The sequence below is a fragment of the Leucopleurus acutus genome, assembly GCF_964270905.1.
Source record: "Leucopleurus acutus genome assembly, chromosome: 11".
Classification (NCBI taxonomy): domain Eukaryota; kingdom Metazoa; phylum Chordata; class Mammalia; order Artiodactyla; family Delphinidae; genus Leucopleurus; species Leucopleurus acutus.
The window spans coordinates 18,544,013-18,688,191 of NC_139152.1; the positions used below are offsets into that span (position 1 = coordinate 18,544,013).

The 144,179-nt window shown below is 36.9% G+C and overlaps 1 protein-coding gene and 2 pseudogenes across 3 annotated transcripts; 1 reads left to right on the top strand and 2 right to left on the bottom strand.

The window, feature by feature from the left end:
* Window positions 1–10,056: 10,056 nt before the first annotated feature.
* Window positions 10,057–10,785, bottom strand: LOC309968315 (S-phase kinase-associated protein 1-like; annotated as a pseudogene). The gene is made up of 2 exons: window positions 10,322–10,785; window positions 10,057–10,098 (listed from the first exon to the last, which is right to left on the bottom strand). The product of its transcript is annotated as an S-phase kinase-associated protein 1-like (transcript).
* A 3,794-nt stretch (window positions 10,786–14,579) lies between these two features.
* On the top strand, window positions 14,580–83,541 carry ETNK1 (ethanolamine kinase 1). The gene is made up of 8 exons (XM_082849658.1): window positions 14,580–14,967; window positions 38,340–38,599; window positions 47,880–48,020; window positions 52,434–52,576; window positions 61,566–61,649; window positions 63,418–63,578; window positions 77,491–77,564; window positions 77,895–83,541. Exons 1-8 carry the CDS (start codon window positions 14,812–14,814, stop codon window positions 77,965–77,967), a joined length of 1,092 nt encoding a protein of 363 aa, XP_082705784.1. The 5' UTR covers window positions 14,580–14,811; the 3' UTR covers window positions 77,968–83,541.
* Window positions 83,542–114,153: 30,612 nt separating this feature from the next.
* LOC309968316 (poly(A) polymerase type 3-like) lies at window positions 114,154–121,648 on the bottom strand (annotated as a pseudogene). The gene is made up of 3 exons: window positions 121,641–121,648; window positions 120,872–121,547; window positions 114,154–114,285 (listed from the first exon to the last, which is right to left on the bottom strand). The product of its transcript is annotated as a poly(A) polymerase type 3-like (transcript).
* Window positions 121,649–144,179: the final 22,531 nt, after the last annotated feature.

Below are 144,179 nucleotides of genomic sequence, written 5' to 3' on the forward strand. Positions count from 1 at the left end.
ATATATATATATATATATATATATATATATATATATATATTTGGTTTTTAGAGACTTTGGGTTTTGAGAATTTTAGTAAAGGACCTATTAGTAACAACTAAGTTATATTACCTATACCAAAATAGTCAGAATCATCTTTACTTCAGGCTCTAGAATTTCAAATGGGATTCAAAGGAACATTTATCATGTAAATTCTCCCTACTTGGCAGAATTTAACACTCAGTGATATTATTTGACATAACCAATTTCATTTCATCTGCTTCACAAAATGTCTCTTGACTTTCCATTTCAGAGTTCCCAATAGACATTTGAAATCATTATAAAATTTCTGCTAGTTCCCCAATACAAAGCTTTGGATTCAATTTAGATTTTATCTTATGCTGTGAAGTTTCAAAAAACATAAAAAGTCTTCCCAAACTTTAATCATTTTGGTGCTGTAATCTAAACCTCTTCTAAAGTCATAAGTAACATTCAGGATACACTGGGTTTTACTGCAGCTAACATACAGTCCCCCAGATCTCCATGACTTAAACAATAAGGGCAGATGGGGATGCACTTGGCTTATAGAAAGTTAGTCTGAAAAAGACTTTTGGGAAAGCAATATGACATCATGAATCAAATCTTAAACATAGCTATAGCTTTTGGAACAGTCATCTTATTTTTTGAATCTATCATAAGGAAGTAATCAGAAATGAAAGTAAAGATACATGCACAAAGATGTTACTCAAAATGTTAATTATAATAGAGGACAATTGGGAAAAACAAAACATCTACTGAAGTAGAATGATTCAACGAATTATGACACACTGGTAAAACAAATTAGACACAAATAAATCAAAAGACATCCTGCGTTCATGGATTGGAAGAATGAATACTGTTAAAATGTCCATACTACCCAAAGCAAGCTACAGATTCAGTGCAGTTCCTATCAAAATGTCAATGGCTGTATCTAATCATCGTGTTGTACCCTTAAAATATTTTACAATTTTATTTGTCTATTATATTTCAATAGAAATTAATTTTAAAAATCTTTGCCAAGGTTTAGCGAGGTGAGAAAATTACACAAAATAGCATGTGCTGTAATTATATTTTGTTTCTGTCATTTAGGGAGACCTAAATAGTCCTTCCTTTTAGACTCAATAAATTCAATTTATTTAGTAAAATTGAAAAGAATCAAAATTCACATGGAACCATAAAGGACTCTATATTGCCAAAACAATCTTGATAAAGAAAAATAAAGCTGGAGACCCCACACTCCCTGATTTCACAACATATTACAAAGGTACAGTAATCAAAACAGCATGGTACTGGTGTAAACACAGGCATATAGACCAATTGAATAGAATAGAGAACCCAGAAATAAACCCATACATATACATTGAAATGATCTTTGACAGGGGTGCCAAGATGTATTGTATACAATGGGGAAAAGGTAGTCTCTTCAAAAAATGGTAATGGGAAAACTGAATATCCACATGCAAAAAAATGCAACTGGTCACTTACACCAACACAAAGATCAACACAAAATGGATTAAAGACTTAAGCGTAAGACCTGAAACTAAGTAAAATTCCTGGAAGAAAGCTTAGCGGAAAAACTTCATAACATTGGTCTTGGCAATGATTTCTTGCATATGGCACCAAAGCACAGACAATGAAAGGAAAAATAGACTAATGGAAGTATGTCAAACTAAAAAGCTTCTGTGCAGCAAACAATCAACAGAGTGAAACACAACCTATGGACTGAGAGAAAATATTTGCAAACCATATATCTGAAAAAGAAATAATATCTAAAATATAGAAGAAACTCCTACAGCTCAATAGCAAAAATCCAAATAATCCAACTTAAAAATGGGTTAAGGACTTAATACATAGATATTTCTTTTCTTTTTTTTTTTTTTTTTTGGTGGTACGCGGGCCTCTCACTGCTGTGGCCTCTCCCATTGCGGAGCACAGGCTCCGGACGCGCAGGCTCAGCGGCCATGGCTCACGGGCCCAGCTGCTCTGTGGCATGTGGGATCTTCCCGGACCGGGGCACGAACCCGTGTCCCCTGAACGGCAGGCAGAACCTCAACCACTGTGCCACAAGGGAAGCCCTATACATAGATATTTCTTTAAAGAGGACATACAAATGGCCGATGGGTATATAAAAATATGTTCAGCATCAGTAATCATCAAGGAAATGCCATCAAAACTACAATGAGATATCATCTTACACTTGCTAGTATGGCCATTATAAAAAGAAAAGTGTTGGTAAAGTTGTGGGGAACTAAAAGATCCCGCATGCCACAACTACGACCCAGCACAGCCAAATAAATAAATAAATATTTTGAAAGAAGGGAAGAAAGAAAGAAAGAAAGGAAGAAAGAAAGAAAGACAGGGAAAGAAAGAAAAAGCAATCATGACCTCTGTTAAGGCAGTGGCATCTATCTTCCTAATTCCTTTTCTGCTCCCACAAAGACACACACACACAATGTTTTAAATTGAAAAGACATTATATACATTGTATTTTGTTTTCATTTCAAAATGTACAATTTTGAAACCACATTTTAATTTATTGATTGCATACATTTGTGCTAGACAGGCATATCACAAATCATCTAGTTTTGAATATTTAGATTACTTTCAAACTTCACTATTTTAAATAGCTCAGAGCAGCTGTAAATACTTGGGAAGAAAAGCAAAAATAATCTGAAAAAATTCTGAAACAGACAAAAATTTTAAACGATGTATGAAGAAATTGCTAAACGGGGCATCACGTGTGTGAAATTTAAAATTACTGGAAATATGTTTTGATCACTTTGTCATTTTGCTCACTTGTGATTTTTTGGGTTTTTTTTTTTCTGGTCACTTGGCTTGTGGGATCTTAGTTCCCAGACCAGGGATTGAACCCTGGTCCTCAGTAGTGAAAGCACCGAGTCCTAACTACTGGACCACCATGGAATTCCTCATTTGCTATAGTGATTAAATTACTTTTAACCAAATCATCTGGAGCTAATGTTATTGATAATTATTGCTGAGTTAAAAAAAATACAGGATATTTCTTTATACATGTTAATATTTTATAGTTTAAAAAAATGAGTGTGTACTATAGGAAAAACATTCTTACACATCTCTATTCCTGGGTAATTTATTCTTTTGGATGCAATTGCCAATACGATTAAAACAATTTTTTTCTCCCAAACTAGTTATTGGCAGTACATAAGAATCCCATTTATGTTTGCATATTCTATAACAGCTAAGATAGCCTTGGCTAAGTTGAAAGAGAGATTAATTTTATGGGGCTTGTGCCCACCACCCCCTTTCCCCTCCTTGGGGTATGTTTTTCAATGAAAAATACAGTGCTTATTTTCTCTTTTTTAATTTTGATGATAAACACAAAATCATAAATTAACCTACAAGTGTGAGTTCTGATTTAGCAGAGACCTATCTTGTGATACTGTTTTCATAACAATTATTTACCAAATATTTTTACTGTATTTTTAATTTCCTTTTTGCCTTAGTTTTTATTTAGAAGAATATTCATTTGATCTTCCCTGGTGGCACAGTGGTTAGGAATTCTCCTGCCAATGCAGGGGACATGGGTTTGAGACCTGGTCCGGGAAATCCCACATGCCACGGAGCAACTAGGTCCACAAGCCACAACTACTGAGCCCGCGTGCTACAACTACTGAAGCCCGTGCTCCGCAACCAAGAGAAGCCACCGCAATGAGAAGTCCGTGCACCACAACAAAGAGTAGCCCCCGCTCGCTGCAACTAGAGAAATCCCACACACAGCAACGAAGACACAACGCAGCCAAAAATAAGTAAATAAATAAATAAATTTATTAAAAAAAAGAGCATTTCTATCACCCCTGAAAGTTTCTAAAAGAAAAGGAATATTCATTTGCCTCTTAATGTTGTGCCCTTCTTTTTAACATTAGATTAATAATTTTGCTTTTGTATGATTTGTCATGTGTCCTGTTGTTTTGTTTTGTTTTAATTTTTTTTCTATTTCTTTCTTTTTTTTTTTTTTTTTTTGACTGCGCTGCCAGGGAATTCCGGTATGTGTCCTGTTTTAACATTTATTATTTTGTGATCAAGACACAATTAACATGGGCTTCCCTGGTGGCGCAGTGGTTGAGAGTCTACCTGCCGATGCAGGGGACGCGGGTTCATGCCCTGGTCCGGGAAGACCCCACATGCCGTGGAGCGGCTAGGCCCGTGAGCCATGGCCGCTGAGCCTGCACGTCCGGAGCCTGTGCTCCGCAACGGGAGAGGCCACGACAGTGAGAGGCCCGCGTACCACAAAAAAAAAAAAAAAAAAGATACAATTAATATTAAAAGAATAATTTGTATCTATAGAAATACATAAGTTTTGTATTCTTTTTATGGCTAATTAGAACACTTCACATTATTTGAACTTTTTTTTTTTACCACTCTGCCTCTTCCTCTTTCCTCCTCAACCCAACTTTTTATTTTTTCCATATGTCTGTGTATTAGCCACCTCTTACATATTTGTTTCAGACATATGGTTTTGGGTCAAGAATGTGTACCTTGGTTGGGCTATTTTTATCGCTGAGCACTGACTCAGGGGTGCTGGAGTGGGTAGAAACTCCTGCTGGTTTTCTACAATGTCTCATACTTGTCACGTATAAGTATATTAAAAAACCCTAGAACTGATCCTTAAGTAACCCCACCTGGCACATTTTGGCATCCATGGTACTTTTAACCATTTGGATAAGATATTCAGTCAGTTTCCTTTCTAACTTATAATACTGGATCCTAGGCCATATGGTCCTAATGTGTTGACAAGAAGAAAGAATCACATCTCACCGAAGTCCAAACACAAGAAATACGATGTTTTCTCATTATCGCTAATGGCCTGACACCATCATAAAAGTTAATTAATTAATATAGTAGGCTTTGTTCTCTTTAAACCATCAGAATTTTGCCTTACTGTATTTAAATCTCTTCTGGATGGTTACTATTGGTTGGCTTAAATAATCTGTTACAGTATATAGTAGTTACCTAGGCAATCCTGGTTTATCTCACCAGTTTATGATTAATAGGGCGACATTCTGCCCATCTTCCTTGAAAAACTAGTATTTCTCTTAACTCTTTAGCAATCTTCAGAGTTTTCATTATCTATAATCCTCCAAAATAATGGCCTGTCTCCTCGCATCTGCTCTGGTTTTAGGTACTTTGCAGACATTATCGCTGAGCTGCCAGTTACTGCCTCATTCCTCATTCCCTGCTATTGTGCTCTCTTTCCGGGTCGTGTTACTCAGAGCAGCTTTAAAATATACAAAGGGAAGAAAAGGAGAGTAACACGAGCTGACCTAGTGGATCACAAAGGGCCAGAGAAAGTAGGTCCTTGATATTTTCCTTACCCTTCCCCCAGAATATTCTCCTCTAGTCTCTGATACACCTCTCCCAAGGAAAGAAGAGAGAAGCTTCCTTCGTTATGCAGACCCCCAAACCATAACTTAGTTCTAGATTTTGAAATTCCTTTGCTGAACTAAGGTTTAAACATTGGAACAATACCCCTGAACGAAGTTAAGAAAGACTTTTACCTTTTATTATCTAATAATAATACACCATCTCATTTAATAATAGCTAATTATTATGTACCATTTCATTTAATCCAGATGAAAACTTAATAATAATATTTGAGCCTTTACTAGGACCAGGCATTATCCTGACGATTTGATAATCATCTATTTAAATCTCCGCAGACCTGTTATTAGCACTATTTTGCAGATGGGGAAACTGAGGTTAAAGGAGATTAAATAAATTGCTCAAATTCTACAGCAGGATTGTCTACTTACAAAGCTCAAATTCTTTTCATCCCCTTCATTATCTCTCCAGTCTCTGTATAATATGCTTTAATGAGCTAGAAAGTAAAGTTTCATCCTTTGGAACAAGGTAGAGTCTGAAGTTGGAGAGAGTGGCCCTTACTTGTGTATTTTTCATGCACTGTAGGCACACAAGTTGTAGGCATTAGCCCTTTGTAGTTTGTGTGCATACACAATTGCTCTGAAATCCTTACTTCCAACTATCAAAATACAGTTTCAAACACTTCTTATGGAGGACCGAATAGTAATGAGAATAGAGATATTAAATGTTTAACTTGGGAATTGGTGTTTAAGCTATTGGGTACATTTGGGAGAAAGTTGGAATGGTAGTAAAACAATATAGAGTGATTCAGTATACATTAGGAGTCTGAAAAAATTGCTTTAAAGTATAATGCAGAACATATTTAGTCTGTCACCCATTTTATTATTCAACAAATAATTATTAAGTGCCTATTAAATGACAGTCATCAGCTAAGTCCTGGAAAAATGGATTTAAAAAACCACAGGATTTTTTTGTTGTTGTTGGCCATGCTACATGGCTTGTGAGATCTTAGTTCCCCGACCAGGGATTGAACCTGGACCCATAGCAGTGAAACACTGGACCAACAGGGAATTCCCTGTTTCTTCATTTTTAAAATGATGTTTTTTGCCACTGATTTATATAGAATTAAGATGAAATATTGATCAGCACTTGTGAACTTTTAATTAATACCACTTAAATAACAATAATAAGGAATTCCCTGGCTGTCCAGTGGTTAGGACTCCATGCTTTCACTGCTGAGGGCCCCGGTTAAATCCCTGGTCAGGGAACTAAAATCCTGCAAGCCGCTGCACTGCATGGCCAAAAAAAAAAAAAAAAAAAACACCAAAAAAGATAGGAAAAAAATAAATAACAATAATAAAAACTGCTAAATCAATTTTAACAAATACTGTGAAAAATATGATTTCAACATTATTTTTTAATTAATCTGCTTTTCCTCACTGATTTAAACTATTAATCTTTATTACGTGTAGAATACCCATTTATACATGGATTTTTCTTTTTTGGGGTCTGTTTATTTCTGTGCCAGCCTCTCAACTTATGCCTTTATAATATGATTCAATATTTGGTAAGGTGTATTCCCTCTCATTACCCATATATCTTTAAAAACATTTTTTCCCCTTACATATTTTAGATTCTTATAATTAGAAAACATTTGAAATATTTCTGTTCTACTAAATCCACAATTGTAATTTACGATATGCAAGATACTGTCTTGAGACCATGGAGGCTATTAAGAGAAAAATGATAGAATCTTGCTACTAAGGAATTAGTCTATTATATGAAATAGAGTTATAATCTGATTCTAGGAACATGAAAAAGAGGCAAGCTAGAACAAGCACTGGTAGGCATGTTTTATAGAGTTAAATATTTATTAGCTCTTATTAATATAGCTGAGCATACATGTGTTTGTTATAGTAGCTTTATAGATGGCCAGCTCCCTTAGGCTCTCTTAAAGTTGTGAAGAGCAGAACACGTGTAGCTTCATTTTTATGTAACATCTGAAAATCCAAACACCTAGAGTCTCTTTCTTTTTCTTTTTCTTTTTTTTTAGAGGGGGAGCAGTGGAGCACCAGAGATCACAGGGGTTCTGGATTTCTGAATCTTCAGTTCAGTCTACAGTGACATTAACTAACCCTGATTCTCTGTTAGGCGTACAAGAGTGACTTCATTTTAAACTTGTGTTCAGTTTGGGGGATGATCTAGCTATTAGACACGTCCATATAATCTCGTTTCACATAATATTTTCTTCTGCAAATTCTTTATGCTATTACTCTGCTAACTAAAGTTAACTCCATTGTCATTAAAATATTTAGGACTAGAGCCTTTGGATGTATATTCAGTGATCCTTTTATTCCCTCATACAAAATGCTTATTATGTAGCAAGTTATAAACATTTTACTAGTCTTTTATATGTGGCACAATCTTTATGATTTAAATCTACAGTGTGGGTGGCACAAGGCAGAATTTTTTAGGTGTTCTAACAGATGCATAAAAGAAGTAAATTTAGATTAGGAAAATCCACATAAGCTCCGTGAAGATGATTGCTGGAGGTTAAGCTCTGAAGAGTGAGTGCGATTTCAAGAAGCAGATAATGAGACAAAAACAGGTGGAGAGAGAAGAAACAGAGAAGTCAGCTATTTGCAAACTAACCAGAGGTATGGTTGCTGTTGGGTCCTCAAAGCTACTGTTTGATTTCTGACTTCTAGGGCCCCTGTTGTCTCCTGAATGTATGTATAAGTAGATAGATGTATTCCACCTACCATCATTAGTCTGTTGTAGGATATTTCTTATCTATTTATCCATCTATTTGTTATCTATCAATCATCTATCTAATTATTTGCTTACTGAGGCACAGCTGGGTTGTTGCCAGTTATAAGCCATTAGGACTAATACTGCAGTGTACATTCTTGTACACACTTCCTCATGTACATATGTGGGATTTTTGTATATACCTGGAATTGAAATTGGTGGATGGTAAAGAATGCCTATCTTCAACTTGATTAAATACTGCAAAATTTCTCTCCATAGTTTTATTTTTTTAAAATAAATGTATCTTCCCACCAGTAATGTACACTTGGCCCTGTCAGAATTCAAAAACTTTTCCAATCTAATGGATGGGTATAAAATGCTGTCTGTTGTTGTTTTAATTTGCATTGCCTTGATTATTAGTTATAGAAGTATTATTTTTGTAAGCTTATTTGCTGTTTGGATTTCTTCTGAAAATTAATATTCTTTTCCCATTTTTCTCTTGGGTGGTTTGGTGTCTTATTGATTAGTGGTATTCTGAATACTAATCCTTTTTTCATCATATATGTCACAATTATCTTTTATCTTTTTTATGACTTAATTTCATGAAGTTTTAAATTTTAATGTTTTCAAATTTGTCAGTCTTTTTCCTTCAGGGTGTTTGCTTTATGAGACTTCTTTATAAAATCTTTCCTTAACTTGCAGTCATGGAGACTTGATCCTATATTTCTATATTTTCTTTTTCTTTTTTTTTTATGTGACTTACTTTTTATTGAAAGTATCTTGCATTCATGACTGATGCTTTCTGGGTTATGCCATACATTTTAACATTAAAGGTTAAATTATTTTTTACATGCAAGTAGTGTTTATGGTTTTCCCCACATAGGATTGCTGATTATAAAAAGATGACACACCACATGGGTTAAGTGTCTTTTTTAATTGAAAAGCCAGCAAACTGTCTAATTCTGTTTCCTCCCAAAACACAAACTGAGTAGTAACTGAGCCTCTAGCCAACATATTCAAAGCTGAGAGGATTAAAAATGCAAAAACAAGTCCTCAGATCCAATTAACGGAGCCCTGCTACATACAGGCTAATCAATACCAGTGGTACTCTGACTCCAGGAAGCTGGAAGACATTCTGATAACCCCACTCTGATAACATTTACCTCAAGTAGCCTTTTTCCAGTTTCCAACTCATGAATAAAGATAATACATTGTTAATTCTATTTCAGAAAATTTTTTGCAAGTTGTTTTACTTACAATGCCAACTTTTAAAGAATTTTTTTAAAAAATTTATTTATTTAATTTATTTATTTTTGGCTGCATTGGGTCTTTGTTGCTGCACATGGGCTTTCTCTAGTTGAGGTGAGCAGGGGCTTCTCTTGTTGCAGAGCACAGGCTCTAGGCGCCCGGCCTTCAGTAGTTGTGACTCGTGGGCTCTAGAGCGCAGGCTCAGTAGTTGTGGCGCACGGGCTCAGCTGCTCTGTGGCATGTGGGATCCTCCCAGACCGGGGATCAAACCCATGTCCCCCGCATTGGCAGGCGGATTCTTAACCACTGCACCACCAGGGAAGTCCCTACAATGTCAACTTTTAAAAGTCACTAAACTAAAGTTAACCGGACAATAAACTAGGCAGAAATTGCTTTACAAAAAGAGGGAGAGCCCAAAATGCTACTTTCTATAGAGAACCCACAGTTCAATTTTATTCAGAGCAAAGAAAAAAGAACTTTTGATCATACTAGAAGAAACTGAGCCATACGTTTGGAATCAGTACTGAAACTACACATGCAATGAGGACAACATTCTGTTAATACAACTGATTTGCTGCTGCATTTGTGGACTGTTTTTCCTAATATTAACAACTATAAACAAAGCAGTGCAACTAGTATTTGGAACAATCCTTATAGTGTTACAGCATCGGACACAAAATGTCACTTCTCACACCACTGGTTCTCTTTGTGTACCTGGGCTTCCTCTTCTTCAGTAAAATTTTTTTTTTTTTTTTTTTTTTTGTGGTACGTGGGCCTCTCACTGCTGTGGCCTCTCCCATTGCGGAGCACAGGCTCCGGACGCACAGGCTCAGCAGCCATGGCTCACGGGCCCAGCCGCTCCGCGGCATGTGGGATCTTCCCGGACCGGGGCACGAACCCGTGTCCCCTGCATCGGCAGGTGGACTCTCAACCACTGCACCACCAGGGAAGCCCCAGTAAAATCATTTTTGATATTGAATGTCTTTCGAATCTCCTCAGGAATTTCCCCCTTGATCATATTGGCAACAGTCCTGCAGGTAACATCAAGCAAACCTTTGATGTCTAAGTAGTTAGCTGCCAATATAAGCTCAAAAAGTGTTCCTTGGTCAACTTTCAGGAATTCTTGATCCCAAACAGGGATATCATCTGTTCACTCTTCTTTGTCCTCACCATCCTCAGGAGGAGGCAGATCATCCTTGTGGTGGGTGCACCCCTGAATGACCTTTTTTAATATTGCTGCATTAACATTTGGCAAGGGGACTGGATCAACATCTCCTTCATCATCCATTCCCAAATCTTCCAACATGGTCTTAATAGTCACAGATTGTTTCACAATTTCAACATCAACTTCAAATATCTCTCCACCAGAACTCTGCAACTTAATTGAAGGCATGGTGTTAGGGCTCAAGGAGATGGCGGGCCAGCGGCTGATGAGAGCAGGGTGGCATCTGCAAAAAGAAAAACAGAAAAGTGGAGAACAAGGCCAACCGATCCTATATTTTCTTATACACTTTTTTCATTCATTCATTCACATTTTGAAAATAACTACTGCCTTGTCAAAGACATAAGTATGAACTAAAGCCTCTAGTTTACATGAGGGTTCACTCTTTGTGTTGTACAGTTCTATGGGTTTTGTAAAATTCATGTCATCTATCCGCCATTACAGTATCATACAGAGTAGTTTCACAGCTCTAAAATTCCCTGTGCCCCATCTAGTCATCCTTCCTTCCCTCTGGCTATACACTTGGCAACCACTGATGTTTTTATTGTGTCTAATATTGTTTTGCTTTTTCCAGAATGTAATACAGTTGGAATCATTTTATAGCCTTTTCAGATTGGCTGCCTTGACTTAACAATATGCATTTAAGGTTCCTTTTTTTTTTGGTGGATTGATCCCTCATTCCTTATTATTGCTGAATAATATTCCATTGAATAGATGTACCAGTAGTTTTTGTTGTTGCTGTTTTAGTTTTTTTAATTCTTACTCACCTATTCACAAATATCTTGGTTGTTTCCAAGTTTTGGCAATTATGAATGAAGATTCTATAAATATTCATGTGCAGGTTTTTTGTGTGGATGTACGTTTCCAACTCATTTGGGTAAATATCAAGGAGAATGATTATGGATCACATGGTAAGACTATGTTTAGCTTTGTAAGAATCTTCCAGACTCTTCCAAAGTGGCTGTACCATTTTGCATCCCACCAGTGATGAATGAGAGGTCCTGTTTCTGTACGTCTTCACCAGTAGACGTACTGGTGTTGTATTTTGTTGTATTTTGGATTTCAGCCATTCTAATAGGTGTGTAGTGTTATCTCGTAGTTTTAAGTTGCAATTCCCTAATGACATGATGTTGAACATGTTTTCATATGCTTGTTTGCTGTCTGTATTTCATCTTGGGGTGAGGTGGCTGTTCTGATCCTTTGGCCATTTTTAAACTGGGTTGTTTTCCAATTGTTACGTTTTCAGAGTTATTTGCATATTTCAGATACAAATCTTTCATCAGATATCTGTTGTTGCAAATATTTTCTCCCAGTCTGTGTCTTGGATTTGCATTCCCTTAACACAGAGAAGTTTTTCACAGAGCAGAAGTTTTAAATTTTAATTAAGTCTGTAAGCAGATAGGCTAGGGGGTCCCCAGAGAAAGAAAACCAGGCATGGCTTTCTTGACATAAGAGAAGCCATTTTTGGCCTAAGCCATTTTGTGATCTAAGCTTGGCTGCAATGCTTGCCCTTGAACAGGTCTCAGTAATTAATGATCTTAAGGGAACAAAGGAATGTAGCAACAGTGGAAAAGCAGTCAAGCAGCAGCAGTTCAGCTATAAAACAGTCCTAGTTCCTCCTCAGTGGATATACGTAATCTGATACATATCTTTGAGTTGTTCTACAGGAACTAAGCAACCCCCCCCCTTAGTCCAAGACTAAAGCTTGGACTCTGTTGACCTTTGCCCCAATAATATGCTGAATTCTCCTTAACTCAAGCATATTCATGAATATGCATGTTCCCTTAGCTTAAAACTACTCCAATTTTGCTGTTCGAGGAGACGTTGCTTTGGGAAGGATCCCTGGTGTTCTCACTTGCTGCAAGTAATAAATACTACCTTCTGCAGCTCTTTGCCTTGGTTGTGTCTTTTGGCTTGACACCCACGAAGAGGCAAACCCAGTTTTTGGGTAACAGTGGGATCAAAAAATTTTTCCCATACAAATAGCAGTTGTTCCAGTACTGTTTCTCCATCCTTTCCTAATTTTCAATGTCACTTTTATCATATTCAAAGATCTCACACATGTGTAGGTCTTTTTCTGGAATCTTTATCATGCTCCACTTGTCTATTTGCCCATTCTTAAACCGTTATATCATAAATCCTGGTAGGATGTGTTCTCCCAACTTATTCTCTAACCCTCCCGCCCCGACAAAGAATTATAGCAGCTTCTCTTCGACCTTAAGTTTTGGTGTGAATTTTAATGCCACTTTAACAAGTTCTGTGAAATACGCAATTGAGATTTAATTGTAACTGCACTATACTTATTGGTTTGTTCAGTGAAAACAGATCTTTTTAATAAGTATCTTTTCTTATTCATGGATATGGTTCATTTCTCCATTAATATAATTTCATCCATAAGGGTCTTACACATCTTTTGTTAGGTTTATACTTAGGTACCTAATAGGTTTTTTTGTTTTTTTTTTTTTAGGTCTTTCTAGTTATTAATGGATGCTTCATTAAAATTACAAACTTGTATAATCCCCCAAATAATTTTTGTAATTTGCTATTAAATCATTTCACAATTCAAACCATAGCTTCAAAATTCTTAAAATGCCAACTGTTTAATAATAAAAAATACAAATTATACAAAGATACAATAGAGGGAATTCCCTGGTGATCCAGTGGTTAGGACTTCACGATTTCACTGCTGAGGGCCTGGTTGGATGGGGAGCTAGGATCCAATGGTGCCGCCCAAAAAATTAAAAACCAAAAAAACCCAACAACAACAGATACTACCTGAAATGTGAAATTAGTATATTGATTATTTCTCCCCAAATTGAAAGGAATGCATAATTTAGAGTTTCTCCTAGTATACGATTTAAAAAAGAGACTAAGTCTGGAAAATGTTGAATCAACTGTCTTGGTGTCTATAAAACTCTCTTCTCCTTTTTAATTTATGAAGTTTAACTTTATTGATAGTGAGCTATTTATTTTGTGATTTACAAAGGTAAGTAGGTTCTTTCTGAACAATCAGAATGTAAACTGATGCTAATGAGATAAACATTTTGACTGTTAATTAAGCTGAGTCCAGTTAGCGACTTAATTTACCACTAACAAACGTATTCACCCATTTACCAAATGCTGCAGGCAAGACATTAAGAGGTCAAATCTCAACCCATTTTCCTGAAATCACTGGGAAAATTAGGAGGTCCCAATAAATTACTTGTGGATTACCCAGTTTCCAATATTCCCCTAGCAGGGGAATTAGGTGCTATAAGACAATGAGACTAAAAGTTTGAAGGTAGCCCTTTCAAGGCCCACTCAGGGATACCCTGAAACAGGCATCTAGCGGCTGAGCCCCAAAACTCCATTCCTTCCATCTTCATCCTACACTATAACCTGTTTTGGCTGACTCTGAATAACTCACGGTATGATCAAACATCTGACCTTAAAAACACATCTTGAAGTGCAGTCGCTTCCTTACCCAAATATCTTAACTGTCCCAAATACCATGATCTCCGTACATTGCTGATGGGAATTTAGTTGCCAACCCAACCATGTGGTTAGTCCTCAGCACACAGCGGCTCCGAGATCAAGGAGACCCAGTTAACCCAGCTTGCCCAGACTCAGGCCAGATTCAGAAGCTGATCCTGGAGTTATTTCAGGGCACTTCCCTGGCTTCCCAGAAAAACTCAGCCCTACCTCAAACCCAGACCCCAAGACCCTCCCGATCAGGTGAGCTAAAGCTTCAGAGCCTTTCGTTAGGGGCTTGGCAGGGCTCAGGATCATTCCAAGCGGGAGCCCCACGTTTTAAAGACTAGCAGCATGCACCGCACTGTCCGATAACGGCTGAGGAACCTAACTCCAGGCACTAGGCCCATTGTGCCCGCGGCTAGAAACTCCGCCTTGATCCTAACGCAGCCGAGGCCCCGCCCCGCGCGTGACGCCAGCGTCAGGCCAGTCCCGGCATGCTCCGCGCCCGCCGGCGGCCGAGCGCAGACGAGACGGATATTCCCCGTGAGCAGTCGCTGGTCAGTTCAGCCGCTATCCAGACCTGGGTCGGCGAGAGTGCCGCCACCAGCTGTTCTCCTACCGCTCTGCCGTTATTCTGAACGCCCCCAGCCCTCCCGCGAGGGCGCCCCGGGACGGAAGGATCCAGCAGCCTGTCGGCGCCCGCCGTTCTCGTGGTCGCCGTCGCCGTCGTAGTTGTGGTAGTCTCTGCCGTAGCCTGGGCCATGGCCAATTACATCCACGTCCCGCCCGGCTCCCCGGAGGTCCCCAAGCTGGACGTCACGGTGCAGGATCAGGAGGAGCAGCGCTGCCGGGAGGGGGCCCTGAGCCTCCTGCGACACCTGCGGCCGCACTGGGACCCTCAGGAGGTGACCCTGCAGGTAACGCCCACACCTCAGCCCCGGGTCTCAGCCGACCTTGACGCGGCCCCGGGGGGCCGGGGGGCGGGGGCGATCTCACCATCCCTTCTAGTCCCCGGTGAGCCGGCAGGACCTCTGGGAACGTCGTCTCCCTCCGTTCTTTGGGAAGTGATCCTGTATTTCCTCCGTCACACCTAGGAAGGTCACTCCCCCTTTTCCTTCACCATTGCTTATTGAGGTCGTCCTGAGGGCGGCTTTTCTCTTTCCAGAGGCGGCTACGTTCGTGACGCACCCCTTCCACCTCGGGAAGGTTCCTGTTGATCGTTGCCCCTCCTCCCACTCCCCTGTCCCTTCTAAGTGCGAAAAGAACGTTTTCCACTCCCTTTAGAGGGGTCCTCGCTTATCGGCCCAAGCCACCATCTCCTCGCCTTTCACAAATAATGTGGTAATTAATCTCTGATCTTTTCATTTCCCTCCCCTCCCCCGTCGGTGTACTCCCATTGATGCTCACCCTAAGTCTTACCTTCTCAAGTCCTGGGATTGGCGACAGTACTCGATTCCAAAGTAATGACCGAGGTCCTCATGGGTTCTTCGGTAGCCCTGCACACGTTATTTTATTTGTATCGGTACTTCTGAAAATGTTTTAGTCATCTTAGTAAAACTAACAATATCTGATGTTAGAAGGATCAGCGGCTTGTGAATATTTCTTTTTCCTGAGCCACAGTATTCATAGATAGACAAAAATTGGGAGAAAAAGTCCTTAAGAACCTATGCATTTTTTAATAGCTTATTTCTAATAAGTTACGATTAAGCATACATGAAATTTATTTTGAATACTAATTTGTATTTAACTTTTGGAGTTTCAGTTACTATATATGAAAATGAACCTCCTTTTCCCTTGCAAACACAGAGTAATTTTAAAGGCTGGCATATTTTAGGTTTGTTTCAAATCTGAGCAATAATGTAAGAGTATTCATTTGAAGTAGCCACATCATCTGCCTTATTTTGTTGACTGATTTGTTTCAGCAATGTTAATTGACTTAACAGTATCTCAGATTCTTTGGTAAAGTAGTCACCTATACAAAAATGAATAAAACATGAACAGTGCCCTAGGGCCCAGAACAGTTCTCGACACTTCAGCTTTCATGAATGTTGGCTTCAGTTCTTACTGCCTAGAAGAGTTAGGAGCAGATTAAAAGGACCCATATGTTTTGGAAAAAAGTTAAGACAAAAATTTTGAAAATTTAAGGGAATGTTTGTTAGCCTAGTATGTAGGACATAGTGAATCCAAAATGATTTTCATGTGTAATTAAAAAAAAAAGTATATTTTCTTTAATTAAGGAAAATTAGTTTAATTGAAACTTACAATTTGAAACTCTAGACTTTAGTTTATTATTCATTAACTTATTTGTAGTTTATTATAGAAGATCTTTATTAAAATGAGTTATATTCTGGCAGTCAATTATAAATTAAACAGATATTAATTAAAAACATTGCTACTTCGTGGTAAACTCTGGTACTGGCAAACCATATTACTTTTTAAGCAGAGACTTAAGAGCTTGAAGCTTTGAAGACTGGAATTTCAGTTGATGTGTTTGTCTGTAGAACAGCAGGAATAGCTACCCAGAGGTACATTAGGTGTGTTTTTAATCATTTAATCCCCCGAACAACCATTTTAGATAGGTACTATCTTTTTAGGTGAAACTCAGTGAAGTAAAGCCAGGATATCGGTTTTAAAAAAAAAAAAAAGGATAAAATATGCTAACATCAAACTGTTTTTTGATTGTTGTACTTGGGATTGAATCTTAATCTGATACCCATGTAGCAGCTTTTGACTTTAAGACCTTTGGACTCATTGTCCAAACTTCTAATATACTTATTTGTAAGTGAAGGTAAATACTACCATTTTTTTTTTGCCCTTAGGGTGATTGTTATTTAGAAATATAATCCCTCCATTTGCAAGTAAAGCTATTCATCCAGAAGCTGGAACAACTGCTAAGCAGAGTAGATGGTTATTCATCTCTCAGTATGGTAGATCTGACTCCCACATTCTAGGTCATTATAAACTCTGCTTTTATGATGCTTCAGGATTTCTTTAGTAAATATCAATGGGAATATTTTCTTTTGAGATTTGCTTTTATATCCTTTGAGGTATAAAGATAAACATCATACCTAACATAATACTCAACAGATTAAAACAGGTATCAGTAATGTAGCCCATATTTTAAAAAGATTTTTTCTAAAATTCTTATGTGAATAAAATGCTTTAAACATACCTTAGAAGCTTACTCTAGTAATACTTATTTTACCTGGCACTTACTCTTACAGCTGAACTATTGAGAGCATTTTGGAAAATCCAGAAGCAAACAGAAAAAGACTTCAATGCATTCAGAATAATAGACGGCCCAGTCTTTGCTCACAACTTATGGACACAGGGGATAATATATCTCATTTTAGATAGAGTCTTAAAAAGTTTAATTATTTTTTCCCTATCTGTGCAAAATTAAAAGAATACAATATAAAAGGAGTGGTGAGCTTTGTGGAGTGTAGTATCTTATAATAGGCAGAGTGGTTCTAAAACAATACCAGTCACAATGTTTTTTATTTAATAATATTTTACTATTTATAAAGAAAGCACTTTCACATACATTCTCCCAATGACCCTGTGAGATAGATGTAGACTGTTAATATGTATTTTATAGTTAAATGAAAGTGAACTTGGGAGTTTGTAATGGTAGATCTGAGATGAGAACTCATCTTATGAATTATTGCTCTTTGAGAAAAGTTTATGTTTGTATATTATGATTAAGACAGGGAAGCCATTTCTGTGTGAAATCAGTAATTTTTTAAAAATTAAATCTTTGGCTCATAGAAAGATTTTGCTTTAAGTTCCTTAAACATAAATTTGCATTACTTTTCCACATGTGACATTATTTTGGAAACGGGATTCACTTCAGCTTTCTTTTAAGATAGTTACTATCTAATAGTAAAGTATTTGAGTGGGTGGTAGGACCTAAGACTATTTGACTATGGCTAAGAGAGATGTGTTGTTTGATAGGTTCCTATATATGTGGATAACATGTGGCCAAAAAGTCAGGAGCCTACTGTACTAGTTTATTTTCAGGTATTAATAGCTGTGTGACTTGGACTGAGCAAACCACTTCACCTCTCTGGGACCTCAGCGTAGTGTAGTGGAAAGAAGATGGGTTTTTTTTGTTTTTGTTTTTTTTTTTGTGATATGCGGGCCTCTTACTGTTGTGGCCTCTCCCATTGCGGAGCACAGGCTCCAGACGCGCAGGCTCAGCGGCCATGGCTTACGGTCCCAGCCGCTCCGCAGCATGTGGGATCTTCCTGGACCGGAGCACGAACCCGTGTCCCCTGCATCGGCAGGCGGACTCTCAACCACTGCGCCACCAGGGAAACCCAAGAGATGGTTTTTGAGTCCTGATTCCAGCCTTTTGTCACCTTTGGCAAATTTTAAAATCTCTATAAAAAGGACTTACTCTCTACCTTGGAAAATAGTAGCATAGTAGAAAATAGTAGAATTTAACAACTATAGTACTCATAGTCATTTTACTACTAGTACTAATTTTACTACTTTACTACTAAGAGTATCAGGAGAATTAAATGAAATACGTAAAATTATACATAGTATGTTTTAGTACTCCAACTTCCCCCAGGCTCTCCCCCCACCATTTGTAAGTGGAAAGTTGTTATGAAAGAATTGTAAGCTCCTAAAATTCAGTAATTTTAACATGTATTTTTTTGTACTGGCATAATGCTACTTCTCAGCAGCATTCCTTGTAGCAGAAGGTATCCATGGGAGAATGGAGGAGGGAAGGCTTAATAGAAGATGGGGTACCTGAACTGAGCTTGGAAGGAAAGATAGGAGATGGAATGGAGAAGTATTTCTGGGCAAAGAAAAACTGCTTTCACAAAAGCTAGACTATGAGTATCTTGGACAGAATGGTGTATGAACAAGAATAGAAGTGGGAGTGATTTTCAAATAAGGGAGTGCTTAGATACGAAGGTTTTATGCCTCTTTAAGGAGGTGGTATTTTATTATCTAGGACGTGATGGGAAGCTGGTGAATGTTTTTATGCAGGTAAGTTATATCATATATATTTTAGAGAAGTGGCAGATTACAATTTAGGCAGCATTCATTGAAGGAAATGCTTTGAATTGGGGATTAAGTGATCACTTACAAAGGACATTGGTGGTTTTGAAACTGATGGTTATTGCACACTAAGGATGCTAAATCAGTATAGTGGGTTGAAACCACTTCAGTTTAAAAAGATGAGTTAAAATAAGATGTGATAGGATAGATCAGAGTGCATTGCAAGTAATAAGGTAAGTATTATCTTGTGAAGCTTTTAGTTTTATATAAAAGTATATATGTACTGAATTAGAGGATAAATACATTTCTTTCTGTGTATTGCATTAAAAAGTGTTTGTGAAAGACTACCTAGGAGAGACTTATTTTAGTACAGACAAGCGGTGCTGGGATCCAAATTAGGATAGTGGCCTTGAAGATGGAAATAAGGGACAGATTTGACATTTCAGAAAATAAATGTTCAGGACTTGTTAATTGCTTGCAGGTGAGGAAGGAAGTGGGAAGCTTAAGGTTTTTTTTTTTTTTGTGGGTGACAAAAATAAGGGAAGTAATGAAAAGTATATTTAAGGAATCAGGTTGTGTTTTTCAGAATTTTATCTTTTTTTTTTTTTTCTTTTAATCTTTTGGCCACGCTGCGTGGCATGTGGGATCTTAGTTCCCTGACCAGGGGTTGAATTCACGCCCCCCTGCAGTGGAAACACAGAGTCTTAATCACTGGACTGCCAGGGAAAGTCCCCAGTATTTTGTCTTATAAGGAGTTATTTTGCTCTGATATATCTGATGGACTATAAATAGGTAAATTTTTATCACCCTTTTAAAAACTGTGAGACACAACAAACAAACAGAAAAATGAATGAAACATAAATTGTTGTAGAATAAATACCTTCGTAACCCCAGCCCAGGGAAAGAGAAAATATTACCAGCAGCCCAGAATATCTCCCCTTTCTCTTCCTGCTCCTAACTTTTCCCTCCCTCTAGTGGTAATCACAATAGCAGTTTAAAAAAAAATTGTTAACAAACAGAATATTTTGAATTAGTCATTTTTTCCAGTACTCTGAGAAAATATACTGTGTATGAATTTTTTAAATAAGAGACTATATGATCATGAAGTAATTTAGTTTTACTGAAAAGATATATCACAATATTAAAACTTTGAGTAGAAAACTACCCACTTCCTATTCATAGTTTATTAAAAAAATCAACTGTTTTGTTTTGTTTATTACCTTCAATTTCTCCCTTAAATATTTTACATAGTTGTTATTGAACCTTATGTACAATTTTTAAAAATTAATTTTTATTGGAGTATAGTTGCTTTACAATGTTGTGTTAGCTTCTACTGCACAGCAAAGTGAATCAGCCATACATATACATATATTCCCTCCCTTTTGGATTTCCCTCCCATTTAGGACACCACAGTGCATTAAGTAGAGTTACCTGTGCTATACAGTATGTTCCCATCAGTTGTCTGTTTTATACATAGTATCAATAGTGTATATGTGTCAATCCCAATCTCCCAATTCCTTCCACCCCACCCCTTTCCCGCTTGGAATCCGTACATTTGTTCTCTATGTCTGTGTTTCTATTTCTGCTTGGCATATAGGGTCATCTAATACCATTTTTCTAGATTCCACATATATGCGTTAATATACGATATTTGTTTTTCTCTTTCTGGACTTACTTCACTGTATAACACTCTCTAGGTCCATCTACATCTCTACAAATGACCCAATTTCGTTCCTTTTTATGGCTGGATAATATTCCATTGTATATATGTACCGCATTTTCATTATCCATTCCTCTGTTGATGGACATTTAGGTTGTTTTCATGCCCTGGCTATTGTAAATAGTGCTGCTATGAACATTGGAGTGCATGTCTTTTTTTATTTTTATTTTTTTTTGCGGTACGCGGGCCTCTCACTGTTGTGGCCTCTCCCGTTGCGGAGCATAGGCTCCGGACGCGCAGGCTCAGTGGCCATGGCTCATGGGCCCAGCCGCTCCGCGGCATGTGGGATCTTCCCGGACCGGGGCACGAACCCTTGTCCCCTGCATCGGCAGGCAGACTCTCAACCACTGCGCCACCAGGGAAGCCCTGCGTGTCTTTTTTAAAATAAATTTATTTATTTATTTTTGGCTGCATTGGGTCTTCGTTGCTGCGTGCGAGCTTTCTGTACTTGCTGTGAGCGGGGCTACTACTCTTCATAGCAGTGCACAGGCTTCTCATTGTGGTGGCTTCTCTTGTTGCGGAGCACGGGCTCTAGGCGCACAGGGCTTCAGTAGTGTGGCACACAGGCTCAGTAGTTGTGACTCACGGATTATAGAGCGCAGGCTCAGTAGTTGTGGTGCACAGGCTTAGTTGCTCTGCTGCTTGTGGGATCTTCCCGGACCAGGGATCAAACCCATGTCACCTGCATTGGCAGGCGGATTCTTAACAGCTGCACCACCAGGGAAGCCTCATGTGTCTTTTTGAATCATGGATTTCTCTGGGTATATGCCCAGTATTCTGGCTCATATGGTAGTTCTATTTTTAGTTTTTTAAGAAACTTCCATATTGTTTTCCATAGTGACTGTATCAATTTACATTCCCACCAACAGTGCAAGATTGTTTCCTTTTCTCCAGACCTCCAGCGTTTGTTTGTAGATTTTTTTGATGATGGCCATTCTGATGGGTGTGAGGTGATATCTCATTGTAGTTTTGATTTGCATTTCTCTAATAATTAGTGATGTTGAGCTTCTTTTCATGTGTTTGGCCATCTGTATGTACAATTTGTATTCCGTTTTTTCATGTAGCCTTTCATAAATATTTTCCCATGTTGGTATGGTATTGACCACAATTTTTGATAGCTACAGACATAATATTTGGTCATGTTAAACATCATGTGACTTAATTACTTTTAAAGTGAGGTTTTAAAAAAAATTGTAAAGAGTATAAAGAGGAAAATTAGAAAGGCTCATATTCTAACCCTGTTGATTTTGTTTAAAAAATACAAATGATACATTCCCTTAAAAAACAAGGCTATAAAATGAAAAGTAAAAAATCTAGCCCCCCCAACACTGAGTCATTCTCCCCAAAGATAATTTTGTGAACAATTTCTTTTGAACTTATAAAAAATTATCAAATTATAGATTTACCAGCGTACATTATCTACCTATGTTTATAAATATAGTAAATATAACTATATTCTTTTTTGTATACATAAGTAAGTTATTCTGTATCTTGATTTTAAAAATAATATATCTTAGACATCTCCATGTCAGTATATATAACCTGCCCCATGTTTTTAAAAAAAACATTGAGTTGTTTTTATTTTTTAGGTATTAAAAAAAGTATTGCAGTGATCTGCTTTTATACATATATTTTGGATAACTTTTCTAAGTATATCCATAGAGTAAATTCTTATTAGTGGAATTAAAAGGTTAAAAGTAAAAGAAAAAAAATCATAATCTTCAAGGAATTGGCTCACACAAGTGTGGAGGCTGGTAAATCTGAAATTTGTAGGGCATTCTCTGGTAAGCTGGAGGCTCTCAGGCAGGAGTTGATGTTGTAGTCTTAAGGCAGCATATGTTCAGTAAAACTGAAGTTTTGCTTTTACAACTCTTCACCTGATTGAATGAGGCTCATTCATGGGGACTAATCTCTTTTACTTGAAGTTATCTGGTTAATACGTCTGCAAAATACCTTCAGAGCTGCATCTAAATTAGTGTTTGAATAACTGGGTATTGTAGTCAATCCAAGTCGACACAAAACTGTTATGCTATTTCTCAGTTTCATATAATTTATACTCCTCAAAACAGTGTTGGAAAGTATCCTTTTCTCTATACCTTGTCCAACCTCTGATATTAAATTAAAAAAATTTTTGCCGGTTAGATACACGAAAATGGTATTTTGTTTTGTTTTTACATTACTTTTAATTTTGTTATTTTCGAAGATGGTGGAATCCAATAGTTACTTCCACAAAACATTTAACTGACATGCATTAATTCCATCTTTCTAGGCTTATGGGCTGGTCCAGTAGCCATTGTCTTAAAGAATAATTGAAGCTTGTCTTTCCCGTTGTATTGGCCTGTGCAAGCTCATTCATTTGAATTCAGTAGTTAATCGGTCATTTTAGACCATAAATAAATATCGAAACTCTGCTTGGTATCTTAATCATCTTTAAGGACTAAAGAAATTTCATAGTAGCCTAAGGTAGAGTTTAATATTTTTATCATCTCAGGGTTTGTAGTTGCAGGGCAGTGTCACGTACTGAAAGAAGGTATTGGATTATGTTTTGGGCTTCTCGAGATGACCTTCAAGTTCACTGATAATCACTTTAACTTCTAAGGTGTCATTAAAACTGTAATTTCTTTTTGTCCACTGGGTATTCTGTATTGCTTCAAAGAGCAACCTGTGCAGGTTTGGGCAATTCTTTAAGTTCCTAATTGATATGGTCAATTAATCCTGGCTGAAGGGTGAATTTATGTCTTCTGTTACAGTACTAAAATAGGGAAAGTGTTACTATAGAACATATTTATCTCAGTATTACATTCTGGCAAAGGAGACAGAACCACCTCTCATAATACCTGTTCCAGCACTCCACTTTGCATACAAATATTCACCATCAACAGTGGCATCCTCATGTCCTCGCAGGGTAACTTGCTCCTTTAAGAGTCTCTCACATAGGTTTTGGATTCAGTGCATTGGGCTTCCCTGTCAAAAGGTTTCTTCTCTACCTCTAGGCCATTTTACCCACTTATGTGAATTTGGCCTTGGGTTCCCAGCTGCTGAGGGTTGGGCCAAGATCTTGGCCTCACAGTCAGTTTGCTTATTTCCAAATTGGTGGCAGACTCTTAATATCATCTTTGTACCCTGGCTTTTTAAAATCTCCCAAGCTAGAGTAAATATGGTGGATTTGTTCGGGGCACTCAATGCTGGGAGACCACTAGCAGGTCCCATCAGTCCATCCAATCTGATAATGCTTCATTAAAAAGTTTTGCTTCAACCCCATCAATGTCTGCTTTATTCATCCAGTTTTTTGATAACCATGAAAAACTTCCACTCTATTGGGACAAGTCATTTGCCATGTCCCTTATCTTTTCCGCTTACTTTTAATTTAGTTTTCTTACTATCATCCCTAAGACCTGTAAAGGGAAGCTTGAGACAGCAAATCAGATCCAGCATCCTGAACAGTTTATGTTGGTAACAGGAGAGTTACATGGGGGACCCATGTAGAAGGAGAAACCTTTATCATGGTATTCACCATGACCTAGGGGTGGGGCATATTAAGTGGTTGAATATCCTGGTCGCTGTAAGGCCAGTCTTGTATGGCCTGCATATGCAGTATATCAGCCACTTCATCTAGAGTGATCGATCCACTTTGCATGCAGAGGAAGGACCGCACAATTTCCCTTCTCAGGAAACCGACTTAGTAGCCACTTCTATCCATTCTTCCAGTCTAGCAGTCTTGCTGGGATTAGGTTGCTGTATGTTTGGGTTAGTTGCAGCCATTCAGGACTGTTCAGTAGTAAGCTGTGGGTCCTGCATTAGCCTAAACATGCCATGGACTTCAAACCATAGATTGCTCCTAACTTGACCATTCTGATGATGAGACAACTTTACACTATATCCTCAGGTTTCAGTAGTTTCCTTATTTTGTGCCCTTCCCACCTGAATCATTTTGGTAAACAGAGGATGAGTTACAGAGGTCAAAGAAGAGTTATCTGCTGTGGAGCACGAACTCTTTTGTGACAGTTCTGTGCTTAGCAGCCTGATGTTGTATCGGACCATCTGGAACCCGGGTTGGTGCAACATCAAGATCTACCCTAAAACGGTCTTTATCTTTCTGTCGTAGGTAGTATGGCTAACAGCAGCCAAGGAATCACACATTTAGCCAATTTCTCATTATTTTGCACTTTATTGTGGATTCAGGGACAGCTGTTCTGGGGTTGGAGCTATCATTTTTAGGTTTCACTTACTTTTACCTCTTGTAATAGATGACAGCATGCCTGCTGTCTCATACTGTGGGTGATCTGGCAAACACCTAGGCATCAGGGATTGATCATCCACTGCCCCTTCCTTATTCGTTTTTCAGATAATACTTAACAATGTTACAGTGAGTCTAGGGTCATGCTAGCGAACCCATAAACTTGAGGGTGTATCCCTGAAACAGATTAAGAGTCATGACATCAGGTTTTTATCCTGTTTTGCCATTGTATGACTTTGGAAAAATATGAGAACTTACCTAGGTCATAGCTTTTTCATTCTACAAATCGATCATTCAGTCTATATATATAAAAGCAAACATTTATTGAATATCTCTGTGTTCTATGTTCCACTCTTTCTCAACGTTTTAGTAATTACTCTCTGAAGAGAAGGTTAAATTATGTTAATTTTTACCTAACAGGAGAAATTAAATACTAAAGAACAGGATTTTGCAGGTAGGGTTGAGCTTTAGAGAGCCACAAACCATTGTAACAGCTCTAGATTTTTTTCTTCCCTCAGTAACCAACTTTTGCTCCTTTGGTGGTGATATCATCTCTGTTGAAAATGTAATACATGAAAGAAATTTTATTTTATTTTATATATATATGAGAGGATATGTATCTGTATGTATATCTGTATCTCCTCTTTAAGATAGTAAATTAAAATTAATTAAATTTAAACCAAAGTACTAAAGTACCTATGCATTTATTTTCAGTTTTAAAAACCTTATCGTTTTAGGAAATTTTCTCTAGGGTTACTGTGAGTTGAAGGTAATCAAAAGATTAACTGGCAGTACATTTTTTCTGATCTGAATATTACATTAACTCTTTTCTAGTTAAATTTGTTGTTGATGTGTGATATACATAATAAAAAGTGCACAAATCTTAAGTGTAGAACCTGATGAATTTTCCTACAAAGCAACCACACCCATGTAATAAGTATCCAAGTCAGGAAACAGATTTGGGAAATGGTACCCCAGAATCCTCTCTTACACTCTTTTGGAGTCACTATCCATCAACTCTCCCCAAGCAAGTGTTACTCCTATCCTGATTTTATATCGTAGCTTTCCCTCTCTATGAATTTTTTTTAATGGAATCGTATGGTATATACTTTTTTTTGGGGGGGTGGCATATGCTAAAGTTATGAGATTTATTTCTGTATATATAGTTAGTTCTTTTTTATTCTCATTGTAAGAATATACCTCAGTTTATTTATCTTCTGTTGGTGGACACTTGGGTTGTTTTCGGTTTTTGGCTATTACAAATTATGCTGCTGTGAACATAGCTGTATGTTTTTTGATGAGTGTGAATATCTGTTTCTGTTAGGCAGATACTTAGAAGTAGACTTGCTGGGTCATCTGGTATGTATTTTTAGCTTTAGTAGATACTTTAAGTTTTCCAAAGTGGTTGTGTCAATTTATACCCCTAATGGCAATACTGTATGAGTGTTTCGGGGGTGCTGCATTTTTACCAACAATTGTTATTATCTGTCTTCATTGTTATCATTCGGGTAGGCATTAAGGGTATCTTATTATGGGTTTGATTTGCATTCTCTTAATAACTAGTGCATCTTTTTTCTGTGGGTCAGATATTTGAATGTCTTCTATTTTGAGATGCCTGTTCAAGTTTTTTTGGCTAATTTTTCTCCTGGATTATTTTTTTCCTAATGATTTGTAGATGTTCTTTACATATTCTATATTTGAGTTCTTTTTAATTTTTTTTGGCCACGCTGCACGGCTTTGCAGTATCTTAGTAAGGATTGAACCCAGGCTCCCCAGCCGTGGAAGCGCGGAGTCCTAACCACTGGGCCGCCAGGGAATTCCCGAGTCCCTTTTTTTTTTTTTTTTTTTTTTTTTGCGGTACGCGTGCCTCTCACAGTTGTGGCCTCTCCCGCTGTGGAGCACAGGCTCCGGACGCGCAGGCTCAGCGGCCATGGCTCACGGACCCAGCTGCTCCGCGGCATGTTGGGATCTTCCCAGACTGGGGCACGAACCCGTGTCCCCTGCATTGGCAGGCGGACTCTCAACCACTGAGCCACCAGGTAAGCCCCCGAGTCCTTTTTTTAAAGAAATGTATTATAAATGTTTTCTGCCAGTTGGTGGCTTGTATTTTCACTCTTAATAGTGTCTTTTGATAGTCTTAACACCAGTTTTTCAATATTTTCTTTATGGGTAGCATGTTTTGTGTCTTGATCTCTTCCTATGCCAAAGTCCTGAAGATATTCCTCTATGTTTTATAGAAACTTTATTGTTTTGCTATTTTACATTTTGATCTGAAATTGTTTATGGTGTAAGGTGGAGGAGGTCATGACTCATTTTTCTTCCGAATGGCTATCAGTATCCAGTGATCCAGTATCACTTATTGAAAAGACCATTTTCTCCCCATTATAGTGTTTCCTGAAACCACCATTTTCCCACCATTATAGTGTTACCTTTGTCATAAACCAGGTGGCACTGTATGTGGGTCTCTTTATGAATTCTGTTCCTTTAGTCTGTTTTGTCTATTATTGTACCAGTATCACAGTGTCTTGACTACTCTCAAGTTTTGCTTCTAGGTCTTGGTATGGTATAGTTACTATAATCCTTGGTATGAGACACTAGCTTTTTTCTTTTTCTTCTTTAAAATTGCCTTGACTGTTCTTGGCTTTTTAAATTGCCATGTAAATTGTAGACTCAGCTTTTCAATTTCTTCAAAAGAAACTAGATGACATTTTGATTGATATTTTTGTGGAATCTATAGATATTTGAGGAGAAGTGAATTCATTAACAATATTGAGTCTTAGAATTTATAAATATGGTATATCCCATTTATTTATTTAGTTTCTCTCAAACTTTTGAAGTTTTCAATGTAGAGATCTTGCATTTTTCACGTCATTTTTCCCCCCAGAAATTTGATGCTTTCTGATATTATTTAAAGAATATCATTTTAAAAAAAGGTTTGCTGTTGGTATAGAGAAATTCAATTGATATGTTAATACATTGAAGTTTTCACATGTTCTAATTATTTCTTTTAATTTAGATACTTTGTGCATTTTCTCTGTTTCTGCAAATAATGACAGTTTTGTTTTTTGCTTTCCTATTCCTACTTCTGTTGTTGTCATGTCTTTTTTTCCCCCACATCTTTATTGGAGTATAAATGCTTTACAGTGTTGTGTTAGTTTCTGTACAACAAAGTGAATCAGCTATATGTATGCATATATCCCCATAGCCCCTTCCTCTTGAGCCTTCCTCCCACCCTCCCTATCCCATCCCTCTATCGTCACAAAGCACCAAGCTGATCTCTCTGTGCCATGCAGCAACTTCCCATTAGCCTTACATTTGATAGTGTATATGTCAGTGCTACTGTCTCACTTCATCCCAGCTTCCCCTTCCCCTACCCATGCCCTCAAGTCCGTTCTCTACGTCTGCCTCTTTATTCCTGCCCTGCCACTATGTTCATCAGTACTGCTTTTTAAAATTCCATATATATGCGTTAGCATACGATAATTCGTTTTTCTCTTACTGACTTACTTCACTCTGTATGACAGATTCTAGGTCCATCCACTCCACTACAAATAACTCAGTTTCGTTCCTTTTTATGGTTGATATTCCATTGTATATATGTGCCACATCTTCTTTATCCATTCATCTGCTGATGGACATCTAGGTTGTTTTCATGTCCTGGCTATTATAAATAGTGCTGCAATGAATATTGTGGTACATGTCTATTTTTGAATTATGGTTTTCTCAGGGTGTATGCCCAGTAGTGGGATTGCTGGGTCATATGGTAGTTCTATTTTTAGTTTCTTAAGGAACCTCCATACTGTTCTCCATAGTGGCTGTATCAGTTTACATTCCCACCAACAGTGCAGGAGGGTTCCCTTTTCTCCACACCTTCTCCAGCATTTATTGTTTGTAGATTTTTTTTTTTTTGCGGTTCGCGGGCCTCTCACTGCTGCGGTCTCTCCCACCGCGGAGCACAGGCTCTGGACGCGCAGGCTCAGTGGCCATGGCTTACGGGCCCAGCGGCTCTGCGGCACGCGGGATCATCCTGGACCGGGGCACGAACCCGCGTCCCCCGCATCGGCAAGCGGACTCTCAACCACTGCACCACCCGGGAAGCCCTGTTTGTAGATTTTTTGATGATGGCCATTCTAACCAGTGTGAGGTGATACCTCATTGTAGTTTTGATTTGCATTTCTCTAATGATTAGTGATGTTGAGCATCTTTTCATGTATTTGTTGGCCATCTTGTCTTCTTTGGAGAAACGTCTATTGAGGTCTTCCACCCATTTTTGGATTGGGTTTGTTTTTTGATATTGAGCTACATGAGCTTCTTGTATATTTTGGAGATTAATCCTTTGTCAGTTGCTTCATTTGCAAATATTTTCTCCCATTCTGAGGGTTGTCTTTTCACTTGTTTATGCTTTCCTTTGCTGTGCAAAAGCTTTTAAGTTTCATTAGGTCCCATTTGTTTATTTTTGTTTTTATTTCCCTTACTCTAGGAGGTGGATCAAAAGGATCTTGCTGTGATTTATGTCATAGATTGTTCTGCCTGTGTTTTCCTCTAAGAGTTTTATAGTGTCTGGCCTTACATTTAGGTCCTTAATCCACTTTGAGTTTATTGTTGTGTACGGTGTTAGGGGGTGTTTTAATTTCATTCTTTTATGTGTAGGTGTCCATTTTTTCCAGCACCACTTATTGAAGAGTCTGTCTTTTCTCCATTGTATATTCTTGCCTCCTTTGTCAAAGATGAGGTGACCATATGTGTGTGGGTTTATCTCTGGGCTTTCTGTCCTGTTCCATTGATCTATATTTCTGTGTTTGTGCGAATACCATACTGTCTTGATTACTGTAGCTTTGTAGTATAGTCTGAAGTCAGGGAGCCTGATTCCTCCAGCTACATTTTTCTTTCTTAAGGTTGCTTTGGCTATTCGGGGTCTTTTGTGTTTCCATACAAATTGTAAAATTTCTTGTTCTAGTTCTGTGAAAACTGCCATTGGTAATTTGATAGGGATTGCATTGAATCTGCAGATTGCTTTGGGTAGTAGAGTCTTTTCACAATATTGATTCTTCCAATCCAGGAGCATGGTATATCTCTCCATCTGTTTATGTTATTTTTGATTTCTTTCATCAATGTTTTATAGTTTTCTGAGTACAGGTCTTTTGCTTCCTTAGGTAGATTTATTCTTAGGTATTTGATTCTTTTTTGTTGCGATGGTAAATGGGATTGTTTCCTTAATTTCTCTTTCTGATCTTTCATTGTTAGTGTATAGGAATACAAGAGATTTCTGTGCATTAATTTTGTATCCTGCAACCTTAAAATTCATTGATTAGTACTAGTAGTTTTCAGGTGGCATCTTTAGGATTTTCTATGTATAGTATCATGTCATCTGCAAACAGTGACAGTTTTAATTCTTCTTTTCCCATTTGTATTCCTTTTGTTTCTTTTTCTTCTCTGATTGCTGTGGCTACGACTTCCAATACTATGTTGAATAATAGTGGCAAGAGTGGGCATCCTTGTCTTGTTCCTAATCTTAGAGGAAATGCTTTCAGTGTTTCACCATTGAGAATGATGTTTGCTGTGGGTTTGTCATATATGACTTTTATTATTTTGAGGTAGCTTCCCTCTATACCCACTTTCTGGAGAGTTTTTATCATAAATGGGTGTTGAATTTTGTCAAAAGCTTTTTCTGCATCTATTGAGATGATCATATGGTTTTTATTCTTTAATTTGTTAATATGGTGTATCACATTGATTGTTTTGCATATATGGAGGAATCCTTACATCCCTGGGATAAATCCCACTTGATCATGGTGTATGATCCTTTAAATGTGTTGTTGGATTCTGTTTGCTAGTATTTTGTTGAGGATTTTTACGTCTATGTTCATCAGTGATTTTGGCCTGTAATCTTTTTTGTGTGTGTGATATCTTTGTCTGGTTTTGATATCAGGGTGATTATGGCCTCATAGAAGGAGTTTGGGAGTGTTCCTCCCTCCACAATTTTTTTTTTTTTTCCTCCGCAATTTTTTTTTTTTTTGCAAGAGTTTGAGAAGGATGGGGTTAACGCTTCTCTAAATGTTTGATAAAATTCTCCTGTGAAACCATCTGGTCCTGGACTTATGTTTGCTGGAAGATTTTAAATTACAGTTTCAATTTAATTAACTGTGATTGGTCTGTTTATATTTTCTAATTCCTCCTGGTTCAGTCTTGGAAGTTTGTACTTTTCCAAGAATTCGATCATTTCTTTTGGGTTGTCCATTTTATTGGTATATAGTTGCTTGTAGTAGTCTCTTATGATCCTTTGTATTTCTGTGGTGTCAGTTGTAATCTCTCCTTTTTCATTTCTAATTTTATTGATTTGAGTCCTCTCCTTTTTTCTTGATGAGTCTGGCCAAAGGTTTATCAATTTTGTTTATCTTCTCAGGGAACCAGCTTTTAGTTTTATTGATCTTTGCTATTGTTTTCTTTGTTTCCATTTCATTTATTTCTGCTCTGATCTTTGTGGTTTCTTTCCTTCTACTAACTTTGGGTTTTGTTTGTTCTTCTTTTTCTACTTGCTTTAGGTGTAAAGGTTAGATTGTTTATTTGAGATTTTTCTTGTTTTTTGTAGTGAGCTTGAATTGTTGTGAACTTCCCTCTTGGAACTGCTTTTGCTATGTCCCATAGGTATTAGATCGTTTTGTTTTCATTGTTATTTGTTTATAGGTATTTTTTGATTTCCTCTTTGATTTCTTCAGTGATCTTGGTTATTTAGCAGCGCACTGTTTAGCCTCCGTGTGTTTGTGGCTTTTACTGTTTATTTCCTGTAATTGATTTCTAATCTCATAGCATTGTGTTCAGAAAAGATGCTTGATACGATTTCAGTTTTCTTACATTTTCCAAGGCTTGATTTGTGACCCAAGGTGTGATCTATTCTGGAGAATGTACTGTGTGCACTTGAGAAGAAAGTGTACTTCTGCCTTTGGGTGGAATGTCCTAAAAATATCAATTAAGTCTGTCTAGTCTGTTGTGTCATTTAAAGCTTGTGTTTATTTATTTTCTATCTGGATGATCTTTCTATTGGTGTGTAGTGAGGTATTAAAGTCCCCCACTATTATTGTGTTACTGTCGATTTTTCCTTTTATGACTGTTAGCATTTGCCTTATACATTGAGGTGCTTCTATGTTGGGTGCATAAATATTTATAATTGTTATGTTTTCTTCTTGGATTGATCCCTTGATCATTATGTAGTGTCCTTCTTTATCTCTTGTAACTGTCTTTATTTTAAGGTCTATTTTATCTGATATGAGTATTGCTACTCCACCTTTCTTGTGGTTTCTATTTGCATGGAATATCTTTTTCCATCCTCTCACTTTCAGTCTGTATGTGTCCCTAGGTCTGAAGGGGGTTTATTGTAGACGGCATATATACGAGTCTTGTTTTTGTATCCGTTCAGCCAGTCTGTGTCTTTTGGTTGGAGCATTTAATCCATTTACATTCAAGGTGATTATCAATATATATGTTCCTATTACCATTTTCTTAGTTGATTTGGGTTTGTTTTTGTGGGTCTTTTTCTTCTTTTGTGTTTCCCGCTTAGAGAAATTATGAGGATTCGCTTGTATGTTATTTGTTACTTTTCCCTTGCTGCTTTTAATATTTTTTCTTTGTATTTAATTTTTGATAGTTTGATTAATATGTGTCTTGGCATGTTTCTCTTTGGATTTATCCTATATGGGACTCTCTGTGCTTCCTGGACTTGATTGACTATTTCCTTTCCCATATTAGGGATGTTTTTGACTATAATCTCTTCAAATATTTTCTCAGACCCTTTCTTTTTATCTTCTTCTTATGGGACCCCTATAATTTGAATGTTGGTCCATTTAATATTGTCCCAGATGTCTCTGAGACTGTCCTCAATTCTTTCTGTTCTTTTTTCTTTATTCTGCTCCCTGGCAGTTATCTCCATCATTTTATCGTCCAGCTCACTTATCTGTTCCTCTGCCTCAAGTAATTCTGCTATTGATTCCTTCTAGAGTATTTTTAATTTCAGTTATTATGTTGTTCATCACTGTTTCTTTGCTCTTCAGTTCTCCTAGATCCTTGTTAAATGTTTTATTTTCTCCATTTTATTTCCGAGATTTTGGATCATCTTTACTACCATTACTCTGAATTTTTTTCAGGTAGCTTGCTTATTTCATCTTCATTTATTTGGTGTCGTAGATTTTTGCTTTGCTCCTTCTTCTGTAACTTTTCTTTTTTTCTTGCGGTACGCGGGCCTCTCACTGCTGTGGCCTCTCCCCTTGTGGAGCAAAGGCTCCAGATGCGCAGGCTCAGCGGCCATGGCCCACGGGCCCAGCCGCTCCGCGGCATGTGGGATCTTCCCGGATCGGGGCACGAATCCGTGTCCCCTGCATCGGCAGGTGGACTCTCAACCACTGTGCCACCAGGGAAGCCCCATACTTAGTTTTTTAATTGGATTATTTAGTTCTTTTACATTTAATGTAACTACTTATATGGTTGAGTTTTTCACTGTACCATCATACTTTTTTTTCCTCTTTGACACATCTTTTATATTCCTGTTTTTCACCTTTATTTTTTCTTCTTTCTGTGTGTTCCAAATCTCAGAGGAACTCACAGTAAATATGGAGTGGCAAATATAATTAAGAAATTACAGTACATTGTTTTTGTTTCTGGCTGTGCTGTGCAACATGTGGGATCTTAGTTTCTCGACCAGGGATTGAACCTGTGCCCCCTGCATTAGGACTGTGGAGTCTTAACCACAGGACCGCCAGGGAAGTCCCTACAGTGCATTTTAGTAATGCTATATATAGGTCACTAGCAAGCACTGAGAAGTATTTATGTCTTATCTGAGTTTAGGAATTGTCTCCTGGAGGTTATAACTCCTGTGTTGGAATTTTGAAGGAAGTTAGAAGTTAGTGAGGCGAAGGAAAAGAAGGGTGAATTTGTCAGGTAGATCACTAGATAACTTGGGAGGTATTGTGGAACTTGTACACCCTAAGGAACTTAAACTTTATCCTCTAAACAGTGTGGAGTCAGTTGAAGATTGCCAGTCATCATGTTCATGTTTGTATTTTAGATGGATTATTTTGGTGGCAGTTAGTGAGTGAATTTTTTTGGAAGGTGGGAAGGTGGTTAAACTGGCGTAAGAGAGACCAATGAGGTTATTAAAATACTGCAGATAGGAGATTGACAAGGGGATGGAGAAACAGGAGTGGATTTAAGAATTACCTAGGAAGAAAACATTTTATGTGGGGGATGGAGAGGGAGGGGTCAAGGTGACTGAAATGTGCCTGAGTGAATGGAAGATTAAAATGAATTGGTACCATTAAATGATTTATCTCTGGTTTTAAGCAGTTTTATTATGAGGTGCCTTGGTGTAGTTTTCTTCATGTTTCTTTGGCTTGGGCTTGTTGAGCTTCTTGGATCTTGAGTTTATAGGTTTTCATCAAATTTGGAAAACTTTTGACTGTCATTTCTTTAAAAATGTTTCTGTTCTCTTTTTCCCTTTCTTTGAGGACTCAAATTTTATATGTAGTCTCTCAGCTAATGGATGCTCTTCTCTCTCTCTCTCTTTGATAATTCATGTTTCCCTCTGTATTTTGTTTTGCATAGTTTCTATTCCTATGTCTTCAAATTTGCTAAATTGTTTTTTCTACTACCTAACCTAGTGTTAAATCCCATCTAAGTGTGTTTTCCCTTCAGACATCTTGAGAAGTTTAATTTGGGTCTTTTTTATGTCTTCAGTGACTCTGCTTAATTTTTTGTTGTAAGAATACAACACACTTTTTTCTTGGAATACAGTTTTAACACCTGCTAATTCTAACATCTGTGTCAGTTCTGGTTGGTTTCAATTAATTGACCCCCCTCTCACCCCCCATTGTGGGTTGTATTTTTCTGCCCTTTTTGCATGCCTGATAATCTTTTTTTTTTGGCCGCCTCACCCAGCTTGTGAGATCTTAGTTCCCCGAGCAGGGACTGAAACTGCGCCCTTGGCAATGAGAACGCAGAGTCCTAACTGCTGGACCGCCAGGGATTTCCCCATGCCGAATAATCTTTAATTGGATATTAGACATTGTGAATTTTACCTTGTTAGGCACTCGATAGTTTTTGTAGTTCTTTGGGAATAGTTTGCATCTTTGGGTCTTGCTTTCAAGGTTTGCTAGGTGGTACCAGTGCAGCAGCATACAGTCTAGGGTTAATCTATAACATAGATGTTGTCTTAATTATTAACTTTTATGATCTCATCATGAATTATTTTTCTGTCTTGTGTTCAAATTTAAATATGTAGTTATCTACATATTTGATAAGAGCTTAGTTTGTGTCAGGAACTGTTGTGCTTTTGTGTATATTAAGTCATTCTCATAAAAACCTATAAAGCAGATTCTAATGTGCTGATATTAAACATGAGATGAATGAAGCACATACAGGTAAGTGACTTGCCTAAAGTCACTCAGCTTACAGATGACACAGCTAGAATTTATAGTCAAGCAGTGTTGCTCTGTAGCTCATCCTCTGAACTGGTATTATCTTAAATACTTGACAAACAGTGCAGGATAAACCATGTGAAAAGGAGCTCCATGAGATTTGTAGTAGTTTTGTCCCCCCTCCATTGAGGTGGAATTTTATATTTCTAGTATATATCTAGTATAGTACACATGAGATTTGTAGTAGTTTTGTCCCCCCTCCATTGAGGTGGAATTTTATATTTCTAGTATATATCTAGTATAGTACACATACCTAGCATATGCCTAGTATGTTTTTAAATGTGTGTTTCAGAAGGCTGAAGCACCTTGAATTAATTGTTGGTTTATATATGAGGTGGGAACCATCCAAGAGCAAAAAGCACTGTCCATACATCTTTAAAGTCAGAAATCTCCATCAAGAGATCATTAGGATAAGCCGAACAAATTGGGTTTATTACTCCTTCCTTAAGGAAGACTTATTCCATGGGGAATGGTGGGGCTCTCAGTATGTGGGTGTTAGAAAGGACTTCGTATAAGATTTGAATTTGGTGATTTGGGAGAGGGTTCAAGGAAGCAAGGCTTTCCTCTGGATTTGGGTGTTGTCAGGAAGGAAGTGGGGCAAGTCTACGACTGTGTGGGTAATTTATCTCACCTAGAGGACTGGAGGAATGAAGCAGGACCAAAGCTGTTCCTGGAAAAGGAACGGCAGTCCCTCACATTAGCCAGAATAGGGGAGTGCTTGGTCATTTTTGTGGTTTGGAAAAAATGCATAATTTTGTCTTTGTTCGGACATGATTACAGAGTGACTTTGTTTTTGTCTTGATGCATTATGGTCACAGAGTGGCCTCATCTGATATTGATGTTCTATGAAATTGCTTATGTTCAGCAGAATCTCCAGGCCTTGCTGTACATGCCATGTCAGTTCCTAGCCCCTTTCGTTTTTCTCACTATTTTAATTTTTTCACATGTAAACTAGATTGATTACGGGAAAAAAAAAAGTGAGAAAACATATATAAGCCAAATGAGAAAAGTTTAAACTACTTAGAGAGAAATAAGAAAACAGGAGACAAGATTTAAACTACCTAATATTTTATTGGATATCTTTGCAGACATTTTTATCCTTATTTATACATAAACTACTTTTGTAAATGAAGTTATTCATATATTTATTTTTTTGCTCCAGGGGTTTATTGTGACTATCATTTCATTGCAAATATGTGGCTGTTTTGTGCAACAGAGTATGTTAGGGTTAGTGTCATTGGAGTTGTGACTCTATGTTATACTTATAAATGTCTATATAGTATTCAATAATCTTATCCCGTAATGTTATCCATTTCTAGCCTTTTTAAGTGCATATGTCTTTGTATGTATGTTTCTGCATGTACACATAAATGTACAATATAGCGTGCACAATTAAAGAAATTTATTATTATAGGCAAGAGTGAAAGAATGAATTTGTTATAAGCTAGATCAAGAAGACAAGCTAGTGTTTAAGTATTAAGTCCTTACTATTTGTTAGGAGGATGTAGAAAACATAGATTTCACTCCTGGCTTTTGAGGAGTGTAGAATGTCCTTCATTACAAGCATTTCAGAATGTTAGCTTCTCAAACTTCATTACAATAATTGAAATACTTCATCTCTACATGACATGTGGAGGAGTTACAGAATAATATGTGTGAGTTGTTATGGCATTTTAATAGGAAACAACATGCTTTCAACATAGATTTTAATAAAATGATGGAATTTAGTTTAAGGACATATGCTTCTTGTCAGTGTCTCCCTACATACCATCTTTTTGAAATCTACGTGGAAAGCAAAGTTTGTATGTCTCTGCATACCCAAAAAACATAGATATTCAAAGGTGAATAAGGATACATAAATATTTTCTTTCAAATTTCAGCTTAAGATCTAAAGCCTTTTCAGATGTCATTTATCATTACAACAATCTTATCAAAACAGAAACGTTTACCTTCTTTCTCAGGCATTAGTTTAATGTGTATACATTTAAAACTTATTCTTTGTCCATTATTCCTGTTCTTTCCCAGTTGTCTTTGGAAAAATGTCCTTAATGCTTACTTTCACTTTTACCTTTTATCCCTTTATTCCACTGAGAGCCTCCAAAAGCTCTGAGTTATAATTGGGTAAATAGAAAATTAGTTTTAGTGTCAAAGTAGTGTAGAGGAAAATGAAAGCTACAATTTTGAATAGACTTAGAGAACTAATATTGCTAATCATCTGTTTACTTTTTAATATACCATTGTACTCAAATCTAAAAAGGACTTTAAGTACTTAAGACTCTTGAAGAGTCCTCAAACTCCCTTTTAGAAAATACCTGAGAAATCTCTGTCTTCCTCTAATTAAGGTTGTGCTTCTTTTTTTTTTTTTAGCTGTAGCATTCAAGTTTAAATTATTATAACCCGAATACTTAAAACAATTTTTTATACATATTATGTTAAGTAATCTTTGGAAATAACATTTAAAGTTGAGTTTTTTATAAATTGGAGATTTACCGTAATATAAATTATGGTATATTATATTTGTATATTTAAACTTATGAACATTATTAAAGACTTTTTTATATCATATACTATGCTAGCAAGAGAGCCACTTTCCCTGTCTTCAGAGACTTTCCAATCTATTTAGATATAGGAGAGAGAACGTGTTTGTTGTACAACACAACATAGTAAACAGTGGTATTCTGTTTTGTTTAAATCTACAATTAAAATTATAGACATGTTAGGCAAAATTGTATTCAAAAGTTATATTAAGTAGATATTTTCTTTCAATTAGTATTTAATGATTTTCAAGTTATCTCCTATTCCTTCATTAAAAGTAAATAATTGTTTTTCCCCCATTTTTTCTTTTTTTTTGGGCAGCTTTTCACAGATGGAATCACAAACAAACTTATTGGCTGTTACGTGGGTAATACAATGGAGGATGTAGTCCTGGTGCGAATTTATGGCAATAAGACTGAGTTGTTAGTTGATCGAGATGAGGAAGTGAAGAGTTTCCGAGTGTTGCAGGCTCACGGCTGTGCACCACAACTCTACTGTACCTTCAATAATGGACTGTGCTATGAATTTATACAGGGAGAAGCATTGGATCCAAAGCATGTCTGCAACCCTGCCATTTTCAGGTACATTTCTTTTCCTAAATAATTTGTCCTTTTGAAAAATAAGAGTATTAAGTGCACTAAGGAAATGTTTTTTAAAACTGCCTTTTCTTTCTTTAGGCAACTATTTGGTTAATTTAGAAACTTTCTTTTGTTTGGGTTTTGTTTTATTTTTGCTAAAGAAAAAACATTCCTTTTTTCTGAATTCTCATAGTTAACTCTTTGCAAAAGAAAGGACTGCGAGAGGTTTTGGATTAGCCTGTCGCAGAAGGTCAAGGCTTCTCAATTTTTTAAAGTAGTGCTTGAATCAAAGCATTACACATTTCTTATTACTAAGTTTCGTTACTCAGCTGCTCATAGCTTCAGAGTTCTTGCTTACTATGAGTCTTAATTCTGTTAACACGCCTTTGTTACTTTTTAAACTTAAAAATTATTTAATTCAAAGTATTGTGTTTTCTATAAGAATAATGTCTTGCATATGCTTGATCATTTTTCTAAAATTGCTAAAATTTTCTTTTGGGCTTGATTTGAAAACAGCAAGTTCATTGATAGTTTAAATCAAAAGTGCTCAAACATTTCGGTCTCAAGACCCTTTTACAACTCTTAAAAGGTTATTGAGGACCCAAAGAGCTTTTGTTTATGTGAATTATATTTATCAGCGTTTACTATGTTAGAAATTAGAACACAAAGTTTTTAGAATGAAAGATTATCAAGTGCATGTCCTTTTAGCTGTCGGTCAACATGATGACATCATCACACCACTTCACGTAGCTTCTCAAAACTGGACTGTACACTCGTTAGAAAATGAGAGTGAAAAAGGTAAATAATACTTTATGAAAATAGTTTTAACCTCACAAACTTCCTGAAAGGGTCTTGAGCCATAGATCAAAGTTCACAGTATTCTCTTGCTTTGGCTTCTTCAGACGTAGCTACTTGCCTATATTATGATTATAATAAAGAGTATCTACTTTGAATATAAAAGGCATTGGAATGTATTTATGTTTAATGTAGTCTAGGGGAGGAAAAATGGTTCAGTCAGCTGCTCTACTAGTAATTTACAGTCTGTGACAGACAATAACCTTGGGGAAAAAATAAGGTAAATAGTATACACAGAGGAACAGAAAAGGTTTTCAAAAAAAGTACAAATAATTTACTGTGGTATAGTTGGGAAATTAGGCAGTGTTTAACTGAGGTAACATTTGAATTGGATTTTAAAGGATGAGGCAGAGCATGGAGGAGTCTGAGGGAGATGATAGGTAAAGACGAATAGCATCAAGCTAATGCTTAACTAGTAATTCAACTTATGGAAGTTTATCATGATCTTTTTTATTTGAACTTTTGTGTAGCAATCAAGTATTGCAGAGACCTTCAAAATTTTTTTTAATTCAAATTAAGGTGTTTAGGAATTTTCTTATCAAGTATTTCTCTAAAACTTGCCTCTTGCTGGAAATACTGGCTGAAGTATAATTAAAGCCACTCAGCAACAGACATAATGGGAGAAATGCAATTTAAAATGAGTTATTGCTCACTTATCAAGAAGCATAACTAAAAAACACCAACTTCCAGTGCTGAGGGTATTGTAGTGGAACTGATACACTGTGAGTTGCAAGTAAAATTGGTAATGTTGTCTTTTGGAAATTAATAGGACATTATATAGTAAGTCATAAAAGAAAGTCATATGCTTGATTGTGTCATAACAACTCATATTGTCTGAAACATACAAGATGTCTGATGCAGGACTAAGAGGAAAAATATCAGCTTACTAGTTGAACTGTGGCTACAATAAGGAAATAATTTGCTTATGTGAAAACTCAAAGGGAGTTTGTAAAAAAGAAATAAATTCTGTTGGGATGGTAGGATTAGGGATTTTTTTTTTCCAGTTTCAAAAAAATGCCTGTTATTATAATTTTTAAAAAGCTTCCAAGAGAGGAGCAATTAGTGAGTATTAGTGGGTGTTTGAGGAGATTCTCTGCAGCCTTGAGATTTTTCAAACATTTGGCTTTATTGAGTATAGAATTTAAAGTAGCATTTGCCTTGATGTTAGTGCAGTAAAACCTTATCTTACTGAGACTAGGTAGAAGGACCAATCTATGATAGTGAAAATCAGAAATCTTAATTTTTTATTACCTAGTTTTTTCTCTGTTGTACATAAAATTTACTAATAGAAAACAATTGAATTGCTCTAATACAGTTCTTTTTAAGAACTGTATTCTTTCTTATGACCATTTAATTAATTTAGTTAACATTTTTTATTTTTAATTGTGATAAAATACACATAACAAAATTTCCCATCTTAATCATTTTTTAAGTATACAGTTCCATAGTGTTAAGTACATTCACATTGCTGTGCAGCCAGTCTCCACAGTTCTTTTCGTCTTGCAAAACTAAAATTTTATATCCATTGAACAACAACTTCCCATTCTCCCCTACCCCCAGCCTTGGCAACGATCTTAACTTTCTGTCTGCATGAATTTGACTGCTCTAGGTACCTTACATAAGTGGAATCATACCTTTTTGTCTTTTTGTGACTGGCTTATTTCACTTAGCATAATGTCTTCAGGGTTCATCCACGTTGTAGCGTGTCAGAATTTCCTTCCTTTTTAAGGCTGAGTAATATTCCATTTTATATGTAGGCCATGTTTTGTTTACTCATTAATCCATGGATGGACATTTGGGTCACTTCTGTTGATACTTTTTCACTGTTGTGAATAATACTGTTATGAACATGGGTGTGCAAATATCTTTTTGAGACCCTGTTTTCAATTCCTTTGGGTATATAATAAGAAGTGGAATTGCTGGATCATATGGTCATTCTATTTTTAATATTTTTAGGAACTGCCTTACTGTTTCCCATAGTGGCTGCACCAATTTACATTCCCACCAACAGTGCACAAGGGTTCCAGTTTCTCCAAGTCCTTGCCAACACTTATTATTTTGTTTTTTTGATAGTAGCCATCCTAATTGCAAGGAGGTGGTATCTCATTGTGGTTTTGATTTCTATTTCCCTAATGATTAGTCACGTTTAGCGTCTTTTCTTATGCTTCTCGGCCATTTGTGTATCTTCTTGGGGGAAATGTCATTTCAAGTCCTCTTCCAATTTTCTAATGGGACTTTTTTTTTGTTGTCTAGATGTAAGAGTACTTTATGTATTCTGGATATTAACTCCTTATCACATATATGACTTCAAATACTTAATTCCATGGGTTGCCTTTTCACTCTGTTGATTTTGTCCGTTGATGCACAGTTCTCAATTTTGATGTATGTAGTCCAGTTTATCTGTTTTTACTTTTATTGTCTGTGGTATTGGTGTCATATCCAAGAAATTGTTACCAAGTTCTGTGTCATGAAGCTTTTCTCATATGTTTTCTTCTAAGGGTTTTATAGTTTTTTTAGCTCTTACATTTAGATTTTTGATCCACTTTGAGTTAATTTTTATGTATGATTTAAGGAAAGGATTAAGGAACGTCTTTCTTTTACATGTGGATATCCTGCTTTTCCAGCACCAGCTGTGGAAAAGACTGTCCTTTGCCACTGAATGGTTTTGGCATCCTTATTAAAAATCATTTGATCATAAATTGGAGGGTTTATTTTGGAGCTGTCTATTCCATTTGTCTGTATGTCTGAGGCTATGCAAGTGCTGCTCTGTTTTGATAACTGTAGCTTTGTAATAAGTTTTGAAATCAGGAAGTGTGAGACTTCCAACTTTATTCTTCTTTCTCCAGCTTGTTTTAGCTATCTGGGGTTCCCTAAAATTACATTTGAATTTTAGGGTGGATTTTTTTCTGTTTATGCAAAAAATGCTGTTGGGATTTTGATAGGGATTGTATTGAATTTAAAGATCACTTTGGGTAGTATTGACATCTTAGCAATGTTATGTCTTCCAGTCCACAAACATGGAATGTCTTTCCATTTATTTCTGTATTTAATTTTTTTCAGGAACATTTTGTAGTTTTAAGTATAGAAATCTTTTACCTCATTGGTTAACTTTATTCCTAAGTATTTTATTCTTTTTGTTGCTATTGTAAATGGAATTGTTTTCTTAATTTCCTTTTTGGATTGTTCATCAATAATGTAGAACTGCAATGTATTTTATGTGTTGATTTTGTGTTCTGCAACTTTGGTGAATTCATTTACTAGTAAAAACCATAAATTTTCCTAACAAAGCCATCCTTCACAAATTGCGTGTTTTGTTCAACACCAATTTATCAAAAATTTTAGATGAGTATGGAACTTGTAAGTAGGACTTATTTAATTTTAAAAATCTCTTAGCAAAGCCTAGTTTTTAAGTATGTAGCTGCTATGCTTGCAGTTGAACTATACTTGTTATTTCCACGAGGATATTTGTATAATAGATTTTCTTCCTTTCCTTGTTAATTTTGCTACAGAAAAGATACACTGGTAGTTCTGAGACCTGTAGAAATTGACTTGAATCCTAGATTTTGCAAAAAAGGCTTATTATACAAGGTGTGTCTTGTTAAAGGACAGGCAGTATTTCAAATGGATGGTCATTTTGTTTTTCTGTAGCTAGGCATTAATTTTGGCACAGTTCTTATTATATGAGATTTTTAAAAATCCAGGATAAATTTTAATCCACCAGAGAAAAACTCTAATAGTGGTAGAATCCTATGGTAAGTTTCTAAATGTATCCTGAGTCTGTTGCCAAGATGATGATTCTTATTCATCAGATATCTGTTAAGTACCTCCTTTTAGTGCTGAATGCTAGGATAGAAGAATAAGGCATGGTCTTTGCCCCTTGTATGATAACTTAGTGATAGTATTTATCAGTAGTATTGATAAAGCAATGTCAACTATACTATTATTATTTGCTGCTATTTTTTTTAATTACATAGGAAAATGTTACAAAACATTTTAAACACTCTTCTGAATATATTTTTACCTATTATGTAAGCATGATGTTATCATTTAACATTAACTTTGTCCCTTATATAATTGAATTCTATTTTAACAGTGCACCTGTAGATAAGGTAAATATCTATAGTTTACTTTAGAAGATATTAATCATTAGCTCTTAAGTTTTGATATAGTTTTTTTGCAAATATTAATTTTGCTATTGTATGGTGGTTAATAATTTAGTTTGTTTTCCATTTGAGTAGGTTTATATCACGTTATGCAGAAATGTTTTTAAAATTGCATATAAAATAATTTTTATAATTTGACTTGTAATTTCAGAAATTTGTTCAAAGGAGAATATATTTGATAATTTTTGATAAAAATCAAATTTGGAAAATTTGCCTTTCACTCCATAGTTTATATATATTTAACATTTCTATTAAACCTAGTAGGAAATTGGTATGAAATGGGAAGTTAGTCTACAGGATCTTTGTATATGAATATGAATGTGAAATTCCTGTTGTCATTATTGAACTTAAATCTCCAAATTGAGTAAATGTTTATGTAAATTTTTTTCTGGTATTCAGGGGCATATCACGTCAGATTTGAAGGAGAGCTTTAAGATTATGCCAGTAATTTGATTTTCCTTGTAAGAAATCTGAGACTCAGAGAAATGAAATGATTTGCTTAAGTTTAGACTTAAAATACAAGGGAAAAGTCAGAAGAAAACCCAACTAATTCTGTGCAGTGTTACTGCAGTATATTATAGTGGAAAGGCCTTGGCCTTTGCATCATATGATCAGTTCAAATCCTGGCTCAGCTCCAGTTAGCCACCTTTCTGCCAAAAGAGTCAAGACAATCAAAATTAGTAGGTGCTTTTTCTTGTAGCAGCTATTCATGTTCAACAGATTCCATTAACGTGTAAGAACCCCTTGGAGTTGTGGCCATTTTGAAGTATTTACCTTAGAATTGTCATTCCAGTCACTCCTAGCTAAATAACTTATATTTGGACAACTTCTGAGACTACATTTTGTGTTTTGCAAATCAGGGTCTCATACAAACTCTGGGGTAAAACTATACAAAATAGGCATTATTATTTATTTTTAAAACAGCAAATAAAATTTTCTGGTATTAAATACCTGTTCTAATATGTGACCCTTCTTCTGAATCACTGGTCTCATTTGTTGAGTAAACATTTCTAGGTCATAATGTTCTGTTGATACAGATTGCCCCTTGAGTTTTAGGTAACATGGATTACCTTTCTTCAGGCCTTTTGTTCCAATTCCCCTCCTTAAAGTTTTAAAACCAGGTTTTAGTGGCTTCAAATAGATATGTGTCACACACACATACACATCTATGTATGTATATGTGTGTTTGCATGTATATATGTGTATATTTGTACTCTCCTTTGTTTTGATTTTATTATCACTTTTATTATCATGAAGGTTCCTGATGCTTAAAGTACTACATGTTCATTTGGGCCTAGCTTTTTATGCAAATACTGTATGAGAGGTTGATATAAAAATAGATTTTTTTCCTATATTCTTGTAGAGTATATGGTCTTGGGGAAGATCATTTAAGCAATAATTATTTAATTTATATAAAAATGTTTATTTGGTAATTTCAGAGGTATGGACCAAAACACACATACCTAAAAAGATCACAGATTTTAATATTTTGGTAATGCATTAGGATTCTTTTTTTCCCCCCAAAATAAGATTTATTCTTCACATGGTTGCATACTCAATTATATTTTATTCTCAAATCCGCCAAATTTTCCATTTTAGACAAGAATGCAGTGCCTTAAAGGTGAAAGATATTCTCAGATATATCTATGTCTCTCCTTTCACATAACTTCAGCATCCATAGAATCCTAACTTAATCATCAAAATAAAGGCCGAAAGCAAATTTTACTCAATTACAGTGAAACCTCATCATACTTATTTTCCAGAGTAGAAAACAAGGAGAAAATATTGAATGCATCAGACACTACACTTGGCAGCAGTTTTAGGCTGAGGAGCTTGCTGAGTGTGATCTACATGTAAACTTTAAGCTTCAGAATAACAATATAAGCAGGTTTCTCTTTAAAAATTTAGGTGGGTTAAAGAACAGCATTACAAATATTTTATTACTTATTTTAAATTCAGTAATAAAATCCAGTGGTACTCTGAAGACAAGAGAAACTCACCAATTTCTGTACCTGGGTACATGAGAGAATCAGTAGGGTAACAGCTAATTCAGTTACAGCTTTGGGTATCAAAGATTTGCAAGGGCTATGTCCTATAGACCTCTTTTCGTTGCATCAAGTACTGTCAGACCAATAGCAATTTTCTGCTCCTAATAGGCATTGAGCATTTTCCCCTACTGTGAAATATTTTTTAGATCATCAAACATCAAATGAGATGTGGTCAGCTGAATTACAGTCATCCAAACTGAAAGATGAAGAATATTAGTCAATCTATTGGTTCTTTAATGCTGTGTCCTTTCAAACAAAACATCAAATATTTCTTGTAGTAGAACTGAAACTCACTTGCAGTAATGCCTAAACACTTCTGAGATGCATTAGGACTTATTGAGAATAATAATTTGAAAATTCAGACTGACTCAAAGAAGGAGGAATTTGTCGATTCATATATCTGAGAATACTAAGTTCAAGCATGGGTGGATCCAGGGGCTCTAATAGTGCCATTAGGAATATCACTGTCTGTTTTGTTGTGTTACCTTTTTTATTCTGGCAGACTTTTCTAAGGAGTGACAATTATGATTCTTAGCAGTTACAGGTTTATCTAATCAATTTGCAGTGTGGGGAGTGTGTCCCTCCTTTTCTGATCGCCTCAACCAAAGTCAGTAGCTTCAACCAAAGTCTTGGGGTCAAATCTTTTTGGCCTAGCTTGGGTAATATGCCCTGAACCGATCACTCTGGCCTGAAGGATGGAATGCTCTGGGCAAGTCTGTGTCATCTCTTTGCTCCTAAAGTTAGTGGTGCCGGTGGGATAGGGAGTTAGGATTGAGATGAGCTCTGACTGAACCAAAAGTGAACTAAAAGTGAGGGGGATGGAAGTTTCTCCAAAGGAAAGTCAGGACTCTTATTAAATAATAAAACTAGATAGATGAGAATATTCACTGTAGTATAAAAATATAATAAAAGTGTGTTATTTAATCACAGATTGGTGAAGGATTACTACAATGCTAGATTCCGTGTGTACTTAGTTAAGTGGTTTTTGTGTATTAGTCATCTGGGAAGCTTTTAAAATATCTTGACGCCCTGGCTGCACCCCAAACCAATTAATTTCTTGGGGTAATACCCAGGCCTCTGTATTATTTTCTTTCTTTCTTTTTTTTTTTTAAGTTTCCAAAGATTGATTTTAGTACATAGCCAAGCTAATGTTTGTTCAGAGACCTTGTTAACACAGTTATAGGAATTAACTCACTGAACCTATTTATCTGCCCGCTTACCTTTTTACTTTAGTCCCTTTTGCCCTTTAACCTCAGTGACTTCAGAAGCAGAATTGGAGCATTATATTAGTGCCTCTCAAATTATACAGTGAATTAGGATCACCTGGAAATCTTGTTTAAAATGCAGTGCTGGGGCCTACCCATAGAGATTATCCGAGGTGGAACCTTAGAAATTCCTAAGTGGTGCTATGTTGTAGGTCCTAGGACTGTACTTTGAGGAACGTTACATTAGATTGTTAGCATCTTGAAAATTTGCCAGTTTGAAGTTCTTTTATTTGTAGATTATTGTTAAGTCATGTTTCTACCTACTATTCTATGGACTATATGGTAATTTAGTTCTTATTTCTATTTGGTATGCTTATTCCTCCATTAGCATTTGCTGTACTAGGTTCTGCAGATACAAAGATGGTGTGGACACAAATATACTACACAGCTTCAAACTATTTTGTTGTTATATCAGTATTGATTCTGACATCATAAAATCCTAACGTTTATTCAGAGTATTGTTAACAACACACAGAAATTAACTCATAAAACCTATTTATCTGCGCATTTACCTTTTTACTTTAGCCCCTTTTGCCCTTTAACTTCAGTGACTTCAAAAGCTCAAAATTAAAATGACTCAGTGTAATTTAAATGCATCAGTGATTAATATCTAATACGTGCCTTGAAATCATTTATAGTCGTGTATTGTTCTGCTGGTCACAAACATTGTATATTCAAAATAGGCTGCCTATATCCAGACACTCAGTCCCTTTTGGACACAATATTTAATTACTGTATTAATTTTAGGTGTTTCTTCCTACTTATGCTTTAAACATTTGTTTGCCTCTCCTTGTGAGAGTTGACTTGCCATATTATTTTGAATCTTGTATATGGTAAAAATAAATCATGTTATAAGATAAAGTCACCCTAGTTATTTTAGTTTACCTATGAGTAGATATGAACTGTATGGTTCTTAACACTTTCTTTTTTATGCTGTTTTGTTTTTAAACAGGCTTATAGCACGTCAGCTTGCTAAAATCCATGCTATTCATGCACACAATGGCTGGATTCCCAAATCTAACCTATGGCTAAAGATGGGAAAATATTTCTCTCTCATTCCCACAGGATTTGCAGATGAAGATATTAATAAAAGGTAAAATTACTTTTACATTTTAAATTATGTTTTACATTGCTTTGCTCATATATAGGGTTTCAAAGATAACTGTAAGGTTTTTGTGTATAAAATCTGGTTTGGTTTATCTCTTTGCATTTAAGTAAAATAAGCATTAATTCACTTGACTCTCAAAAGGCACTACAGAAATTTCCTTCCCTTCCTACAGCTGACTCAAAAAAAAAGAAGAAAAATAATCAACCCCTATAAAAGTGGGGAAGTGGTGAGCCAGGAAACAAATACGGAATGTTTATTTGGCAGTAAACACAATGTAAAGATTACTATGAATGGGCACATTTTTCGTAGTGTGAGTTGACAATAGAGACCTTCTAAAAAAAATTCCTTCTGTCCAAAGGAAGGCTGTTCTGAAGGGGCCTGGAGATCTATACTGGGACATACTTGGAGTGTGAAAAAGTTTGGGTTTTAGTTTACTGTGACTATTTAAGTCTCATGATGTTGAAAATTAATTTACTGGAGTCTCAGCTTTTGTAGGACTTCAGGTTCAGAGTGACTAAGGTATTTCATTTCCTATATAGAAAAATGTGTAAATCAGTATTTAGAATCCAAATAATATAAACATGTTTCTTTTCTTCCAGTTTTATTGAGATATAATTGACATACAGCACTGTGTAAGTTTGTGTACAGCATAATGATTTGACTTATATGCATTATGAAGTGCTTACTACAGTAAGTTTAGTGAACATCCATCATAAATAAACAATTAAAGACATAGAAAAAATTATTTTTCCTTGTGATGAGAACCCTTAGGATTTACTCTCTTAACAACTTTCATATACAACATGCAGCAGGGTTAAGGGGGCTAGTGCTGGCCTTCTGGTGGGCAGAACTGGGTCTGGGGGAGCAGATTGTGGGACCAGAGGTCCCGGATGTAGTGTCGGCCTGCTGGTGGAAAGGGCCCAGATCCCAGAGGGTCCTGGGCCTAGTGCTGGTCTGCTGCTGGGTGGAGCCAGGTCCCAGCGTTTCTGGCTGCAGGGCCCTGGGGTTCCCCAGAGTTGGTATTAGACCCCCAGTGGGCAAAGTTGGTTCCTGGCACAGCTGGCTTTGGTGTCCAACATGTCCTGGAAATTGGTGTCAGCTTGCTGGTGGGTGGGGCAAGATCCCTGGATGCTGCCTGAGGGACCCAAGGGGTCCTAAAACTTGGCCTGCTAGGGCGGGCCTGGGTCCTGGTGCCAGTAAGCTAGAGGGAGGGTTCCAGAATGGCACTTACCAGGGCGAGTGTTCTCCTGGTAGAGTGAGCTCCCCAAAATGGCTGCTGCCGGTGTCTCTTAGCCCAGGGTGGGCTCCATTTGCCTCCTGCCTCTCCAGGAGGCTCTTGAAGATCAACGGGTAGGTCTGACTCAGGCTCCTTTCAAATTACTGCTTCTGCCCTGGATGCCAGAGTGTGTGAGATTTTGTATATGCCCTTTAAGCGTGGAGTCTCTGTTTCCCACAGCCCTCTGGTTCTCCTGAAAGTGTGCCCTTAAAAAGCCAAATGTCTTCCCAGTGCAGGAGTCCCCAGGCTAGGGATCCTGCTGTGGGGCTTGTCCTCTCTCCTGTGGAGAACCTCTGCAATTGTAATTATCCTCCCGTTTGTGGGTTGCCCACCCAGGGGTACGGGTCTTGACTGTGCTGCATCTCTGCCCTTTCTACTCGTCTTCTTGTGGCTTCCTCTTTATACCTTTAAAAAATCTTTTGTGCCAGTCTTCTGGTCTTTCTCATCAAGAGTAAGCAGCTCTGTAAGTAGTTGTCGTTTTGATGGCGCCAGTGGGAGCTGGTGAGCTGAGTCCTCCTCCTCCTCCATCGCAGCCACTCTTGACAGACATGCAGAGCACAGTCCTGCTGGGACCTTCTGAAATACTCGGCGGCACATGCCTCAGAAACCACACCAGACGTGTTTTTTCATAGTGTGATTAATACTAGTGCAAAAATTGGAAATTTTATTTTGTCTTTATACCTAAAGTGTACATGAAGATTTCAGCTTTTGTATTCAGGAAGTCTTTGCTTTAAGAACAACAGACGTAAGCAGGACCTGTGGATTTTTTTTTTCTCGTTTCTTTTAATTTTTTATAACTCATTAGCGAAAAATAGCTGTATTGTTTTGAGCTTGATTATTTCAAAGATTAGTTTGACTCACTCTGTGTGTGCTTTATTTACAAAGTTTGTCAAACTTTGAATGGATAGGGATATTATACCCCTTTAACTGGGATAGGCAGACACCTGGAAGTGTGTCAGGTGTATTGGATATTCAGAAAGTGATAACATAAAAACAAAAAAAATTCTCTTTTGAAATAGCTATTTTATTGAAAGATTTTGGGAAAAATCACTTTAGAATAAGTAGATGGCAGTGGTGCAGAGTTGAGAGGCAGTATGGTACTGTATGGATTAAGAGTACAAGACTGGAGCCAGACTGCCTGGGATCAAATCTCAGTTCTGCTGTGTAACCTTGGACAAATTACCTATTTATTCTTCCGTAAAACATAAATAACAAAGGTAGTATATTTACCTTTTAGGGGTTCTGTGAGGATTAATTGAGTTGGTATATACAAATTTCTTAGAACCGTGCTTGGCCATATAAGTGCTAAATAAATGTTAGCTGCTATTTTTAAAATTATTATTAGTCAGAGAAGGTTACTTCAAATGCTTGAGGTTAGTGATACTTGGGTAAAGCTGGAGATGCAGTGTGGTAAATAATGAAAGAACCTCCCCCCATCAGAAAATATACAACTAAAACATTAAAAACAGTTAAAATATTAAAAATGTTTCATATTTTCTTCCATTCCTTTTTGTCTGTACATGATTGTAATTATGTTAATAATCCTTTGAATCCTATTATTTCCATTCAACTCAGTACTTTTAAAATAAATTCTTGAATAATTTCACCATTTTAAAAAGCGCATATAAGGATCTCTGTTGGAAGGTATGTGTAGAAGAGAATGCAGGAGTGGGGAGAACAATGAATAGGCAAATTCATTAAAGTAAACTCAGTGATACAGAATTTTTTTGTGTTATAAAATGGAAATGTAAGGGGTAATTTGAGAGACGATATAGAGAAAGAATGAAGAGAACTTATTTTGTAAGCCTGATGGTGCTATTGAAGAATTAGTAGTAGCACCTTATTTTTGTTCCGTTGTATTTTTATCAAATTATTACAAATACAGCACAATAAATAGTACAGAAAAGAGTGTAGGATAAAAAGCCATGATCACTAATCCTTCTTGCCATACCAACACTCACCCTTCCCAGTCTGACTACTGAGGCAGTTCTCTGTAAAGATGAGTATTCTGTGATGTGGTTACCATATGATAGTATCATAATTTTATATGATTAATGATTGTATGATTATCATATAATAATGAGTTGATTTATCAATAGTAGATAATATCTATTGACTATCAAATGTGACTTTAGCTGGTTTATACTATATTCACCCTTCCAAGCTTGAAATAGATGTTTTAGTTCTTTAATGGACTATCTTTGTAACTTTACATAATATACTTAAACTTTTTATTTAACTCTTTGTGTCTTGGTTTCCCCCATCTATAAAATGGACATAAACATAAGACATTTAGAATAGTGGTAGTAATTGTTAGCTGTTAGATATATATATTATTCCCTCACCCCATTTTGTACTGATACATTTTTTACTTTTCTGCCCTGCATTTTAACTGTTGATCTGTTTCTTTTTATTCATGTTTAAGTTCTTTTTAATGGTTTTTCTGTATTCTAATCTTTAGAATAATTGGCTTGCTTTAATTCAGAAGTCTGTGCATATAAATGGAAAGGACTTATTAAAAATAGATTTTCTTTGGTATGTATAGAAATATCGAATTACTGTGTCATGCACCAGAAAGTAACATAGTGCTGCAGGTCATTTATATTTGAAAAACAAACAAACTCAGAGAAAAAGAGATCAGATCTGTGGTTACCAGAGGTGGGGTATGGGGAAGGGGAAATTGGATGAAAGTAGGCAAAAGGTTCAAACTTATAGTTACAAAATAAATAAGTGCTAGGGATGTAATATAAAACATGATAAATTAACACTGCTGTACGTTATATATGAAAGTTGTTAAGAGTAAATCATGAGTTCTCATTACAAGAAAACTATAATTTTTTTCTTTTTCTTTTATTTTGTATCTTTGTGAGATGATGGCTGCTCATTAACCTTATTATAGTAATCATTCCGTGATGTATGTAAGTCAAATTATGCTGTACACCTTAAACTTACACAGTGCTGTGTGTGTCAATTATATCTTAATAAAACTAGAAGGAAAAAAATCAGTTCTATATGACAAAAAGAAAAGAAAAGAAGATTTTATTCCTTAATGAAACTTTAAAAAATGTTGCCATTAATATAAACAAGATATAACTCTTTTTTTTTTTTTTTTAAACTGAAAGGTTCCTAAGTGATATCCCAAGCTCTCAGATTCTTCAGGAAGAAATGACTTGGATGAAGAAGATTCTTTCTAACCTGGGCTCACCTGTTGTGCTTTGCCATAATGACCTGTTGTGTAAGAATATAATCTACAATGAGAAACAAGGTAGGTGTTTGACTTTAGCAGTGAGTAAGGTTTTTTTCTTCATGTTCTTAACAATCCTTTGATCTTTGTGTCAGTAAATTTAATTCAAACGCAAGAGTTAAAAACGTGTGCAGTCTTCAACATTTTCTTTTGGTTACAAAGTCATGGTAACTGTGCTAAATTAGGAATATATATTCTCTTTATAGTTGTATAAAATATGTTTCTTAGAATTGGTTTATTAGAAACAGTTTTTGGTTTCTGTTAGAGTTTTAAATGAAAAATGATAAAATGACTTGGTTTATGAATTTAATTGTAAATATTTGGTAGTTCATGGTTTGAAAATGCACCTGCTTGTAATGGGAGTAATTGAAAAACCAGCTGACATTGTACTATTTTATAAATATTAAAATTTTTTGAGTGTCGGGGGGGACAGCAGTATTAGAAGCAAATATGTCTCTAGGTTTCCTATTACCTGTTTATTATACTGATTTGTTAGATATTTTGATGCTAAGGAGGGAGCCACAGATGGAGGAAATTTTATTTGTAGTTGCTGAAATTTTATCTACTAAAGTAATAATCAAGACAATTTAGTAAATTGTTTTAACATTTTTTGAGATGGTCAGTGAACTTTTTGGTGAAATGTTTTTTGGGATTGTTCCTATCTTGCTGTATTCAAATTCTCTGTGTTTTTATAGTTAAGAAACACTTGGTTGTATTATATTATTGGATAAAGTGGTTTGAGGTTTGGTTGCTAAAGCGGTAGGTGCCCTTCAATACTACATTGGCATTTTTAAAACATAATTTTGGTTGAAAGATTAGTATTAATTCAAAAAGTCTATTTGAAACTTTGAAGCTATTGCATTTTGTAGGAAACCAGTTTTGAACATAGGTATCATGGTTGGAAGATTATTTTGAATTAAAAGTGTGCTGTTGTGAAGATATTGAAGCCAAAGAATTCTGATTAAGTGGTCATATTATGTTAAATTACTATTTATGACCATTCTTATCAGATTGTAAGCTGAGACTGTGCTAATGCAAAAGCTTTTAATATTTGTAACTGACTTTAATTTGAAGAAAACGAACCAAAGAACACTGTCAAGGGTGGTAGACTGAAGCACATATTTTCTAAAACACACTTAAGTACCTTTTATATTTGATATTTTAATTTGGATTAGAGATTCTATTTTTAAAAAATTTTCTGAGCTAACATCATTATTTTGAATGTCTTGAAGTCTGTGTGGAATCGTTTTTTGAAAACTTCAGGTGTACCCCAAAACATTAAGTACTTGACAGTGTCCTTTAATTTATTATTATCCATTTATTATATATAATTGTCATAGTATATATGTACTACATTGTATACTAGTAACCAAATCTCAATGCCATTTGTGAGACTAGAGTATTAGTTATGCATTAAAGCGATGTATATTAGCTTTTAAGTTCAGTGCAAGATCTAATAAACACATTATTTTATATAACGGAATTTCAAGTGAGGGTCTTCATCTTACATTTGAAGTGGACACTCAGCTTTATTTTTAACTGCAAGTTAATTAAGAGAATCTGTTATTTCCTTTGGAATATCATTTTAACTTTTCATATTTTAATTTTATAAGTTTCTTTTGAATATTCATTTCACTGAACAAACTTGTTTATAATCTAAAACATAAGGGACCAAAAAAATCAGATTACTATGTCTTAGGTAAAAAAATTAATTTTTACTTTTTTATTTAACCAGTTGCCTATCTAAACTACTGATTAGTGATATGAAAAGTTCTCATATTTTCAAATAAAATATTTATGCTTCAGTCTGGCTTTAAGAGTTCAAGGTTGTCATTGTTTACTTTACCACGAGTTACCTAAATCATACTTTTGTGTCTAATTTTTCTTCCCTACACAGAAGAATAAAACTCGCAGTTCAACAAGTGTAAATATGTTGATACAGGTTTTAGAGTTTGCCCTTCTTCACAGAAGTCTGTTATGTACCATTTGTTTCTTCTTGTCTTTGTGGTTGTGTTTGTGTGTTAGTTGTGGAGATATTCTCTTATTTTTTTCTTACCAATGGCTTTATACTGTCCGTTAGGAAGGCTACTTTGGACTTTGTGGCATCCATTAAAATCAATTCCTATGTGATTAGTTGATACATAAGCATTAAGAAAACATGGTTGGAATATTGTTCAGGTAAAATCTGAAACTCATGACAATGGCAAGAAGCTTGTTCTTTTTATTATTATCTTACTCTGTTTCAAATTAGGAGCTAATGGTTTTGAAGTAATGTGACTATGACATATTTGTCTTTAGTTATAAGGAGAAGTAACATGCCTCATACTTTATAAAAGGTAAATTATATAAATTTAGTAAGTTTAATAAGCAGAAAATATATATATTTGAGCTGTAGCATAGCATTAGTACTTATAATTGCAATATCAAGGAGGATCATGAAAATTAGAAATGTGCACTGCAGAGTTCTTTACCTGAACTTGTTAATTGATTATAGCATCTAAAAGCCAAGTGTCAAGTCTTTTCAAATTAAAATGGTTTCTACAAAGAATAAATGATTAAGCTATATATTATGTTCACAAATGTGTTTGATTTGTTATCACTTGTTAAATCATTCATGTGATTTGAGGTCAGGACTTCACCATTTTGTATCCACCTATGATACATATAAAAATAACAAGATGAAAGCCACGGGACTAGCCTTTGCATCATCAATCTCAGTATCTCTCTGTAGTGTGTTTCAGACCCTTAATTTCTTGGAAGTACAAATTTTAGTTAAACTTCATGAATTTATATTGGATCATCTTGAAGTCTCTGCATGTACTTTTCAAACGTAGTGTTAGATTTTTTTATATGTTGTAACTAGATTAAAAATCTCTAAGTAACTCTTACAAGCAGATATATTACTCTTAAAAGAGCAATCAAACTCTTAACTCTTAAGTAACTTAAAAGAGAAGTCAAAAAGAATATAGATTTTGGAACCAAGCACACTCGTGTTCAAATCCCTGCTTAATCACATATGGAAGTAGGTGGTATTAGACAATTCATTTTATCTCTTCATTAAGTGTTTATATTTGATCCTTTACTATCTGCACCAGAATCACCTAGGGTACTTGGGAAACAAGTAGGTTTCTGGGCTCCATCCAAGACCATCTGAACAAGAATTTCTACTGATGGGCTTAGGACTCTGCATGTTTAGCAGATTTCTAGGAAGTGCTTATACTGTTGATAGTCTAGAACTTTTATTTGCTTTATTTGAAACTTAGGAGATGATATCTACTTCAGATGGTTCCTGGCAAAATTTTAGATGATGCATGTAATGTAAATAGCACCAGACTAGGTGCTTAGCAGCTCTCAGTTGCAGTTATTATACCGTGATAGGAGTTGGCAAACGTTTTCTGTAAGGGGCTATGTAGTACATACTTTTTAGACTTTTCGTCCCATGTTATAGTCTCTGTTTCCACTATTCAGATCTGTGTTGTGGCACAAACACAGCCATATACTGTTCATATAATTCATGAACAAATATGTGTGGCTGTGTTCCAATGAAACTTTGTTTACAGAAACAGGCACTGGGGTGGATTTGACTTGAGAACACATTGTTTGCCAACCCCTGTATTATGTTTATAGGAGATGCATTATACAAAATGTATCTGATTCTGAAAAAGTGAAAATGGTTACTATCAGTATAAGCCAGAAGGATTTATGGCTCATTGGTATGCGGTGACAATTCAGATTATCTTTAAGTGCAATTTACAGATTCTATCTTAACTATAACTTGAGTGATTAAAGTTTAAAAATGTATATATGTATATGTATATATACGTACTCATATATACACGCACACAAAGACTGTGAGCACCCTGCAGTTTATAGGCATTTTCACCTGCGAATGTTACAGAACTGGTAGGCATCACAGAAGAAATACTGCTTCTACTTGTTTTCATCATGTCAGTTGACAGGACTCAGGAATATGGGAGAAGAGTAAGCTTCCTTTCTGAAGTTGATGGTAGCTGTCAAGATTTTTGAAAAGTTAGTCAGTGCCAGGAATTAGGTGGTTGGTAAGACAGCAGCCCATTCCTTGGCTTCAGTGAAATGACATCTTAAAAAGGTAAGAAAAGTATACTTAATGATATGATGATAGAATTTGTTATATAATAGTAAAACCAAAAGCAGTGGTTCTCGCTCCAGAATTGTAAGATAAGACTTACATCAGTCATCTTTTAAATTAATCAGCAATTAATTAAAAAGAATTTACTAAGTAGAACAAATTTCAGTATTGCTTATTGACTGACTTCAAATCTAATATTTTAATTTCAACTAATCCTTTAACTGCTGACATGTTAGAAGTAATTGCTAAAGCTTTTGAGTTTGTTGTCTCATGTCTTGATGCTCTGTCAGAATGTTTATTGGTGGCTGTTTTGTTTCTCCTTTTCCCCCATTCATAAAAGCTTCATAAAAAGTTCACTTGAAGACCTAATTGTAACTTAAAATGGCTGCCATTGATTATTTTCTCTGTCAGCAAATGCGAGAAGCTGATTCACAGCTATTTAAGGAAATAAAAAATGCGTGGAAGAAAAAGGAAGCTTTTCTGGGAATTACAGAGTAAGCCAGGTTTTTCTTTAGAGTTTTAAATAAAACAGTATAAATAGAAAATGGGTGAGTCACCATTCTTAGTCACTTGATTGACTCTAAATCTTATCCACTTTATTATTATTCATGAAAAGGCATTGATATGGTTGTTATTTTATTGATATTTAAACAAGAGTTTTTTGTTTTATTTTAAAATTTAAATTTATTTTTTTATTTGCTAACCTATATTTTCCAGGGTGGAATTTTTATGAAGGATAATCTTAACCTTGTTTTAACTTGTAGTCTGGATCACTATTTAGTATAAAATAAAATAACCCTAAATCAGGTAATAAAAAACTTTAAATGGACTGTAAAAACCTGAACTATCAAGGAAGAGCTACCTTAAATAGTTACTAGTTCAGTGTTTTTTCTTTACTCATACATTCATTCCCACTGTATGTTCAGTCATATACTGGAATAAGAATGTCAGAAATGCCATATTTTGTTCCTCAATATTTCATGCTTATCCCCCGCTTCCATTTAAATATGTGTTATCATTGTGTCTGAGCATTTTCTGCAAAACTTCCATTTATTTCACTAGCATTTGAATACTTCCTGTGTGCTAGGATTTGCTCTGTGGATTGCATAAGGAAAAGTGGAAGGGACCTACTGCCTCTCCAGGAAGCCATGTGCCATGTAGTGGACGAGTCAGTCACAATACAGAAGTTTACATTCAGAATGATGAGTGCTGTATGGTGAAGGTGTACACGTCCAGGGTAAAGTTACTGGACGCTAGAGTAAGGGATGAAGCGAAAGTTTCCCAGAACAGAATACTTCCTTTTTCTGTGTATTAGAGAGCATTTTGCCAACATTAGCGTAATCATGGTTACTTTTTCTCTCCGTTCTCTTTCTGCCTTACATAACACTGTAGAGCAAGTAGAGTGAGTTGGAAACATTTTCAGGTTCTCATATTGGTTATTTTGCTTTTCATCTTTATCCTTTTCTCTGTAACAACAATAAATAAAAGGAGTCCAAATGAATGTATCATGTGAATTATATAGCCTTAGTTAATAAGCTAATTTTTTTGGTTTTAAAGTACTTTAAATATTATTTAAACTGTACTGAAATTTGAACAATTTAACTCAGTAGAGTGTGGATTTCATTACTGCGAAGATACGTAAGAAACGAAAAAAGAAAAATGTAGCATTTGAACATTCAGATTATAGTTTTATTCAGTAATCTTATGCTTTACCCACTGTGTGCTAATTATATACAGATAAAATATAGTCTTAGCTCTTAAAGCAATGCTTTACTTTTTAGAGGTCAAGGATCCCTTGAGAATCTGGAAAATTGAGAATCCCCTCAGAATCTGCCTATATAAAATTTTGTGTAAAATTTTCGGGAGTATTCTCATTTTCTTTCCACCCTTGAATCCCCAATTAAAAATTCATATCTTAAAGAATTAACAAGATAGTCATGCCATATGAGCTATTAATTATTATAGTGATGTGGATGTTCCTCTAAATACTTGGAAAATTTAGAATTCAGAAGTTAAATTTGTAGAAGAAAAAAGTTCAGTGCATTTTTTTGGTAGGAAAGCATTTTCCAGTAATTTGATTTTTCTGGCACCCGAAATAAGGGAAGCAGGCCTCTTTAATTTTACTTTGTTGCAGAAGATTAAATTTAAGGTTGAGTTCCACTTTGTTTGCAGTTGTTTGAAAAGAATAGTTAATGCAGATTAAAAAAATTTTTTTTTCCTTTTAAGCTTTGTGTCTTGTAAAATGTGAGTTTGCCAAATTTTCTTCATCTGCTACAGATTAGGTATGCCATTGTTGCTGCCATGTGGCGGCGCACCCGTGCTTCTTAAACGCACTGACTGGAGGTTTATCGCATCACTTGTTCACATGCACGGAGCCTGGTAACAGCCTCATCTGTATCTTGTTAGCTTCATTTTCTTATTTTTAAAATTTCATTATTTATAAACTCAACATAGCATTTAAAAATAAAGGCTAGTTTTAATGAATTAATGCTACTACAAAAAGTCATTGCTAAAATTTTCATACTGAAACAGATTTTAACTTTTGTTAAAATGATCTATGCTTTATTTAAATTGTATTTATAAGCAGGCATGTTTTACCTGCCATTTTATTTATGTTTGCCAAATTCTAAATATAATTTTGAAAATTGAAATTGAAGCTTTTGTTTATGTGGCAAAAGTAAGCTTCAGGACTGGGCTGTGTATTTTTATTGGCATGTAACAGTTAATATGAGCTCTACAAGAATTTGTGTTTAAAAGAGCTAAAGCAATCAACAGCTGCAATTTAAAACATTGTTTATTAAAACTATTTGGTTGGCTCAGTAATACAACTTGGTAAATCCTCTGGAATCCTGATTTCTTGAAGGCTGGGTGGTTAGGTATTTCTCAAATCGTGTTTAGCCTCTTATTCATCTTAATCTTTTTTAAACTGTCATTTTTTTGTTCCTCCTAAAAGTAGTGTTTATTGCAAAGAATAAAGGAAGAAAGGTCACTTGTCTACCATCTGAAATGAAACTAGTAGAAACATTTTGTTTTGGTTTATTTCCATTCATCTTTTTTCCCCTATGCATTATATTTTTTTTTCTTTTTTCCTCTCTTCAGGCATAATATTTTAATAATTTGGATCACTGTGTTTACTATTTTATGTCTTTTTTCATATAACATTTGTAATTCTCCTGGTCATTTAATAATTTTTGAAAATGAAATTTTTATCATGGCTGTAAAGTATTTTGTCATGATGGTGGTCTTTACTCTCTCATTTCCAAGGGTACCTAGAAAAAAATTTTTAAATATGTTCTGACTTTTCATTTCGGAGCTTATTAGTAAAGTGATTTGGTTAAAGCTTGTTCTGTCTTCCCATTCTGCAAGTTTAGTGAAGTGATTTGGTTAACTCTAAGACTTTCTGTGGAATAGTTTTTGTGAATTCAGGAATTTAAACTGGTTGAGTTGTAGTGGTTTATGTAGTTACCAACTTTTAAAAACCTTATATTGTCAATATGCATATAGATTTTGGTAACTGGGCTTTTATACTTTGGTAATCTCACTTATTTTACTCTAGACTTGACTATTATAAAAATTTTGAATTAAATATTAAATACAATTACATTAAATTTTTTGGCTTTTCTCTAAAATACTCCACTTGCCATTACATTTTTCTGTCATATAATTCTTTTTCTGAGTTTGAATATGATCAACATACATCCCCAGATTAAACATATAAATCTGTATGACACATGACAGTTCAAAAGCTCTTTTATCTGGGAAAAGCCAGTGTGTATAAACCAGAAGTTTGTTTTGTTACCTCAGCTTGATGTTTTAAAAGACAATGTAACTAGACATATGCTGTGCATTTTCTCAATATCAGCAGCTTAGAAACTATTCTTATAGCCATCTCTGTTCATGTATCCATTTTAACTGTTGAGCCCTGTTAGCCTTTGAGTTTGTGATCCCTTGATGTGGACAGTGACCCATTTTGATTTTTTTTTTTTAAATGTTTCACTCTGTCTCTCTTTCTCTTTCTCTTTTTCTCGTCTTTTAAAAAATAGGACCTATATCTCTGTTGAGCCAAACCCTCTCTAATACTCAGTACTCGAAAATGAAGTGTTTATAAGCAGGAGTTTGTCCCCTGGGCAGGCGGAACAGGATAGTCTTTGGAGAATTATAATGAAATACGCATATCTGTATCTGTATTTAGCACTAATTTAGAATAGGAATCTCTTTAGTTTATGTAAAAATTTCTCAAATTAAAAAAATATTTAAAAGCAACTATACCTTTGCTCTTTTTAAATGATAAAACAACCACCTTAAGGCTGCTCAAATATGCTATTGGAAACCTTAATTATGTAGCATTCCAGGAATATGTAAGAGTTTGATAGCAACTAACTTCTTAAATTAGGCATGTTGTTATGTTGATCAGCAAGTGCAGGGTTCTCAGAATTTAAGTCTTTGAAAGTCTGTATTTTATTTCCATATATAGATCAGCCTTTCAATTCACTGTTGGAGTATCATAGATTAATTTTTTGTTAAAGTTGCGTAGATTATTAAGTTTCCAAAGATAGTTTTCATTTCTAACCAAACTTGAATTTTTAAGTAACTGATGCCCCCATGTGGTTAAAGACATATTTTGCTTTTGTTTGAACTTGGAGAATGACTGTATTTTGACTTTTCCTTAGTGTAGTGGACATTAATGTTCACAAAGAAGCTGTTGACCCAGATAAATAATTTGAATTTTGTAAAGCTCATTGCCATAAAATTCACAGCCTTACCCTGTATTGTCTCAGAAGTGCATGTAACCAAGCACGTACAATGAGACAAAATATTGGAAGCTATTTAATTATAAATAGCATAGGGATTTTCTGATCCTATATGTGATTTCTTATGTCTCTGTTTTTGTGTCTCACATAGGTGATGTACAGTTCATTGATTATGAATATTCTGGATACAACTACCTGGCATATGATATTGGAAATCATTTCAATGAATTTGCAGGTAAAATCTAGAGGAACATGTTCCTCTAATGGAGTAGCATATATAATTTTGAAAGGATGCTTTTTGAATTGTTTTTTCTTTTCTTTAAAGAAGATCAACTGGGGGTAGGAGCAACAATTTTTATTTTCTTCCTGACCTTTTTGGTTTTTCTTTATTATTGGAGGAAAGAGATGATGACCTCTTCCTTAATTTCTTAAGGAAAATAATGATTGTGGCTTTTTGTGTGTGTGGCTTTTGTTAAGAATTGACATAGTTGCTTCGTAAATCTCATCTCATCTGATTTTTTCTACACAACAATAAGTTGGGTAATATTCCCAGTTTAAAAATGAGTAAAGTAACTCACCAAGGTCACAGTAAAATGCAAAGAACTAAGATTTGAAAACAACTTTTTAATCATTTAAAAGCCTTTGCTGTTTCTATTGTGTAGTAGGGCTTTTGGAATGTTGTTTAACTAAAAAGCTCAAGAATTTTTTTTTTTTTTTTTTGTCATTGGCTATGAATAATTGAAAAGCTGGTCATTTTTACCCCTGAAAATAATCTTTTATTACCATCAAAGGTAAAAGTTTAAGTTTTTTAATGTAAGTATAATTAATTTAAAATACATTTTATGGCTATATTTAGAAACATGAAATGCTCTAAAATAGTGAAGATTAGGGAATTCCCCTGGATGGTTTATACCTAGCAGGAACTTTTCATTGCTGAATTTGTATTTTTATATATTTATGTATTCATGTATTTTCACATACTTCTAAGTTACCAGACTGGGTAAAGAGAGTTGGGGGAAAGTTTTAGTTTACATGTTTTCAGTTATTTCCCTCCACCAAGCCTATATACATTGCCGTATCCCCAGATACATGTTGTACATAAATATCTATAGGAAGGGAAAGCAGTTGTGCATATAATGAGATATCACCGTGTTAGTAATATGGATAGTCACTACTGTGGATACCAAAGAGTGATCTTAATATGATTTTGTGTAGAAAAAAATTGAAAAAGTTAGAGTTTGGTTGTGCAGATAGAAGAGAAAGAGAGGGCACTGCAGGAAGAAGGAAGAAATCTTCAAGATGAGTATACCTATTTCTGTAGGATATAAAATCCATGAAGGAGAATAGAGTGTCATAAGACCAGAGAAGTAAGTTTTGATCAACTTAGGAAGAACCTTGAACACTGGGCAAAATACTATGAACTAGATTAGTATTTTTCAAACTATACATCATGAGATCAGGTATGTGGGGTAATTAAAGCAAGGAATGGAAAAGAAATAGAAAGTATCAGAATTGGAAGGTGTAGTTAGGGTAAATATTGTTCTGTGAAACTTAATATCAGGTGTGTGTATAAGGTTTCAATATAAAAATATATTTCTTACTCTGTGAGAAATGATTAAAGAAGCTTTAGAGCTACAGTTCTAGGAAATGCTCTAGATATTAGTGTGCATAAGAATCTCCTGAGGTACTTATTAAAATCGAAGATTTGTGGCTTCTGATGCAGGTGATTCAAGCTTCATACTTTGAGGAAAAATTGAGGCAATGAGAATTGATTATGGTGATCAACTGTATTGTACACTAGAATTTAATTTGGAGTACATTATGATTGGTTTATTATTCTAATAAATGCTATTTACTTAATAATATCTAGTATTTCAGCCCCAAATGGAAACATTTAATAATTTTTTTCTGAAAAAATATGTAGATGGTAGGGATTATTAAAGTTTGCACAAGATGTGTAATGTGTTCTTAAAAATCTCAGTGTACTTTCTTTTCTATTTTAGGTGTGAGTGATGTAGACTATAGTCTTTATCCAGATAGAGAACTGCAGGGCCAGTGGCTGCGTTCTTACCTTGAAGCGTACAAAGAATATAAGGGTTTTGGGTCTGAAGTTACTGAAAAGGAAGTAGAAATACTCTTCATTCAAGTCAATCAGTTTGCATTGGTAAGTTTAAATTTAAACAATTAATGAAAGATTCTTGATATAATGTTAAAAACTAAAAATTTTCATCATTTTTTAAACAGTTGCCCATTTTGAGTTTTGTGAACTTGTTATTTGTTTAAAATAATGACAAAATGAGATTGTTTAAAATTCCCCCACTATAATGCTTTTGAAGACAAAAATTTTGTTTCATTCACTGCTATATCCCCAGCCTCTAGAACAACAGTGCCTAGCCACATGGTTAAGTGCTCAGTGAAATTATTTGTTTAATGAATGGATTCTAGTTAGAGTTAGGATTAATGGGCCTCTCACTGCTGTGGCCCCTCCGGTCGCGGAGCACAGGCTCTGGACGCGCAGGCTCAGCGGCCATGGCCCACGGGCCCAGCCGCTCTGTGGCATGTGGGATCCTCCCAGACCAGGGCACGAACCCGTGTCCCCTGCATCGGCAGGTGGACTCCAAACCACTGCGCCACCAGGGAAGCCCTCTTTCTTTATGTTATAAAAAACATAATCAAGGACAGATTTATGAGTAGTAAGGTTTTTCCACAATATATTTAATCATCACATGTTAACATGTTAACATATCATGTTAACATGATAAAAGTAGATTGGAAGGACTGGTAGAATTATGTTTTCATAACCACCAGTATTTTGTCTTACTGAGCTTCTTTTGATAAGCAGTTATTTCCTGCCTCTTTGATATTGTAATGCTTTATTATTTTCAAGACCCACTTCTCTTTACTCTAAATGCATTTATGTTTTCAAATTTTAGTTCATTTAAATTACCTTTTGAGAATGACGTGATGCCATTAGAATAAGCTTTCAGCTAAGGTGTTGAGACTAATTAAATTGAATACTGGGTTGAAGTTATTTTAGCTACTACTTCTTTTTAGTTTTAATATAATTCTCTGCAGTTGACATGGGGAATATTAGCTATGTAGTCTTCACAAATAGACCCTATTGGTGGCTCACAGGTGTACTGTTTCCATAGTCTTAAGAGCAGCATTCCCCCAGAGCCATACAGAATACATCTTAAGTAAGAGGGTGTGCTGAAATGTGACTTCTTTACCTGCTGTTTTGATGTCTATTTTGAGTCGAACTGTTGGTTAAATTAATGACATGCTCTCCAGTTGGTCCTAGGATGCCTGCTGTTTCTATTTATTCTATTTAAGCATGATCTTAAAGTAGAGAATATAGGGTTTTCTTAACAATAATGACATAATTGCTAAATCCAGTTAAAACTCTTCAGTCTTTATCTTACTTGATCTGTCCATAGCATTTGACATTATTTTCCATTGATTGCAATTTTTCCTTTCGTTAATTTTTGTGGTCCCATTCTTCCTTGGTTTTCCTCTTTTGTGCCCTCCTGCTTGTCTCCTTCTCTGGCTCCTCTTTCTTCTTACTCTTCCTCCAACCCTCTTACATGCTAGTGTTTCCTAGTGTTCGGATTTTGGGCCTCCCTCCTTTCATTTTATGTACATTATATACTTTTTTTTTTTTTTTTTGGCCGTGCCACACGGCTTGTGGGATCTTAGTTCTCTGACCAGGGATTGAACCCAGACCCGCAGCAGTGAGAGCATGGAGTCCTAACCACTGGACTGCTGGGGAGTTCCCCACTTTATATACTTATATTGGGTGATCTAGTCCCATGACTTTTATTGCCCTTTCTGTTAATGATCCCACTGACAGGCTCCAGATCAGTACTGACTGTATCTATCCAGGGTCCCATTAGTATTTGACCACAAGGTGTCCAAACTTGAATTTTATTTTCTGCATCCTATCCTCTGTCCCATTCTTTATTCTTTATTGTACTATCTTGACTTAATTAAAATGCTGTCCATTCTGTTGCTGTATTCTGAAACCAGGAAAGAAGGAATTTTTTTTCATGTGTTCCTCTTCTTCTCACATTTTTTCTATTTTCAGATTCTATTCTAAAATTCTGTCAATTCCAACCCTTTCTCCTTAATTGCATGACCTTTGATTAAGGCCTTTGTCTCTCACCTATGTTAGTCTTTACTGGTCTCTTTACCTGCAGGTTTTTTCTGTCTGTAATTCACACTGTATATTTTAAAAGTGCTCTTTCTAATAACTAGAATCTAATTTATGAATCTGATTGTGTCACTTTCCTACTTTATGACTCCCCGTGACTTACAGAATGAAATCCAAATGATAGCATCTACAAATTGTCTTATTTCCCACTAAATTTCTCACCTACCACCTCCTCTCTGGCAGAGTCATCTTGTTTTCTAAACACTCCAGGGTGTTTTAAGCCTGTATGCTTTTGTATAGATTATTCCTTTCTACCTAGAATGCCCTTTTCCCTGTATTCTCTGGCAAGTTCCTCTTGTTCCTTATGGATGTGTCTTAAATACTGTTTCCTCCTCTTTCCTTGATCACTTGTCATGAAGAAGACAGCACATACATACATTATAAAGCTGTTTTGATAAGGGAGGAAAAGAGGTTTGAATAAGATCAAGGTGTAGCTGTTCTAAATAAATAAATGTTTGGTAAATGTTTATTGTTTGGTAAATAAATGTTTGGTAAATGTTTGGTAATGTTCTAAATAAATAAATGTTCAGTAAATGGTATGATCAGACTTCCTCAGTATTAAAAGATTTCACTTCTAATTAATTGTTTACTATAATTAATTAATGTTGAGGAGATGACAAACAAAAGTAGGTATTTGCATTACAAAACCAAATAGGGAATACAGGGGTTTTTTAAGCTTTGAGGAGTTTTTAGACACATTGTTGGCAGACTTCAGATTCTTTCTAAGTAAAATATTAAAGTTATATTGAGGTTTTCAGGAAACAGTTTGAGGATTCATTTTAGTCATTTGTTCACCATATAAAGCTTTTAATTTTTCTTTGCAACAGATGTGGGTAGCCTAGGAATTAAAATACCCTTTGATAGACTTACATATCCATAACTTCCAAATCTGAGAGAAGTAGTATTAGTAAATCATAGAATCACAGATTATTATATTATTTGTACTTAAATATTCTCTCTTTGCCATTTTGGAGAATGCAAAATGACAAATGGGCTATTTCCTCACTTCCCCTTTTATCTGTTTATGAGTCTAATGTTACATATAAATTTTTAATTTTTCACCCTATAAAAGGTGTTACCTACCAAAAAAGTGAAGTTTTATGTATAATGCTTCTCTAGTTTAGAATTATTTTCCATTACTATATGAATAAAATTGAGAAATACATTTGCCAGCACTGCTATTTTTAGGTGTAGAATGTTATGTTATTTTTAGGTGTAGAATGTCCCCTGATTTTAGTCTTTTCTACTACAGAACCCACGTAATAGGAAGAGATTATGATACCACTTGCAGATGATTTTTATATCATTAGAATATGCTGAGGTGATTAAGACTAGTGGTTCTCAACCTTTTTGGTCTCAGTACCTTATTTTACGCTTCAAAAACTTTTTTGAAGACCTCTACGAGATTTTGTTTATATGGTTTAATTATCAGTATTTACCATCTTGGAAATTAAAACAAATTCAAAATATTTATTAAATACATGTTTTTTAAAAAAACTCACGTTAACATAAACAGCATTTTAAAAATGAAAAATAGCTATTTTCCAAATCAGAAAACACTTCAGTGAGAAGGATGACATAATTTTTTACTTTTGCAAACCTCTGTAATGTCTGGCATAACAAAAGCTGTATTCTCATATTTGCTCCTGCATTTCATCTCTTACAATGTATTGTTTTGGTTGAAGTATATGAAGATAGTCCTGTTTCGCACACATAGGGTTGTTGGAAAAGAGGAGTGTTTTGCCTTTTCAGGGAATTGTGGATATTCTTTTTTGATGCTTCACCAAAACTCAGCAAGTGATAGTTTCTTAAAGGTTAATTGTAATGTTCAATCTGAACACATAAGTTAACTTTTGTATTCTATTACATTAAACTCCATTAGTTTATCTTGCACTTTGAATGGTTCTTTTACCAACGTGTGATTTTGTAATTTGAATGTCATTCATTAGTTATTTGGAAAATATGGATTTATTGAGCTGTATAGATCTTCTAAAAGTTGATACATCTCATTATATGATATTTAAAAAATCACATTTATTGATATCACCACCAGTATCAGAAGAGTTTTAGTACTTTATTGAGAAGCTGATAAGCTCACAGAGTTGAATACAGATTTTCCAAAGTTCTAATTTTATGTTGAATAGTCAAAGTCTGTCATTGGCAACAAATACTGTCATTTATTCTCATTGAAATGACAAGTTCTCTTTTTTATATTTGAGAAATGTCTGCCAAATACCCAAGTCTAATAACTCTAGTTCATATGTCAGTTGTTCTTCAAGTAAAAATGACGTTCCATTAAAAATGTGCAAGTTTAGGTCACAGCTCAGTCATATGTGGTTTTCCTTGAGACAGCCTTCATGCTTTGGGTATGCATCAGAAATGCTTTATTTGTACTTCCTATATCATCCCACAGAATATCAGAATATCATGTACTCAGGGGTGGAGATTTAATAAAATTAATAGTTAAAGGACTTTAACTATTAAAGGACATTCTTTAGTGAGACTGGATTTGTACTGTGAGTGTGTGGTGGTGGTGAAGAATAAGACTACTATACTAATTCATTTTGGTACCACTGCCTTGACTTATGTTAAGGTACCAGGAGCTTCACCCAGTATTGCTTTTTTATCATTGCAAATGTAAACATAGTCGAAAAGACAAGTAACATATTAGTATTATTATGAAAATAGTTTTGGGCCTCAGAGTCTTCCATGGATTCATGGACCACTTTGAGAACCACTGATTTAGACTTTCAAAAGAAGGAAGGCATCTCATCTCATAAATCACTTTTCAATACCTGAGACACTTCCTTAGACAGAAAGAAGACCATTTTAAAAAATCTTCATCATTTTTGTCATTCTGGTTTCATATAATTAATAATTAACATTTTATTGAACGTTTGTTGTATGCCAGCTGTTCCGATGTGGTTTTTTTTCCACACACCAATCAGTTCTCTAGTTCTCAGTAGGCAGTGATTGGGTGTCCTACAAATTTAACTCAGGTCTGACACTATCTACCTGGAGATAAGTGTCAGATTCCATAGGTTAAAGGTTCAAAGCCCCCTTGCCCCTTTAGATGCCACTCGCAAGTCCACTGGCTTTAAATGGGAGGCTTCCACAACTCCCTCCTTGGGGCCTATTAATTTGCTAGAGTGGCTCACAGAACTCAAAGAAACGTTTACATTTGTTTACCAGTTTATCATAAAGGATATTATAGGGATACAAAAGAACAGTTGGATGAAGAGGTATAGTACGGTGAGGTCTGGAAGTGTCCTGGGTGTAAGAACTTATGTTCCTGTGGAGTTTCGGGTGTACCACCCTCCCAACATGTGTGTAGGTCATCTGGTTCACGAAATATGGAAGCTCTCCAAACTCCTTCCTATTAGGTTTTAGTGGACGCTTCATTACCAAAGCAAGATTGATTAAACCACTGGCCATCTCAGTTTTCATTCCCTCTTCCCTCCCTGGAAGTCTGGAGGTGGTGGGGCGGAAAGTTCCAACCTTCTAATCACGTGGTTAGTTCCCTGGCAACCAGCCCTCAAGTTTAGGGGCTTTCCAAAAGATACCTCATTAACATGTGGTTGAAAGGGGCTTGTTAAGAATAACAAAGACATTCCTTTCACATTATAGCTGTGGAACTATTTCAGGAACCAATGACAAAAGACCAAATATTGTAACAAAAGATGCTTCCAGTTGCTCTATGCTTAGGAAAGTCCAAGGAGCTATGAGCCAGGAACAGTGAATGAAGATCAAATGTCTATATCTTATTATAAATTATAATATCTCACTTGCATTTTACAGATGAGAGAACAGACGTACAGAGGGGTTAATTAAGTTGCTTACAACCACACACCTAGTAATTTTTTTCTAGTTATAGTATTTCTAGTTAGAATAGAGTATTTCTTGGGAAGTGAAGTCTTAGTGTTATCAGAAACTTTTTTTTTTTTTAGATTATCAAATATTTAACTCTGTTTAATGCAGTGTTGTGTAGTCCCAGCCTAGAAAAGCTAAGGAGTACAATGCAATGGTAAAACTTAGTAGAATCTGACCACTATAGGAAGATATGAAAATTAAAGCTGGATATATAGTAAGGTACGATTCCAGTAGGGAAAAATATAGATCAATCCATTTTCAATATATGAGAACAGATAGTCTAAATATTTGGATGTGGATTATAGCTAATCAAAAGATGCATAGGTAGAGATAAATGTAAGCCAAGTATCTATCTATGTAAATGTTAAAAAAGTACACATGCAACTATTTTATTTTTGCTTGTATGTACAATATAATTTATACCAATATTCTGTTTAATGCTTTCAAAGAGAAAGCCAATTGGAAGCCTCATAAATATGTAGCAGAAAAAACTGAAACACAGAACAAAATAGGTTTTCTAATAAGATGTAATAAGTAGGGATATAAAAAGAATGATGACTAAAAAAGTAAAATACCAACTGCTTTAAAAATCTGTCATTAAACAAGATAAATTGAAGACAGTAAAGTAGACAGAAAATAATGGGATAAAGCAAGCTGGAGATAACTTTTCCTAAGTAATCAGAATGAAAGAAATGCATCTGAACCACAAACGGCATAAAAACTAGGAGCCAGCATATGCTTGGCAGTCTTTTCTGTGTAGCTTTACTGAACTGACCAAAACACTGCCAGATTTTCTTTTTAATTGTACATAATTTTTTATTGAATGAAAGATTTAAAAAATTTTATAGTGCTTTACAATTTCCAAAACTTTCACACACGTGACTGCATATAACCCTATGATAACCCTTTTTTCCCCCACCCCTATATTGCCCATCCCCAGAAGTGGTAACCACTAGTTTGTTCCTTTTATCTGTGAGTCTGCTTCTTTTTCTTCTTTTAATTTAATTTAATTTATTTTTTTATACAGCAGGTTCTTGTTAGTTATCCATTTTATACACATCAGTGTATACATGTCAATCCCAATCGCCCAATTCATCACACCACCATCCCCCCCACGCCACTTTCCCCACTTGGTGTCCATATGTTTGTCCTCTACATCTGTGTCTCAGCTTCTGCCCTGCAAACCGGTTCATCTGTACCATTTTTTTACATTCCACATATATGCGTTAATATACGATATATGTTTTTCTCTTTCTGACTTACTTCACTCTGTATGACAGTCTCTAGATCCATCCATGTCTGAACAAATGACTCAGTTTCGTTCCTCTTTATGGCTGAGTAATATTCCATTGTATATGTGTACCACAACTTCTTTATCCATTCGTCTGTCAATGGGCATTTAGGTTGCTTCCCTGACCTGGCTATTGTAAATAGTGCTGCAATGAACATTGGGGTGCATGTGTCTTTTTGTTTTTGTTTTTTTTTTGCAGTACGCGGGCCTCTCACTGTTGTGGCCTCTCCCGTTGCGGAGCACAGGCTCCAGACGCGCAGGCTCAGCGGCCATGGCTCACGGGCCTACCTGCTCCGTGGCATGTGGGATCTTCCCGGACCGGGGCACGAACCCGTGTCCCCTGCATCAGCAGGAGGACTCTAAACCACTGCACCACCAGGGAAGCCCGCATGTGCCTTTTTGAATTGTGGTTTTCTCTGGATATATGCCCAGTAGTGGGATTGCTGGATCATATGGTAATTCTATTTTTAGTTTTTTAATGAACCTCCATACTGTTCTCCATAGTGGCTGTATCAATTTACATTCCCACCAACATTCTTGCACCAACAGTGCAAGAGGGTTCCCTTTTCTCCACACCCTCTCCAGCATTCGTTGTTTGTAGATTTTCTCATGATGCCCATTCTAACTGGTGTGAGGTGATACCTCATTGTAGTTTTGATTTGCATTTCTCTAATAATTAGTGATGTTGAGCAGCTTTTCATGTGCTTCTTGGCCATCTGTATGTCTTCTTTGGAGAAATGTCTATTTAGGTCTTCTGCCCATTTTTGGATTGGGTTGATTGTTTCTTTAATATTGAGCTGAATGAGCTGTTTATATATTTCGGAGATTAATCCTTTGTCCATTGATTCATTTGCAAATATTTTCTCCCATTCTGAGGGTTGTCTTTTCGTCTTGTTTATGGTTTCCTTTGCTGTGCAAAAGCTTTGAAGTTTCATTAGGTTCCATTTGTTTATTTCTGTTTTTATTTCCATTACTCTAGGAGGTGGATCAGAAAAGATCTTGCTGTCATTTATGTCAAAGACTGTTCTTCCTATGTTTTCCTCTAAGAGTTTTATAGTGTCCGGTCTTACATTTAGGTCCCGAATCCATTTTGAGTTTATTTTTGTGTATCGTGTCAGGGAGTGTTCTAATTTCATTCTTTTACATGTAGCTGTCCAGTTTTCCCAGCACCACTTATTGAAGAGACTGTCTTTTCTACATTGTATATCTGTGCCTCCTTTGTCATAGATTAGTTGACAGTAGGTGCGTGGGTTTATCTCTGAGCTTTCTATCTTGTTCCATTGATCTATGTTTCTGTTTTTGTGCCAGTACCATATTGTCTTGATTACTGTAGCTTTGTAGTATAGTCTGAAGTCAGGGAGTCTGATTCCTCCAGCTCCGCTTTTTTCCCTCAAGACTGCTTTGGCTATTCGGGGTCTTTTGTGTCTCCATACAAATTTTAAGATTTTTTGTTCTAGTTCTGTAAAAAATGCCATTGGTAATTTGATAGGGATTGCATTGAATCTGTAGATTGCTTTGGGTAGTAGTCATTTTCACAATGTTTATTCTTCCAATCCAAGAACATGGTATATCTCTCCATCTATTTGTATCATCTTTAATTTCTTTCATCAGTATCTTATAGTTTTATACATACAGGTCTTTTGTCTCCTTAGGTAGGTTTATTCCTAGGTATTTCATTCTTTTTGTTGCAATGGTAAATGGGAGTGTTTCCTTAATTTTTCTTTCAGATTTTTCATCATTAGTGTATAAGAATGCAGGAGATTTCTGTGCATTAATTTTGTATCCTGCAGCTTTACCAAATTCATTGATTAGCTCTAGTAGTTTTCTGGTGGCATTTTTAGGATTCTCTATGTATAGTATCATGTAATCTACAAACAGTGACAGTTTTACTTCTTCTTTTCCAATTTGTATCCCTTTTATTTCTTTTTCTTCTCTGATTGCTGTGGCTAGGATGTCCAAAACTATGTTGAATAATAGTGTCGAGAGTGGACATCCTTGTCCAGTTCCTGATCTTAGAGAAAATGCTTTCAGTTTTTCACCATTGAGAATGATGTTTGTGGTGGGTTTGTCGTATATGGCCTTTATTATGTTGAGGTAGGTTCCCCCTATGCCCACTTTCTGGAGAGTTTTTATCATAAATGGGTGTTGAATTTTGTCAAAAGCTTTTTCTGCATCTATTGAGATGATCATATGGTTTTTATTCTTCAGTTTGTAAATATGGTGTATCATATTGATTGATTTGCGTATATTGAAGAATCCTTGCATCCCTGGGATAAATCCCACTTGATCATGGTGTATGATCCTTTTAATGTGTTGTTGGATTCTGTTTGCTAGTATTTTGCTGAGGATTTTTGCATCTATATTCATCAGTGATATTGGTCTGTAATTTTCCTTTTTTGTAGTATCTTTGTCTGGTTTTCATATCAGGGGGTGGCCCCATAGAATGAGTTTGGGAGTGTTTCTTCCTCTGCAGTTTTTTGGGAGAGCTTGAGAAGGATGGGTGTTTGCTGTTCTCTAAATGTTTGATAGAATTCAGCTGTGAAGCCATCTGGTCCTGGACTTTTGTTTGTTGGAAGATTTTTTTTTTTTTTTTTTTTTGCGTTACGCGGGCCTCTCACTGCTGTGGCCTCTCCCGTTGCGGAGCACAGGCTCCGGACGCGCAGGCTCAGCGGCCATGGCTCACGGGCCCAGCTGCTCCGCGGCATGTGGGATCTTCCCGGACCGGGCACGAACCCGTGTCCCCTGCATCGGCAGGCGGACTCTCAACCACTGCGCCACCAGGGAAGCCCTGTTGGTAGATTTTTAATCACAGTTTCAATTTCATTACTTGTGATTGGTTGGTTCATATTTTCTGTTTCTTCCTGGTTCAGTCTTGGAAGGTTATACCTTTCTAAGAATTCATCTATTTCTTCCAGGTTGTCCATTTTATTGGCATAGAGTTGCCTTTAGTAATCTCTTAGGATGCTTTGTATTTCTGTGGTGTCTGTTGTAACTTCTTTTTCATTTCTGATTTTATTGATTTGAGTCCTCTCCCTCTTTTTCTTGATGAGTCTGGCTAATGGTTTATCAATTTTGTTTAACTTCTCAAAGAACCAGCTTTTAGTTTTATTGATCTTTCCTATGTTTTCTTTGTTTGTATTTCATTTATGTCTGCTCTGATCTTTATGATTTCTTTCCTTCTGCTAACTTTGGGTTTTGTTTGTTCTTCTTTCTCTAGTTCCTTTAGGTGTAAGGTTAGATTGTTTATTTGATATTTTTCTTGTTTCTTGAGGTAGGCTTGTATAGCTATAAACTTCCCTCTTAGAACTGCTTTTGCTGCATCCCAAAGGTTTTGGATCGCTGTGTTTTCATTGTCATTTGTCTCTAGGTATTTTTTATTTCCTCTTTGATATCTTCAGTTATGTCTTGATTATTTAGTAACATATTGTTTAGCCTCCATGTGTTTACGTTTTTTATGTGTTTTTCCCTGTAATTCATTTCTAATCTCATAGTGTTGTGGTCAGAAAAGATGCTTGATATGATGTCAATTTTCTTAAATTTACTAAGGCTTGATTTGTGACTCAGGATGTGATCTATCCTGGAGAACGTTCCCTGGGCACTTGAGAAGAAAGTGTAATCTGCTGTTTTTGGATGGAATGTCCTATAAATATCAGTTAAATCTATCTGGTCTGTTGTGTCATTTAAAGCTTCTGTTTCCTTATTTATTTTCATTTTGGGTGATGTGTCCATTGGTGTAAGTGAGGTGTTAAAGTCCCCCACTATTATTGTGTTACTGTCGATTTCCTCTTTCAGAGCTGTTAGCAGTTGCCTTATATATTGAGGTGCTCCTATGTTGGGTGCATATATATTTATAATTGTTATATCTTCTTCTTTGATTGATTCCTTGATCATTATGTAGTATCCTTCCTTGTCTCTTGTAACATTATTTTAAAGTCTATTTTATCTGATATGAGTATTGCTACTCCAGCTTTCTTTTGATTTCCATTTGCATGGAATATCTTTTTCCATTCCCTTGCTTTCAGTCTGGATGTGTCCCTAGGTCTGAAGTGGGTCTCTTGTAGACAGCATATATATGGGTCTTGTTTTTGTATTCATTCAGCAAGCCTGTGTCTTTTGGTTGGAGCATTTAATCCATTTATGTTTAAGGTAATTATCAATATGTATGTTCCTAGGACCATTTTCTTAATTGTTTTGGGTTTGTTTCTGTAGGTCTTTTTCTCCTCTTGTGTTTCCCACTTAGAGAAGTTCCTTTAGCATTTGTTGTAGAGCTGGTTTGGTGGTGCTGAATTCTCTTAGCTTTTGCTTATCTGTAAAGCTTTTGATTTCTCCATGGAATCTGAATGAGATCCTTGCTGGCTAGAGTAATCTTCGTTGTAGGCTCTTCCCTTTCATCCATTTAAGTATATCATGCCACTCCCTTCTGGCTTGTAGAGTTTCTGCTGAGAAGTCAGCTATTAACCTTATGGGAGTTCCCTTGTATGTTATTTGTCATTTTTCCCTTGCTGCTTTAAATAATTTTCCTTTGTCTTGAATTTTTGCCAATTTGATTACTATGTGTCTTGGCATGTTTCTCCTTGGGTTTATCCTGTATGGGACTCGCTGCACTTCCTGGACTTGGGTGGCTATTTCCCTTCCCATGTTAGGGAAGTTTTCAACTATAATGTCTTCAAATATTATCTTGGGTCCTTTCTCTCTCTCTTCTCCTTCTGGGACCCCTATAATGCGAATGTTGTTGTGTTTAATGTTGTCCCAGGGGTCTCTTAGGCTGTCTTCATTTCTTTTCATTCTTTTTTCTTTATTCTGTTCCGCAGCAGTGAATTCCAGCATTCTGTCCTCCAGGTCACTTATCCGTTCTTCTGCCTCAGTTATTCTGCTATTGATTGCTTCTAGTGTAGTTTTCATTTCACTTATTGTATTGTTCATCTCTGTTTGTTTGTTCTTTAATTCTTCTCGGTCTTTGTTAAACATTTCTTGCATCTTCTCGATCTTTGCCTCCATTCTTTTTCTGAGGTCCTGGATCATCTACACTATCATTCTGAATTGTTTTTCTGGAAGGTTTCCTATCTCCACTTCATTTAGTTGTTTTACTGGGGTTTTATCTTGTTTCTTCGTCTGGTACATAGTCCTGTGCCTTTTCATCTTGTCTATCTTTTTGTGAATGTGGTTTTTGTTCCACAGGCTGCAGGATTGTAGTTCTTCTTTCTTCTGCTGTCTACCCTCTGGTGGATGAGGCTGTCTAAGAGCCTTGTGTAAGTCTGATGGGAGGGACTGGTGGTGGGTAGAGCTGACTGTTGCTCTGGTGGGCAGAGCTCAGTAAAACTTTAATCTGCTTGACTGCTGATTGGTGGGGCTGGGTTCCCTCCCTGCTGGTTGTTTGGCCTGAGGCAACCCAATACTGGGGCCTACCTGGGCTCTTTGGTGGGGCTTAATGACAGACTCTGGGAGGGCACACACCAAGGAGTTCTTTCAGAACTTCTGCTGCCATTGTCCCCATCCCCCAGTGAAACAGAGCCACCCCCCGCCTCTGCAGGAGACCCTCCAACACTAGCAGGTAGGTCTGGTTCAGTCTCCCCTGGGGTCACTGCTCCTTCCCCTGGGTCCCGAGGCACACACTACTTTCTGTGTGCCCTCCAAGAGTGGAGTCCCTATTTCCCCCGGTCCTGTTGAAGTCCTGCAGTCAAATCCCTCTAGCCTTCTAAAGTCTGATTCTCTAGGAGTTCTTCCTCCCATTGCTGGACCCCTAGGTTGGGAAGCCTGATGTGGGGCTAAGAACCTTCACTCCAGCGGGTGGACTTCTGTGGTCTAAGTGTTCTCCAGTCTGTGAGTCACCCACCCAGCAGTCATGGGATTTGATTTTACTGTGATTGCACCCCTCCTACCGTCTCATTGTGGCTTCTCCTTTGTCTTTGGATATGGGGTATCTTTTTTGGTGAGTTCCAGTTTCTTCCTGTCAGTGATTGTCCAGCAGCTAGTTGTGATTCTGGTGTTCTCACAAGAGGGAGTGAGAGCATGTCATTCTACTGCACCATCTTGGTTCCTCCCTCAGAATCTTGAAATATCGTGTTTAAATGAAAATAGATTGTAAAGCACACATACAAAATTATTGTGCAGCTCCTAATTATACAGTCATCTGTTTACTCTTTAAGTCCTAAGACTCATTTTTCTCCAACATAAGTCAAGTTGTGTAACTTTATATCATCATTGATTGCGCAGAATTGTTGGGTCAATAAAAATTGATTTCAGAAATTTGTCACCCCCTGAACATCTTCAGGTTTCAGTATATGTTTTATTTTTGAGATTTGGATTTTCCTTTTTGTATATATTTTAAGAAACAAAATCCTTTGGTAATGTATTTTATAGGAAATCCTGTTAGCAATTATGACCCATTACAAACACTTAACTAACAACATGTATCAGTGCTGATGCCAAACTCTGCCCACACAAAGCAGGATACAGGAACTGGGCTCTACTTATTTTTTAGTGATTATAATTTATTATAACCTCTTTTGTGGACAAAAGTGGTCTATAGCCATCCAGATAACTGTACACTTCAGTATTACCTGTGTTTTAGATACTTTGTGTTAAAAAAGCATCAAGAAAGTATTGTTCATGGAATTGATGAAAAAGGAAGAAACTTACAATTCAATATTTGTTTTACAAAGAAATGCATTATCATAATTCTTGATTTTTCTTCCCTTTTTTTAGGCTTCACATTTCTTTTGGGGTTTGTGGGCTTTGATTCAAGCCAAATACTCCACTATTGAGTTTGATTTCCTTGGGTAAGTTTAATTTTACTGTATGCATTACATTTGTCTCTTACTCTTGGGATTTACATTTAGAATTTATAGGGGACATTGTAGTTATTATTTTTAGTCAAATGTTGCAGAGGTTGCATACATTTAATAAATTGGTCTGCAAGGAAATCTGGTATAATCTGTTAAATGATTTCAGTATTAGAAAAGTGTCCAGTAGGTGGTGCAATAAACTAAAAATATGTCCCTTGAAAATTTAAAAACTTTAAAAAAATCAGTTTAGAACGGGTGGGTGGAAATAATCGAAGGATTAAGGTTTTTAGCTGTAATTATGTTGTTACTCTCTTTTCTCAATAGGTATGCAATTGTTCGTTTTAACCAATACTTTAAGATGAAGCCTGAGGTTACTGCATTAAAGGTGCCTGAGTAAAGAAGACATTTAATTATTCTTAAGTAGCTGAACAATGCTTGTGGATATTTTAAGAAATTCCAAAAAGCCAATATATGTTAAAATTCTTTTAATTTGGTTATCTTGCTTTACAAATTATGCTTCTAAACAACCAATTTATTTTTTAAATAGAATGATGTTAAGAAATACACCTACTGCTCTCAGTATGTGGTGGGTTAGAAGTTTGTTAAATCAGCAAAAAGGTATAAAGATGTCAGTTTAATCCTTTGATAATTTAATCTATGTTATATGTTAATTATTTATTATAAATTTAACATGAATTCTGTGACTGTTTTCATCTGTTTCATCTGTTTGTTGAGTGTAAGCAACAAAAATTTTCCAGAGAAAATTTTCTTTTAAGTTTTACTTTAATAACAATTTTAGTAAACATTTTAGGTGTTCAGTGTAACCTTTTTATTTTGACACACGTTAGTTAAATGAATCATTTACTCTTGGAATGCCAGACACTGGTTTAGATAAATTAAGATGTTCATAGAAAAATATCTGTTTAGGAGAGTGAAGTACATTCACTGTCTATGCTAGTGGTACATCTTTCTGGAGTACTGGAAAGCATTTTTTTGGGGGGAACATCTTAGAATTAAATTCCCCTCTTGCTACATAGTCTGGCAGTATAAATATTAATATTTACCATATAATCCTGGAATAGATATATGATGATTTTATGTTACCAAAATCTGTATTAAATAATGTTTTCACATACTATATATGGTCATTTAAGTTACAGTTTGTTTTTAAAATTTTACTATATCAAATTGTTTCTAACCAAAAATTTTGTTTTACTTATTGAGATGTTGTATATTTTGTTTGTTATTAAATAGTAGCTAGTACAGCAATTGTTAATTTTTGAAACAAAGAATGCTTATCATACTTGGGAACAAGAAAATGTCATTTAGTTTAATTCTTTTTTACTTCTTCAGATTCATTCCTTACAGTGAGGTTTTAATGTTTTAGTCTGGCTCCATGTCTTTAGAATGATAGCAAATGATTACTTGATAAATGTATCAATAGTTTCAGAGAAATAAGTTGAGATGGTTAAAAGAATTAAATAAGGAACCTTTAGAACATGAATCTTGTACACTTAAAATCTGATATAACAATGTGAATTAAGCAAAAATGCTCCTGGTAGGAGGGCTTCTGTTTGGTTTGATTTCTTTTGATTTTGTTTGTTTGTTTTTGTCTGTTTGAGAGTGAGAGGATGGCAGTTATTATTTGGAAGGAACTTAGATCTTTGAGATAGATAAGCAAGCATCCAGTTTTGAAGACTGCTGTGTAGAGTTGAGCAGTCATGGTTAACTTTGCTTAGAAAATTAGTCTGACAAGCTTTGCACTTTGGTCACATAAGTGCCCATGTACAAAGTTGGCTTAATGGATCTGCATATTCAGAATATGCAACTACAAATTAATCCTCTGAGAAATCTTCTGGGGAGTCTGATGTATTATTCCAAGTGACTTGTATTCTCAGATAAGTGCTTTAAAATACTTGGATTATCTCAAGATGTTTAAAGCTAATAAAGTAAGTAGAAACACTTACAGGCCATTTAAAATGGTAAATTCTAGTTACATGAATAGAATCTTAAAATCTGTTTTGTGTCTATATTAACAGTGTTAGACCAAGATTTGTTTTCTACCTCCCCAATGTTACAAATGTTCACTTCTGTTTTTATAAACCATATTACTGTAGGATCAATAGAATTTTACCTAATTAACTAAATGAAAGGAACCAATTAAACAATGAATAGCTTTTTATATAATGTTAGAGTGAACTTGAAAAATTGTTTTTGGTGGAATTTCATCTGGGGCTGGAACATTTTCTTAGAACAATGAAGAATATGTAGTACTCTTGATTTTTTTTTGCTTTCCGACTTCTTAAAAGTGCAGATATATCTTGGAGAACTGTGGGAAGAGAGAAGATCATTTTTCTACCTTACTCCATATTCTTCAAACTATTTTGAATAGAGATTCACTGAGCCATTGCTGGTAGATTGTGCCTAGCTGCTAGCTGTGATACTCTTGTAAGTGGTTCAGAGAGATTCATATAGAAGTGAATGTAAAGGGGAATAAAGGCTCTCACTTTAGCCCTAGGCAATGAATCTTGGGAACAAAATAAGCTATTTAAGATATTTCCCCCACTTTTAGGCTAGATTTTGGGTATTATGATGTTCCCACTTCCTGTACAGGTTTTTGGGATCATGCTTCAACCTAATAATAGGGTTCAAAATTTGCTTCCCTTTTAATTGATCATTTAAGGGATTCTAAAGGGAAAACATCCCTCTGAAATTTGTCCTGTGGCTTGCTGAGATGTCTTCTGCCTTTTTATGTTAAGCTAAGGAACTTGAATGCCTTACCTAATAACTCAACTGATAGTAAGCTCATTTTGTAAATATGAAAATGGTTGTTAGAGAAGTGGCATTCATGTATACTCAGTGTTAGTCAATAGACCATAGTGGCCTGGATGCTTTAGCAAGCAAAATTCCACAATTTGTTTTCCCTTTGTTCCTTACATACTTGTATGATCTTAACTGACCAGTAATACTTGATTTTTTCCCCTCCTGACCCCATGCTACCACCACTTTCTGGGAATTAAAGAGATGTGGTAGTAAATCATACTGTTCACATGATCATTTGAGATCAATATGAGCACAAAACTCATCAACTAGGTCTGCCTGGAATGTATATAAAACAGTGTAAATAAAAATTTGTAAATTAGTGTGACTTGTATGTTGCATATGAGATTGTGTATTGTTTTGCATTCTTTTCCCTTTTGTAGACATTTTTCTGTAAGGTCATGATCCAGCTCTTTGGTTTTAGACTGGAAATAGCCAACAAATCGGGCTGCACAGTGGGATAACAAGAGGAACTGGAAATAGGGTTTGTCAGTTTTTGTTAATGTCAGTACTTATTTATTTAGCCTCTCAGTGCCTAATATGACTTTTTTTCAAACTTTAGTTGACCACTAGTTTTTGGAGGTTAGATTCCTGCAAGCAGTAAATTAATACATTGTTAGAATTCTATTATTTGAGTCATGACTCTAAGCTAAAGCAAATTAAAAATATAATTTTATGATTGCAGACTGAAGTGTTATCCTTTTCTGTTTTCAAGGCTGTTAACCTTTTTCTACAAAAAAAACCTTTGAGTTTTTATATATCTCAGTGTGAATCTTAAGTCCCACATATACAAGGGAGATGATAAGTAATAGCTCCTAGTTCAACTTAAGCATGTCTCAGTTGGCTTCTCTAAGTATAAAGTTGTTCATTATGGGATTGTAAAACACAGAAAAGGTATGTGCTCTTTTAATGACTGCTAATTCCATTTTTGCTGAACTAAAAATATTTAACTTCATAAATATATTTATTATGAAACCTTCCAGATTTAAAGGAAAAATTCCCCCCAAACACTCTCAATTAACAGTTAAAAACCTCCACTTTTAAAGTTATATGGATATTTCTTTTTTACATTACACAAAGCTTTCTGTACCATTTTTGAATTCCTTCATAATGTAAATGAGAAAACTATCAGTTTGATTTTCTGCTTTAAATTGCTTTTAATAAGCATTTTATACTGCATTCCAAAGTGATATAGACTTAAGCTTTTAATATTAGTCAGTCATTCAATTGATAGACAAAGTTAACAATGCTTTATGCTAGGAGAGTTTTGTTATTGGCAGCAACTTGCACTACTTTACACAAAAGGCAAATGCTAGTAGTTTTTATGCACAAAGGAAAGTGAATTATAAGTATGTGGTAAAGCAGCTTTATCTTTATTTCAAAATTGATTTGCTCTGAATTTTCTTCATTAGATTTTTAGAATGTCTTTGACTGGAAACTTAGTTACATATTAAGGCAATCTCTTTTGTTTTTGTTTCTTTTTTAAACGAAAGACATTAGTTATATGGAACCACCTTTTTTTTCTGCTACATACCACTTGTGAGATTACAGTGTTATGTCTTGGGTTTGATGTCTTCAGACAGAAAAGTGTAACGATTATTTTAAATGAATTTTTCCCCATCTTTGAAGTTTAGTCCATAAATGTATTGCTATAAAAGAAAATGCTTGAGTTTGCATTACTTGAAAACTGAAATTAATAAGATATATTACACAATGAATTAGACTTTTCTGAACAGTTTTTAACACTAAAATTTTCCTTTCTGGATCATAATTTGAAATGGACAGATTTAAACTATTTGGATAGAAAAAATAATATAGTGCTTATAGAAAATACCCTTTTGACTTTGAGGCATTCAGAATTCAAGTTTTTAGTAGGTTTCTGTCCTGAAATCTGCTTTCTCTTCTTTCCTATACTTAATGCACTTACTATGCTACTGATGTTATCAAACAGCAAGTTAAAATCTGTGTTCGTTATGCATCCTATGGCTTTCTAGTTACGAAAAAATTGCTCTGTAAAATACTCTTAATCCCTAAATGTAGGCATATTTTTGTCTACACCTTGCCCATTAATGGTCTTAATACCATAAATCATTTTAACAAAACACAAGGTGTTTATACAAATTGAAAACATTACATGTTACATTTGAACTAGTTAGTGAAGGGTAAGAAAAAGGTGGCTGATTTGAATTGTTCCATTAGTTAAATTTCAAAAGGAACTTTGAGAGATTAAGACCTGATAGTATCTGTGTAAACTAGCTCCTGTGAACTGGGAAAGACCCCCAAAGCAGTGGAGGAAATGAGAGCACTTGCATGGTTGTACTGTGGTGCTACTTAAATTATGTAGTGACACCCTGTAATTTTTATTGTTCAACAATCTGAAGAAGTTTCCTGTTACTTACATGTACTAAAGTAATTATAAATTGGTAGAATCTGCAAAAAGGAAACTTTTAAACTCTACTGTATTTAGGAGCCTTTGTGTAGCTGGGTGAAGTTTCCATGATTTGAAGTATTTGGATTTTAAAATATACCATTATTTTAAGAAAGAAGACCTGGCATTATTACATATTCTTAAATGACAATGTCCTTATCAGTTTCAGAAGAAAAAACCAAAATGAATAATTGTCATTGCATTAGCTGTATGTTGAATTGGGAAATTGTGGCATAAAGGTTAAATTTATGTTTCTCAAATGTGAACCATAGTAGTATAATGCTGCTCTGTAAATACTGTAAGTGCTACAAATAGTCTCAGCACTGAAAATGTATTGATACCTCTCAAATGAATGCAACGTTTGATGTAGGTGTTTTGATATGCCTCAGAAAGTATCTGAGTGTCTGGGAACTTGTTAATCTGTTTGGTAATGAAGATACTTCCTGTTTTTTGTTGCTTCTTTTCATGTTTAAAATTTAATTTTTACATTTTTACTACTGTTAATTTAAGTAAAATTTGTTCTCTGGTTAAAATGGGGTTACCAGTGAAGAAAATTAAAAACAGCCTCATTCATGTAACTGCTTAAATAAAAATGCAGTTTTGCTATGTGTTCATAAACTTTTAATGAATCTGTATTTCTGTTTAAATATAAGTGATGTTTAGGCTTTATTTCTGTTTAATAAGGCCTTTTATCATTGATTAAATAAAGGAATGTATCTTTTTGAAGAGATTTATATTCTGTAAATAAAAATTGGTTGTAACAATAAAGTTGAGTTCTAACTGCTTGTATCCATAAATCTTGTTACTTCAACTTATTTTTGTGGTTTTCCTATTGTAGAAAAAGCTTTTAAATGTTCGTGTATAACTATTTGTATATTTGAAGTGAGTCTTTAAATTTCTAATCTCTGGTTTTTTAATATATGTTTAAAAGTTTTGAAAAAAGTTTACTTTTGAAAATTTGGTTGAGATGAGAGTGTAGAATATTGTATAAATTATGAACAAATTTTGTTTACCTAGTTTAAAAATTCATTATTCTAGCCACTATACTTTGTGTTTTCACTGTGCTTGGGGCTGGAAGCAGGAATAGAGACACTGTTTGGGACTTAGCATCTTACAGTCTAGGCAAGGACTATCCATTCAACTAATGTTAGTTAAGCTCAGTTTCTAATTGTCAGGTAGTGTGATAGATGGTGGAGATACAAAGATAAGATATGATTTCTACCTTCAGATAATGTTTATCATGAAGATCAATTTTCCATAATGAAAATAGTCAGCAGTGTGTGTGTGTGTTTGTTTTATTAGAATGCCTTCCAATTTGGGTTTGTCTGGTGTTTTCTAATGATTAGATTGAGGTTATGTATCGCAGCCAAAATACTACAGAAGTGATTTGTCCTTGTTAGAGTATCACATGTGAGGAAATCAATGTTGATGTTAATTTTGATCACCTGGTCGAAGTATTGTTCTATGTCGTCACTGTATAGTTGTTTTCCCTGTGGTAACTAATAAGCAGTCTGTGGGGAGATACTTTAAGATTTAAGTATTTTGCTCCTTGGCAAACATCTCCTGTCCTCCTCCCCTGATTTAACAATACTTGATACCAGTCTTTATTGTGATGGCTGCAAAATAGTCACTTCTAGTGCTGCTGCATGCTTCACGTATATCAACCTTTTACTGTAAGGAATATCTTGTCTATCATCTATCTATCTCTGTTTACTGTAAGGAATCATCCTCTTGTGTCTGTTATCTTTCTCTGATCTGCCATGCATGGGACCTTATTTTAAGTATATACTCATGGGTTTCTGTTTTATTCAATGCATTATAATTTGTTACTACACTTACATATATTGATGTTAAATTGTCTGAGATTTGGCTTGGGGGAACCCCATCAAATCTGGTTCCTATGTCCTTTTGATATACCCCGAAATTTTTTGAGCACTTCCTTACCTTCTAGTAAAACAAGAAATTGCAGACTAATTTTGTACTTCCCTTCCTGACCGCTGGAATCAGGCATTTTCTCCAAGGAGCCTGGTTCCTTTTGGGGGTGTTAGTATTTAGAAATTTAGATCTGAGAACTAGGGATGCTCATTACTCCTGGGATATTACTGATCTTAGGCCCTTTTAGCTGGCAGAGCAAGGGAACGCGCGCGCACGTGTGTGTGTGTGCGCATGCACACATGCTCATACTCATGTATGTTTTAGAAATTGAGTCCATACTGACACCTCCAATTTCTGATTCAGCTTTCCAGAGTTCTTCCTTGCCTCTACCATTTCATATTTGTTTTTCTTATTTCCTTACTCTGATAATACAGATAGGTATTTTTGTCAAGACTACCATAGAAATAGGTCCTTTTCAGTGTATCATATGAGGTGTAAGATGTTAATACATATGTTACTAGTGGTTTTAACCTTAGTTACTTAATTGAAGTGTCTGCCAGGCTTCTCTCCCCACGTTTTACTTTTAATTGGTAATAGCTGGTGGAAGAGGATACTTGGAAGTTGTGTGGTTTCTTTGCTATTAATTTTAGCATCCACTGGCAGTTTTTTCCTGCAGCAATATTGTGATGTTTGCATGATGTTGATTTTCTATTTCTCTCTTTCCTTCTACATTCATAAATTGGAATTTTACTGTAAGGAAGAGCTGTACCTTTATTATTTACCTTTATTTATCCAAGCAGTAAGGACACAAGGATATTCTGTGGGCTATAATTCTATTACAGTCATTCTGTTCCTCAGTTTATTTCTAGATTGGTGATTGAGAGCTCCTTCAAGTTGGCTGCTGTATTCTTTCAACATTGCCCACCTCATTTTTAGAGCACTTCCTTTTCTGGCAACATAAGGTGTTCCAGGCTAGGTTTGTACTTTCCCTGCCCCAACCCTCAATTCAGCTATTTCTTCACGGATCCCTGACATTTTTTTTTTTTTTTTTTAGAGAATATTTAGAAATTAAGGCCTGGTTGCCTTAATTGTTCATTGTTGGGCATTACTGCTTCTAAATTCCATCAGTTGACAGAATTAGGAAATACTAGAAAAGTCAGAAGAATGCTTCAATGCACTCCCATATATCCTCTTCCAGATTCCCCCAGTAATATTTTACTTCCTTTGCTTTACCATTTTCTATTTCTTTTTGTGAATTACTTGAGCAATTTACACACATAAATCTTCTTTACCCCTTAATATTTCAATACTTGTATTTCCTAAGAACAGTTTTGACCTGTGATGAGTTGGTGATCATTCAAATGAATGTCCTCTGTTTGTAGTGTGGTATTTTGGGGTTTTTGTTTGTTTTGTTTTTTTTTTTTTGGCTGCTTGCATGACCTGTATTTAATTGGTTTTTAGCAATTTGATTATTTAGATGTGATTTCCTTTGTATTTATGATTCTGCTTGAATTTTGACCATTTTGAATCTGTAAATTTATGTCTTTTACCAAATTGGGGAAGTTTCAGCCATTATTTCTTCAAGTATTATATTCAGACTCGTTCTCTCTTCCCTTTATGGGTCCCTAATTACACATGGTTAGACTGAAGTTGTTCAGCAGGTCACTAAGGCTCTGTTCATTATTTTTCCAATGTCTGTTTCCTCTGTTTTCCAGATTGGATTATTCTGTTCATCTGTCTTCATACTTCATTGACTTCTTTCCTCCCTTCTAATTTCCAAACTGCTGTTATGTCCATTCAGTGACTTTTTAAATTTTGGATATTATTTTCAGTTCTATAATTTCCATTTCATTGTTTTTTAGAGTTTCTATTTTTCTTTAAATTTTCTATTTATTCAATATAAGTATAGTCTTTGCATCCTTGAGCATGGTTGCTTTAAAATCCTTGTCCACGAATTTCAACAATGGATCATCCCAGGGACCATCTGTTGATTTGGTTTCTTTTGAGTATGGTTCGTATCTTCCTGTTTCTTTGTATGTCTAGTAGTTTTGATTTGTTTCCTGGACTTGTGATTGATATGTTGTAGAGACTCTTGATTCTGCTACGATCCTCTGAAAAGTATTGATTTTGTTTGTTTTAGCAGGCATGTAACTTGGCTGTACTCAAACTCTGGCTCTCCTTGGTGGACAGCAGCTAAAATTTTTGATCAGTTTTTTTTTTTTTTTAGATTTAGTTGGGCTGTTTGGAATGTGCCCCACACCTGTGTAGTTTACAAGTCAGCCAGAGATTTGGTCGGTCTGTATGCAGATTTTAGTGTCATCTCTGGGTCTCTCTCAGAATTTCTTTCCATACTTTCCAGCTGTTGCGGTTACTTTGAACTCTGTCCTCTGGCTCGTCAAGTAAAGACTGCAGATTTTTTGAGTTTTAGGTGCCCCACAAACCTCTGACTTGTGGCTTGCCCTCAGGTTAATAATATGGGAAACTCAGTGCCATTCTCTTTTTCTAAATGTAAATCCTGATCTGGTTTCTTTTGCTATTTATTGCTTTCTAGTGCTCTTAGGTAGTTTTATATCCCAATTTTATAGTTATCTGTGAGAACTTTGGTCCAATAGGAGATATTCCTCCATCATTCAATGTGGAACCTCTTTAATGTAGCTTTTTCAGTTGGGAATTTAACTGATACGGTAAATTAGCACAGATGTTAACAAAAACCATATATTCTAACTTGCAGTGTTTTAATTATTATTCAGAAATTGTGTAATTTGTATATATTTTCCTTTTTACCCAAGTTTAATTTCTAGGTGGAAGAACCTTTTTAATTTTGTTCTTAATATCTTGATTTATTCCATTGTGATGAGAGAGTGTTTTTGTTTCTACTTTATGGTAATTATTGATGTTTTGACCTAATATATGATTCACTTTGGGCGCTGTTAACCTGTGTTCTTAAAGAAGGCATATTCTCTATTGTCAGTGTGTAGTGTTACACATGTATATATTTATGTGTGTATGTGTGAGTACACACACAGTTTATCCTCATTATCCATGAATTCCATATTTGTGAATTCGCCTACGTGCTAAAATTTATTTATTTTTTGGGAAAGTCAATTTTGGGGGCACTTTTGTGGTCATTTGTGGACTTGTGCCTGTGCAGAGTGATGAAAAATTTGAGTCCCTTGACACGTGAATTCCCAGCTGAGGTTGAACAAGCTGATGTTCTGCCTTTTGTTTTAGCTCTCATACTGTAAATGTTCTTTTCATTACGTATTTAGTACCACGTTTTTTCCATTTTTGTGCTTTTTGTTGACGATTTCACTGTTTAAAATGGCTCTCCAAGTACAGTCTTCCTTGGTTTGGTCTCATCTCTTCTTTTCAGCTTCAGATTCTTCTCACCTACTGCCTTATACTTTCAGATAGAGCAACACCCATCTACTTATAGTTCTGGGACATGTCAATCTTGTTCAAAACTCTGTGCTTTTTTCCATGCTTCTTATCCTCTTGACCAGGTTAATTCTTGACTTTGTTAAAGCTTTTAAAAACTTTGTGCAAACTACTTTGGAAATATCGCTTCCAGAAAGCCATCTCCGTGTTTGCGCCGTTGTCCCTTCCGGCCCTTTCCTCTGCTTCACTGCAGTGCCCAGGACACCTCTTATCAGTGAACGTATCCAGGATTGTCTGGCTATAAGTTTGCCTCCCCAGGTATACTTTATGAGCCTTCACAACATGAGCCTTCTTTATCTTTATGGTATCATAACCTTACATAGCGCTAGTTATGTAATGGGACTTCACTTTATGTTTGTTAAATGAATGAATCAAAGTATTGAATAATTAGGAAATATTTCCAATCGAGCAAAAAGCAAGTAAAATCAAAAGGCGGTGGTTGATCTTGGAGACAGATGAGCCTCGGAAATGGCTATCCAGAACCACTTTTCCTGAGTTGATGTGATACCTGAAAAGTGATTTCATTAGGGGAGCTGTACTTCACTACTTTGGAAGTTAGAAATCCATTCTACTGTTTTACATATACTTCTGCATGGCTTGATGTTAATTTATATAGTTGAGCCCAAATTTGGAAAAGTTTGAGATATTTTGTTAACTGTTGCTGATTTCCTGGAGATGACCAGAATTCAGTGTTCTTAGAATCTAGCATCCCCGCAGCTTTTCAAGCCCCCTCAACCAGTGTATATTTTTTAAAATGTATGTCTAACATTAAAACAAGCAGTGAAAGATTTTTTTCTCTCTAGATGAGTTTCAGTCAGAATCTATAATTGTTTTTCTCATAATATTGTATAAGTGTCAATAAAACCCAAGCCAAACATGATTGATTTATACCAGAACTTTATTTTTTAAAGTGGCCATCATTAATAACTTGTTATGCAGGCAACAATCTACTTTTTACTAAAGATTTGGCAGTTACATTGGACTATCTCCTCTGCTCCCTTAACCCAACCAGAATATCACAAAAGAGGAATCAACCTAAAACTACTCCGACATATCAAGTATTTTTACTGTACTATTTTAATTCAACACAAGAGAATCAAACATTTTGGTTTCTACTGCAGTTTCTCTCACGGTTTCTCTCAACTCTTTGTATTGTGAATCCTTTTTTTTTTTAATAATAAATATTTAGTTATTTGGCTGTGTTGGGTCTTCGTTGCTGTGTGCGAGCTTTCTCTAGTTGTGGCGAGCGGGGGCTACTCTTTGTTGCAGTGCGCGGGCTTCTTGCGGTGGCTTCTCTTGTTGCGGAGCATGGGCGCTAGGCGCGCGGGCTTCAGGAGTTGTGCCACACGGGGTTAGTTCCTCCGCGGCATGTGGGATCTTCCGGGACCAGAGATTGAACCTGTGTCCCCTGCATTGGCAGGTAGATTCTTAACCACTGCGCTACCAGGGAAGTCTCTGTATTGTGAATCTTATAGTTGAAAATGATTTAGTCTCTTTTATTAAAAACTATATATATTTAGTAATTAGTTGATAAAGGATTGCCTTTTTTTTTTTTTTTTTTTTGTGGTACACGGGCCTCTCACCGCTGTGGCCTCTCCCGTTGCGGAGCACAGGCTCCGGACGCGCAGGCCCAGCGGCCATGGCTCACGGGCCCAGCCGCTCCGCGGCATGCGGGATCCTCCCGGACCCGGGCACGAACCCGCGTCCCCTGCATCGGCAGGCGGACTCTCAACCACTGCGCCACCAGGGAAGCCCTCAGGATTGCCTTTTTATTCTCACCACATTTGACAAATCTAACTCAGACTGTTCTCTTTCTTCCTCTTTGTAACACTTTGAAAAGAATTTAAAATTTTATTGTGCTTCTTGCAGTTATTCCTTTTTTTTTTCACATGGAAGCAGAAGGCTGTGTAGGTGCCTTGTAAAAGGCTGTCTTTATGACATCCCTAACAACTTAAAGCAATCCTGCTAAAAAAGATTTCTGAGTTCCAGCTTTGAAATGGTCTAAAAAGAAAAATCAACAAGAAAAGTAACCACTTGGCTACATTTGCCAGTGAGTGTCCTTCCTAGGTTAGAGGAGCAGCGTTCTTTTCCTTTGTCTTCATGTTACCTGATACTATGTTGACAGCAGCTCTTTTATCTTTTGCAATAAAAAAATGAAAGCTTAGAGGGGGGTTGGTAATAGCACCAGTCTTTGTATAGGTTGAGTGGAGTTTAGTTTCTGTTCTTTTTCCTTGTCAACTCAGAACTTTTTTTTGGAGACAGCCAGAAACTAGAGGTAAAATGTCACATAGTAGAAAGATCCTTCTGTTCAGGTGGCAGGAACTCCCAGTAATGACCAGGAGTCTTGTGGACTTCATTTTCTCATTTGTAAAATGATCAGATTAAGTGAGATTACTGCTAGAGTCCCTTCTAGTTCTAAAATGCTAGAATACAGTAACCAAAATACTTTTGAAAAGATTCCGTATAAAACTTGGGACTCTTCGGTATTATTCTGCACTTTGGTACATCCCTGCCCTTCCTTTGCTGTACCCCCTACTTAAACTGCTGAGTCACGCAGCTGGTACACGAGCTGACTCTCCCCGTAGCTTCACCTTATCTGAACACTGGCTACTGCAGGGAGGTACCTTGTTTTTGGAGGTCTCAGGCTTTGAGTTTCACTTCTTTGAGTCTTTTTTTTTTTTTTTTTTTTTTACTTCTTTGAGTCTTTTATCTCTGAAATATTATGTAAGTTCTTGCCAAATAAGGGTCATTTTTGCCTAGCTTTTGGATGGTTTTATGGACTGAATGTTCAAATTCATATGTTGAAGTCCTAACCCCCAGCATAGAAATGGGGCCTCTAAGGAAATAATTCAGGTTAAATGAATTCTTAAGGCTGGGGCCCCGATCCGATAGGATTACTGTCCATATAAGAAGAGACACTAGAGAGCTTGCTCACTCTCTTCACGCGCTCATGCGCTGAGGCAAGGGCTTGTGAGCACACGGCGTTTACAACCCAGGAAGAGAGTTTCTCATTAGGAAGAAGGTTTATCATTAGAAATCTAATCAACTGGCACCTTGATCTTGGATGTCCAGGCTCTAGAACTGTGAGAAAATAAATATTGTTTAAGGCACCTAATCCGGTGTTTTGTTATGGCAGCCCAAGCTGACTGATACAGATGGTAGGAACACAGACTATCTTAGGGTTTTTCTGTTGTACGTAGGGAAGGCAAGTAGGTAGTATGTGTGGGTGTGTTAGGGGGCAGGGTTTAAGGAAAGAGTGTATAAAAACATTAACTGTTTCACAAGGTATTTTCTTCTTTGCCTGAACTGAGAACAGCTTCTCTCCTGAGGATACCACTTAGTCAGAGTCCCCAGAGCAGAGGCTGCTCATGCTTTCTTTAATCTGTGTGCCTAGGGCCCAGAGCACCGTAGAATTTTTCTTAGCCTTCCACTACTGTTTCTTTCCAGCCAACACTTGCCTTATGTGAAGTTCATGAACTATGCCATACTCAACCTGTTCTTCTTACTGTCATTTTCTATTCTTCTGGTCAGGCCTCCTTGCCCACGAGGGGCTTCAGGATCTCAGTCACAGTCCTCTCTCATCCCCACTGCTGTCATCACCACGGACAACTTAGCTGTACCTGAGAATGTCTCTCCAGCAACCCAGGCTGGAAGTTCTTTACCCTCTTCAAATTTTAACATTTCCATTTCATATCAGCGTCCTATCTGGTTGATCATAGTCTATGCCTAGGTCGTCATCTGAAAATGCACCACAGAAATATAAAACTGTTAGCTACACTTTCCTATTCATCTAACTTCTTTCATTTTCATTTTCTTCCACCTTACTTTTTCTCTTCCTTCATTAAAACCTCCAGAACTTGGACCTCTTCCTTTTCTGTCCAAACATCCCTCTTCTGGCCTGTTATTTTATATAGCCTAGACTCTGGTGTGTCACCTCAGGCCCTCCTACCAGCATCCTCACCTACTGGCCACCTCTGTTTTTCTCCCATCATTGTCTAACCAATCCTTAGGCTTTGATATATCCAACCATATGCCTCATCCACTCTTGCCTCTGGGGCTGGCCCTGCTGGGGGCACAATTTTGCTAGTTGATGCTCCTACAGTTTCGTAGTCTCCAACGTAGCTTGGCCTTTAAGAGCACTTTAACAACCAGCTATCTCACAAGAAAGCCCTGAAGTGTTTGCCAGTTCCCATGGTATAAAAACTCTCACCGTGGCCAATTTCAGGCTACTAACTTGATGTCACTGATTGCAGAGTTGGGAAGAGATGCTAACAGTTGGCTCTCATGAGCTGGTATCAGCTAGCTACAGCACATCAACGGGTCATTCAAGACCACTGCCTGAAGAGTTCTCGTGTGCTGCTTTTGAAATGACTCTTTCTCACGTATGACCAGAATGAGTTTAGGGTTCTGGGTTACCAATGGCCTACTGCTGACTCCTGGGATTGAGCCACTTGTAGGCCCATGCATTGATTCTCTACTATATGTTTTGACCATGGTACTGGCTCTGGTCTACAGCACCCAAGGGCAGGGAGCGTGGTTTTTAGCATCCTTTACTCTGCATGCCCTTCTGCTGGTACTCAGGCTGGTTACTGCACTCCTTAGGCTTGGGCAGTTCTCCCAGGGTGACTGCATTGCACCTCTCTTTGAGGGCTTTCAAGACCATTGCTCTGTGATGCAAATGGGTACTTCTGATTGATGTCCTTTTTTGCCTCTGATTGACATGAGACACACTTAAGCCATGCCAGGATCAGAGAGAGTATTCATTTACACGGAAGGAAAAACAATATATATTTGTAATCTTATTCCAGGAAATGTTTAACTTTCTCATTCTCTGACATAATATAGTCCGAATAGATCTAGACCATCTGGACATCCCCTGGAACATCATATTGATCCATTACAGCAATGACGTTCTGCTGATGAGGCAAGATAAACGGGGTTAGGGGTAGCTAGCTTGCTGGAGGCCTTGGTAAAACACATACATGATAAGCCCTAAGATGATTCATAGATCTACCTCTTAAGTAAAGTTTCTAGGAGTCCAGTGGTCAGAATATGGAATGATGTCCCCTCCCAAAGGAAATGAGAAAATGCTATAGTGTGCATTTTTGACTACGAAGAAGGAATCACAATGCATAATAGGTCTGTTTGGATTCCAGAGGCACCACATTCCACACCTAAGAATACTGCTTCCTCCCATATAGTGAGTGATGTGGGAGACTGCCAGGTTCGAGTGGGGCTTAGAACTGGTAACCTCGGCAACAAATGGAACCTTTGGTGTAAGTAGCTCGGCCACTTGGGCTGTGTGGTTTCATAGACCTTACAGTGTTGGAGGCGTCAATGGTGAGAAAGATTCAATGAGGAGTTTCTCCCAGTGGAAGAATCAAAAACTGGCCCCTTGAGGTTTGGGAGTGAAGTCTTGCCATCTGCAGCAGAGAATTAATTGCCTTTTGAAAAATAGCTGTTAGTGTGCTACTGGTCCCCAGTAGAGATGGAACAGTTGAACATGGGACCCCAAGTAACCATGTGTCTTAAAATGGCCATCATGATCTGGATCCTGTTGGTCATACCAGGTTATAAAGTCAGGTGGGCTCAGTGGCAGTCCATTATAGGTTGGAAATAATACATCTGGACCAAGTATGAGCAGGACCAAAAGATTCAAGCAGAATGAATGAGCAGATAACCCACTCCCTACATTATCCATCATATTCGCACCACTGCCCCTCCTCCAGTTCACACCTTTGGTCACGTGGGAGGGCCTGTAGGACCAGCTGAAGGAAGGCGGAAAATCCTCAGCTAGCTTGATAGACGGTTTGGCTTGTTTTGTAGATGTAAGCTTGATGTGGGCAGCAGCTGAATTACTGCTCCACTCAGTGTGGTCTTGAAAAAATTACAGTGAAGGAAAATATTCCCAGTGGGTGGTACACTAGGCTGTCCACTTCGTGTGGAAGGAAGTTACACTGTATGAGGACTAACGGCAGTGACAAGCTGGTCAGAGATAGAAGGAAAAAAGATCGGGAGACTGGTGACAAGATCTAAGAGACATATGGATGAGTATATGGGAGTGGACATGATGTGTAAAGATCATTCTTACATTAGCCATGCCCCAGATAGAATCCACCATGGGAGAGGCACTAAGCAAATAAGCAGTCAGAATGGCTTGGGCTTTGACGTTGCCAGCCTATATCAGTGGCCACGCTAGGGCTAGCACGATGGGCACATAGATGATGTGACCACATTAACAGTGATGAAGGCTATGATGAAGGCTATGATGTATGAGCTTAATAGCATGAATTCCTACCTACCAAGTCGGATCTGCTTCCTCTGAATGTCCAACAATAGAGAACAACCCTGAGCTTCTGGTACAGCATAATTCCTCTTTCACAGGTGTTACTTACTAGTGATCCTTTGTACCCCCAACTCTGTCCCGGTGTCTGCTTCCCAGAGAACACCACCTGTGATGAAGTATCTTTTCCAAGAAAACATTATCCAAAAATATATCATGCTCTTAAAACGACTATTCCACCCCCTGTACACTCCTTTCCCTCTAGCAGTTGATCTTGCCTCTAATTTCACAAAGAATCAAATAAAAAGTCCCACCACACTACATCTTCAAAACTTCAAATGTTAGGCATCTCCATAACTTACTTTTCTGCAACCTTGGAAGTAGAGATGCTCTAATGCTCTCCATCTCATTCGATCCCAAGGCCTCCGTCTGTGTCCTCTCCTTTATGTTCAATATTTCCCTTCTAATAGCTTTCCTCATGAGACGCGAGAATGCAAAAGTCTCTTTTTGCCTTAAAGCAAACAAAATAACAATGCATACCTCTCTTCACCTCCACCCTTCTCTCTTGACTTCACAGCCAAAAAGTTCTTTAAAATTAGTGTATGCTTGCTATCTCTACTTCATCTTTCTATTAGTTAGATTTCTCTAGAGAAACAGAACCAATAGGATATATATACATATACATATGGCTGAGAAGTCCCATGGTCTGCTGTCTGCAAGCTGGAGACCCAGGAAAGCCGATGGTGTAGCTCAAAGGCCCGAGAGCTAGAGAGTCAATGGTGTAGTTTCCGGCCTGGGTCCGATGGCCTGAGAACCGGAAGCACTGAGGGCAGGAAAAGATTGATGGTCCAGGTGAAACAGTCAAGCTGAGAGCACGGCTTCCCTTCCTTCACCTCCCTCAGTAGGTTGGATGATGCCCATCCACGCTGGGGAGGGCCATCCGGTTTACTCAGTCCACCAATTCAAATGCTAATCTCTTCTGGAAACACCCTCATAGACACACCCAGAAATAACGTTTAACCAGCCATCGAGGTATCGCTTGACACAGTCAGGTTGACACATACAATTAATCATCACAACCTTCAACTCCCTCTTTCATCTAGTATGATTTTAGTGCGGTTTTTTTGTCAGAACAAAAGAATTTTCAAAATGAATATTTGATATCCATTCTAGTGAGACAGGAGATTTTCCCTATTGGTTTTCTTTGTAAATCAAACAGTATGAAATTTTTGATGAAACCTAAACTTAATAAATTTCCAAGCACTAAGCTCTGTCCACTGAGCTCTGGGTTAGGGGAGGGATGCCCAGGTCTAGTGAAGAAGATCCAGATAGTCTGGGCGGACACTTGGCCTAGATATTCTTTGTGCACTACTTCCACAGATATCCCTCCTGTTCTCCATGAATAAAGGAAGTTTCTAGTATTCTCCAAGTCCCTGTAGTAAGGATGGAGGCGAGTGAAGGGGTGAGCTAGGGCAACCAAGGAAACAAGGGTTATGTGAACAGTCTGACTCATAATATTGACAGATATCACCTCCTCTTTCTAGCTCCCTCCTCTTCAAATCATTTCCATTCACTGACACTGACCTCAAGTACATATTGATCTGAGTACTTGACACTAAGGCACATATGACCAATTGGCTTAACCTTCTGTAAAACTCCATTGGTTTTTGTGTTATTAAGATTCAGATGCTCTCTTAGATTCAGGCCTGCTTCCTAGGTTCTCTCTTGATGGCCTCAGGGACTCCGCCGCCTTTCCTTTCTTCTTCCTCTTAAAAAAAACAAAAAAAAAACCAAAAAAAACCCACCCTTTATTTTTCCCCTTTTTATTTTAAAGGCAATACCTGTTCACTGGAGAAAAATCAGAAAGTACAGAGAAATATGTATAGCTGATTCACTTCATTATACAGCAGAAACTAACACACCATTGCAAAGCAATTATACTCCAATAAAGATGTTAAAAGATAAATAAATAAAATAAAATACAGGGGAAAAGAAAAGAAAGTACAGAGGAGCCAACAATTACATTATTTATAAACCTATTTTCATTTTGGTTATACATATTTCCCAAACTTTCACTATGCATGGGTATCTTATGTTTGTGTATAAGTGTATGTATGTACAAAAGTCTATTGCATTAGTCCATGATAGAAATAAACACATGCATGCACATGTGCACACACACACACACACACACACACACACACACACGCATGCACTATTAAGTTGGCCACAGTTGTTTTATAACCAGCGTTTGTTTTTTGCTTTTCAAGAGAATAATTTTAAATTTCATGTTATATAATTTTTAATGACTGCCTAGAATTCCATCATATGGTTATACTGCAATTTGCTTTTTAAAGCTCCTATTCTCGACATTTTGGGTTCCCAGATTTTTTTTAGGCTGTATCAATACTGCTGTGACAAATATTCTTGTATCAAGGTTTTTGTGCATATTGTCAAGTGACAAATATTCTTGTATCAAGCTTTTTGTGCATATTGTCAATTTCAGTTCCTACACGTGGAATTCTGGGTTTAATGATATACATATGTTTGATATATTTTGTTGTATTTACTTCTGCAAGACTTGAACACATTTTTACTTCCTCGCTGAAGTTTAAGAGAGAATCCTTGCTAACACTGGCTAAGTATCATTAAAAAATATCCAACCCAATCAGCTCCAAATGGTATCTCTTTTCTTCATTAAAGCTCTGGCCACCCACTCTATACTTTGGAGATCAGATTTCCACAAATAGCTGCAGAGGAGAAGGCAGCCAATCTTTATTGCATACCCACGCCTTGCGGGCCACTGTGCTATGTTCTGGGAAAGCTTAAATAAGTACAGCACAGTTCCAGTTGTCTTCCATTTGAGTCTAAGGGGGCTAGAGGGAGGGCTGTAGAGAGACCTGTAAACACATCATCACAACACAATAAGTTAAGGGGAATAGCGTTAAGGTGCTATGGGAACACTCAGGTGGGAAGTGCGGTCAGCTGTGTTAGGTCTGAGTCTTAACTCAGTGTCTAAGTTAAGACAAACCAAGATTAGGAGTTAACCAGGCATAAGAATGGGTTTTCAGACGGAAATAACAATCTGTGCCAAGGCAAGGGAGTGTGACACATTCAGTGGCCTTCTTGGGAATAGCAAGCAGGCTGGCATGGCTGGAGCGGAGTGTGTACGTTGGGGACACTGCAGTGGATAAGACTAGAAAGCAGGAATTGTGTTGGGAAGAGCTTGGCGGTCTGCATTTAGGATTTTTTTTCTTGTGGATGTTAGGAAATCCTGGAAGGTATTAAGCGGAGAATCACAGGATTGATCTGCATCTTGGAGAAGTAACTAGATGCAGTGTGGAGGGTCAGATGAGGGCACTACCGGATGGAAGCAAGGAGGCTAGCTTGGAGACTAGCATAGTCCACGCCAGGGAGTCCAGCAAGAGCTCACACAGGAGGAATGTGGATGGAGAGGAGGCGGAATTTAAAAGATAATACCGGGTGATAGCAATCGCATCGGGGCTATTTGGGCTGTTGAGTATGAGATGGAACGTTCTTCTTTGGGTCATCTGACTGAATAGTGGGGCCACTTTAGCTATAGAATCCCTTTGGTTCCACATTTCCAATCCTTTCCTTTGTCTCGTGGGGGCACTCCCACACTGTATGAATACCGTATGCTGCTCTGTCATATACTGCAATGAAAAGTAACTTCTGTGGAGTTGGACAAGGTTAGAGAAACGTGAGTAGACTGCACAAGGAGATGGAGGAATTGGAAATTAAGATTAGGCTGGAGTTAGAGTGGCAAGTAGATGATATAACAAATAGAGGTGATGAATAGGTTTATTACCTTGATTGTCCTGATGGGTTTGGCATATCTCCAAAGTCATCAAATTGTATGCATTAAATATGTCCAATTTTTTGGATATCAATTATATCTCGATAAAGCTGTTTTTTAAAAAATAAAATAAAATAAAATACACGAAGGGTTTGGATAAGGTGAACAAAGATTTGTTCACAAAGTCCTGAAATACCAAACTAGAAGCTAATCCTGAATATATAAAGTGGGACATTCAGGATGATAAAACTTAGTAAATGTGGGAACCTTGTGAGAATGAGTGGAAGTACAGTCTGAAAATATTAGGAGAGTCAACTAAATTTCAGTCACAAATAATAAACCTCCAGACAGAAGCTTAGGTATGGCCATGACCTCAGTTACACCTGGTGCAAGTGTAGGCATGACATCCCCACAAATGCCTACAGGTGTGAAAAAACATCATGGCTGGAGTATTTAGGGGCAATATCCTAAAAGACCACAAGGTGGTAATGTCATTTCACAAGTCTGTCTTTCACTTGGTTGCTTCCTCTTTTTCTGTTTGTATTTATGCCTTTATTTCTCTGCGTTCCAGTCCTTTTCATCTTTCTGCCTTTTTCTGACTTGTGTATCCTCCCTTTAAAAATTTCCCCTCTCTTTCATTATCTCCCTAACTGGCCATGATTAGGAGTAATGCAATTTTTCCATTATTCACTGAATAGAATCTTGTTTTGTCCTTAAACAAAATCTGTTATAGAAAAATTGAAACCTATATGAAAGTGCACGGAATAGTATAATGAATCCCTACGTACCTATCACCCAGATGCAGTTATCAATTCATAGCCAATTTTACTTTACCTATGTCCCCACCCACTTTCCCACTTCCCAGGTTTGTTTTTTTTTTTCTTTTGGTGGGGGGGTACCCGGGCCTCTCACTGCTGTGGCCTCTCCCGTTGCGGAGCACAGGCTCCGGACGCGCAGGCTCAGCGGCCATGGCTCACGGGCCCAGCCGCTCCGCGGCATGTGGGATCTTCCCAGACCGGGGCACGAACCCGTGTCCCCTGCATTGGCAGGGGGACTCTCAACCACTGCGCCACCAGGGAAGCCCTTCCCAGATTATTTTGAAGCAAGCTCCAGCCCTGTACCAAGTTCATCTGTAAGTGTGTCTGTATCAATCTCTCAAACCTGAGGACTCTTAAGCAAAACCACAATGGCAATGTTACTCCAAAAATGTGAGTAATTCCTTAATAGCACAAAACCCAGTTAATGTTCACATTTCTAATGCCTGTCATGCCAATTTTTAAATATTATTTTATAATTTGTCTGCTGGAATCAGTATCCAAATATGTCCCCACATTGTGATGCGTTGCTCCTTCTCTTCATATTTTTTCAATGTACAGATTCCTGCTTTCTTTCTCTCTCTTTCAACTTATGATTTATGTGTTGAGGGAACTAAAATTAATTTTCCTATAGTTTCCTACAGTCTAGACTTTTGTGATTGCTGTCAATTTTTAAAATGGGTAGTAGAGCATTATGTAAATTTCTACAGAAATTTAAGATGAAGCTAACCACCTGCTTTCTTTGCTCCTGTTACTGAACTTCTGAACCCTGTTGGAAAAAATTACACACCTGTGCAATTTGTGGCACTAGGATCCAACCTCAGGTGAACTATCAATACAGATCAGATCACCCTTTTTCTAACCTTTAACAAGTTCTATCTTCCTCTGATTCAAACCTTCCCCATGCTCCTTAAACTCAAAGATGGATTGTTTCCATCTCCTGCCCTGTTCTCCTTTACTTTTCTTTTCTCCGTTATCTTAGATTGATGACGCTATTGGTCCTTGCATTCTGGTCTCACTACCTGAAATAATTCCTTGCCTAATTCCTAGCAAGGACCACCTCCTGGGAGTCGAGCAGGTTTTGTCCTTCACAAAGATCCTCGGCTCAAGGGGAAGTGTTGCTCTGCCTGCCAGTCCATGTGCTCTGGTGCAAGTTGTGGTTTTTTTTTTAATAAAGGAAAAAAAGTCCTATTTTCTATCTTCATTCAATTTTTTCTATTTACTTATTTATTTTTATTAAAAATTTTTTTTATTGAAGTATAGTTGATTTCTATCTTCATTTGATTTTATTCAGATCAGGTTAATGGCACAACTCAACCCCAGGCTCTGCTTTTCAAGACTCTCCCCTCTGGTTTTTCCAGAACACCCTTCTCTCCCAGTTTTCCTCTTAGCTTTCTCACTGTTTCTTCTTTATTTCTGTTACAGGCTCTCCTATTGTCAACAAACTCAGGTCTGGCTGCTCACTGCTTGAAAGCCAATGCTCGAGAGATAAGTGTTGGTGGGAAAGGAAAGGTTGCTTTATTCAGGAGGCCAGCAACCTGGGGAGAAGGTGGACTCATGTCCCAGAGAACCAACTCCCAACTGCCCCTCACAGGGCAGGAGCCTTTAAAGGGGAGTTTCAAAGGTGTATAGGCAGAGGGAGGGGGTTACATGCAGAACAGCACAGTCAGCTCCAACAATCATCTTGAAACTGGTCATGTGGTGGTCTGATCAGTGTCATCTTGATTGTTTTAGGTACAGTTAATCTTCAGTTCCAGGGCTGGTTCCTCCCCGTTTCCCTTGAGACCTGTTCTCGGAGTTGTGTAAGATGGAGCAACTCATGTCATGGCTACAGTCTGGTCATCATGTAGTTAGCTCCTTGCACCTGGTGGGGGTTTCAGAATCTGCAAAGCAGCTCGAAGGATATGGCTCCAAATATTATCTATAGCCCTTGAGGAGGAACTAAAGGTCCTTGACTTTGCTTAATGGTTGAACTATTATTATTTTGTCTTATTTGACTATTTTCCTTTGCTTTTTGCATTTTCTCATTTCTCTGTTTAAATTTATTTTTCTTTGGCTAAAGTTTTTCTACAGACAAGAGGCAGGCAGAGGGGACATGGGCAGGGGAGGTGGGGGGTCTTTCCTGGGAAAGCCCCATAGAGTCTTTCTTGGTTATAATATCTCTTAAATTTTGTGGTTGCTCGTGGTTTCCTTACTTCTCTTCTCCTTCCCTCTCATGGGCTCTGCCTGGTTTTGTCCATTTCCATGACTTCAGGACTCTTTCTAACTCTATACTGATGACTCCAAAATCCAGTTCCAAACATTAAACAGCCTTCAACATATATCAATCTGAATTCTGTAGACACTTTAAAACTGTCTTGTGGGTTCTTGAGCTCTATCACCATCCATTCAGTTTCCTTAGCTAGAAGTTTCAGTCATTTAACTCTCTCATCTCTTAAATCCAATTTATCCCTCAATTCCTTTGAATTTGCTTCACTTATTCTAAACATATTTATGGAGGTTCTGTGGGGCAGTGTTCTAGGCACTAAGGATTCAGCAAAAATCCTTGTAAGTTTTCATGGAACTTATAATCTAGTGAGAGACAGAAAATAAACAAATTATTAAGTAACTATATGGTATGAAAATGGTGGAGTAAGTCGTGTGGAGAAATTTCTTCCTGTGTCTTGTTCTGGCCTTTCCTTCCCACTGGTCTGCCTCAGGCCCTTTTTATGTCTTTTTTTTTAAAAGCATTTTTTAAAAAAATTAATTTTATTTTATTTATTTTTGGCTGTGTTGGGTCTTCGTTGCTGCACGCGGGCTTTCTCTAGTTGCAGCGAGCGGGGGCTACTCTTCTTTGCTGTGCGCAGGCTTCTCATTGCAGTGGCTTCTCTTGTTGCAGAGCATGGGCTCTAGGCATGTGGGCTTCAGTAGTTGCAGCACTGCGGGCTCAGTAGTTGTGGCTCATGGACTCTAGAGTGCAGGCTCAGTAGTTGTGGTGCACGGGCTTAGTTGTTCCGCGGCATGTGGGATCTTCCCAGAGCAGGGCTCGAACCCGTGTCCCCTGCATTGGCAGGTGGATTCTTAACCACTGTGCCACCAGGGAAGCCGCCCTTCTTTATGTCTTGCTTTTGCTATTGTCTTGGCTTCCAAACAGGTGCCTTTTCTTCTGGTCTTTCTCTCTACTCCATTATCTGTACTTTAACTTGGCTAATATTCTTTAAAAAAAAAAAAAAAAAAAGCAACCCAAGAGTTAACATTAATAATGTAATACTTTTGCTTAAAAGCAGTTGGCTCCCTTACCTGAAAACAATATGCAGATTTTTTGGCTTCACAATTAAGGCCTAACTTAACCTTTCAGTCTCTTGTCACTCTCATCCTCTTCCTCTCTCCATGGTCCCACGTCTCGTGCCATCATATCAAGCTTCTTGCCTTTCCTGGTACATCCCCTTTTATAACATTGTACTTTATAGTATATAGTCTGTTCTTCCTCAGATATTCTTTGTCACATTTGTGGCTTGAATGTCACTCTCCTGGGGAAGCTTTCTTCAATCCTCTAGGCTGAGTTAGTTATTCCATTTTCCATGCTGGACCACCACTCTGTTCTTAGCTCTGTAATAGATTTTAAGGTGTTTTTCTTGGAATTTATGCTCTGGGTGGATGTGGGGCAGAAATATTATCTTCAGCATCCATGCACATGACTCTAGGACCTACTGCAGAGCTTCACCCAGGGTGAAGAGGAAGGCAGTCAGTGAGTATGGCTCAGGCTCTGGGGCCAGACTGACCAGGTCTGATTCCTGGTCTGGCCACTTGCTAGCTGAGTGACTTCGGACACATTAATACACTCCCTGTACCTCAGTCTCCTTATGTTTAAATGGATATTGGTAATTAAACATAACTTACAGAGTTATAAAGATTGGTAAAAATAATGCATATAAATTGCTTCACACAGTGCATGGTAACCATATATGCTCAGTAATGCTAGGTATACCAGATATATATAAAATGAATGACTTCAGCATAACCCGTGTGTTTCCCAGTTAAATGATTATATTGTAGGCTAGTAGCCCCTGAGGGAAAAAGAAAACATCACTCACCACCTGTTTAGGGGATTCAAAGGGAACAACTCCCTAAGTGTAATTAAGGGAATCTGGGAATACTTTGATAGGACACATACCATTTTATACCTCCATCCATGTCTAACCCGTACCCTTTAATGGGAAGCAAAGTCTCGGCACTTTATTTAGGGTGCTATGAGACCTGTTATGAATGGAGCCAAAGAGTTTGTTTTGAGGAATAAAGGACGTAGAGGATCTGAGGGAACAATTAATGAGCCCAGCTGCCATTTCACATGCAAGAAGGAGCAGGTTCACAGCACATGCTTCTCAGGGAGGGCAGGGAAAATGTCAAGGATTGTACTGGGAAGGTGTTGGAACATTTTGTGCGAATGTGGATATTTGGATGAAATGCCTCTAAGGCCCCAAGATAGCACCACAGGCTGTAAAGAGATGAGGAAGAAATAAGACAGAAGAGGAGTGTGCTTCTCCGTGGTGAGTATACATGCTGTATACAATTCGGACGGTACAGGGGTCAGTGGGATAAAAATGTTAGCTAATGCCATTAAAAAAAAAAAACAAAAACCAGCATCACAGAAAAGCTATGACTAATTCACTCTGGATTTGACTTTCATTCTTCTGCTGTTACTGTTGCTTCTAGAATGATTAAACGAGACTGAGTTAATGAATTCTGTTTTACAGCATCGAGGAGGTCTGATACACTTGAAAACACCTCTGGTACTAACGCAAAACAGAACTCCTATGGATATTCTAATATCTTCTTCTTCCTCTTCTTCTTCTCCTTCTTCTTCTTCCTCCCCTTCTCCTTCTCCTTCTCCTTCTTCTTCTTTTTGTAATTTGTTATACAGTATTAGAAAATTAAAATTAATACAGAAGGAGAGAGAAAGGATGGAAGGAAGGAGGGAGGGAAAGATATTTGGTCATAATTTCCACTCCCTTGCTCTCTTTCCTAAGACAGAAAGACATACTTAGCTACAATTCATAAATTTTGAAAGGCTAATAAAAAAGAACTTCATGAAGTCCTGTGTAGTTTTTAAGCTTCTAGATTGTACTTCATGGATGCCTTACCAAATTTACTAAAGTAAAATATAAGCTAGTGCCACCTTTATTTTGGCTTATTTTCTTTAAAGTTGAGGGACATGAAAACGTTAAGGTTTTAAGAGAGTTTGCTTATCTTTCTATCTCGATTAGCTTTTTAGATTTTTTACTTTCCTATTAGGTTTCTTAGCATCCTGCATTTGACCTAAAATCTTTAATTTGCGTATTATATCATATATAAAATAGTATGTATCCAGTTTTATAACTATAAATAAAATAAACATTCATATATATCACCCAATTAAAAAAATAGATCATTACTACTACACCTGGGGCTCCCGATATGCTCATTCCAAATTGTATCCTCATCCCTCCACTCCACACAATTTTTTAAAATGTAAATTTCCCCACAAGGGGAGTTTTGTTGATGACATTAGCTTATTTCCCTCCCCGAAGAACAAAGCAACCAAATGAAGTGAACATAACGTCAAAATTGTATTGTCTTCATAACAAAACAAAAGATGAAACTTAGATCTGGATCACTTGGCCCTTTCTCTTATCTCCTCCCAGTTCCAAAGCTCGCATCGCTAAATATCCAGGATTCTTTTAGATCTACATTTGGGCTCAATACGTTCAAGCCTTAGTGCAATCTTCTTTGTAGTGTTAGCCTTTTCCCAGAAAAGACAGCTTAGTCTATGCTTACCATAGTCGCTCTGATTCCTGTTATAATGCTGCTTTCCATGGGCATACTGAGGACCCTTGTCCTTGCACTGTCATTTTGGGGGGTTGGCGTTGCCACCCTTCTTACAGAAAGTCCAGTGGATTTTAAAAATGTTCACCATGTTTGCAAGAGTGTTATTGGCATGAGAAGAAAAACATTCCATAAATTGTAATAAAGTTTTCCTTATCCTTTTAGTAACCCTAATATATATATATATATATATATATATATATATAGCTTAATCTTCTCTGTTTTAAACTCTTTTTGCAAAAGGTTTTATTATATACTTTTTTGTGCCTTGATTAATTTAAAGATATTTAAAAGATATTCTCTTGACTTTTTTCCTGAGTTTTAAAGTTTTGTTGTTAACATTTTAATTATTTGCATACCAGTTTTCCTAGAACCATTTAATGAATGATCCACCCTTTCCCCAGTGATCTATAATGTCAGATCTGAAATAAATCAGGTTTTCATAAATGCCTGATTTCTATTACAGTCCATTGATTTGTTTTTCTGTTCCCATACCAATGCCACACTCTCTTAATTATTATAATTTTTATTCAAAATTTTCCTGTGTGGTAAAGCACCTGGCTCTTCCTTTTCAGGAGTGTCTGGGCTATTCTGAGCTGTTGACATTTCCATATGATTTTCCCCCAACATTTTATTATGAAAAGTTCCAAGAATGAAAAGAAGTTGAAAGAATTTTATAGCAAACAAACACCCATGAACCCACTATTTAGATTCTATAATTAACCTTTTGCCATATTGCTTTGTCACATAACTGTCCATCTCTCTATTTACCCATTAATCTATATATGATTAAAAAATTAGCTTTTAGTGTTCCATAAAACCTACTGAACTGTGATTAGAATTAAATTGAATATACAGAACATGTTAGGGATAACTGATATGGTTAGAATATATACATGTTAATGTAATCCATGAACATGGTATATCTCTCATTTATTTAAGTCATCTTTCATGCCTTCCAGTGAAGTAATATATTTTTCTTCTTGGAGATCTTGCAAAGATTTTTGTGAAATTTATTTATACAACTCTTTTTAATTTTTGATTTTTAAGGGGGGTATTTTTAAAAGTTGTGTATTGTAAATGTTCCTGGTATGTAAATGTACAATCAACTTTTTAATATGGATTTTAAAACTAATAATCTTATATCTAACTACCTTGTTAAAATGTCTTAATAGTGGGCTTCCCTGGTGGCGCAGTGGTGGAGAGTCTGCCTGCCGATGCAGGGGACACGGGTTCGTGCCCCGGTCCAGGAGGATCCCACATGCCGCAGAGCGGCTGGACCAGTGAGCCATGGCCGTGGAGCCTGCGCCTCTGGAGCCTGTGCCCCGCAACGGGAGAGGCCACGACAGTGAGAGGCCCGCGTACCGCAAAAAAAAAAAAAAGTCTTAATAGTTCTAACACTTTACCTATATATTTTTTTTGAGTTTTCTATGTATATAAGCATAAAATGATGGCTGTTGACTTTTCCTGTTTAGTTCTCATGTTTTTGACTTATTTTCTTTTTCTTATTTTACTGGTTCAGATATCCTGTATAATGTGAATAGAAATGGTGATATCAGGCTTTTGCTTTTTTTCTAATTTTAAAGTTAATGCTCTAAAAGTTTCACTATTGTGTTGATGTTTGCTGTAGGTTTTATTTGAGGGTGGGGTAGAAGTTTTTGTTTGTTAGCAAATTTGGAATTTATTTTTGAAGTAAATTAAGACTTTCCATGCAGTTCTGAATGTTTTGGGATTTTTTTGTTGTTGTTGTTGTTTTGTTTTGGGATTTGAAGCAATGATTTGAACCTATGAGAGTTACTTTTTTAAAAAAATTTTTATTTATTATTTTTGGCCATGTTGGGTCTTCGTTGCTGCGCGCAGGCTTTCTCTAGTTGTGGCGATTGGGGGCTACTCTTCATTGAGGTGCATGGGCTTCTCATTGAGGTGGCTTCTCTTATTGCAGAGCACGGGCTCTAGGCACAAAGACTTCAGTAGTTGCAGCACTCGGTCTCAGTAGTTGTGGCACGCGGGCCCTAGAGCACACGGGCTTCAGTAGTTGTGGCTCACGGGCTCCAGAGCGCAAACTCAGTAGTTTTGGTGCACAGGCTTAGGTGCTCCGCGGCATGTGAGATCTTCCTGGACCAGGGATTGAACCCATGACCCCTGCATTGGCAGGCAGATTCTTAACCACCGCGCCAACAAGGAAGTCCCAAGAGTTACTTTTTAATGAGGATAAAATTTCTCAAGGGAAGATCTCTCTTTCATACTTTTATTTTTAACCACTCAGTAAGCAACCACTCCCCACTGCCATCTTTGCCCTCAGCTTAACGTTGCATGAGCACTCAATAAATACCCATTGATTAATGCCAAGGATTTATATGCTTCTAGTCCTGGGATTTGATGGTTCATTTTGCATGAAAAACTTTTGCCAATTTGCTTTATTCTTGTTCATTCTAAAGCTGATATGTTGCTTGAGTCAAACTGTAGATGTCCTTTTGCTTGTCTTTATCTCATGCACAGCAAAAACAAAAGCAAAAACAAAAAAAGGGAGGAGGAAATTTTTAGTTCTCTTAGTAATTCAGAATTTCTGTGAGTTTCATATAGAACTCTTTTCCCAATAAAATTCTTAACATCCAGCAGTGACCACAGGTTAGAGTCAAGGTATCTAAATTGAGATAAGTTGGTAGTATGGGAGAAAACTGGGAATATGACTATTCTGAACTCTATTTTGGTAGTGGTCATAGGCAAAAATTTTTTTTCTTTGTCTAAGTCTCCATGTTAGTCAGCTGTTGCCAAAATAATGCCACATCCCAATCTGCCCAGAACTCAGCAACTTACACAGCATTCATTTTCCTGGCTCATGGTCCTGCAAGTTTGTTGGGTCATATCTGCTTGAAGATGCTCATTGGTTGACCTTGGCTCTAGGTTTCAGGTTGAGTTTAGGTCTGCTCCATATGTTTCTTCATTCCTCTTGAACCAACAACAATCTCAAGAATTCAGGATGACAAGTCAAATTACACAAACACATCTGTGTTACATGTGCTAACAACCCATTAGTCGAAGTAAGTCACATGGCCAAGCCCAACATCAATGGGGTAGAGAAATATACTCTGCCCTCTATAACGTGCTGTGAGGTTGCATAGCAGAGAATGGGAATGAGTGAACACCCAAGAACAATAATCTAATCTACCACAGTCTTTCATATATGTGATGATTAAATGAGCTAACATATAGAATGTGCTTAAGGCATAGTAAATGCTCAGTAGGGTTGCCTATTATTATTGTTATTATTTTATGTAAAACAAAGCAATCAAACTAGCTGATCTTCAGAGTACTTGATATATCTAAATTTTTGCTTTCCATTTACCACTTAAGATTCCTTCTTTTTCCTCACTTTGCCCCCCTGTTCTTTCCCTATTGTAGTAGAAATAACAATAATATGGCTTTAGTCAATAAATCTCTTTGGGGGCTTCCCTCATGGTGCAGTGGTTAAGAATCCGCCTGCCAATGCAGGGGACGTGGGTTTGAGCCCTGGTCGGGGAAGATCCCACATGCCACAGAGCAACTAAGCCCGTGCGCCACAACTACTGAGTCTGTGCTCTAGAGCTCGCGAGCCACAACTACTGAAGCCCGTGCGCCTACAATCCATGCTCAACAACAAGAGAAGCCACTGCAAGGAGAAGCCTGCGCACTGCAACAAAGAGTAGCCCCTGCTCGCCGCAACTAGAGAAAGCCCGAGTGCAGCAATAAAGACCCAATGCAGCCAAAGAGAAATTTAAAAAAAAAAGTCTTTGGTATTTTTATGATTATAGTCTTGTAATGTTTAATACTCTCAGAATCTTTATCTGTGTGAAATTCAGTGCTGCATCTGGTGGAAGAAACATTGGCTGTTTATTTTCTCTTCTGTGTCTGCACTGGTTGAATGTTATATCGTGCAGATAACTGCTTTTGATTCAAAGAGGCAACATGATTTCAGACCTAATTACTACAGAAGTAATTGCTCCTTGGCAAACGGGACCTGCCAGTCTGCCCAGATTTCAAATGTCAAAGGGCCAAGTGAATGCAGGGCATGTTCAGATCCTCTAATGGAAATTCATTGCCCTTCTCAGTTTGGCAGCCTAAAAGACCAGGATTTTAGCCACCCGAATGCAAAAGGGAACTCTTTAAATCCCTGAGGCCGCAAGACAATAGAAGCACTGCATGCCAAGTGAGGTGCAGCCTCACTTAGACACATTTTGAGAAGATGGTAGTTATGGACTGATTTTGCAGATCATCTGGCGCCAGTCTATGAAAGAAGTTGGAGAGATTGAGAGGACTTAGTTGGAGATATAAGAGAGGACTCTTTAGAGAGAGTTTTTAGTATGTTGCTCATCCCCTTTCCTCATGGAGATGAAGTAGGAGAGGCTTCTTCTTGCTTTAAGTCAAGCAAAATGTGCTTCAAAGGAATACATTGGTTTCCTGTTGTTCGAGGGGCAGAGTTGACCGATGTCTGACACATGCTTTAAGCACCTAAAAGCAAGATTCTCTGGTTAGAGCTCCCTGCTTGGATGATGGGACAGAGAATGACATGAGTCTTTTCCATGGATCAAATGTGGGCCACCTGTGAGAAAGAAAGCTGGTCTTGGACTGCCTTGAATCCTGCCCAAGCACTTGGGGCGGGTAGGGCAAGAGAGCTCATCGAGAAAGGCGGCAGGAAGTCAGGAGCTGCTGCAGGACCTGTGAGCCAGGAGCCAGAGCAAAGCGACTTTCCTAGTTCTGTGCGTGAGAGGTCTCAGTGAGGGCAGGAGCTCCACGAAGAACACTCATGCACCTCATGAGTGAGCCAGCTTTACACAGTAGCCAGCCAGAGGGAGCCAGTGGCAGATTGCATCGGTTTTAGTCAGGCAAGACCTCCTCTCTGTGTCCTTACCTCTTCTCCCTTCCCTCTCCTGACCCCAGTTCCACCTTCAATCTTGCGTAGGGGAGAGGAAGCTGACTGAATGAGATGGAGGAAAGGGAGAAGCAAGAGGGGAAATTGAGAAAAGGTTGAATGTGTGGGTCCCCATTGGGAGTGCAGGTCCGAACAGGGGGAGGAGGGAAATTTTAGCTTTAAATTCTGTAATTTTGACTTTCAATTATGAGACTCTTTTTCAGACAAAACGACTTTCTTATCTGAGAATGCCTGGAAAAACTAATTCCATCTTCCCAGTATTTCTTTCGGGAGCAGAGGAAGCATTAACCCCATAGAATGAACCAAAATTGAGGGTGTTGAAGAAAACAGTGGTTCTATAATTGAATCCTACTAGTTTTACATGTTCACACTTGAAGAGAGGAAGCTTTTTGTTTTTGTTTTTCCTCCAATCAGTTCCATGATTCTTTATTCCAAAGAGCATCAAGGGATCACATCCACCCTGAGTACTTCACCCTCCATCCACTAGGAGGCATGAAGAAACCTGTGGGTGGGAGGAGAGGATATATGTAAACTGAAAATCCACCCAAATGATTGCTTCCCTGTCCAACACCCTTATTTAAAAATTTCTCCCAGAGGTAGACCTCACACTTCTCTAAATGGTTCCCCTGTCATCTGGAAAAATTCTTTAAAATTACAGATTCTTATGCTGTATCATAGACCCACTGACTCAGAATCTCTGGGGGGTTTAGGAAGAGTCTTACAAATCTTGCAGGTGATTGTGGTCCACTGGGTTATAAGGTTTGGCATTTTGGAGGATGGATGAGATATTTTGAGAGTGCTGGCATCTGCAATGAATATATTGCTCTAAAAAGACCAAGTATTCTGGTGAAAGGAGTGAGGCTTCAAGAGTTTCTGCTATGTATTCTTTTAACAAAATTTATGTTTAAACATTTAGATTGCTATTTTATGTGACTAGATAAATGTTAGCGTGTTTATTGGGTTGGTCTTTTCCCACTATATTGGAACATTACCTCTATTATAGTGGCTTCTTAACCATCTGGTAATTCTGTTGATGGGAGCTAAAATGGAAAACAGAGGGCACTATTAGCCCACAACTCCAAAACATAACAGTTGTTTGATTTTCCACCAATCTTGCCAAAAGTAGGCCAATGACAATATTGTTTCTAACCCACATGCCTCCCTCAGGCCAAGTTGGAAACCCATCTCTTGCGGCAGAACAAGTCTGTCACTGATGGAAAAGAATCAGTAGGTTAAAAAATAAAGATCAGGTCCAGGAGTTTTGCCAGCATCAGGAATGTGCTTCATCAATAGGACAGGGTATAGGATAATGATCATTCTAATTTTCTTTGTCTTTTGCTTTGGAACTCTTTGCTGTTGTCGAATAAGGACCAAATGAAATGCAATACACTGCTTTACTAGTGTTCTCTTAGCCAGTATGTTAATTATTTTTCCTGACAAATGTCTGCGAGGAGCGGTATTAGAGTAGCCTGATTTATGGCTACTTCACTTTGCAAGTCATGTGCTCAGGATAGCACAAATAGAGGAATATTTTAAGTGCCAAAAATATGAAATGTTAAACTTATTTCTGAGTGATTTTATTTTTGTTCTTGATTTAGAAGCATTAATATATTTTCTTGACAGCTGAACAGCGAGGGAGATGTTTTGGCTGGTGTAAATACCTATAGGCTGAAGAAGAATGCATTTATCTACTTACTGAGTCTGGGTATATTGATGAGTTGAGAAATTTTAGATAAGGCACCCTCTTTACCTAATCAAAGCACTGGAGGACAGTAGGATGGGGAATGGCATTTTATTGTTCTTAGTTCGAAGAGGAGTGCTTTTTTGAGTGGTGAGGGAAAGAATGTGATAATTATTCTCAAAGGACTGAAGATTTATCATAGGGAAGAATTCTGTGATGCCCCACGGGGCAGACTTAGAGCCTTCTCCTTCAATCCCCATATTGGACTGGTCAAAAAGTACTGATGATGATTTTACTTCCTTACATCTGAAATCTGTTGGTTCATCTCTTCCTCACACGTATCACCTTTGTTTAGACATATTTCCTATTTCAGAAGGAAGGAACAGAGAGAAGGTAGGAGAGGGAAAGGGGAAGAAACAAACCATTTACAGGTCTCCTCTCTATTCTTTCTTATGTTTTCTCCTTTCTCTGGTTCATCCTCAACTTCAGTCAGAGTAATTTTTCAAATCAGAAAATAAACTTATGGTTACCAAAGGGAAAAGGGGGGGAGGGATAAATTGGGAGTTTGGGATTGACATATACACACTACTATGTATAAAACAGATAACCAACAAGGACCTACTGTATAGCACAGGGAACTCTGCTCAATATTCTGTAATAACCTAAATAGGAAAAGAATTTGAAAAAGGATAGATATGTGTCTATGTATAACTTAGTCACTTTGCTGTGCACCTGAAAGTAACACAGCGTTGTAAATCAACTATACTCTAATATAAAATAAAAATTAAAAAAAAATTCTACGGAATTATACACCACATCTGCTTAAAACAAAGCTGATTAATAAAACTTAAAAAAAGAATGTCAATCATGTCACTTCCTCATTTAACATTCTTTACTGATTCCCCATAGCCTGGAGTTCAAACTCCTCGTCACGAAGAACAAGTGTTTTCCTAATTTGCCTCTAACAGACTTCTGTCAGTCTTATCTTCTGCTCCACAACCTTTTATTCGGGACATACGGAGCCACTTGAAGTTTCCAAATATGCTGTGCTCTTTTAGGCTTCCATGCTTGTATTTATACTATTCCTTGGACCTGGAATGTTCTTTTTCTTTTGAGTCCTTTTCACCCTTTCTCTAATACCATGCTCTCTTTGAAGCCTTCTCTGACCACTCCCTTAGCAGAGCAGAGGTAGTGGCTTCTGCATCCAGTTTCTCAGAGAGCACTTTGTATGTCTGTGTACTGGCATTTATTATTCCACCGTCAGATGTCCTACCCCTACTCGCATGACACTGTGAGGTCCCTAGAGGCAGTTGTGTCACTGTCCCCAACTCCCAGTACACTGTGTTTCTGCAACGGAGAAACACTTTGTGTTGAAGCTCTTTAAGAGCTGTTGAAGCTCTTTACAGGAGGATTTCATCTCGACATGAGTTAGAACTTTTAAACAATTATAGCTGTTCAAACATTGAAGAGGCTGCCTGGTACAGAGTAGGTGCTCAACAAATAAGTGGATTATTGAATGAGCTGTGAACACTTGAATCTCCTGTCACTAGGAAGTATTCAAGGTTTTGACAGGCTCATTCAAGCATCATAAGAAGGGCTTCATGATGAATCATTGAAAAAGTTTCATCAAGAGTTGACGAAATACAGTTAGGCTGTATTTCACTATATTTTGGGAAGTATCTATCTATCTATGATATCTATCTACACACACATATACATATGTATGATTAAAAGTTTCTCTCTACCTAAATGATTAAAATAATACGAATTCTTTTCTACATCATATTTCTTTCTCTTTTTTCCTGCTTGAGGATTTGATTAGGACAGTCAAGTGTGAATATTATTTAAAGTATTTTTCTTTTACTTTCAGCAACTAGGGCTATTCATACCTTCTCAATTCGTTTGCACAAGTCTTCAGGGTAATTCTTGCTGCTGTTGATGACTAAAGTACCTACATGATAGGAGTGGATTGAAAAAGTTAATACTTTGAAGGGAAAGGAAAATCCTCATAGTTCCTCTTCAAAGTCAGAGAAAAAGAAGAGACATTATGCAAAAAGGGAAATGGCATGTTTCATATTTTAATTTTTAAGACTGACTTGTATATGATAATTTATATCTCTTTGACTATAGCATTTTTATGTAACTTTATTATTCATCCAACTTTTCAAAGTGTCAAAATTTATATAGGAAAGGTACTACCTATTATTATGATGTACCCTTCGGTGTACAATCCTATACAATCCTTGACATGAAGTGATGCTCTTGATATCATTGAGGTAAACAGAATATCCTAAAAGAGAATCTTCCCTGATACAAGGACAGGATAATACCACATGGAGGAAAGAAGGGGGCATAGTTAGGGATGGTATAACAAATAGACAAAAATTACAAAAGTCTACATCAACTGTACTCCAATAAAAAAATTTCAGAAGAGCAAAAATATATATATAAAAGTCTCAAGCAAGAGAAGTTTATTTCTCCATCATATAAGAGGGTGAAGGTAAGCTGGTGGTCCAGGGAGAGTAGGCAACTCTGCTCAGTGAGGATATCAGCCAACTAGGTCCTACTTGATGCTTTGCATTCCCGAGGGCAGCAGTTTTCAAACGTTAGCCTGTGTCAGACCTGGAGGGCTTTTTAAAACACAGAATGCTGGACCCCAAGACCAGGGTTTCTGATTCAGTATGTCTGGGGCGGGGACTGAGAATCTGCATTTCTAAAAAGCTCCCAAGTGATACTGATGTTGCTGGTCAGGGGACTAGACTTGAAGAGGCACTGTTCTCGAGTGCTGTCTCCATCCTCCCTAGCCCCCTGGAAGGGAAAAACAGAAAGCAAAAAAGATATGACCCAGAGGTTACACATACTTCTTCTGCTCAGATTCTTTCAGGCAGAACATAGTCAAATGGCCACATCTACCTCCAAGAGAAGTGAAAGTACAATAGTTTCTATTATTAAAGGGAAGAAGAAATCATTCCAATATTGAGTCTTCTGACTTATCAACAAGTTATATTGTCCAGGTTATTTAGGTCTGTGATTCTCTCAGCAATGTCTTGTATTCTTCAGTGAGCAGGTCTTTCACATCTTCTATCATAATTATTCTTAAGTGTTTCATATTTTTGATGCTATTGTAAGTGATATTATTTTTAATATTAAAATTTTGAATGTTTGTTGCACATATATAGAAATACAGTTGTCAGTTCTTTCCAAAGAGATCTATAGAATCAATACAAACCCAGTCAAAACCCTAGCAGGCTGTGTGTGTGTGATATTGACAAACTGACTCTAAAATTCACATGGAAATGCAAAGGACCTAGAAGAGCCAAAATAACTTTGAAAAAGAAAAACAAAATTAGAAGGCTAATATCACCTAATTTCAAGACTTATAAAGCTACAGTAATCAATAAACTATGGTAACAGTGTAAAGATAGAAAAAAAAGATCAATGAACCAGAAAGGTCCAGGAACAGACTCACACATATATGGACAATTGATTTTTGAAAAAGGTGCAAAGAGAATTTAGTGGAGAAAGGATAGTCTTTTCAACAGTAGTGCTGGAATAACTGGATATCTATATGCAAAACAACCAGAACAAACCAGTTCAAACCTTATACCATATACAAAAGTTAACTCAAAATCTCAAAATGGATCAGAGACTTAAATGTAAAATCTAAAACGATAAGACATCCAGAAGAAAGCAAAAGTAAAAATCTTTGTGACACTAGGCTAGATAAAGATTTATTAGCTATGACACAAAAAATATGATGTATAAAATAAATATTAATAAATTCAACCTCATCAAAATTAAAAAACTTCTCCTCTCCAAAGGAGAAAAGAATGAGAAGACAAGCCACAAGCTGGGAGAAAATATTTGCAAAGCATATAACTGCTAAAGCACTGTATCCACAATATGCAGAAAACTCTCAAGACTCAATAACATGAAAATAACACAGTTAAAAATGGGCAACAAAATTAAACAGACTTAACCAAAGAAGCTACATGCATGGCAACTAAATACATGAACAGATCCTTAATATCACTATGTATCAGGAAAATGCAAATTAAAACCACAATGAGATTCCACTACCACCTATTAGTTGGCTAAATTAAAAAGATTGGCATATTAAGTGTTGACCAGGATGTGGAGCAGCTAGAACTTTCAAACTATGCTGTTGGAAATGTCAAATGGTAAAGCCACTTTGGAAAAGTTTGGCAGTTTAACTTTCTTAAAAATTCAACATACACTTACATATGACCCAGCCATTCCACTCTAAGGTATTAACCTAAGAGAAAAGAAATCATATGTCCATACAAAGAACTTTTACATGCATGTTCACAGCAGTTTTATTTGTAAAAACCCCAAACTGGAAAAGAGCCAAATGTCCTTCAATAGGTGAATGGATAAACAAATCGTGGCATATTCATACAATGGAATGTTACTTAAAAATAAAATGGAAGGAACTAATGATCTATACAACATGGATATATCCCGAAATTTCTATGAAAGAGTCCAGATATTGAGTACATATTGTACGACTCCATTTTGATAAAACTTTGAACATGAAAACTTATCTATATTGACAGAGCAGATCAGGTGTTGCCTGAGAGGGTAGGTGGGATGAGTAAGTGAGAGGAATTAGAAAAGGCATGAGGAAATTTGGGAGTGATAGAAGTATCATTACCTTGAACGTGATAATGGTTTCATGGATTTATACGCATGTAAAATTTATCACATGGTACACTTACTGTGCTTATTGCATGTTTTATATCTCAATAAAGTTGCTTTAAAAAAGGAAAAGAGAAAAAAAATAAGGATCAAATAACATATGAGTTATTGTAGCTTATATTGATTTTTAAAAGATGTACTAGAATTCAATTGAACTAAATGGATGTTTGACTATTTTCAACTATTTTAAAAGCGGTTCATGTACATGAAAGCCTAAGCATGGATGAGGTTCAAGGGATATTTTAGTTCTGTTGTCTTCATGTTACCAAATAGGGAACACGTATCTAGAGTCAGAGTGATTGAGAGGAAGATCTTGGAAGACCAGAATTTTAGTTCTAATTTCTCCAAGTGTCCTGGAACTAGCTTATTTATCTGACCAATCTAATTTTGCCACCTGTAAAATAGACAAAATAATACTTAGCTCAGAGGACAGGGTAGAGAAAGGAGGCAGAATAGCTAGTGAAAGCGCTGTTAGATTGTTTGAAGTAGGAATAATTACTATCCCTACATATTCTTTTTCCGGACACTCTCCTTAGTTTTTCCACTCCCTGGAAATCTCTTTTGTCATTCATGTCATTCAACTTCAGTTGGCATCTTTCCTATTTAAAGCAAAAAGTGTTGAGTCGGCAGATTTGACGGACTTCTGAAGCCTCTAGTGACTCGGGGCTGACAAAACTCTTAACTCTTTTTGGCCCGGAAACTGAAGCTCAGGGATTTGCCCTTTTCAAGTTGCTTTGCAGGCAATTGTGGCTTTCCCCCAAGCTTGGTCTTGCAGGGGCAGCCGACTGAGTGAAGGAGTGAGTCTGCTTTTATACCCAAGCTGAAGCTTTGAGTAAAACTTAGCTGCTGTAAGAGGATTAGGGGAGGGCTGGAATGCACTCCTTGCCAGATTGAAGTGCTAGCATCTCCCAAAGGTGTCTGTTTGGGGCGAGTCATTTTAGCTGCTTATATCAGTGCTCAGCACAGACCCTTGTACAGATGCTTCAGAGAAACAGCACTGAGGTGTTCACAACTAACACATAAGCATTACCACCAAGCACTAAAGTTATAACGAGCAGCCTGTGAGACCAGCTGGGATGTAGAGGATGGGCTTTTGTATGATGCCTTCCCAGGGACAACCTTTCCCTTTCCTACAGGATAGAGAACTTCAATCAGTGGGGTGCTGGTAAATGCTTAACCACTGGCTCCCGGTGGTGGGGAGAGGACTGATTTGTAGTGTCTTTCAATTTCCATGATTTAAATACTATCGTCATGGTCAATTTCAAGTTTCTAATGTATTGTCAACCAGCTCACAAATTCCACAAAGTTTAGATTGGCTCTCAAAAGCCGGCGCAAGCTGACTCCAACACGCCGCTGGATTAAACAAACCAGTGGGTAAGGGCAGCCATAAAGTAAAGCCAGGGTCATTCTCCATATCTCGCCCCTAACTCTCCCCCTGGACTAGCAGGTCCTGTTACAGTTCATGAATTGCCTAAGGTCCCACCAACACTCAGAGACAGAGATGAGACTTCTTCTAAAAACTAAAGAATGGATAAGATATTGGTTTTTTCCTTCTCATACTTTCTGATTAAACATGAGTGTGTCTTGTACAGTTTGAGTCAAACCTACGAAAATTTCTCAATTATCAGGATCAAAGTTCCCTTTACAGGTAGTTGATTTTTAATTTCTGGGCTGAAATGGTGCCCACAGATACTGAGAAAGAAGATGCTGTGGTGTTCTCTCTGGAACATTCCCCAAGCATACTAGTTCTCAGTGGGGTCAGAGTGATACATCCCCTGGGGAATGTTTAGGAAATTTGTTGGGAATATTTTGAATTGTCCCAATGATTTAGGCGCTTCAGTGGCTTAAGTGTCACCACAGCATATGGAGAGGCAGAGACACTCAAGATTTTGTAATACCAGAACAGTCTCACATAAAGAATGGTCCTGTATTCTGTACAACTTCAGATGTTCCCAATAGGCACCCATGTAAGTGAAAAAACGCTGTTTACAACTTTCTAAGCCTGGAATGTAACACCATTTTACCTATGAACATACAGTAAATTTTTACCATGTAAACATATAAAGAATTTTCTAAGAATGCAACTACGATGTAAGTGGAAGGGAAATTATGTCACATTTTGGTGAGAACATTATCAAGCATGACATAATATTACCGAGTTACCTCCCAATTTGGAACAGCGTATCATTGCCCAGAAGATGGCCTAGTGTTTGTAGCTATTGCACATTCAAAGTGATTTAAAGTATATAGGAATAGAGTTGTTTAGCCTTTATTTCAAGATGTCAAATAGAAACAAAAGTGTGTTTTAAATCTAAACACTTGTTGTAGATAAGTGCAAACATAGGACTACTTCATTCTGTTTTCTGGTGTATTCGTGTTTGAGCATTTCCACCTTGAAAGACATATCATTTCATTATGTTTACTCTGTCCACTGTCCAGTCCAGCACCCCAGGCAGGAAACTAGGAAACTCAGCTCCTCTCTCCTTCCCACTCCTTAGATTCATTCACTATGTTCTGTTGATTCCATTTCCTACTTGTCCTCTTCTCCCACTACACCGGTACTGCTTTAGTTCAGGCGCGCACTATTTCCTGCCTAGACCATTCCAAAGTCTACCAATTAATCTCTCATTGTGCACTCTCCCCACCCACTCCCGCCAACCCATTCTCTACACAAATGTTCAATGATCTTTCTAAAACACAAATCTGGGAAAGTTGCTTCCCTACTGAACATTTCATCGGGTCCCTGCAGAAGAGAGGATAAAACCTAGACTTCTCAGGATGGTGCCACGAGACAGTCTCTGTTGATCTCCGTCTGCTCTCAAATCAGACTTCGCACAGTGAACCATCAGCCATTTCACTTCTCTGCGATTTGGACACACTGTTGTATTTGTTAGGAAATCTTTCTCCTCAGTCCTGCCAGCCTGGCAAATTTCATTCATCCTTTAAGACGCAGCCCAATTTCCTGTTCCAAACCTCCCTGACATGATGGCTTCAAGTGACCCTAGTACTCCCCTTCTTTAACGATGTTTAGTGAACTCTATTAGAACAGTCCGATTACTACCAGGAGTGACGCCAGCCCACTGTCCCACTTCCCTGTCCGTATAAGATGATGGCGAGGGAATAAAGACGTCACGATTGTCAAGGTTGACCTGCCAGTTGCATGCGGGCAATTGGAGGCTCCCAGCCCTCTCCCCTGTCTTTGGAATGTACATTTCACCCACCATTTCCACACTAGGAGCAATTTCAAGGACACAGCCTTGAGGGGTAAGATATTGTTGAGACCATCTGGATGGTACATACATGACTGAACATAATTAAGGCCTCTATATACATTTTTAAGATTCCCGCCAGCAGGTGCAGAGACCTATGCATCTTGTGGTCCCAAGACAAGCCTCCTAAGTAATCTCCCTTGCTGATTACACCTGCCTCCTACCAACCTGGAGTGGTCTGCCTGTTTCATTGGTCGCTCCTCTGGGTAGGGGGGCCAATTTTAAATTTTACCCAGGTAACCAACCAAATTCCTGAGGTTGCAAACTAACAGTGATTCTTGGCCTTGAGGGGAGGGCTGTCCTTCCCAGCCCTTGCTTTACCAGGATGACAAAGCCAATGAGGAGGCCTTCAAGAGGACTACTTGAAGGATGGGGAGAACTGCATCTCTTTTTAAAATAATTAATTAATTAATTTATTTTTATTTGTGGCTGTGTTGGGTCTTCATTGCTGTGTGTGGGCTTTCCCTAGTTGTGGCGAGCGGGGGCTACTCTTCGTTGAGGTGCACGGGCTTCTCATTGCGGTGGCTTCTCTTGTTGCGGAGCATGGGCTCTAGGCGCACAGGCTTCAGTAGTTGTGGCACGTGGGCTCAGTAGTTGTGGTGCACGGGCTTAGTTGCTCCGTGGCATATGGGCTCTTCCTGGCCCAGGGCGCAAACCCATGTCCCCTGCATTGGCAGGCAGATTCTTAACCATTGCGCCACCAGGGGAGTCTGAGAACTGCATCTTGATTCCTGGCTGGATATTTTTTTTTTAAGTATCTTTTTATCATTATTTTTTAAGCACAAATGCCCACGCAACTTTTACTTACAAGGTAGTTCTGTATAGACTGAATTAAAAAGTTAGTGACCTTGATATTACAAATTATGTACAATTAAATGTAGTTCACAGGGTACATAATTACACTTCTCACTTCAGAGGGCAATTATAGTTGAGACTGAAAGAAAGTGTAATGTCCACTCATAGGTAACAGAATGGGAAGTCTCCCTGAAGTTTTTGCAGATGATTTTTTAAAAAATTATTTATTTATTTATTTATGTATATTTTTGGCTGTGTTGGGTCTTCGTTGCTGCACACGGATTTCTCTAGTTGTGGTGAGTGGGGGCTACTCTTCGCTGCAGTGCACAGGCTTCTCATTGTGGTGCTTCTCCTGTTGAGGAGCACAGGCTCTAGGTACACGGGCTTCAGTAGTTGTGGCGCACAGGTTCTAGAGTGCAGGCTCAGTAGTTGTGGCGCACAGACTTAGTTGCTCCACTGCATGTGGGATCCTCCCGGACCAGGGCTCGAACCCGTGTCCCCTGCATTGGCAGGCAGACTCCCAACCACTGCGCCACCAGGGAAGCCCTGCAGATGATTTTTATTTGTTATTGCACAGTGTGAATTTCTAGGGGAAAAAATAATACACTAACCCTTGGGTCCCATACAGGCAAATTAAGATTGCATTCTTCAGGTTGTTTCAATAGGACTGGCTTTTGCCATTCCCATTTAGAAAATACCAAGAAAAATTTATGTACAGGAGTTGATGCTATTGCATTTGGATAAAGCTGGCAAGTTCTTGCTACTAGCATAGCCCAGGAAACACCACAGAGGAAACCTAATATATTGGAATAGATGTGGCATTTAGCCCACAGTTTGATAGATCTCAGGGTTAACCTGAAGTTGTCAATGTTTAGTACTAGATGTAAAATTTCATCAGTTACCCTGCAACGTTAAGATTTCTTATGTATCTTGCATCTAAAGTTTTAAGCAGACTGTCATCTCTTAAGTCCAAGTCTTCTGGAAAAGTCTGCAGTGCTCATCTGGCAAACAAAATATCAATCTCTATCCCATGAAAACACAGCTTGATAACTTATTACAAATGCCTGTTCGACAGCTCTTACATCTTTTACTTCTCACTGTAATCTCAACTTATCATAGAATGAGGTGGAAAAGTCGCTTCGATCATCATGTCTTGGGGCAACACACAACGCATCCGTATCGGTACCTTTCGTAGGTATTCCTCATCTATCAGATCCAAACGTAAAAACTCTTACCAGGTTATTTAATTTTCCCCAAATGAAAATCCTGCGCTGCGGTTCTCTTCCTCTCCCAAAACCCCCAAAGGACTTGAGTGGCAATTAGTTTCTGTGTAAGTAGGCGGTCAGATGCCTGGGGGGATGCTAAACTGATGGGACAGACGACGCCATGGTGCTTCTGCCGCGGCTGCGCTCGCCACGATCACCGCGTAGTACGGCGGCCACTTCCGCCCTGGGCGTGGCCACTGAGGCGGAAGGGAGAGGGGGCGGGCCTCAGCCCCGGGTCCGCGCCTCAGCCCCGGGTCCGCGCCTCAGCCCCGGGTCCGTGCCCACCGCCGCCCCCGCTCCCACCTCAGCCCTTGCCGCCTTCACTGCTTCTCCTCCTTCCCCTTGGTCCTCACGTGGCGCCGGAGCACTACCACAGCAACGTTCTAGAACCCTGGCTGGATTCTTGCTGAACTTCAAAATCAGTAAGTCCTCCACGTTACCGATAGAGCCAAGTGCGGTTAAGAGATTTCTTGCCAGAAAAACAGTGATAAATACCATTTCTGCAGAGCTTATCGTATACCAGACTCTGAATATACATTATTTATGACTCCAAAGAACCTTCTGGGATAGGTATTACGTTCTCTTTTGCAGAGACACGCTTTGAGAAGCTAGGTTACTCTTGGTGACTGACTGCTAAGTGGTGACGTAGATATTCTGTCCTAGGGTGCTCAGCCCATTCACTTTGGATTATCAGGGTCACAGAGTAGCGAGGGTAGGAGAAAGACCTGTTCACTTCCTTTTTTTTTTTTAATTGAAATATAATTGATTTGCAGTGTTGTGTATCAGCAGAGTGATTCAGTTATACATATATGTATATATCTTATTTTTTCAGATTCGTTGCCCTCATAGGTCATTACAAAGCGTTGGTTATAGTTCCCTGTGTTATATAGTAGGTCATTGTTGGTTATCTATTTTATATATAGTTGTGTGTTTATGTTAATCCCAAACTCCTAATTTATTCCTCCCCACCTTTCCCCTTTGGTAACCATAAGTTTGTTTTCTATGTCGGTGAGACCTGTTCACTTCTAAAGACACGCCAATCATAGTAAGAGTGAAAAGAATAAAAATGAGACTAAATGGGCAATCCAGAATTATTACTCTTTGCAGTGTTTAATGCCATTATAGAGCAGGTACAGCAGTATTTCTGTTTTTTTTTTTTTCGGTACGCGGGCCTCTCACTGTTGTGGCGTCTCCCGTTGCGGAGCACAGGCTCCGGATGCGCAGGCTCAGTAGCCATGGCCCACGGGCCCAGCCGCTCCGCGGCATGTGGGATCTTCCTGGACCGGGGCACGAACCCATGTCCCCTGTATCGGCAGGCGGACTCCCAACCACTGCGCCACCAGGGAAGCCCTGTTTCTGCTTTTAGAAAGGACACTAACTTTAAAATAATGTACTGCCAGTGTCGATATTTTAGCTTGTTTTAACCCTTTGACTTCTTTCTGGTGTGTTACAAGAATTTTAAATTTCTCCAACTTCTAAAACAGTGAATATCTGTTTTTGAACTAAAAGTCATGTTACTCTTCATTTTTTATAGATTTCAGGGCATATTCACAGATACTTGCTAATTTGGTCCCCACAATCACATTGTGATGGAGAGAAGTGGCTATCAGTATCTTATTTTGCACACGATGAGATACCAGGTGCCATCAGAGATACACAGTGACTCCCTCAAGGTCTCACAGCTGATCCAAAATAGGGTTGAGACTCAGTCTTAACACCTTCCTCCTCCAAGTGTTCACTGTGATGTCTCACCATCCACATATCTTTTTCCTTAAATTTCTTAATTTTTAAATTTCTTAATTTTTATTAAATTTAATAAAAAGCAATATGGAAACATGAAGACAGTTTGTTTTTCTTCACTAGATTTAAATTTAAATTCTTAAATTTCTTAAATACTGAAGAAAAGTACTTCATGTAGCAATTTATCAGGACTTAAAGGCTGGAAGCCGAGGGTATGTACAAGTTATTTCTGAAATTCTCCTTATGAAAAATGATTCTTAATATAGATTACAGTTGCATCACACGGTTGCCATAGCTAAGAGCTATGAGGTTTTCTTATGCTTAAATTTTTGAATAATTAAATGAACAGCAGTAAGTACAATGTAAATTTCTTAAACTTAATTAAAGGATACCCCTATAGAAAGCACTATTGTGAAATGTATGTGGAATGATTCAAGCGTTTAGTACATATAGGGTAATTTTTCCTAGTGCTTAAAAGGTCACTAGAAAGAAAAAAGTGACAAATATGCTGTTTTAAGCTCTTTTTTTTGCCACTTTAAAAATGTCACAGTGAGTGAAAGGAAAAAGCTGCCCGATAGCAGATGAATGGGTATTGACAGCTGCACCAGTGTTAAATGCTGCATGGCAGAAAAATCTAGGGAAAAAAACGAAACTGTATTCACGTTTCCATATTGCTTTTTATTAAATCTCAATAAAGAGACTTTGACTTTGATTGATATCTGAATTTGATAATAAAAGCAATTTGTGAGACAAATCCATGTACACACAGAAAAGATAGGTATATAATATGACATTTTAATCATGCACTAAATGTAAAATGATCCTGACACCACATGTGATATTTTATGGTGTCCATATGGTATTGCATATGCAGCTTATAATATACAACTGGTATCTGGATAACATATGATATAGATGTAAAGCACAACCTACAAGCTTAGAATTCTATGGTTACACACACACACGCACACACACACACACACACGTGCACACACACACACACACACAATATTCATGCTTTCTCTGTGCTGAATATACATTATACATTATACATTTAACCCTTGCGCCTGTGTATTCATATTGTGAAGGGCTTGGGTTCCTTTCTAGGGACATGTTAGATTTCTTTTGGCTTGAACAGCTCTTTCCCCAGAAGCCTGGAAAATTCATCATGTTGGATAGCCAGGTGTTCTCCATTTGCAAATATTACCTTGTAGGATTAGAAGAAGGTTTAATTATGAGAAAGGATAAATAAACAATGCAGTAGGCAGAAAGGCCCACCAGGCCCCTTTGTTTGGGGGTGTCCTCTAGGAACTCATGGTCTCATAACGCAAGGGGGAGAATTTCTAAGCCAGAGACTACAGGGTCTCTGCCGGCAGACTCTGATGCTCAGTCTCAAGAGGAGCCCAGAGGCTAGTGTCTTTTGCTCTTGATTGTTCTTTAACATTGATATTCCTACAGAGCAGGCCTGACTGTTGCCCGGAATACCCATCATTCCCAGGATGAGCTCATCTACCACACCCAATCTTAACCACCACAGGCAAATCCCTTGTACATCTGTCTCCCCCACTAGACTGGAGCAGAGACCCATCCTTTTCATCCTTGGATCACTGCTACTTAGTACCTTACCTAATAGGTATTCAGTAAATATTGAATGAATGAGTGATTGCGCCTGTATCTTAACCTAAAGTGGAACACCTTTCTGGAGTTCTTTAGTACTGGGGATAGCTTGTTGTACTTTTGTTGTCTGGATTCACAAATCGATAAAGGCTGTCTGAAAGTTTCCTGAGTTTTCTCACTTTCAGGACCCTCCTTCTGAAGTAATTCTTTCAGACTCTGCTGTCACAGTTTGCTCTGCTAACAGTGAGCCCACAGTTATATCGAAGATGCTATTTCTCCCTGTCTTTGGGGTTTCTGGTTATGCAGAATAAGAAAAGGAACTTGAGAAAGAATTATAAACTTGAGAAATAAGAAAAGGAACTTGAGAAAGAATTATAAACTTGAGAAATAAGAAAAGGAACTTGAGAAAGAATTATAACCCAGACATCACCTTGGGTTATATAGTTATAATCCACAAAGAAATTGTGAATAGTGTTAATGGAAAGTACCTGGACTTCGGAGTTTAATTTTTTTAACTTTGCAAACATTTTAGAGAGCATAACCAAACACCAAAAAAATTACATTAACAAAATCCCTTTGTTGTATAATTAGAACATTCTACCAGCATATATACATTTTGGAAGTGAATGCTGTCAGTTTTTATTTTAAAAAATATATCTTGTGGTGGATGAACAATAATCACACCTGGAAACGGTTTTATAAATAAGAAAATTAAATCACATGAAATTATATTCAAAGGTGCTAATGAGTGTCAGTATTGCCTAAAAAGAGAAAAGATGATTTTTTAGACCCTCAAAATGTGCTTATGTGTTAACTAGATGTATTTATGTTTCACAGCCAACTATGCTATAGTTTATATGCATAGAAATTGCATTAATGCCTTCTGAGCTGTGGTCATTTATATTATTTCCCACAATAACAATGCCTCTAATCTTTATTACTGAAGAATCCCGCCCTAGAGTTTATAGGTAGCTTGAGCTATAGAAACATGATACAAAACAAGCGTATGAAAACTAAAACTCTGTTAACCTGTTAATGCATACGGGATTAAAACCTGTTTTACCAAACCGTGGTAGTTCATTTTTTTCTCATTGAATCAACTGAGTTTTCAAATGAAGTCAAACAAATAAATACTCTATTATTTAGTTTCCTGTTGACTAAATTATAAGACATATAATGATTTTGAAAAAAATCACCTAGTCCATGGTTTCTCTTCCCAAGTTATCCTGCAGACTGGTGGGACACCACAGTTTCCTCACCTGCTGGACCACGTTACTCCATGTTAGTTTACACCCCTTTAGAGATGATCTCCCCTAGGTGTTCTTAGGGAAAAAGTAATGATCAGATTTCTCAGTTGGCTAAAATAATGTAATTGTTTGGTGTTTTCTGATCTCCATTTCTGAACCAGTAAAGCTAATGTTGATTTCCAAGGGGAATAACAGTTAGGCTGATGATTTTCTCTTCTTCCAGCAGGAGTCGAAGCTCACAACTTTGCTCCTTACACTTTGTCTCCTCTCAGTTGCTCCTGGGAAGGTCTGTAGAGAAATCAGGTGGTTGTAAATTAAGTATCTGTCCATGCCATGTTCAGTTGATCCTGCCAGTGGAATGACTGAAAACACATTTCTTGCTAAAAAAGGATTAAAATAGGTTCATTCTTTGTTGAGTATGTGATGGGAGAGGAGGCTTCTGTGAATCCGTCAAGTGTTCTGTGCTACTGAATTGGGCCAGCAGGAGTTGGTTTTGGCCTCCCAAAGAGGCGTGGGTTGGGAGAAGCACATTAGAAGCGCGGGGTGGTTATCCTCGCAGAATATATCACTTAATCTGAGGGTATTTGGGAAGAGTTGGCTATAATTCTGTGAGTTAGAATTTGGCTGAAATACTGGGATCGATACCTCTCTCTTTGATAAAATTATCAGGGGACTGTTAATGATCCCAGGAAGTCTGACCATGAGCCAGACTTATAGAGCATTTATAACTTACTAAAGCTCTGACTACATAAAAGCCATAAGTGAACATTCTTTATTCAGTTGGCTTTGCTTGCCAATCATAATGGCCATTTGGATTGGTGGTACAGTCAATAGATTCTCTCTTTAATAGGCTTGCATATATCAGGTTGACCTTCTTCATGCTGTTGTCTTTAAGCCTATGGACACAGTGGCATCAGAGTGAATTTCACTTGTTTAGGTGGATTTTCTAGGTGGCCTAAATTACTTCTGTGAATAAGTTGAGCACATTTGAAAGTCACATGAACACTTAAGTAATCAGATAACTGTATGGTTTATGGAGGCCATAACTTAATCTCAGGGAAAAGCTGATGTTGTGAGAATAATTTAGGTGCTAAGAAAATTTAGTACATCAGATAATAACTAACTAAACAGTACCCTAGAGGTTTGAAGAGTTATTGTCATTTCCAAAGCTGTGTAAATTATTCCTAGAGAGTAGCTTAGCATGCATGGAAGAGAATTCAATGAGCCACCATAATCTTTTATAGTACCTGGGTTCACCTTTGAAATCTGTTTTGGACTTGTTTCATTTCTTTCTCTCTTTTTTAAAAAATTTATTTATTTAATTTATTTATTTTTGGCTGTGTGGGGTCTTCGTTGCTGCATGTGGGCTTTCTCTAATTGCGGCGAGCAGGGGCTACTCTTCGTTGCAGTGCGTGGGCTTCTTATTGTGGTGGCTTCTCGTTGTGGAGCAAGGGCTCTAGGCACGTGGGATTCAGTAGTTGCAGCACACAGGCTCAGTAGTTGTGGCTCACGGGCTCTAGAGCGCAGGCTCAGTAGTTGTGGCGCCTGGGCTTAGTTGCTCTGCGTCATGTGGGGTCTTCCTGGACCAGGGCTTGAACCCGTGTCCCCTGCGTTGGCAGGCGGATTCTCAACCACTGTGCCACCAGGGAAGCCACATTTCTAATTTCAAATTTATAAAACGTGAGCTTCTTTGTAGAATTTTTGGTCACATCACCACCTTTGAAATCCCTTTTCATTCTTGGTATCTTCTCAGAATTTATAAAATAGCTTTCAGAATTCACTATAACAAAGTCCTTGCTCTAAATTTTGTTTCTTTTCTTATTTTCCAAGAAGAAATGGCCACTGGTTTTTAGCCATGTCAACTAACTCTGAAATTTCTCAGTTTAAAAGCAATTTTAAGAATATATTTTGAAAGTACATGAGATATACGAATTACATGAGATATACAAGTTTGGTGTTTTTCCAGTCTGTATTTTAATGCAACACATAGTTCATATATATACTTGTATATACGGTACTATTTTTTTATTTAAAAAAATTTTTATTTTATATTGGAGTAAAGTTGATTTACAATGTTGTGTTAGTTTCAGGTGTAAAGCAAAGTGATTCAGTTGTACATGTATCTATTCTTTTTCAAATTCTTTTCCCATTTAGGTTATTACAGAATATTGAGCAGAGTTCCCTGTGCTATACAGTAGGTCCTTGTTGGTTATCTACTTAAATATAGGCTGGGCGTTTGGGGTACTATCTATTTTTATACTGCATACATATGCAATAGATGTAGTACACATCAAAACTCATAATAATGAGTTTTGTAATAAAGAGGGGAGGCAGGAAGGGGAATAGAGGGAACTTCAACTGTATTTATAAGGTTTTATTTCTCTCAAAAGTGACTTGAAGCAAGTGTGACAAAATATGAGCGTTTATTAAAACTATGTAGTAGATGCATAAGTGTTTATTATATTATTCTCTGCATTGCCCTGTATTTTAAAGACATTTTTAATAGAAGAAAAGCTATCTAAAGCCATTTTCCTTGATGTTGCCTTCGTGCTGAATTCCTTCCCATCAATTGCTCTTTATTTAACTTCTTAAATTCTTGTCCTTTTTCCTTCTTGAAAACCAGAAAATTACTGTGGCATTGTTTACAGAATGATGAAAATCTCATTTAGATCTGGATTGCAAAATCCTTGCTAATTCACGAAAGCATTTATTTTTTAAACATTAGTTTAAGTCTGTTCCTCAGACTGTCACATCTTTCTTCAGGGGTTTCTCATAGTCTTAGACGACTCCATCTGCTTTTCTAAAAGGAGAACATCAAACCAGTTTGTTAGATGTGACACAATTAGATCTCAGATGCTCAGTTGCCTGACCATTTGTAAACGTATTTTCTGGAAATTAGGAATAGACCAAAGAACTCTGACTTTCTCTAAGGCTTTTATGTAGCCTTCATTTTGTGTGACTTTGGTTTATATTTCTATACAGCTTCTTCTACTGGGAACATGAATAATTTTGCTTTAAAGTCATTCTCCCCAAATAGTACTACCACTGGTTATTCATCGATGGTTATTTCTCCCCTTCTACTTTTTTTTCATCTTCTTGTTGAATTGTATGGTTAGCAGACACTTGGTCCATGCCAAAAATTTTTGGATATTTGGTTCTGTCTGAAACCATTTGGCATGGACCAAATGTGCTCATGGACGTTTGGATTGGACCAAATTTCAAGGAGCTTTTGGTGTGGACCATATGTCTTATGGACCAAATGTATTATGGACTTTTTGGATAGGACCAAATGTCTTGCAAGGGAATTGTGTACTTTAGAATTCACGGCAACTAATTCATAGTCAAGACATATGTTTCCCCTAGTTTTAAAAATTGTGTGTGACTGAAGAAACAATGCATGAAAAAAAAAATGAGCACACATACATTTAGTTAGGCACAAAATAGTTACATCCTCTTGAAAGGCCAGGAGGTCTGCTACTTCACCAGCGGATTCTCCAAATGACGGAACTTTGGTGTGGTCTTTGATATAAAAGATCAAAGAACTCAGCTTTGATAGTTTAGTCAAGCAGACAGGCTTGATGTGTCCCAGCTCACAAACAGTGATGTATAAACCAGAATGCCAGTTCGTTAATTTACTGTGAGAAAGCTGTGGAGGATGCCAGTGGTTCTTCCATTCTCTCCTTGTAGGGGAAAAAAAGAAAACCTAAGAAATAATGTATAACCAGAAGGTCTGGTAATTATTGTATCAGAACAAGAGGTGTTGTTTGGATGATCTTGATCTGAAATACCCCTCCTATGGCTAAGTTATTTGAAGTGCTCAAACTATTTGGCCAGAGTACTGCCTCCCCTGAACAATCCTGGATAAACTTTAAGGAATTCTTCCTCTTTTGGGCTCGCATTTTTGCAGACTAGCCGAAGTAGAACTGAATATGCCACGGATTTATGTTAATACTTTAGATAATATATGTAAAACACTCAGCCCAGTGTCAGGTACAGAGGAACAAATGTGGCTTGCTGGTTCTAGGGACTTTGTACATGTTAGTGGCAAAATCTTGGGCTCTGCAGCAAGCCTGCCTGGGCTTGAATTTCAGTCCTGCCCCTTACCAGTTGCACAGCCTGCAGTGAGTTACTGATCCCCTTTGTGCTTTACTTTGTTTAGGGGTAAAATGGAGACAGTAGTGTACCAATTTTATAGGATTGTTGCTAGGATTAAATGGGATTAAGCACAAGGGCTTCTAACGTTGCATTTAAAATTGCAAGCATTTAACACTGTTTATTTTGCGTTAGGATGACACGTGTCAGTCATGATTGGTCTTTTGTTTCTCTTGAAACACAACTACTCATTTAGTTTTTCTCTTTGGATAGATTATGTTATAGGTGACCCATTTACTTTGTCATACATTTCTTGTTGATAATTTTACTCATTTTTCCTTTTTTATTTGTTGAATTCAGGATTGGAAACATACCAACTACAATAAAATCTGTAGGTTATTGTTGAAATAAAATTAAGCCTCCCAATAGCATACACTGACACATTTAGTATTATGCATAGTCCTTATTGTAAAGCATGAGCATTAGAAATGAATGCTCAGTAGTTTACACAAGAGGCAATAGTTTGTGTTTCTGTTACAAAGCCAGGGAGAGGATCTGGCAGTCAACGAATGGCACCGATACTTTCCCGAGGCAATATACGTTTTAATCATCATTGTTACTGTATATATACCCATATAGAGTTAAAGAGAAATGTTCTAGAGAAAAATTCCTGAGAGCTGAAATTCACTTACCTTTCTTGGCCCACCTGTACACCCCCTCCCCCCAGTTTCCTCCTGTGGGTCATCTTCTCTCAAGAGTCCCTTCCAGGGCTGCAGAATCACACCACTCCAGAGGATGCCTTTCACATTGCATCTAAGTTAATTAAGCCCCTGGAGCTGTGCCACGTGGTTGCCCTGAGAGTGGCCGCCCAGCAGCATCCAGCTTCCTACTTCCATCATCCTACTGCCTCTTGATTGGCACTGCGGGGCACCAGCCCAGGACCATCACTGTAATAAGAGGGGAGTCAGGAAACAATTACACATTGCAGCTCTGGTGAAGAGTGAGCAACAGAAAATAACCATGTTTTTTCTCCATACCTTGAATTCTGTTCTTTTTCTGTGTGTGTTGTAGAAAACTTGAGCTCAAAAGATAAGGTCAGGGACTAAAATGAGCGATTCATGTAACCTCTGGGCCAGAAATGTAGGTGAATACATTCGGTCACTCTGACCCTTAAACAATATTTTCAGTAAAGGGACAGTCTCATTGAGTGCATCATGACCTCCGTGAGTACGATGGCCATGATGGAGGCTGATGGCTGACTAGGCATAGGGGAGAGGGCAGGAGCAGGGTGAATCATCTTGGTATCTTCAGTATTTGTGAGTCTTGGAGAAGAGGGGGAGGAATTAGAGTCAAGGACTGGGCAGAAGGAGAGAGGGAAAGGGGCAGCTAATTAGTGAAGACTGCTTGAGAGGCCAGTGACGCCAGAGCATTCTCCTCCACGCTTCAGAGTCCTTGGGGAATAGGTCTCCTGTGGTTGTAGCCAAGTTCTCTCCGCCAGGAAATGAGGACCCTTGAGAAGGTGCCATAAGGGGAGGAGACTGGTCTTTCACAGCCCTTCTCACTTGGCCTCATAAAGCCACATGGATGGTCAGAATATGATTTCACGGGTAAGGAGCCAGTCTCTGTTCCCTTCTCTCACTTTCTTGCTGAGTCTTGAAACTTTTTTTTTTCAAGCAGGAGATAAAAGCTTTCATTTTGTAGAGCAAGAAAGGGGCAGTGTACACACTTGTTGGATGGTCATCTCCCCTCCCACTATTGCCACACCAGCTTAGCCCAAGCCTTCCTCTTTCCTTGCTGTCCAGGTGCCCAACACTTCTCATTGACGCCCTACTTTGGAGCCTCCTTATTGACACAGAGCCATCAGATTGTCCAGAACCTTAGTTCTCAGAATGTGGTCCATGAATCAGCAGCAGTAGCATCACCTAAGAACTTGTTAGAAATGCAGACTCTTCAGCCCCACCCTAAACTACTGAGTCAGAATCTGCCTTTCTACAAGATATCTGGCTGATTCGTATGAATGTTAAAGTTTGAGAAGCTCTGGCCGGAAACACTTCTTCATATCTAGCCTTAACCGAAATCTGATTTATAAATAATGGCAATCATCACAGCGGTTTTTAATAGCTCATTAATCATTTGATTTTATCATGTCCTTAACAAATATTCATGGAATGTCTACCAAATTCTTGGTACTACAGTGTTAAGAGTTGGGGATACCGAATAGATCCTGTACCACAGAGCTCACTGCATAGCACACATATAAAAACAAAACACAACGAAACAAAACACTCAAACAAAAAAACATGTAATTTTTTCCCCAAGTTTGTTCAAAGCTGTGTCCTCTAATTAATGCTTTATTTTTCTCCTCTTGTCTTTACTTTTCTCCATGGACTTTGTGAGAAAAAAACAACAAAACTTGAAATGTTACCCTCTTTCCATTTCTTTTCCACTTCATAACTGTCATCGCATTGCCAATATAAGCTTCTTGAAGTAGTAATCTCGAGCCCAAATAGAAAAATGCAAACACATAAAAATTTTCAAAAATATCAGATTTTAAGGGTATTTGCTGTTCCATTCTCTCAGAGTATTTTCAAGGTATGCATCCCATCTTCATTAGCAGTCTTCTCTCATTATTACATGGCATATTCTGGAAATTTACTTGTTTCAGTTTTGTTTTTTGTTTTTTTTGAGCGGGGAGGGGAGAAGGAAATGATTGTACTTATTTACTGAGCCCAACTAAACCTGTTTAATTTTTGGAGATAGCAGAAAATACTTAAAAAAAATTCATCTAACAGCACAGAGTGAGGGCCCCAAAGATACCATTACAGCAAGAACTCAGTGTGTTTATATGAACTTAGAGGAACTGATTCTGGTGACGTTAGGAAAATACTTGGAGCATTGTGTAAAGAAGCCTCATCTTCTGTGGGAAAACAGCTGCTGCATCTATTTCCAGGGCTACTGCCTTCCTTTGAAGTCAAAACTTCTGACTGAGTTAAGTTTAGCTCTCTTGATCAAAAATATCAGATGATATGAAAAACCTGATTATCTTATCTTTTGGGAATTTATGGCATTTCTTTTATTTTTGAGATGGCTTTCTAGAGCATATTTCAAAAAGTTTTTTGCTACATTCTGCCATTATGCTTTTCCTAGAAACTTATACTAATATAGTTACTAACAGCAGAGTAAATGAAATGTCCATCTTTTGGCTGTCATTCAGCAGGTTTTGCTGTTTTTGACTTGACTGCCATTGTAGCTGTCACCATGCTGGCCCAGCAGGTTACTTCAGTCTGGAGAAGAGTGAGGCGCCTTTGCATTGCTTGCTCAGCATGTTATTTCTCTTTGGAGCAAAGTGCAGTGGCTTCTGGTCAATTTTTGAATTGATTTTAGGATGGTTTTTAATGATTTTTAAAGCAGCATTTAAGTTCATCCATCTCGGTTTTGTTTGCCTCATGAAATCACACTAAAGTGTCTAAGGCTACAGTGGTCATCCCCTAAAAACAAACACACAAAAATAACTCTTTGGAGAAGATTCTGCGTCAATCTCTGCCTACAACCAAAGCTTCATATGCAATCATTTGACTTTTCAAAAACTGAATTTCAGTGATTTCATCCTGTCAGATGTTTCAAAAAATTAAAATTATGACTTGTACAAATGGAAAGGGAGCACATATCAAAGAAATCATTTGTATCCCTGCTTGATAAAAGTCTATAGATTAGAATGTGACCTCAGAGTCTGGGTTATAGTCAATGGTAAATAGTAAGTCAAGCAAAAGTACATTCTTGTAGAGAATTAAATAGATGTTGGGCAGACATATTAGAGAATGCCACAGTATGATATTGAAAAGATAAGCTGTCATCCTTTTGCTTTGTTTTCAAGTTTTGGATCATTTTTCTTAACAAATTACAACCCCCCCATGATAATAATTAACTCCAAAGATTATTCTTGATCACAAAAAGGTTTTATTACGTCGTGTATTGTTCTGTTCATTTACATTGATGCAACCAGGAATGTTAATATGCACATATAAACCTCTCTGGAATATGGTCAACAAATCTAGAGCCCTGCAGTGGTGAGCAGCTATTAATCCAGAAAGTCAACTTCTATCCGTCATCATCTGTATCTCCAATTACACATATATTAGACATTTCAGTAGCGTTCCCCAAGTTCTTTAAGCTCTGTTCACTTTTGTTTTTCAATCTTTTATTCTCTATCTTCTTCAGATTGTATAATTTCTATTGTCTATCTTCTAAGTTTCCTGTTACTGTTGTTTGCTTTAGAAAATAAGTAAGGGCATAAAAATTCAGCACAAAGCACACAGAATGTTATTCTGCTGAGATACAGAATTTCTGTTACCTGGGCTGGTAACAGAAAATGTGAAGAATATCTTTTTACTACCTCTTATTAAGAGCAAACTAATTACTCTGAGAAGAATTTTTCATTTTAACAGAGAGAAAACCCAATTATAGTCTTTCATGAAAGCATTATATTTTGAATTAATGCATCAAACTAAGCATACTTTGCTGATTTTCCTTTTACACATTTCATTTCTTCTTTTCAGACTCATTGTTTGCAGGTATTCGAAGCCAAAGCAAATGGAGTTTACTCTCTGTAACCTTCTATGACTTTCTATATACATTTAAGTTTTCTTTCATTATTCCCTTCCATGTTCTGAAACAAGACACTGTACTTTAAGACAAAGCCGCTCTCTTTTTCCTTTGGGAAAAAACTCACACACACCCCATTTTCTTACTTTCACATTTGTACATAATTGTTCTAGTACACCTTCAACAACACAGTTTTTAACCAAAGTAACTAACTTCTATTAATCAGAAAAAATTTGGAGGTAGTTCATTGTGAACTGTTCGTGATACACAAGCCTTTTAGCAGACCACAAAACCTGTGAGCACACACATATTTTATAACTACACACACCTTTTTATACCTTCTTTTTATACCTTCTTAAAAACTAACACATTTGTTAACAGAGCTCAGAGGTGTAGCCTCTGCAATGTGCAAGAAAAAGAAACAAAAGCACATATATTAAAACTATGATTACGGGGCTTCCCTGGTGGCGCAGTGGTTAAGAATCCGCCTGCCAATACAAGGGACACAGGTTCGAGCCCTGGTGTGGGAAGATCCCACATGCCGTGGAGCAACTAAGCCTGCGTGCCACAATTACTGAAGCCCGTGTGCCTAGAGCCCGTGCTCCACAACAAGAGAAGCCACTGCGATGAGAAACCTGCACACTGCAACGAAGAGTAGCCCCCGTAGCCCCCATAGCCCCCGCTCGCCACAACTAGAGAAAGCCCGTGCGCAGCAACGAAGACCCAGCACAGCCAAAAATAAAATAAATAAGATAAATTTATTAAAAAGAAAAACCCCACAACAAACTATGCTTACTTAGATATTGTCAGGTATCCAAGAATAATCCAGTAATTAACTCAATTTAATATTAGTTTTCTGTCTTAAAGTTAAAAAAAAGACCTTGGAAAACAAGTTTCAGTTGACACGCTACAGGACATAATTACTGTTGAAATAAAGTATTTATCAAAATTGTAATTATTTAGTTGAAGTGTAATTTTCCTCAATTAAAAATTATATAATAGCAATATTATCTGAACTTATAAACTTATAAAAAATAAAATCTAAGAACTTCTGATTCCTAGTTTCTTCGTGATAAGTAAATACAAATCTTTAAAAAGGTATGCTTTTATTATCCTTCACATTGATAAGACTAGGGAAAAGACAGGAAGCTCTTTTTAAGCAAAACTAGAAAATTCATTGTGGTTTGTCCAGTAATATTCACTTTCATTGCATGAACTTGGATTATTATATAAAAATGCTTCTGAGCTAGCAGTTTCTGTGAAAGGTTCTATTTTTGCTTTTTAAAACCTAGCACATTCAGAGCATTAGAAGTTCGGTTTCTTTATTTTATAATAATTCTGGAAATACTAAATTTATTTTTATATTTTATTTTTGGCTGTGTTGGGTCTTCGTTTCTGTGCAAGGGCTTTCTCTAGTTGTGGCAAGCGGGGGCCACTCTTCATCGTGGTGCGTGGGCCTCTCACTATTGTGGCCTCTCTTGTTGCGGAGCACAGGCTCCAGACACGCAGGCTCAGTAGTTGTGGCTCACGGGCCTAGCTGATCTGCGGCATGTAGGATCTTCCCAGACCAGGGTTCGAACCCATGTCTCATGCATTGGCAGGCAGATTCTCAACCACTGCGCTACCAGGGAAGCCCAGAAATACTAAATTTATGTAAGCCCATATAGGTCTCTATAACCAAGCAGAACAGAGCTACTTTAATTTGAGGTTTTATGGTTTAATGTATTAATATCCTCCAGAGGTAGGAAAATATTTCATAGTTACACAGTGAAAGGAAAATGCTTTTCTCAGTTATTGACACAGAGACACACAGAAAGCTTGCAGCTTCAATTCCACAACTACAGACACAGGTCTAAAATAAACAGAAACAAAAAATTCATCCTTCTAGATCTCAAAGAGATTTTCTCCTTTTTAGTAAGCATAAAACTTTTTCCTAATTGGGTTGGGCTCACTTGCACACAAAGCAACAAACCAAAAAGTCAAACAAACTAGATATCTGTCACCTCTCATCTGACAAAGGTCCCCATTATATTGACAGAGTCATACCATAAAATCAGATTTCCAATCACTCTTTGTACCAGTGAGGAATAACTTATTAGTCATGTGTGAAGCAGACTCATGTATTGATATATACAGGGTGATCTCTAGACTACCTAGTTGAGATTGGCCTAATGGTCCATTATTTATAAATCCCTAGGCTGGATGGTGGAAAAAGACATGGCCAAAATCACAAATTTGACAAAATACAGACTAACAATGAGAACTGAAAATAAAAACATAAAATCAGAAGAATAAAAAACAGACAGTCAATGCAGAAAAGTTATATGGCCCTTGGGATTTCCTCCAGGACTCAAGAGAGATGTTCCTGGGAGGAAAGAACTCATAAGGTGTACTTCTTGGACATCACAGTGTAACAGACTCCAGCAGATGAGTGTATCCTAGTGGGAAAAAGCTCACAAATGACTGAAGTATACTCTTCAAAAAGTTAAAAACATGACTCTCATACAAATATAAAGTAAGAACGTGTCAAAATTTATTTAACTCATTCATGAGGGATCCAGCTGGAAGGTAAAGCTGGTTTAAAGAATTCAAGGAACAAAGATTTATATTGTCAGTTCTGAAAGGAATGATAAAAAAAAGCTGGCTAAATAAGAGACAAAACAGGTTTTATCTCACAGAGTAGTAAAACCATAAGCATTAGGGTTATTTTTCTATTGGAGAGAAATCATCACTTATCAGATTAAAGTCCACAAATTAATATGTATCTACATAGAGTCTGGGCTTTTATGAACAGTAAGTAATGAGTCTAACATAGATATATTCTCCTAGAGAATTAAATAAACCTTGGGCAGACCTGCTAGACAGTGCTCCAGGATGACATTGAAAAGTAAGTTTGGCATCTTTTGATTTATTTCAAAGTGTTGGATCCTTTTCCTGAACAGTTCTAACATCTTAGAGTTCTTATAACATTAGTCAGCATTTTTCAGTATTGTAAATGTTTAGAGAAAAGCTTGAATAACATTTGTTCGCCACATCATGACAAAAGACATATATCACTTTTATGTCCTTGAAATTCTTTGTTAATTTACAAAGAAAGTCCTAAAATTTGATATGGCACTTGGTTTGTTAAACCCTGTGTTGGTTAAGGGAGACCTATCATTCATTTGTACTATTCTACGTTTCAGTGGTGATTCTTTTATTTGGGGGGGGAATTGATAGTTCAATTTTATTTACTTATTTATTTATATTTTTGGCTGTGTTGGGTCTTCGTTTCTGTGCTAGGGCTTTCTCTAGTTGCGGCGAGCGAGGGCTACTCTTCCTTGCGGTGCGCGGGCCTCTCACTGTCGTGGCCTCTCTTGTTGTGGAGCACAGACTCCAGACACGCAGGCTCAGTAGTTGTGGCTCATGGGCCCAGTTGCTCCATGGCATGTGGGATCTTCCCAGAACAGGGCTCGAACCCATGTCCTCTGCATTGGCAGGCAGATTCTCAACCACTGCGCCACCAGGGAAGCCCTCAGTGGTGATTCTTAAAAGATGTCTGCAAATTCTTTAATATTCCTTCCTTCATTTTAAGAAGTGGAGGTTAATTCACCTTACCTTGTGCTAGACTTGGTGACTCACTTATAACAAGTTGAATATGGTGGAAACAATGAGACTAGGAATCAATGAGACTAGACCATAGAAGGCATTTGGCTTCTTCCTTACAGTGTATGAATAACTAAATTAATGATTGTGAGAAACAAACACTCAAGAAGGTAGTTGTGATCTGGTGTGTGTGTGTGTGTGTGTGTGTTTGTGTGTATTGGTAATGAGTTGAGAGGGAGCTTTTGAATTGTGGATGTTTCCCTCTGGATACATTGCCCTGGATAGATGATAATTTGCTCCCATGTAACTGTAGAACAGAAAATACGGTAGTGCCAGCCCAGTATCTCAAGGGTTTGTGGGGCAACCTTATGGCAATGCCAGAGACTAGCTTGAGTGAGGAGCAGATAACAGATAAAGAATGACTTGCTGCCCCCAAACATTTCCTCCTCCTTATTTCCCTACTCCTCCATACTCCAAATTAGATCAATATATCAAGGAAGGAAAACCCTCAGAAGAGAGCAGTTTCAAGGTTAGAGGAGTAAAAATATCTTCTGAGAGCTGGGGACACAGGACAGAGGGCAATAAATAGAACTGGTCAAGATACTGAGCTCCCTGACCTGGGGTGTGGTCACCTGTTCTTCATAAACCTATGAAGAGAACAAGCAGAAGTCTGAACTTTGCCCTTCTCACATTTCAGCTAAGACAGGCAATTCCTCTAGGGTAAAATAATCTTCAATTGGCAGAGAGCTGAGAAACACAACAATAACCAGAGAGCTGAGGAGCACAATATGCCTAAAGAGAGACAACACCTGGATTATCTATCAAAAGCAAATCAGAATTAATGAAACAGATTAAGAGTTTAAAATAAATATAATAAATGTCAAAGAGATGAAAGAATATTGGTTACATGAAGCATGAAGGAGCAGTTAAAGAGCCAAGTAGAAACACTGGGTATAACAATTGAAATAAACAATTTCAATGAGGGTTAAATAGCACAAAGGGTGGAGGCAAAGAAAAAGTTAGTAAACTGGAAGGTTAGTCTAAGAGTATCTTGCAGAAGACACAGGAAAGAATGAAAAAAAAAGAGAAATAGAAAATAAAATTTATGATAAGGAGGATAAATGAGAATATGCCTATGATGGATTCTCAGGAAGATAGGAGAGGTGGGGAATTTAGCAGAGGCAAGGAAACAACTGAGAAATAATGACAAAGGATTTTCCAGAATTAAGAAAAGATGAGCAATAGTTACATAAAGGAGCTTATGGAGTACCAGATAAGATAAATAAGGAAAACCTCACACCTAGAGGTGTGAAATTTTAGAATACCAAATTCTAAGAGAAAATTTTAGAAGTTTATAAAGATGATCCACAAAATTGAAAATATTGTATTGAAACTAGACTTCTCAATAGCAATACTAGAGGCAAGAAGACAATGCAGTAATTGTGTCAACATGTTAAAGAAAAATAACTTCGAACTATAGTTTCTTTTTTCTTTTTTTTTTTTAAGCAACTAACATTTGTTAAGCCCCTGGTTAATATAACATTTCAGTTACCTTGCATGTATCACCAACTGTGCTGACAATGTTGCATATTAGACATTAACATTCTTTCATTACCAATGAGGAAAGTGAGGCTCACAGATGTAAAGCGACTTGTTCAAGGTAACATGGATAGTGGCACAATGGGGATTTAATTCCAGCTCTGTCTAATTCTAAAGTCTATTCAAACTATAATTTTATATTTAGCTAAACTATCTTTTAAATGCAAGATCGTGATAAAGAAAGTTTCAGTCATGACATGGCCTTAGAAATTTTGACACACAAAGACCATATTTTAAAACTCTTTTGGAAGAAATGCTCCACGAAGGAGGGAAGTAAATCCAGGAGAATGAGTTGATTGATATATGAAGTATGGGTTTTAAATAACTTAGAAAAGTTTATTATGATCCAAACAAGAAAAGTCTCCTCATAAAGAAGCAAAAGTATATCATTATAATGATATAAATTATATCATTTATAATTTATCTCAGAAATAAATTCTAAGATATGTCCATGTGTCCAGGGGTAGAAGGTAGGGTACAGCAACCAGAGGGAAAATATGATAAAATACTTTTTCATTTTGTGGGAAAATATCCCCCCTAGCTTTATTGAGGTATAAGTGACATATAACATGGTTTAAGTTTATGGTGTACAGAGTATACACTGTGAAATGGTTACCACAATAAGGTTAACACATCCATTACTTCACTTACCATTATTATTATTTTTAATTTTTGGTGGCGGTGAGAACTTTTAAGATCTACTCTCTAAGCAACTTTCAAGTATACAACACAGTATTGTGAACTATAGTCACCATGCTGGACATTAGGTCCCCAGAATTTATTCATATAATTTATAACTAAAAGTTTGTATACCCTTCGACCACCTTTACCCATTTCTCCCACCTCCCTGCTCCTGGCCGTCATCAATCTACTCTCTGTTTCCATGAGTTTAGTTTTTTTGTTTGTTTTTGTTTTTTTTTTAAAGATTTTTACAGTATCTGTCTTTGTCTGACTTATTTCACATGGCATAATGCCCTCAAGGTCCATCCATGTTGTCGAAAATGGATTCCCCTTTTCTTATGGCTGAGTAATATTCTATTGTGTATATATATATATATATATATATATGCCACAACTTCTTTGTCCATTAATGCATCAGTGGACACTTAATGTTGTTTGCATGTCTTGGCTATTATAAATAATGCTGCAATGAACATGGGGGTGCATGTATCTCTTTGAGATAGTAATTTCATTACCTTCAGATATATACCCAGAAGTGGGATTGCTGGATCATAAGGTAGTTCTATTTTTAATTTTTTGAGGAATCTCCATACTGTGTTCTGTAGTGGCTGCACCAACTTACATTCTCACCAACAGTGCACAAGAGTTTCCTTTACATCTTTGCCAGCATTTGTTATCTCTTGTCTTTTTTATAATAGACATCCTAACAGATATGAGATGATATCTCATCGTGATTCTGATTTGCATTTCCCTGGTGATTAGTGATGTTGAGCACCTTTTGCATGTACCTGTTGGCCATTTGTATATGTTCTTTGGAAAATGTTTATTTAGGCCCTTTACCCATCTTTTAATTAGATTATTTATATTTTTGCTGTTGAGTTGTATTAGTTTCTTATATATTTTGAATATTAACCCCTTATCAGATATATGATTTGCCAATATTTTCTCCCATTCCATAGTTACCTTTTCCTTTTGTTGTTTCTTCTGCTGTACAGAGCTTTTTAGTTTGATGTAGTCCCACCAGTTTAGTTTTGCTTTTGTTGCTTGTGCTTTGGTGTCATATCCAGAAAATCATTGCCAAGACTAATGTCAAGGAGTTTTTCTGTAGGAAGATATTCTTAAGTATTGAAAGTTTAGAAAATTGATGTTGATAAAAGAACATGAATATGGGTCTTATTAAGATGGGGTATCCACCAGAAAATGGAAATAACATGCATAAAATTTTTTTTAGCAGAAGAAATTTTGGCTTACTGAATTGAAGAAAGTAAAATAGGGAGAAAGTATAAAGATGGAGTGAACAGAAAATATAAAATAAGATGGTGGGAATATCTGATTATAAGTATAGCCATATATTGTTTATAAGACACTGAAGTTTTAAAGTAAAGAAGTGAAAATATTTGTTAGGTAAATATGAACTAAAATAAATACCCTGAGGAAATAAGTTTAATATCAGAGAAATAGAATTCAAGACCGAAGTCATAAAGGATTAAGGGAGGCATTATAAATGGCAAAACGGAAATCAGATAAAAAGATATGGTGTTTTTTTATATATATATACACACACATATATATATATATAGCACAATATACATTCAAAATATACAAAGCAACGAATGATAGGTTTGTAAGGTGAGACAGATGGCTCAATAATCATAGTTGGAGACTTTAATTCACTCTTCTCAGAAAATGGTAAATCAAAGAGACAATAAAAATTAAATGTGGAGAGTTGGAATAGGATAATTAATTTGCTTAAACTTATGTGTAAAATGTATTATTGGATGTAAAGTTTTATAGATGTCACATGTATTATTTGTATAAGTACACATATCTACATAGATTTATTCAATATGTAGGAAATACACATTTTTGTAAAGAATGTATGGAACATACACCAAACTGTGACTGATAAAGAAAATTCTAGTAAATTCCAAAGAACAAGATCATACTGACTATAGCCCTAGTCCACCAATCAATAATAAAAGAATAAGTTTTAAATGTCCATATAGCTGGAAGTCAACATTACTGCAAGTACCCTTATAGTAAATATAAAATATTAAGAAAATGGAAAAATAATTAGAATCAATGAGTAATGAAAATTTACATGGTGAAGTATGTATAATACAGTTAAAACAGTCCTTTAAGGGAAGTTTCATTTTAAAAAAATGAGTTAAACACTCAGCTCAAGAAGTTTGAAAAATATTAATAGAGAAGACCTTTCTGAGAGAGAACAAAATTAAAAGCATAAAGACAGAAATCAATGAAATAGATGACAACAGAGATTAACAAAACCCAAAGCTGTTGTCTGAAAAGATTAATAAGGTAAAAGAGGTGCAAATAAAGTAAAAAATAAAAATAAAGACGTGACTATAGATATGAGATTAAAAAATATGAACAACTATATGCTAATAAATTTGATAACTTAAGATAAAAACATAAACTGATATAAATGAAGCAAGAAGAAAGAGAAAAATTAAATAACTAATAACTGTAGAAAATGGAAATAGAAATCATGTATCTTTGCTCTCCAAATCCTCTGGCCCAGACAATTTTGCAGGTAAGTTTTATTAAAATTTTAAGGACCTGTTGATTTCTATCTTATTTTTCACTAATAGAAAACAATTTAGAGCTACCTAACGTATTTTATACAGCTAGAATAACCTTAATTTCAAAATTACATATTGTAGTAATGTATATGTGTGTGTATATATATATATATATCTCTATCTACTACGCACACGTACACACACACACATACAGGCCCCTTAGTATATGAACATAGATGTAAAAATCCTAAGTAACATGTTAGCTAGTTGAATCCAACAATGCATTAAAACTACACTATTATTATTTTATCCCACATATATGAAACAAAGAAGACATTTTAAAAAATTGTCTCAATAGATGCAGAAAAAGCATTTGACTAAGTTCAATATTGACTTACAATTTTTAAAAACCTTATAAAATCAGGAATGGAAGGGATTTCTCTATTTTGATAAAGAATATTTTCTGAAAACTTTTAGAAAATTTTTTACACCCTGGAGAAAATTCAGCTACATGTCCATTAAGGTTAAGAACAGGACAAGTTAACCACTATCACTACAAATGTTTAACGTGATTTTGAAGTCATGTTCAATGCTATAAGACAAGAAAAATGTATGAGATATATGGTTTAAAAGGAAATTGTTACTATTTGAGAATAATATGATGATCATCATAGAAAATCCAACAGGACCAACAACAAAAAAAAGCTATTAGAAACAGTGCTAATTAGAGTTCATCAAATGTGCTAGATAAAAGATCTAACAAAAATCAGTAGTATTCCTCAAATCAGCAATAATCAAATAATTATCAATTTGATCAGTAATCAAATTTTATTAAAAATTTAATAAAATATAAGATAACATACACATCACAATAAAGACTATGCTATATCTATGAATCAAACTATCAAAGGATGCATGAGAACTTAGCATAGGTAATTTTGTAATCCT

Excerpts from the sequence above, each read along its gene's own strand:
- ETNK1 (XM_082849658.1), top strand. The coding sequence starts at position 14,812 with ATGGCCAATTACATCCACGTCCCGCCCGGCTCCCCGGAGGTCCCCAAG. Across the intron at positions 48,021-52,433 it reads GATGAAGATATTAATAAAAG|GTTCCTAAGTGATATCCCAA; the intron begins GTAAAATTACTT and ends TTAAACTGAAAG. Across the intron at positions 63,579-77,490 it reads AAGTCAATCAGTTTGCATTG|GCTTCACATTTCTTTTGGGG; the intron begins GTAAGTTTAAAT and ends CCCTTTTTTTAG.